A 144179-nucleotide genomic window follows, 5' to 3' on the forward strand; every position below is an offset into this window, starting at 1 on the left:
TTAGGCTCTTTAAGGGCAGAGATTTGTCTGCTTTGCCCGCTGCTAGATCCCCAACACCAGAGCGGGGCTTGGCCCAGAGTAGGCACCCGAAGTAGTTGTTGAAAGAATTACCTGTTACTTTAGGCAAGCCAAATGCCAGGACGAACAGCCAACTTCAGAGGGTAGGCAATACAGAGAACATGGCTTCATGGCTGTCCTTGGGAAACGGATTTGTACATTGAGAAGAGTTTGTTTGACTGACATCATGAAACACTGCTAAGACCTGGAAGATAAACTGGCTTTAGGACCACTCTATACCTCCCTGGAGTCTGAAGCTGCTACTGTTGCGGGCCAACCACTGAGCTGCCAAGAAAGCAGTTTCCCAGGGTTATAAATTTTTAAATGGACCCATTGTTATCCCTCCCCACCCCACTCGGCCCCAACCCAGATAGACAAAATAACACACACGACACAGTGTATGTAAATATTTTTCAAGGTTTTATTGCAAACCAAAGTTGGTTTATCACACACAAAAAAAGTTGTGTGGTGGGGAGGGGGGAAAGAATTGTACATATTATAACCATGTTAATTACAGTACATTAAAATGGTGGTTTACATTACAAATAAGCCTGTAAGTTTAAATATACTAGTGTTATAACCCAATGTACAGACTTTCTTTATACAATACATACAATTATCAGGAATGCAAAAAAAAAAAAAAAAGAAAAGAAAAACATAAATAATGCCCATTTTACAGGTGACATTTTAAACAATGAAAATACCAGGCTTTGACCGACAACTGGGGCATTGGTCCATAAAAACCCTTTCTAAAAATAGAAATATTTGTAGCAGCAATGCTTTCTTTAAGCATCTGGATACAAGTCATTGCAAGACCATTTTCAATAAATTTTAGTTATTAAGTGTATCTTACAAAAAAAAACAAAAACGGTCTACACATAAATTTATCTTCCAAATATGGAAGAAACAAACAATGTCCCACATTGTAGTGTCCTGCAAGTGTCACATTGATGCTTAGAACTAAACCCATCTGTGATCAAGCATACCACACTCATACCACTGTTCACACAGTAAATCCACAAGGAAAAATAAAGAACTGAAACACTCTGCAAGAGCAAAAGCTTTGGAGCTAACACGATCTCATCAGAAAAGGCACATTTCATAAGATTCGTTATCACGGCCCAGACAGACCTTCCGAAAACCCTTCTTAGAACTGCATCATCCTAATAAGACTACTGCATCTGTCTACGGCGGCACGCAGATGCTCATTGCGGAGATAGCACCATGTTGGAAGGAAGAATAAAAATGAAAACCTCATGAGCTCACTGAGGAGGATGTGCTCTTCAAAAAGCTTCCAGCAAACAGTGTGCAATAAGACTGCCAAGATGTGCAAGCTTCCAGAGATGTGCAAATTCTCTTGTAAGATGTCCTGTCAGCGGGCAGCTCTGCCACGAGGCTAACTAAAACGCTTACAAACACACACAAAATCCTTCAAGACCACCCCGAGGGCTGTTCAGAGGAAAGAGTCCATAGGAGGCGCATAGGAAAAGCCTAGGAAGGCCTCGGCCGCTTCCTTGACGCTGGCTGTGAGGAGGATGCTGTCGGGGGACCTGCCGATGGAGTTGGGGACTGGCTCTTCGGTGAACTCAGGATCGAAGTGCCGCAGGTCACTAGGTCCACTCTATTGAGGGAAGGAAAAAAAAACCCAAAACACTCAGGGTCAAGAATTCAGTGTGCAGACAGGACAGGGAAATCCTCATTTTGGGCTTTAAATACTGGAGCTCAGTATTTGGGGTACTATATGGAAACTCCCATAATAACCATCTATTTCAGGCAAAAAACCCACAGGCCACAGAAAGTTTAAATAACCAGGAGAGTGTTCACTTTTTATCCTTTGATACTGTAATTGATGAATGTGTGGAAAGGTTATGTTAGCTTGGTTGGGACAAAAATTCTACTTTTTACCTGGGAAAATAATGGTTTGTGAATAAAGGATCTGCCAGTGTATTCCTTGGGGCCCTCCCCTCTACCACCACCAACTCTTGACTTCAGGAAGTGTCCTTTGGGCCCTCCTATACTCAGAAGAAAGAGATACTCACCACATTTGGGTTAAAAGGGGGAGTAATCTTCTTATTAATGAGATCATCCCAGTTAATCAGGGAGAAGAAGACATGATTCTTAATCTCCATCTGTCGAGAAGAAACAGGAGAGGAGTTTAGGCAGGTGGAATTCAAGAAGGGCACTGGGGATCTAGTGTGTTTCCTTCCCAGACAGCCCAGGAGAACAGGAAAAAGGTACTCACAAAGTCGTCCTTGGCGCCCAGCCTCTTTGTCCTGTCCTTCTGCAGGAGGCCCTCCAGGAGGTGTCTGGCAGAATTCGTAATATTTGGCTTCAGCTGGAGGGGCTTGTTCAGAATGTTGTCATACATCTCAGCTGTGTTTCGGCTGTAAAAAGGAGGCTGGAAGAAGAGGGGAAACTAATGCTCAGTTGGAAGGTCTGTACAGCACACACGACCAACAGAGAAAAAGTCTTCAACCAGGTTAAGCTAGATTTGACAAAGTCTTTCCCTTAATAGGTTTTCTTTGCCCTGGATTTTTATATGTCTATTTCACGACCCTTATCAGGGAGTAGACGCTAATAAGCCACATTTTCCCTCACATGGGTTAAGGGGGTCATATCTAGTCAAACGTGAATTTACAAAAGAAAAATTCACTAAGAGCTTACTCCAAAACACTTATAAAATAACCAATAGGCCTCTCTTATCAGCATCTGATAAGCTTATTGATAAAGGGGCAAAACACAATGACCAGATCTGCAATGGGGCTTGTGTGCCTGGTAAGTCTGGATTTTAAGACAACCACATTCTAGGCAGCACTATCAAACCAGGGGCAAGATGCCATGGCTCTCAACTCACCAGGCCATACAGCATCTCATATAAGACGGCCCCCAGGCACCACCAGTCCACGGTCCTGTCATAAGGCTGCTTATGGAGCACCTCGGGGGCGAGATACTGAAACACAAAGCAGGAAAACAGAGTTTAGAAGTCTGTGAAACTGCGCAATCCCATGACCAGGCATGCACTTTGAAAGGGCTCAGACCCTGGATCCACTTGCAGGACACATTTCTTTACATTACTTCCTGATAAAACTGCTGGACTGGAAGGCTGACCGGCCAGGTATGTATACTGGTATTTAGGAAGCGACTGGGCAGCCAACAGATAGCTTACGTGGGAATTTACAACCTATTTATGACATGGCTTTTGCAAAAAGCTGGTCTTAATGAAAGCAACATGAGGCCTGGGATTTCTCATGCTGCATCAAACAGCAAATGTATTTTCCTTGCACTCAACTGGACTGAGAAACCTCCGAGAACAATCTATCCTTCTGGTAGAACTTAATTTTTGCACTTGGCTCTCCCAGGAGGGGGCAGACCAGGCACTAAGTGGAGAGTGCTCCTACCTCAGGCGTGCCACAGAAGGTGGATGTCGTGCCATTGTGTTCGATGTTCTCCTTGCAGAGCCCAAAATCAGTAAGGACAATGTGTCCCTGTGAATCCAGCAGAATATTCTCTGGTTTTAAGTCTCTGCAAAAAAAAAAAAAAAAAAAGTTGTGTTAAGTTAATTTCACTTCATAAGAAAGCCTCTGTGAAATAATAGCTTGGGGTGTTAGAAGCATTTCCAATTCACTGTAGCTGTATAGTGAATAAAAAAAGGGAGTCCTTGTTCTGCTAATCTATTCTGGATTAGGCACAATCCTAGCTGGCTAGTTCCCTGGTGGCATGGAGTCAAGGCAGCTCACATGCCAGGGGATCTGGTTTTAGGTGACCAAGCTGTAAATAAATACAAATTATTTTAAGGCTCTGTCAAAGACTAGGGCTCAGTCTCCTTTCTACCCGGGAAGGTAACCTTGAGAACTCTCCAGCTTACCTATAAACGATGTTCAGGGAGTGCAGGTAACCCAAGGCACTGGCTATTTCAGCAGCATAGAAGCGAGCCCGTGGTTCCAGGAAGCAACGCTCCCTCTGGAGATGGTAGAACAGCTGCAGGAGACAGAACAAAGTTAGGCTGGGTTGCCAAGGCTTGATAACAATGCATTTAATTAGTCTCGACATATATAGCTAAAGGGGACAATTGCAGGAAGTGGCCTTAAATAGTCTGTTAACTATTTGCAACCTTCAGGTTGAAGGAAAGGCTAATTCTGGTAACTTTTCCCCCCTAAATATCATTGAAAAACTTTCCTCTCAAACTAAAACCAGGAATGCCATGCCCAGACACCTAAAGGTTAGCTCACCTCTCCACCGTTGATGTAGTCAAGGACAAAGTACAATTTGTCAGCAGTCTGGAAAGAGAAGTGAAGGCCCACCAGGAAAGGGTGTTTCACATTCTTCAGTAGAACATTCCGTTCTGACATGATATGCTTTTCCTAGAAAAAGGACAATTAAAGATTTAGTGGCAAATTTCGACTTGATACCAAAATTCCAAGGTAAAACCACTCAATGAATGTCTATCTCCAGCTCCAGTCCATCAAGTGCATTTCGTACCTCCTTCTTTTTCAGGATGGCTTTCTTCTGTAAAACTTTGACTGCATAGAATGCTTCTTCTGCTTTGTGTCTTGCTAGAAGAACCTGGAATTTCAACAACAAAAAAATCATTTTGCTATCTATACCCACGGAGAATGTTAAATGAATGTGAATGAAAGACTATAAATTATGAGGTCTTCAGATCTGAAATTACCTTCCCAAAACTGCCTTTCCCAATCACTTTCAAGAAGTGAAAGTCAGATGGTTTAGCATGAGGATTGGATGATGGGCCAAGGTTGATTTGCTGAGAAGGACTTGGCTGGAAAAGAAAAGTTTTCTTTTAGTATCCTTGCTTCAAAGGAACACAACAATCAAGGGCAGGCAATGTAAAAGATGCTCCATCTGCAAATGACTGAGGCAAGCCACCACACATCATAGACACAACCAAGACTACTTTTCATCCATACACATTAATATTTCAAATGGGAGTATGGAAATTGTACACAATCGTGTCGTAACCAGATACAACTTTGAGGCAACAGGCCTTTTAAAATACTTCACTGACTCAATAGCTAAGTAAGTGCTTATGTCACTTGTTATGCCATTAACTAGGCATTCCTGTCTTAATACTAATTTCTAGAAATGCTACTGTAATCCATCAACGTAGGAATACTAACTGACTCATTTACAAGATCCCTCTACAGAAGCATCACAAATAGAGAATACTTACTGGAGGAGAAGGGTTGGCATTCATAAGCTCAGGCTCCTGAGGTTGGGAGATTTTCAAAATGGACTGAACTTCAGGGCTGCAGAGAAAGGAACGACTTAGAACCTCCTTAACTCGACACAAGGTGGCACAGTAACACCAGTAGTTTCTGGCTCAACTTCTCCCCGAACAGTTCCGAGTGTTTCAACCAAAAACACCCGAAGAAATTACTCAGTTTAAGAAAATAATAGCCAAAGGAAATAAAAAACCCAGTTAAATACAGGGATGAGGGTTGTCCTTCACCGCAACAGGGGGTGAATTAGGCAAACATGAATATTTTATCTTACCGCTCCAGGACTGGCCAAATCAGCCCATTAGTTTTAATGTTTAAAATGTTTTCTTCAACTGGGACTTAAAAGAGAAAAGGGCTCCCACCCCCGGGGAAGGCTTCAGCTTTCTGATCTCAACCCTCTGATGAGAATGTGTCTTCACTGCTGGTAAACTGAAACTCTACTACTTATTTTTATTTCTCCCGGTCCTCTCCAAAACTTACTGTTTGCATGCATAGGAGTTATTGGCAATCTTCTGAATAAAGTCGTTCAGGCCCATCCTCCTCTGTTTCATGAAAGCTGTGAATTAAGAGAGGAGAAACAAACAAACGTCTGGATGGCTTCGTAACGTCCGACGCCACACACACTAATCTCACGCGCGACCTTAAAAAAATTTCCACCTCACATATCCTAGAAGTTCAGTATTAATTCCTACACTCACCGATGAGAATTGCTACCATTCCCCTCATTCTGGAGTAAGTGAGGGTGCCCCTAGCAGCCTCGGCTTTCACCGTCATCTCCGCAGAAAGAGCGCGCAGGGTGTCGTTAGGGACGGGAGACCGGCTCAGCCAACACTGGCCGCGCGCCTCGCCGCCCGCTTTATAAGCCCTGAGCCGCCGCAGGGGCGGGACCAACGCGACAATCAGGAAGCGGCCCCGCCCCGGCCCCGCCCCGGCCCCGCCCCGAGCCCCGCCTCCGGCGGTCGCGCTGCCCTGCAGGCTGCTCCCTCCCGGGCGGCGGCGCTCGGTTCGGCCCCCGGCCGGAGGTCGAGACCGGGGCGGGGGCGGGGGGCGCGGGGACTGCCCGGGAGGCCCGGCGCGGGTCTGTGAATCTGCCTCTCTCGGCTCCCCGGCCGGAGAGAGGGAAACCGCAGGCGGGGGGCGGGGGGGGAGAGGGAGAGTCCGGGGTAATTTTCCACCTTTCTCATTTATTCCGCCCGGCTCGGAAATCGGAGTCGCGGCACCGGGGCGCTTTCCGCCCGGTGCTCGGCCAGCCGGTGGCTCTGTGCCCGCTCTGGTTTGTCAAACCCTGACTGCCGATTCCCTCCCGGTCCCGGAGCCGGCCCTCTCCCCTCACTCCCCCGGCAGCCTCATCAGCCCGCACCCGGCGGCCGCGCACCCCCAGCCCGAGGTGTCCGTCGGGCGAGGGTGGCCCCGCGCGCCCTCATCTGCGGGGTCACCGTGGGTCCGCGACGCCGGGCGGGTCCTCCGCTCCCGCCGCCCCCTCCCCAGGCCTCCGTCCCTCCGCCCTGCGAACGCGCACCCACCCCGGTCCCTCTCGCCGGAGCCGAGCGACTAGCGGCGGAGCGGGACAGTCCCCGCGTGGCGGCCGCGGCGCTTACCCAGGCCGGTCAGCAGAAAGGACTCGCTGCGTTTCTGCGCCTCGGCCCTCTTTTTGTGGCGGGGCCGGAGCAGAGACTCGAGCCGGGCCCTGGCCAGCGCGCCCTGCATCTCCCCCATGGGCAGCGGCCGCCGGGCGCGCAGCGGGCGAGGGCGACAGGAGAACACTGACGTTTCCTTGAAGGAGCCGCCGTGACTCAGGCCGGGCAAGATTTCCTGCCCCGAGACCCAAAACAAACAAATGGCCCTTGTGCACGGCCGAGCCGCTTCCGAAAACGCCTTTTTTGTGCTTTTGGCCAAAGCCAAGCCGGGCTGCAAAATCCCAAAACTTGGAAGCGGAGGAAGGAAGGAAAGAAAGAGGGAAGGGGGAGGGAGAGGTCAGGAATGTGTAGGGGAGGGGGCGGAAATAAAATTCGTCTCTGCACTAAAGGAAAAAAAAAAAAAGTACAATCTGCGTTTCACATTTTTCCCCCTAATCTTTGAGAACATTCTGTCCGTTCCGCATGTAATTTTTTTTTCTTGCATCTTTAATCTCCGCCACGCCAAGAACACGTGAGGAAGTGGCAAGTTCGGGGAGTGGTGGCTCCGTGCGAGGCGCCGACCTGGCGTGACCCCGGGCGGCGGCGACTCCCCGATTCCCTCTCCCGCTCTCCCACCTGAAAACTCTGCAAGGGCGCGTTACATTGTCTTAAAAACCCTCAGTTTGTCCTCGTCTTCCCTACCCCTCCGGTTTATTTCAGCGCTGACCCAGGAGTCTTCTTACAGTTTAACCACCTTGCTTTTTCTCGCAAGTCCCAGGTAAACTGAGACTCGCGGCCTCGTGAAGAGTAGCCGGGTGCCTGCGCTCCAGAGAGCGGAGGAGAGAGGGTAGCTCGGCAGAGCAGCGGTGCGGGGCCTTCCCGTCCCCCCGCCGCTGGGAGATGCCTGGGCGCTGCAGTCTGACCGCCGGCGCGGGGCCTCGGGCCAGCGCTGGGCGGGGGAGCCACGAGCAGAGCGCCGGGGCCGGAGCGGGAGACGGCGGCTGCAAGTTACTAAGCTTTGCAGGGCCGGTACCTGGCGCTTGCTGGTGCTCTCTGCGGTGGCTGCCCTGCCCTGCCCCCTGACTGTCAAGGGCCCTGCCGTTTTTGAGTTGCATACTGGGTCTGACACACTCCGAAATACCAGCTGTCAAACCCAAGAATAGCACGTGAAGCGGTTTTTCTTTCGTCCTGGGCAGGGATTTATTTTGCAGGCACAGCCACCTCATTTGCCCTAATATGATCTGTAGCCTCCGAGGCTTCTTGGTTTGCTCAGTTGCAACAGCCCCAGACTGGGAGAAGGGAACACACATTATCTCTCCCGGAGAGTGGCTGGGAAATGTTGCTCAGCACCCACTGTTAAAACACTTCTCAGTGCCTGATACTGACGCTCCCAACTCAAGCACGGTTTAGGAAACTCCAAATCACAGTAACTGGCCCATTACTGCTTCCTCTTCCATGGATTCTTCATATAATACGACTTTGTTACCGCCGGTGCCCCCCATACTGCGTGTTCCATTTCAACTAGCCCAGCCGGTCCCTTATCCCACACCATCCCGCCCCCTTTTAAGATAGCAAATTTGCCCTGGGTGTTATATGCAACCCATGAATCACTACATCAAAAACTAATGATGTACTATCTGTTGGCTAATTGAACTTAATGAGAGAGAGAGAGAGAGAGAGAGAGAGAGAACACAAATGTGGCAAAGCCTGCCCAGAAACACCAACCTGTACCAAGATTTCTGCTTGTTTGTTCTTAAAACGTGAAACTGAGAAACCTTCCATCAGACACCATGCCCTGCATCCCCACCTCCTGTGCCTTCCCCAGGCCAAGGAACCTCAGATCCTCTAAAGCACCTTCATTTTACCCATTCCCTCCAAATTATAGTAATAAAAGTACACAAACCTTTTAAAGGGGATTTTATAGCTTCCTCTTTCATTCTTCAGGTTGCCTAGGCTCTGAAGGTCGGGGATTACTTTCTGGAGGCTGGAGGTTGAGCTCAGTTATGGCTGGAATAGCCTCCCTGCTATGTGCCTGATAAGGCTGGAAGCTGAGATGAGGGGGAGCAGAGGAGTGCGAGGCAGCTGTCCTGCTCTGTTTTGTACCCCACTTTATATAAAGGCAATTTACATACAGGAAGGGAGCAAGCTGCAAAGTTCAACACTGGGCCATTTATTCTCTCCATTGCAACATCACTCAGAAAATTACAGTCATCAGCGTCCTGAGTTTATTACACCCCCAGTAAGACACACAAGAAATGTAACTTGACTGATTATCATCACAAATCAGTCCAGAAAAAATTCAAAACACATGCAGAGCATTCATATTTTCAAAGAAGCTCTGCCACATGCATTCCAGGAGGAACGTGGAATTCAAGTTAGAGGGCTCTAAGTGGAATAGAGAAGAGGCACAACCATATGATTTGTGGTTGGAACAGAAAAGGAACGTCTGATGTTCTCCTTCCTCCCCCTACCCTAATGTTCGGCAGTTGGAGACGGATGGTCTGCTAAACTTATCATTTAACGTAGAGAATCAAGTTGTTGAGACTGGCTTTTCTTCCAACCGGATACCTGAAGGGTGGAGCAGGCGCCCCCTGTTCTGTCCCAGCAACCTACTAAGACTTCCGAACAGGAAGGTGACACACAGCGGCGGGTGGATGCGGTAGGGGGGCTGGTAGACGGGGGGAACGGTGTGAGATGCGGGCCTGTTAACTGCACAGGCTTTGGGTTGCCCTGTGGCCGCTATTCAAATGCTTGATCTGTTCTTCCTTCCCGTCGCCAGCCTCTTTCTTTGGTCCAGAGCGTCTTCCTACCGGAGGAATCCAGCCCCTTTCCTCTTACTCCCTGGTGGCGAAGTGGCCAGAGTTGCATCACCAAATTGTGCTTGTAAATGCAACCCAGAGGGCGATCGTGTTCTCTGGTTGAACCACTCTGGAATGCAGAATTTCCCCCATTTCTCCTGAGGTTTAATCAGTTCCAGGTAATTTCTCTACGACACCTTGTGCAGTCACAGAAAATACAGATGGCTTGGTAGGAGATAGGCTAATTACCTCCGCACACCCCCCCCCCCCAAGCCAGTAATCTTATTTATGCCTCAGAGTGGAGAAGCTGCAATCAAAACACTCAAATGGAAATGATTCACCAAGATACAAAGTTTGCACTGAAACAAATCATTTTCCAGTGCATGTGTATTTTAATGCTTCAGAAAATCACTTAGTTCTTCTACTTTAATTTTCCTTAATGAGGGACTGTAAATACTGCAACCTGAAAGCTTTACTAAGATAGGACCCTTTTCATTTAATTCGCAGGCTCAGAAAACAAATTTCTGATATTTCTCAACATATGAAAGGAAATATTTTGAGAAATATTTTTTAAAGATTTATTTATTTATTTTAGAGAGAAAGAGAGAGAAAGCGGGGTGGCGGGTAGGGAAAGGGAGAGAGAATCCTCAGGTCAACTCCCTGCTGAGTGGGGAGCCCAAAGCTGGGCTCCATCCCATGACCCTGAGATCATGACCTGCATAGAAACCAAGAGTCAGACACTTAACCAACTGAGTCACCAGGTATCCCCAAAAAAATTTTTATAAGGACTTAGTTCTTCGACTACTTAAGTGTGTCAGCTGTGTAAGGTACAATACTTTCCATTGATAATGGGAATATAATTGTTTTGTATTACCCAAAGGGCCAAAAATTCTAGAACAATTATGTGCACAGTTTAGGTTCCCATGCTTATTGATTCATTCATTGATGCTTATAGAATCCTTTTCCTGGAGCATCACCAAAAAAAAAAAAAAAAAAAAAAAAAAGTACAGAGAAACACCAAAAAACACAATTATTATTACTCTAGAGAGCAACTAAATGGATCAGTTTTTGTTGAAGGTTGTCACCAAATGCATGCCTTTTTTTTTTTACAGTATTCATCAAACAGAAAAAGATGACAGAGAATGAGTTTATTCACAAGAGCTATTATAGGTAAGTAATCAACAGTGGTGGTTAAATAAGAGCCTATAGATCACAGGTTCTATAGTGATTATTACATTCCGTACTCTTACTTGTCAAAAGTGACATGCATAGGGCGCCTGGGTGGCTCAGTTGGTTAAGCGACTGCCTTCGGCTCAGGTCATGATCCTGGAGTCCCTGGATCGAGTCCCGCATCGGGCTCCCTGCTCGGCAGGGAATCTGCTTCTCCCTCTGACCCTCCCCCCTCTCATGTGCTCTCTCTCCTTCTCTCTCTCTCAAATAAATAAATAAAATCTTTAAAAAAAAAAGTGACATGCATAAAAGAAGGTAAGGATCTGATTGAAAAGATAACTATTACTTCGAATAACAGCATTCAATGTTATTAAAACGCACAAAACTACATGCTTTATTTATGCAGGCCTTATTTCTTTTCCAAGACAGGGGTTTTGAGTAAAGCAAGACTCTACACTGTAAGAACCTTGGAATAGGGTTTTGCTACATAATGTACACATGGCTGTCTAGTATAGAGGCCTCAGATTGTTTTCTCCAACAGCACTTTTCAGCTATTGAGGATTCAGCAATTGCTGTTATTTTTCTTCTGAGCTGAGCAGATGATGAGCAAAATTGTGAAGTAGCAAAACTTGCTTTTGAAACCGAATTTATCGCCTCCCTGTAACCTTTCCCTGTCACTGAAGTTAACTACTGTGCCTCTCCTGCTTGCCACCTCCGGCCCTGGTGCGCTCTGTGGTCCTGCAAACTCGGAAATAATTGCCTTCCCCCTTCCTCCCTGCTAAGGCCAGAGGCCTTGAAACCCTGCTCTCAGCTAATTGCCACAGGAGGGATTGACCTGATTCTCCTTCCCTCTCTCCCAGGCTTTCTCCCTCCTTCCCTCCTTCCCTCTCCTCCTCCCTCCCTTCCATTTGCTCATGCAAGCATTTAACAAGCATTTATTAAGTAAGTATGAATATTAAGCTCAAGGGACACCGATATGAATAATCCCGTTATTTGAAATTCATAGACTGTCATTCCGAGTGCGGAGCACACACATAAATTATGATAGGATATGAGGAGTGTTAAAACAGAGGTAACAGGGCGCCTGGGTGGCTCAGTCAGTTAAGTGGCTCTCTCTCTCTCTCCCAAATTAATAAATAAAATAAATTAATAAATAAAACAAAAAAAACAAAAAAAACAAAACAGAGGTAACAGAGGTCTGAGCAATCTACCTTAGAAGCACAGAGAGAACTTTTCTACTGGGGAGAAGCAACAGACATGCAGTTGTTGAGGAAAGTCTCCCACAAAGACATAGTATTTGTGCTGATCCTGGAAAGGTCAGCCGGGGACCAAAGAGGAATGTCATTCTAAGCAGAAGACAGAGCACGAGTACCAAACTCTGAGGTGTTACGTAGCACCTCTGGAATGACTTGGAAATACGGCCCTTACTCAGCCCTCTCACACAAGCAAAATGTACAGGGCCCTTGCTACGGCAGCTGCAATAGCAAAATAGCACTTTCTTTCCTTTTTTTTTTTTTTTTTTTAAAGATTTTATTTATTTATTTATTTGAGAGAGCGAGAATGAGAGAGAGAGAGAGAGCACATGAGAGGGGGAAGGTCAGAGGGAGAAGCAGACTCCCTGCTGAGCAGGGAGCCTGACGTGGGACTCGATCCCGGGACTCCAGGATCATGACCTGAGCTGAAGGCAGTCACTTAACCGACTGAGCCACCCAGGCACCCTCTTTCCTTTTTTTTTTAAGATTTTATTTACTTATTAGAGAGAGAGAGAGAGCACAGGCAGGGGGAACGGCATGCCGAGGGAGAAGAACCCGGCTGAGCAGGGAACCCGACATGGAACTCGATCCCAGGACCCTGGGATAGTGACCTGAGCCGAAGGCAGATGCTTCACTGACCGAGCCAGCCAGGAGCCCCACCTTATCCTCATCTTTGGGAGGTTGTCATTGTCTAATGTAGCATGATCCAATGAGCAATAAATAAAAATAAAAAATAACTGTCAACCAGAATATAGTACAAAGGGCGAGGAAGAGCACATATTTGACAGCTTTATATTTGGCTCACACGATTGACCTGGAAAATGACTTCCAGAGAATTTTCTGGATGATTATGAAAAATAACACAGAGTAAATTGGAAAAATTCTTTAAGTCAAATTCAATATTATCTGCGATTTTCTAAACACAAGAGGACTATGGCCTTACTGAAAGCCTTGTATGTTAACAACATAGCTTTATTGTTAGGCATTTGTGTTTTAAAAGGCCCCGTCAATTCAAAAATATTGATTTGTAATGATAAAATGCCAGGCGTAGAGGCAAGGAAATCCAGAGAGCTTTGGCCTTCAGAGCCTCTTCCTTCACTCTGCCCTAGGTGAATACACACCTGCACTCACTTTCTCTGTAAGTCCCCCAGCCAGCCTAACATTCAAGCCTCACAGGGCTTGAAATTTCCTCGCAGGCTGAATCCTTCATGGATCACACATATTAAAGTTGTAACCTACATGAAGACAGTATAAAGGGCTCTCTTTCACCCCCACTCTATCTACCAAGTGCCAAGAGTAAATAAGGAACCTGGATTTTTGGCAGACATCTTTTGCCAGACTGAAGTGAAGCCTGAAAGCTTTAATTTGCCCAGAATCAACCTCTCCCTAAATCTCTCCCATTTATGACCCTATAATTTACCTAGCAAGAAGCAACAGAAGCTCGTCCTAACCAAGGATTGTTTCCTGTAAACCCTGCCTACAAATTGCAGCAACAAAATAAGATAAATGTAACAGTAACCGACATGGGAAAACCAGGGATAGGATGGCTGGTGGAAGGTTGACTCATTTGAATGTAAAGCAGTTTAGTGAACTTCAAGCCTGAATGGAAGCTACATATACCTTTATGTCACCTCCCTCAGCAAGCTCTGGAGTGTCGGCAGCTTGCTGAAGGTGGGGCTCCTTGTGGTCCACGTCAGTCAGCTACGCCTGAGGCTCATTACCTCTGAGATCCTAGACAAAGGATTCTCTAAACCTTGATGATCCTTATGATGGGGATGCTAACTTAATATGAATTGCAAAAAATAACTGAAATAGAGAATTTAGTAAGTGCCTCACTCAAGTTGGAATCTCACACAGGAACTATGACAGGTCTGTGTTCCTTACCCCCACCCTACATACATCACAACTACAAACAGAACATATCATACAACACAAAGGACTCCCACAACTCAAGACAATAATGGTTATGTGCTGTGCTTTAAGCACATGAACCATATGGGCCACTTAATCTGCTAGGCCAAGGACAGGCCTGTGTGATGGGAATTCCATCAAAGGCCTGAGAAGACAATCCATTTTGTTCTTCAGATGTCCCCCTCCTCTTTTGGTCTCCCTATGGACAATGCTCCAGAATGGGTTGTACCAAAGAACTAAATACCATGATAACAGAATAAATACTTATTTATCAAGTAGGGCTAAAGTTTAAGTAGAACAAGCAGGGAGTAAGCTAAAAGCTAACCCAAAGGAGTTTTTAATTGTTTAGGGTGGATGGGACACAATCGAATGTACGTTTGGGCCTATGGAGAAGGTAGGGTCACTGAAAGCAGATCAGAGAAGGCTAGCTAGCACAGAGGATGCTTTTCCTCTGTTATTCAGCTTGTCCTCAGGGAAAGAAGAACAGCTCCAACTGACTGTGTGTGGCCTGTTAGTTTTAGTCATTCAGACCTCTATGGAGCCCTGCTTTTGTGCAGGCAGAGTGCTAAGTCCTGGGTGTAAGAAAGATACCCAAGATGGGCAGCATTGCTACACTCAAGGATGACATACTCCATATGTATTTGGCTAAATTGGATAGTGCTTTCCCCAAAGCAAAGGTAAGCTTACAGATACCTCTACTTTCTCTAAGGCCCAGCTATACCTAAATGCCATTAAGATATAGCCTGGGGCAAATTTAACCATTTGGAATACTTACTTTTTCAAGTGAAGACTAAGCTGGAAGTTCTCCTGTAGCTGTAATACTGTCTGGGAAAAGATAAATCTAAAAGGAACTTCTTGGATGCCCAGAACAACCTCATGTGGCTAATCCTTTGGAACCTTCCCCTTCTCTACCCACCACCCGCATTGTAGCCTTTAGTCAGGGATTTTGTGGCTTATTTACACCTCAAGTGCCTCTCTGGACTGTTGAGTGCCTTGAAGATGAGACCACATGAGCAAGATTCATGTTTCTTGCATACCTAATGTTCATTAATCAGGCCCTACTCTCGTTCCCTTTCCACTTTTCCCTTTGCTCTCCAGGCTGGTACCATCTTGGCTCTATTCCTTTTTGCAAAGCCAGCCTTGTGTCTGCCTTTGGGACTTTGTCTATGCCCTGCCCTCCACCTGGGATGATTTCCTCTTGGTGCTCACATGGCTAGATCCTTCTTGCCATTTAGATCTCAGAGTAAACATCACTTACACAGTGGACCTAAACTAACCAGCTGGCCATCCTTCATCACTCACCCTATTTCAATTATCTGTGTATTAGTTTTATTATTTGACATTTTTCTTGGGTTCATTGTTTGTCTCCTTGCACTAGAAAGCAGTTTCTGTAAGATAGGAATATTTGTTTTATTCTCCATAGTATCGCTGGGGCCCAGAAGAATGTGTGGCCCAGAAGTGCTTAATAAATGAAATGATTTAATAATATACCCCTTATATATTGCTGGGCACACAATAGATTCTCAACAAAATTTTGTTTTCCTCCCTTCACCTAATAATCAAGGGTACATTTTCTTAGCAATCCCTCTACAACTCACTATGAAAAGCAAGACAAAATCAAAGCAAACAAAAAACTCTTGAGTTCAGGTATTTTGTTACATACATATTATGCTACTCAACTTCAGAAAACTGAGGCACTAAATTTTATGAATGATGTACAATGAAGATTTTTAAATCAAGGCCGTTCTTTTGGTCTAATGAGGTCACTAAACAATCATATTGAATAATCATTTTTTGAGAAAACTGAAGTAGATACTCTTTTTTACAGACAACATTCAATGGATACTTTGTCAAGTTAAGAGAATCAAACCACTGGGTGGGTGGCCATCTAGGCTTTCATCTGCCCAGCCTGGTAAATGCCAATTCAGCCTCTTATTCCAAGGACCACAGATAATCATCCAACGAGTCAGAAAAATGTATCCCCTTTTTTAAAATCTCCTTTTAAACTTGCTCCCTAAATTCTCCATTGCCTCCACCCACCCCCAGCCCCCGCCCCCACCAATTCTTCGCTGTCTCTTAAGATAGAATTTTAAAGTGAGAATCCATTCGGTTCCGTGATACTTCTGCTTTCCACCAAAGGCCCTCTGGCCTGTTCCCTTTATGAACCTCCCCAGTTTTGCAGGTGTGGAATGACCACATTTACGAGATGTTGGTAGTTGACCAAGGAGAACTGCCCTTTTTTAAAGTTTAAAGAAACAGCAAACTAACTTGCCCAGAGTGGTGCAGTTGGCGCTCTCAAGGTCTCTGCCCAGCTTTCTATGATAGCCCAGCAGAATCTGTGAAAGCAGATGCACCCTCAGTAGATGATGGTAGCAAGATGTCCTACTGTATTTGTAGATACTTAGGAATAAAGGGAGGGAAACCCCTCTTCATTAACAATACCATATGAATTTGGTTTATAAAAAAGCATGCTGTCATAATCTCTTTGATTTCTGTCATTCCGCCAACGTTTCCCCAAGAGCCCGAGGACACGCAGGATAACACGGCCACCTCACAGAGGGTTTCCCATCTTGTAAAGGTCTTCCATAACTTTCATATTGCCCGAAAGCCTGAATGAACATTTATTACAAAGCACCCCTACTTTATTTTCTTTTAAAATATCCTTCACTGTACAATGGTAGGGCCTTGATAAAAGGGTCCCTGTTGTGCAGCACCTAGCATTCATTTTATTTTATTTATTTTCATTTTTTAAATTTGTTTATTTGAGAGAGAGACAGAGTGACAGAGATAGCGAGAGAGAACATGAGCAGGGAGGAGAGGGAGAAGCAGAGCAGGGAGCGTGATGTGGGACTCGATCCCAGCACCCTGGATCATGACCCGAGCCAAAGGCAGACACTTAACTGACTGAGCCACCCAGGCAGCCCTAGTGGGTCACTTTTTAAAGCCATAGTAGAATGACCATTTCGTTGTCAGAAGTGGCCATGTACATGTACAAGTAGCAGGTTGGTAAGTAACTGTGTTTTCAGATCTCTGTGATTACACGTACCTCCATGTATGTTAGTCAAGGTTCTCCAGAGGAGCAGAACTAAGAGTGTGTGTGTACATATGTATATACATGTACACACACACATATATATGTATTATTGCGTGTGTGTGTGTGCATGTGTGCGTGTGTATATATGGAGAGAGATAGAGAGATTTTATTTTTTTTTAATTTTTTTTTAAAAGATTTTATTTATTTATTTGAGACAGAGAGAATGAGAGACAGAGAGCATGAGAGGGAGGAGGGTCAGAGGGAGAAGCAGACTCCCTGCTAAGCAGGGAGCCCGATGCGGGACTCGATCCCGGGACTCCAGGATCATGACCTGAGCCGAAGGCAGTCGCTTAACCAACTGAGCCACCCAGGCGCCCGAGAGTTTTTATTTTTAAAAAATTGGTTCATGTGACTATGGAGGTTGTCAAGTCCAAAGTCTTGGTTGGCTGCAGACTCAGTTAAGAACTAACATTGCAGCTCAAGTCTGAAGGCCGTCTGCTCATAGAAGTCCTTCTTGCTCAAGGGAGGTCAGTTTTTGCCCTGTTAAGGCCTTCCACTGTTCAGCTGTTGGGATAAAGTTCACCTACATTGTGGAAGACAATCTGCTTTACTCAAAGATTTAAATGTTAACCTCATACAAAAAATACTCTTATAGAAACATCTAAGATAATGTTTCACCAAATATCTAAGCATTGTGGCCTGGCCAAGTTGATATATAAAATTAACTATCACAAGCTCACCTTCTGTCAGTTTGGCACTCATATGCATCTTCTTAAGTTATATTTAATCTCCATATAAATACAATAATAAGGTCAATACTTCTACCTAACATGATGTAACCATCTTGCATATAGTTGAAAATCTAATAACCTTTTCCACAGAAGAGGTTGCAAAGTTCTTGTAGGATGTTTATGCTTCTTGATATCCTATAACTTAAGTACTGTGATATAAAGTTCACAATTCTTAAATACTGTGATATAAAGTCAATGCATCTTATGTTACATGACAAGGGGATAAGAGAGGGAAGGAAACAAAGAGATTTACATACACACACACAAACACAAACATATTCATAACAAATAAGGAAGAAATACTCATGACAATCACAGTCTTTGTTTCTATAATTGGTCATGTGGTCTCAACTGGTATTTATAACTATTTTATTCCACTACCTATTTGTCTTTAGCAAGCACCTTAACTGACTGGTTCTTTACCTAATAGGGTGATGCAAACGTTCCTTCCCAACAGGGTCTGGGCCATTAGTAGTCCTGTCTGGATTGGGTTGTTGTAGTTTTCCACTGAATTTAATCAAAGGGCCTGGTAACAGTAAGAGACTCCTGAGGGATCTCCCATATCCCAGACATACTCTTCCTTACCTCCATTATGGAGTAGCAATCCAATTTCTCCTTAGTCATCAGGACCAATCATCCCAGCCAGCATAGTACCTCCTTTCTTTGCCTGCTGATTTAGGGGCACAAAGAGCCCAAAGCAGCTGAGTGGCAGTCTTAATTTCCAGTTCAATGAAATCATTGCTGTGTCTCCCAGTGGAAGCTTTCCTCCCTTTGGAACCAAGATTTTAGGCCAGCAGAGCACAAAGGTGGGAAACAGGAAGCAAAAATGTTGCTAGTAGGTCACTAGGGCTAATAGTGAGTGGTGCCACTCCCATTTCCACTCCTTGACTTCTGGATCTGTGAATCCCAGCAATGGAAGAAGCAGCACATATATTGGATGCTGATTCGGAACATTTATAGGCTCCTGGAAAACCTTGCTCCAGCCCTGCAAAGTATTATCATCTAGCTGGCACTATAACTGAGTCTTCAAAAGGCCATTCCTCTATTCTGTCAAGCCAGTCACCTCAGGGTATTGGGGAATATGGTAAGACCGGTGGGTTCCATGAACATAGGGCCCATTTCCATACTTCATTTGCCGTGATCAGAAGCAATGCTGCATAGAATACCATGATGATGGATAAGGCATTCTGTAAGTCCACGGATGATTGTATTGGTAGAAGCATTGTGTGCAAGAAGGGCAAATCTGTATCCAGAGTAAGTGTATATTCTGGTAGGAACAAGAGGTTGTCCCTTCCATGATGGGAGGGTTGGATGTAACCGCCTCCTAGATAGTTGAATGATCACCCTGGGGAATGATGTGACATCAGAGGCTCAGGACTGGTCTCTGTTGCTGGCAGATTAGACACTCAGCCCTGGCTGTAATTAGGTTGGCCTTGGTGAATGGAAGTCCATGTTGCTGAGCCCATGTATAACCTCTATTTTGGCCACCATGGCCACTCTGTTCACCAGCCCATTCAGCGATGACAGGGGTGTCTGGGAAAGAGGCTAACCGATATCCACAGAATGGGTCATCCTATCCACTTGATTATTAAAATCTCCCTTTGCTGAGATCGCCCTTTGGAAGTCATTCACATGGAACACAAGTATCTTCACATTTTTTTGCCTATTCAGAGAAGTTTGTCTGTATTTCTCTTCCCCAGACTTTCCTTGTCACCCATTTTTATTGCCTGACTATCCAGCCAAATCATTAGCCACCTCCCATGATGGATATATAATCACAGTTTTCTTTCCAAGCAAAATGAGCAACCAGGGGAACTGCTCTTCAGTTCTGCCCACTGAGAGGACTTCCTTCCCTGCTGTCCTTCAGCAGTGTCCCAGAAAGGGACTAGGATTCCAGCTGTCCACTTCCATGATTGTGTTTATAGGTGTCAGTATCTCAAGTGGTGTCATTCATAACCCGAGAGGGTCACATACAAGCTTTATCTCACACAGAGATATGGAAATGCACTAACCTACTGACTTGATACTAAGCCCTTGGATTTTTATTTCCTGAGGGTTCTACATCATTTGCTGCTTTCTTAGTGCTTAGTAGATTTGAGTACATTTCACTATTTTTAAAACATTCCTGGCTAGGTTTGATATTTGGGTTTTGTTGTTTTTCATGTCCTCCCACTCTTCATTTAGCTAATAATTTACAATATTCTTTGTAACCCTGTGAAAATTGGGCACTGCATCAGTTTATCAAGCAAAAATTCAAAGAAATATTAGTGATGCCCTAACTATACTACTTGGCCACTCACTTAAAGTATTTGAAAAATACTGAGTCAAAGCATGGAAGGTATTATTTTAGCACTGGACAGTTTTTGTTGAAAATTCAGAGGGTCACCTAAAGCATATTTTATATTTTACACAGCAGAACCACAACTTGGCAATTTGAGGTTGCCGAACACTCTGGGTGCCAGGTTACAGCACCTTAGTTCCGATGCCTCAAAAAGCCCCAAGAAAAGGTGACTTCTTGATTTCTGTTACTTTGGGAGGCGTCCAGTATGCCTCCATGATTGGTTATTCCTAGAATTTCAGGAGATAGGACAGGAACTTCATTTTCCACAGAGCTTATTCTGAAGTTTTGAAGCTTGTCCCCAACCCTGAAGACCACCAATAACCTCATGATGTCATCCCTGCTAGCAGTGATCCCTTCAGCTGAGCAGGGATGGTAGGAATCTGTGCACATGTCTATACCTTTCTAGTAATTAGAGACATGGAAAAAGCAGGATTATTTTGTGCACTTGTCTTTCCTCATTTCCTAACATATGCCTTGCACATTATCAATGTACAGTAAGTATTGGACATATTTAATGAATAAGTCTCTCTGCTGGGCCCACCATAATTTCTCCTACTTACTATTCCTCAGCTTTAAAACCCTAAGATGACCATTAAAAGCCACAATTCTTTGCTCAGGTCACACATTGCACTTGGAGATGTGTATTCTAGATGAGTTAATGGGAATACATTTATTTTTGTTTTTTATTATTGTATCCTGGATCAGAACTATGATTAGCTGTCATTGCCAAATTTTCTAAAAGCATATGGTTATACCGTCAGACACTTTTGATAGTACTATTTGTTTTTGAGCTGTGATTACAGAGGCCTTTTAACAAATAAGATTGGTTGTCCTGAAAGAACGATTTGATGGCTTGGCTAAGAGTTTCAGATATATTAACTACTTCTGTTGTGTGTGTGTGTGTATGTGTGTGTGTGATAACACCAAGCTTGTTTCATAATCACGACTGCACAAAAGATATAAATAAAATCTAAAAAAAAAATAAGCTTTGTATAAGACCACAGGAAAAATCACAGAGAAGAAATTAAACAGATGTGAGCAAAAGATAGAAACCATGAAGAATGCCTCACTTTCTAAATCAATATGGTCACTTAAAGAAGTTGCTGTAATGTTATTTGCTTATAAAGCTTTATGTTTAAAATTCCATGCTACTCTACCTTCATTTAGAGCAAATGACTATTCCAAAGAGATAGGCCTATTACTGTCAGTATCTACAATGGGTTCTATTTCGCAATTCATAAAATATTGCTTAAAAATTGAAAGCCTTAGAACACAGGCATAGATCATCATGATAGACCTGTTTGGAATTCATTCTTCAAATCATGTTGTTTATATACCTTTTTATATACCAACATAAATCTAGTTTGGCAAGTCCTGCTTCATAAGCCTTGAATTTACCTTTTAGGAGCAAAAGCATGTTTTCTTCCTCTTTATCACATTGTAAATACTGTACCTTTACATCCACAAGCTGCTCTCGGAAGCATCACTAATGGCTCACTGCCTTATGACTTTGCCTTTTACAACAGGAACGAATAATCAAAGGGCAGAAATGAGCCCAACATACACAGTTTATGTCTAAGCCCCACTTGCCACCCTCCTCTGCCTCTTTCTTATTTCTTCCCACTTCCCGTGTACTTTTCTTAGGATTTTCATTTTCTTTAGGATTATCAGTTTCTGTAAAGTTAATGGGGACCTTGTAGGGTCCATCAGGACTGCTATTTTTTTTTTCATATCATTTCTTAAAACAGTTACAGAGGATTAGAATTAATATTACATGCAATATGTTATGTGTATTTATGTGTGATATAGAATCTACATTGTATATGACATTAATATTATGAAAATATTAAAATTTTAATATTTTGAAAATGTTTGAAAACACATTTACATAAAGATATCAAAGAAGAACACACATACTAGACCTAGGTAGGGTGACTTCCAGGAATAAGAGTAAAACTATCTAACACGGGTAGCTTTGTTAGAACATGAGCTGCGGGATCTAACACCTTATCTGTCCCACAGAAGCCAATTATTTTTCTTCACGGAGACATCCTTTCTCATTTTGACTGCTTTCGGATAATTTTTCTCACCAAGAGATGGGATGAAGGTATGCAGCTGGATCATTGTAGACTCCCTGCCATTTCTAAAAATAACCCAACTACTACTCACCTTAGCTCTATTGTTTTTATGTGCTCATGTGTGTGAAGGACCGTTCATAGCCCACACACCAAATTCTCTTTTTCTATTTGTTTTAGAGTTTGAAACTATGGTATAGATGGGAAAGTTAGGGCTTTTACTTGACCAGCACCACTGTTCTTACTTCACGGTACTCATAGAATTGTGGACAGATTCCATCAGTGTGAAAAGGCCCTTAGGAACTATGAACCTCCTTATGATATTCCTGCTAACCCATTTCTCGAGCTGTTTCTTGTTTATTTATTCCACTGGAATCACCTCTACTTCCAAGGCGATCTCTGCCATTGTCAACCGGCATCAGTTATTAAAGTTATTCCGTAGACCATGTTCAAATATCCTCATGGAAGTTTTTTAGGGACTAGCTCCTCTACACATTCCAACATTGGCACACCTAGTGTTGCCAGGGGCACGTGGTAAGTAGAGATGAATGTGTTCCTCTCGGTAGGGCATCCAGTACATCTGTTACAATAGCTAACTTGGAATGACACTGAGTGGCAGACACTATGCTTTAGTGTTTTTTATGCAGTTTCTCATTTAATCCTCATAAGAAGCATATGAAGAACTTACTCTCCCCCTCTATGTTCTTAAGACCTGAGGCTTAAAGGGGTAAGCATTAGTTGTGTGATGCAACATAGCTAGAAGTGGTGAAACCAGAATGCAAATCTAGATTTTTCTGACACTGAAAGCTGTGCTTTTAACCAGTGAAATAATCTGCCTCCCCTTCTGTTCCAAATGACAGTCCTTCACATATCTGGAGGCAGCTGTAACTATTTTACCTTGGATTTACATTATTTTGTTCATAGCCTACCTGTGTCGGTCCAGTTTATCTACCTGAACTTTCAAGGGGAAAAGCCGTTGTTCCTTTTCCCCACAGAACCCAGCAGAGTGCCGGGCAGGAAGGATACCCTATACCTCCCTCCTGTAAAACAAAGCCTGCACTTACCTTAATTTTCCCCTTTTCCCCAGCTGCCCCAGCCCCTTGGCAAGGCCACATCTCAGTTTGAATCTCATTCTTGACTTTCTGTACTTTCCCCAAACATTTGTGTCCACATTCAAGCGACTTTCATTGCACAACTTCCTTCTTACCTTTGTGAGGTTATAGCAGGAGAGCTGGACAAGTTTCCAGATCTGGTTTCAGTTCTGTATTTTAGTGTTTATGACTCAATAGTTAGCTCTGGGCAGAACACTTAACTTCTTCAAGTATCCTCTGGGTTAACACCCATTTTGCTAATCCCACAGGGCAATTGGAAAGATCAGATGAGGGGAGGTATGAGAGGACAATTTGAAAACGCAAGTGTTTTATGTAATATAATACCTACCAGAAGAGCACAGCTGAACTAGTCATATAAAATTTTCCTCTAAGAGCCAAAATTTTAATCAATGGAAGAGCTGATCACCACATATTTCTTTTTCTTTCTTTCTTTTTTTTTAAATTTAAATTTTAAGTAGTTAACATGCAGCGTAATTTTGGTTTCAGGAGTAGAATTCAGCGATTCATCACTTAGATACAACACCCAGTGTCACAGGTTTCTGAGGAGGGAAAGATGGGCCCCCAGAGCTACACTGCTCATTGAAGTCTATGCCAAAGGCCCCAACCCACACTGAGCTTTTTTTTTTTCTCCGAAACTCGTTTGCACTTTCTTTTTACTATCAATTTCCTTCTTCATCGAATAAGAGTTTCTGAGTAAGGAAGAATCTTAGAGTTGATTTACATCCATGACTTCTCCATTTTACAGATGGGCTCGCTGGAGCCTCCCTGCCCTAAATTCCAATTCTGTTTTCATTTTGAGCATCCCAGGTATATATAATTCTCCATATCCCCCTGCTCCTCCTGCCCCCATGCATCCCACCCCTCCATTCCCAATACCTCCCTCTCTATCCCACACCTGCCCCTTTCCAAGGGCCATTTCATCCCTGGCCATTTCATGCCTGTTTGCATTATTAGTCACTGATCTGTTCTCTTTCTAATGTACAATTGTAAAATTAAAAAGTAATTTTTCTTCAAATTTTGAAAGCTATGTTTATATTTGACTCAATAAAATGCTTCTGTTATTAAGACAACAATCCCAAACCCTTTTTTCTTTAGTTTCTCCTATGACAGACATATAACCTCTTGAAATATTGTCTCATGTATTATGTCTCATGTATTATGGGGCACTCTTCTTGAGCAAGAAGAAAACTGTCAGAGGCATAATTATTTCAGCACATTTAAAATAATAAAATACATCAGGACACTTTCACATTAGCTTCAATCAAAATCCACTCAAATCTGCTGTCTGATTAGTCTGATGCAAACTAATAAAACAAAATATCCATTAAAATGTGAGAAAGATAACTTTGGGGAAACTATGAAGTTCAATTTAATCTACTTTCCTTGCATTTTTTTAAGTGAGAAAATTTTCTGGTACCATTTTAGCCATAATAAAATGCCCTTTAATACTACAAAAAATCAAAGATCTTAGACATGAAATGACTGATCTGGGTAAAATGGGCACAAGGAAATACTGTGCGCAAACATTTAAAAAGAGTTCTGGGGATCAGAAAATTCAGCCATTGTGAAACACTGTTAGGTCAGCCTTGGGTAAAACAGCAGCAATAACAAGTAATTTTGGTCATCACACAGAGGAAGAACAAGTGTGAGTTCAACAAAGGCAGAAACAGATTTTGCTCCCAACTGTAAAGCTTCAGAAAGCTAAACTCGTCACTTCCACGGTCCAAGGGAGAGGGAGGGGGCTTCTCTGTGCTGAGCTGAACTGAGTCTGCAATCACATATGCACACACTTGACAGCAGGACGATCAGGAGGATCAGATTGGACAAACTTTTGCCGTCAAACGTACCTTAAATGCTAGATGAGCATGACTCTATCTTTAAACAGAGGAGTTCTGAAATGATACTCTGCTACTCACTGGAATAAATAACTCGTCCTTAAACTTGGAACCCTCTAAACCATTGTAAAAGGTTAAAGTCATGTAAAAACAAAGTGTCTTGCTTTACAGATCCTTGCTGAAGAAGGTGATATTTTATCTAAATGACTAGGCCATGTCTAAGGTTCTTTCCAGCTTGAGGATTTTATGTCCAGCCATATGTCTATTTTCAGGAAACTTATCAGACTTGTGTCTGGGGAACCAGATAACAGTCGACAGTGAATAATGAGCTTTGTGGTTCAGAGAGGAAAATAAAAAACACAAGCTATAGGTCCGGTAAAATAAGAGATAGTAACAGCAATAAATAACAAAATAACAAAATAAAATGTATTCTTTCAGCCCATGGTTCATAAGCCCTAAATAGAGCAGGACTATCTGTGCTCAGATTTGTATAAATGACATAATTCTTTCTACAAGTAAGAAGAGCTAACATAAGTTGACCCCAAGCTATATGCTGGACATAGTTCTGAGTACATTTACCTGCATTCTTTCCTTTAACCATCACAAAACTCTGCAATCTATTATAAATATTCCATTTTTTGCAGGTGAAAGAATGGGAAGTACAGAAGGGTGAAACGGTTTGTCCAAGTCACACGGGTAAAAAGCACTGAAGTTGGTGGCCAACTCAGGCGGCCCTTCTTAGGAGTTCACGGCACCAGCCACAGTGGAAGGTGAACAGCTGAGCCATTTCCTGTTGCTCCACACATGTTCACTGGCAAGCCTGGCCAAATGGCTTGCTGGTCAGCTCTAGGGTGCTTGGGTCCAGTTGACTGAAAGAAATGTGTGGTTCAGGAAACCGAGGATGATTATGGCTATCTGATCTATGACGGAGGAAATTAATACCAAGTCTGATTTTGAAAAGCTTGAGTTGGAGAAATAGGGGCAGTCAAAAGCTAGGTGAACTCTGGGATTCCTCACTCTGGGTAAGATGACCTTACTACTGAGATAGCTACCTTTCTGTAGTTGGAACCTGAGTAAATGAGGTTAGTCCACTTAAAAGATTTTCACCTATCCATAGATTCTTACTAAATGGTTTATCTTCAATGGCAAGAGGCAAAGTCTACACTGGCCAGCATGTACCAGATGGAAAATTTCCATGTAAGCAGATCCTGTTCAGCTTGTGTCACATGTTTCTTTTTTGTGAGATAATGCCATACTTTGAGGGATGAAGCAACTATTTTCTAGATATAAATATGAGAGCATTTTGCTTTTTAAGAAAAAAAGTCTAGAAATTATGTTTCTTCACTTTTTAAAATCTATATAATGAAGTCCTCCCTCTCCTTATATTAATTCAATGATCTAATTTTACGTATTCTCTGAAATACTGAAATATCTCTGTAGTCCATATGTTTTTAAACTATGAATCATTTTGTTTCTACATTTGGTACATAAGCTATTACTGCTTCTGAATAAATATGAATATACCACTTTATAGTGATTTCTACAGCCCCAGAAATTTGGGCTGAATTTTAAAATGTGATGACTCATTAGAAAATATAAAGAAACAATGTGTAATCCTGAAAAACAGAAGAGAAAAATCACTTCTTCTTTCCTCTGGAAAAAAATTGCGCAATAATGATTCTTGCACTTTAATTTTTGCTTGAAAGAAATATAGACCTTCTGAAAATCCCAAGGGTAGAATTACATTTTCTTGTGAAAAGGTGACTTTAAATCAAAGCCCAGAGGGAACATCAGAGGGTTCCATTTTCCTACCTGGCACATCAAGTGCCCAGTTAAAATCATGCCTTTGCAAAAGAAACCTTGTTTAACCACTTCATTATGTGACTTCCTCTAAGCAAAGCGCATTATCTGTGTAGCTAGTACGAGTACTGGGAAAAACACACATTTTGAAAGTGTGGAGAAACTCATCCTACCTGGAAATTCTAATTTAAGAGAATGTTACAAGCCACTGAAGGACCAGCAGTCGAAAAACAAAGGTGTGCAAAAACAAACAACTCAGGTTTCAAAGCCTAAAAACAAAGAAAATAGGAAAGAGTCTAAACTTGTGTAGCCTGTTTGCTCATTGTCAGGACAGATGCTGGGAATGCGCGGGAGTCCGGTCCAATGAAAACAAGTGTGGGTGGTAGGATTATGGCCGATTAATTTTCTTCCTTTCTCTATTTTCCATTTCTTTCCTATGATGAAATGTTACTTCTATATTATGTTAAAAAAAACACAACTTTTTTTAAAAATTACTTTTGTTTCTCCAGCTACCATACCTGTTCATGGCAACTGAGCAAGCCAGTCCTGTCCTCTGATGGTCACGCAAAAAAACAGTGAGTATGAAATATCTAGACAGTCTCACCAGATTTCAGGGCGCACAAACCCTCAGTAAGCTTTTATTTCAAAAAAAATTTAGCATCTCTTTCTATCAGTGTGGACTAATTACCCCTAATATTTAACTCTACTTAAACTGTGTATCAAGAGACTATACATGAGGTCAAATAAGTAAAATACTCTGATGATGGTTAGCTTTGAATGGAAATATGCCATTTGCTGAAATACATTTGCTGTAGGAAATGATGGAATAATTTTATCACAATTATTTCAGGAGTTGATAAAAGGTGCCCATAACAAAATTCATACTGTGACTAGAACATTGCCTTTGTAAAGGATCCATTTATAGGCTCACATGTTTGCATGTTGCAGAAGGATGGCTATGAAGTTGCTTTAGCTTGTGTTTACACTTAATAGAATTGAAGGCATTTAGGAAAAGTTTTAGTTGGATTGCTGATATGCTGAAGAACAAAGGACACGGGGCAGTGTAGAAACCACAGCAGAAATAATTGCATCCTTCAGATTCAAATTCTAAGAAAACTACTAATAGACTAGAAGGATGTTTAAATTCCTAAACCTGAGGGGTCTACATCTTAAAGAACACAGATTCTAGTTAAGACACATCATAGTCAAACTGACAAAAACCAAAGATTAAAAAGATTAAAGCAACCAGTGGAAGATGACATATTATATACAGATATTTTGTGCTTATGGATTAGAAGAATTAATATCATCAAAATGTCCATCCTACACCAAGCAATCTTTAGACCCAATGCAGTCCCTGTCAAAATACCAATAGTATTTTTCACAGAACTAGAGCAAATAATCCTAAAATCTGTATGGAACCTATGGAAGCTAAACGTGAGATCTGAAACCATAAAACTCCTTAAAGAAAATGTAGGCAGAATCTCTTGGACATCAGCCTTAGCAACATTGTCTATCTATGTCTCCTGAGGCAAGGGAAACAAAAGCAAAAATAAATATTAGGACTACACCAAAATAAAAAGCTTTTGCACAGCATAGGAAACCATCAACAAAACAAAAAGGCAAACTACTAAGTGGGAGAAGATATTTGAAATGACATATCTGATAAAAGGTTAATATCCAAAATATATAGAGGACTTACACAACTCAACACCAAAAAACCAAATGATCTGATTTAAAAATGGGCAGAGAAATTGAATAGACATTTTTCTAAAGAAGACATAGAGATGGCCAACAGACAATCAGTAATCATCATGTGAAAATGCAAATCAAAGCCACAATCACCTTACACCTGTCAGAGTGAAATCAAAACACAAGAAATAATGAGTGTTGGCGAGGATGTGGAGAAAAAGGAACCCTCTTGCACTGTTGGTGGGATTGCAAACTGGGCAGTTACCCTGGAAAACAGTATGAAGATTCCTCAAAAAATTAAAAATAGAAATACCATTTGATTCAGTAATTCCACTACTGGATATTTACCCAAAGAAAACAAAAACTCTAACTTGAAAAGATATATACACTCCTATGTTTATTGCAGCATTATTTATGATAACCAAAATATAGAAGCAACCTAAGTGTCCATCCATAGATGGATGGATAAAAAGGATGTGGTATACATATTCTTTTTTTATGACTGAATAATATCCCATTATATATCTCTATATAGGTATAGACATAAACATTCCAAATAATAATAAAAAAACCCCACAGATTTTCAGATAGGATTTAAAAGGAAACCTAACTATAAGAGGTCTATATGAGAAGCACTTTAACTGTAAGACACAGACAGATAAGCTGAAAGTAAATAGGTAGAAAAGATATACCATGTGAAGAGTAGGCATGAGAAGGCTGGCTTGATTGTATTAATATCAGAAAAAAACAGACTTCAAACAAAGCCTTTTACCAGAGATAAAGTGGGACGTGATCCATTTGTCAGAAAACTATAACTTATAAAAATGTATGTGCTTAGTATCAGAGCTTTGAAATATATGAATTGACTGAATTGGGGCACCTGGGTGGCTCAGTCGGTTAAGCGTCTGCCTTCGGCTCAGGTCATGATCCCAGGGTCCTGGGATCGAGCCCCACATCGGGCTCCCTGCTCAGCAGGAGGCCTGCTTCTCCCTCTCTCACTCCCCCTGCTTGTGTTCCCTCTCTCGCTGTCTCTCTCTCTCTGTCAAATAAATAAATAAAATCTTTTAAAAAAAATTGACTGAATTAAAAGAAGCCAAAGATAATTCCACCACCATAGATAGAGATCTTAATACCCCTGTGTCAGGAATTGACTGAACAATGAATCCCTTTCCTTTCCCCCCAAGATCACTAGACATAGACCTTAGTCTAGGAATTGGTTACTGGGGAAGCTCTTTGCTAGATGAGTCACTGCAGAGGGGACCCGGTATCTTTGCAACCCCACTGATAACACAAAAATAGTTAAATTTTTTTTTTTTTAAATGAGTAGATTTGAAGTATTTCTTTTTTTTTTTTTTTAAAGATTTTATTTATTTATTTGACAGAGAGATAACGAGAGCAGGAACACAAGCAGGGGGAGTGGGAGAGGGAGAAGCAGGCTTCCCGCCGAGCAGGGAGTCCGATGCGGGACTCGATCCCAGGACCCCAGGATCATGACCTGAGCCGAAGGCAGACGCTTAATGACTGAGCCACCCAGGCGCCCAATTTGAAGTATTTCTATTGTTATTTCTCTACATGTTCTGCATTAGTTTTTCTTTTCCTTTTTTAAAAGATTTTATTTATTTATTTGAGAGAAGAGAGAGAGAGAGAGAGCGAGAGCACGAGGTGGGGGAGGGAGAAGCAGACTCCCCGCTGAGCAGGGAGCACAATGAGGGGCTCGATCCCAGGGCCCTGGGATCATGACCTGAGCTGAAGGCAGACACTTAACGGACTGAGCCACCCAGGCGCCCCCTGCCTTAGTTTTTCTTGTAACATAATTTTTCCAGCTCCAAAAATGCCTGAACACTATTTTCTGTACAGATTTCCCTCCCATTCCAGTCTACATAATTTTAAGAACCATTTTTATTTTTTAATTGGGATGTTTTGCTCTATGTAGCTTCTCCCCAACATGTGTGCTATGGGTCTTAATAGTGGTGCAAGCCAGGGGAGGGCTGGTTTCTTCAGCGGTTGTACCACTAATGGCCCGAAATGATGGCATAAATAGGCCAGTTCACTTCGTGCTTTTCATCTCTGTTCAAAAGGCAGAAAACAAGAGAGAATAATTTTTTTGATAGAGAAAATTGATAGTAAGTTTAGACTATAAACCTGGTCTTTGAAAAAAAAAGGCACGAGAGGGTTTTGTACTTCCTTCCTCGGCCCCGCTCCAGCTTCTGCCAACGCGCATAGTCTCTGACTCTCTTTTACAAAGGAAAGATTAAAGCAGGGACTTAGCCCACGTTGGTTCTCACAAGACAGCTTCTTCTTCTAAGGAAGCATGTTATAGAACTGGGCCAGCAGGCTCTCCGACCTACTCCCAGCTCTGGTATTTTCTGGTCATGAGCTTTGGATCTGTCAGCCAACCTCTTTCAGGGTCTGATTTTATCTCTCACACAGGGACGGTGTGGATAGGCTGCCCCTCCTGTTTCACAGGGTTGCCGAAAACACATAAATTACATTCTTGTGAATGCGCTTCATAAAGCTGTGAGGCCTGATACAAATATGGGGTATCATCTCTACTACTCTACTACTGTTCTTTATTGAATTAGATCTTATTTAATTAGAAAAGGTGAAAGCTCTAGTAACACTCTCTTAGGTATTTTAGCTCCTTTGGCTTAACCTTCTCTTTTTATTTCTAGTGGGTTTTTACCTCATGCAATTAGGCCTCGTGTCCCAACTGTGAAAAAGAAAAAGAAAAAAAAAAAGTCTTCCATTTCCATACCATACTCTTTGTCTGAGGGTGATTTTTAATTACACATCCTGAAGCATAGTCTCTCTGATCTCAGAAAGTGACATTCCTCTGATTCTAAGTTTATACCCTCAGATAGAAGTCATGCCTGCCCTCCACTAAGTATTCTCAAGTGTGACTCACCCTGGGTTTTTTAAATCCACTTCTTCCTCTGGAAGAGAAACTTGGGCCAGTGTATTTGCCCACCTTATCTGTTACCTCTGTCCTCCACTCCAGGAAATAGACTCATTCCTCTGTTACCCCCAATGCTTGAAGATATTTCACACTCCATAAAGCTATGCCTGATCATATATATCTTTAGATACTAAAAAATAAAACAAAGGGACTTGTATTATATATACATATATATATATATACATATACAGATATATATGTATATATATACACATATATATACACATATATAATGTACATATATATACACACATATATATCAATTATATATATGAAGTATAGTCAAGTGTTGGACTAGGTATAAACAAAGAAACAAACAAGCAAAACACAATTTCCCCCCAAACCTTGCCTTTGTGTAGGGCTTTACTACAGAATGCTTCTTGTACATCACAGGGCCAGAGTGTATTTTTCCAATAATACCTGAATCATCATTAGTCCAGAAGGTTCTTGGGTCAGGCTTGGTCAGGATGCTGGCATGATTACATGGTTCTTTCGCCTTGAAAACATAAGGAGAAAAGAAGTGATGTGAAAATGGATTCACTGTTTCAGCTGTTTCCAACCTACAGTTCTATAGGCAAGAGTCCAAGCCTGAAGCTAGCACATATGGCCGTCCTGGGCAAATTGGGATCGTGGGTGACCCTTGACCTGACGCAGTTTCACCGCCAGGGCTCATGGCTAGATAAGCACCTGGGGGCTGGAACTCAGCTTCCACTAGCTCCCTTCTCCCGTGCTTTTTGCAGTGTGCAAACTATACAGCTGTACGCAGAGGCCTTGTAGGATTAGCAATATATTAACGTAAGGACCCTTATCACATGAAACGTGTTTTGGACTTCTTCGTAATAGAGATGGTACTTTCAGTATATATGCTTGGGAAAATACATAAGGGAGAGCTATTTTTAATTCAGTGGCACTTTAAAATAAATTCTTCTGAAACTAATACCACACTATATGTTAACTAAAGAGAACTTGAACAAAAACTTGAAACAAGTAAAATGAGTTCTTATTTTATAATAATAACAGAATCTATATTTTTAAAATAGCACATATGCATAGGCTATATATATATATATATATGTATATATATATATATAAAATGCATTCAACCTAACATCTCTGCCTAGTGCACATCCAAATAATAGATTCTTCACAATAATTTCCAGGGAACAGCAATGATCTTTTTTTGGGGTGCAACTTTATACTAATGTGATGTGTGGCTTTCCAGTATGTTTCAATTGGGGAAATATAAATCTTAGGGTTAAGAAGGACATTCCATTTATAGATATTTTGTATCTATAATTTGATTACTGTGAAAAGTCCCTGAAATCTATGAAATAGATTTCATATACATATACATATTATATATACAATATTTAGCTGGCCTTTTCTCTCCATAGCAGGTCTTTACCGATGAAAGAAGCAGTGCATCTGTTTGCAATCTGGCATGAGCTCCTTCTCTTGTTGTGAGCTACTACCAAAGAACATGTAGAAATCGGGATCTCGGAGAATTATTTGCACCCTTATGTTCATTGCAGCATTAGTCACAACAGCCAGGAGAGAGAAACAACCTACATGTCTCTAGACAGATGAATGGATCAAGGAAATGTGGTATACACATACAGTGAAATATTATTCTGCCTTAAAAAAGCAGGAAATCCAGGGTGCCTGGGTGGCTCAGATGGTCTGCCTTTGGCTCAGGTCAGGATCCCAGGGTTCTGGGATCGAGTCCCGCATCTGGGTCCCTGATCCTTGGGAGCCTGCTTCTCTCTCTCTCTCTCTCTCTGTCTCTCATGAATAAATAAATAAAATCTTAAAAAAAAAAAAAGAAGGCAATCCCACCATCAGCAACAACGTGGATAAACCTATGCTAAGGGAAATAAGCCAAACATAGAGGGACAAATACTGCATGATACTACTTCTAAGAGGAATCTATAGTCAAACATGCAAAATCAGAGAGTAGAATGGTGGTTGCCAGGGGCTAGGGAAGTAGGAAGTTGAGGAAGTGGGTATAAAGTTTCAGTTACACAAGATGATTAATTTCTAGAGATCTGCTGAACAATGTTGGGCCTAAAGTTAGTATTACTGTAATGTACACTGAAAAGATCTGTTAATAGGGAAGATTTCATGGTAATTGTTCTTACCACACACAAAAAAATCTAGGGATTGGTCACCCTCCTCCATCTGTGAATATATCAGATAGGCACATAAACAATTTGGTAAATAAAAATGGAAGTCGTCTACATTTTATTAATGGAATTTTCTGGTAGTGTAATGTGTTTTTAATTGATAGGAAACATGATTTCAAAAGTTAAATTGTGGTAAAAGAAAATCATGAAAATATAAATCTCAAGGGAAAAAAAAAGAATGTGTGGAACGGCACCATTCCCTGGATGACATTTTGAGCCAGCAATGCAAAAATCCCTCAAACTTCACTAAGTGGCCTCAGTATAAATTCCTTCAAAGGAATAACATATTCCACTAAAATACTGCTCCAATTGTTAAAAGTTCTTTACAAGTTGAATTGAAATCTGGATCCTTGAAACTTTGCTCTTGAGTTGCAGAGAACAGATCTGCTCTCCTTGAGAAATAATTCCTCAAATATTGGAGAGTAGCTATTCTGTCTCACCTGAGCCTCTCATTTCCAGGTTAGCAGGCCTCTTCCCTTCCTCTGTTCCTCATGAAATGGTTTTAAGTCTCTTTACTGAGGTAAAAATTTCAAGCACACACAAAAGTAGACAGTATAATAACCGTTTATGTACCCATTATCCAGCTTTTAACAGTCTTCAACACTTTACCATTTTACCAATCTTAGTTCATCTATTCCCCTCTTTATTAGGCTGGAATATTGTGAGGCAAATACCAGACATCATGACACTTCATCTATAATTTCTTTAGAATGTTTTTAACTAATGACTTTTTTTCCATAACCACATGCCTTTAGCACAACCAACAATTTCAACCATAATTAGATTTATTAAAGTTTAATGAAGGCTGTTAAAGTTTATTTAATTAATGACAGCATAAACATTCTGAAAAACAGAATGAGCCCTTGCACTGTTTTGCATACAGAGCAATTTGGAACTGATGATTAGGAAGAGATCCTTTAAAGTTGTGAGTTCAGCAAAGTCAATGGAACTTAGTCTCACTTACTTAAACCTTACAGGCCTTTGGGGGAGGTTATCTTAAAAAAAATATTTTTCTAATAGAAGTGGTACTATCTTCCAACTTACTTCTAATATGTCCCTGGAGGGAAAGGAGGGAAAATCTCCTTCCCTAATAGAATGGAAAGTTTTAGAGTGTGAAGGTGAAGGAAAGAGGATTACTTCTAGAAGGTCATTGCTGAATGCTTATTCCCTAGAGTTTTGAGATCTAGAAGTACTTTCATAAGTTACTATAACATTAGAACATTAGAAAGATAAGGGCATTTGAAACAAGGATAGAAGTAGTTTAATATTAGAAGGTAGGGTGCATCAGAATAACTCATCTAGGGAGATGTCAGATGTTCAGAAATTTTGGACAAGCTCTGGGAAATGAACCTGTGAATAAATCATTAGAGATTCCACTGACATGAGAAATGAGCCAAATCTTAATTCTATAAAATGCCTTCAGTTAATGACAAGTTGTAATATTTGTAGGATTGCCAGAAAGGAAATGCCTATGGTCCCCTTTCCTCAGTCCATCTTATCCCGGTTTAAAGAACATTGATCCACAATAAATAAATGTACATGCATATATAAATAATTTAAAAATCACCTGTGGTGATGATATAGGAAAAATAAATCAGAACATATGAATTTGTCCCTGATTTACTTTTGACTTATTTATAATCTCTGTATGACTTTTTATGATTTTAGCAGAATGCTACTAAAGTATGCAGTATACTTTGCTGCTAAAGTCATAGTTCTCCCTAAAATACAATAGGAACTCTCAACATGCTTGTTTCTTCTTAACCAGGGAAGTTGATTCTCTCCCATCTCAGGTTACATGATGTTCAAAAGTAAGCAAGAACACTTTATATCTAGGCAAATAAGATTTTGCTTCTTAAACTGCTTTAGTGAAGCTTTAGAAAACATCCTCTAGATGCAATCACAGGATGTAAAGCCATCCCGCAAACATTAAGTTTAAATTCAGTTCTGTGTATCCAAGGGAAGAAAAGTCTTCCTTGATTTTTTTCTCTTGGATGACTTCATTATATCCAACAAGTATTTATTTAGCTTTTGTTTAAGGCCAAGGGGCTATCCTGGTTGTTATAAGGGTACAATGGAAATGCATTGATCACTAGGACCCTACTTTCTGATTTTGGGAGTAAGACATAGACATCCACAAAGATGTCTATGGAACCTCATATCAAGTACCTCTAAATCCAAGATGAAGAATGTTGTATAGCTATTAAATTTTGTCCATGTTTTAAAAAGGAAGCAATAGTGTGGGCAAAGTTGTCAAGCAAGGCTTTAAAGAAGAGGGAGGACTTGAGCAGGTTTGGAAAATACTGGCAACATTTGGACTGGTGGACAGGCAGTAGAAAAGCATCCAGGGTGGGAGGGGCAATACAAACAAAGGTGTGGGAGCAACACTTAATAAGGCATATGGTTAGGCAACTCTTGGTGGAACAATCTCTTGGGAATAGAAGGCTCATGGGAGAAATGACTGGAAACTAGATAGAAGCCAGATGGTGAAAGACTTTGAATGTCAATGAATCCCTTACTCTGAGGGAATTCAAGAGCCTTGGCAGTTTGTATGAAAGACCAGAGTCACAAAGGACCAAAGCCGAGGAGATTAGGAGGCTGCTGCCTTGTCAGAGAAACATTGATGAGAGCACGACGAGCAAGGGCACTGTGAAAATGGAAAGGGCGAGATGGCTGTGAAGGGCAGCTGTAATGATTTTGTAAGATTTGAGGGATGACCAAAAATGAGGGAAGATGGAGGAGTCCAACATATTTCAGAGCTTTGGAACTTGGGGACCAGGAAGGATGGTCAACTGTGCTCATGACTGTCCACAGTCCTCGGCAGCTAAAGAAACCACTCTGCACTGTGCCTCAGCCAACGTGGTGAGATCGTGGAGCACACGTAGGCCCTGGTTCCTGTGCTGTACCTACAGTCCTTCTGGCAGCACTTGCTTCATCTCCGACCCAGACCAGACCCAGACCATATCATCTTTGGGTGCTTAGTGGTGACGCTTGCACAGTTGTGGATGGCAGCGGGGAGCAGGGCGGGGCGTGTGGTTCTCAAGCCTCTACCTCTGGGCTAATCCTCCACATTGCTCATGGCAGGATGAGAATCCATCCACACTGTTTCACTACAACAAACATCCCACAGTCTGTGTATCTGGTATCTCTAATCTGACAGTGTACACAAGGACAGCAAGAGTCTTGTCAAGAGAATCGTCAAAGGATCTCAACAGAGATCCTACGTCTTATAGTTCTGGGTGAACTAATGATTTATCCTCGTTCAGTTGCTTAACATTAATTACATCCATATGACATGGAGCATAGGGACTATTCTTGGCCCCTGCAGAAGTTGTGATTCCAAGCAAGTAGACAAATGTTCTTCTTTTGGAGGCTTTATTTCACTTGCATTCTTGTTGGTTTTTTATATTTTTCGGTTTGGCCTTTGTGACTGTGAATTGCTTAAGACAATTTACCATCCAGCCCATTTTGCTTATTTATGTTTCCAGCCGGCCCAGCAAGTGTTTCAGTTTCAACCACTGGTCTACATAAAATCAAGATGTCCAAGTTAAACCTCTGTTGAATCAGATGTTAGTAGAATTGAAAGGATCAGAGATTTGGGGAGCTGCAAGAGATCTTACATCACCTTCCTCCTTGCTTCATAGATGGAGGATACTGAGGACTAGTGGGTAATGTAGCTTAAGTGAGTGACTGATCAAGGGATAGAGTCCAAGTCTTCACATTTCAAGATGTCTGTTGAGAACTGATGTTGGTTCCTTAAAACTTGGATTTCTCTTCAATTTTGAAATTAATTCAATTATACATTTCATTGAATGAATATTTGTGGAAAACATTGAATGGCAGGGACAATGCTGAGCGGAATAGTCGGGAACCAGATGGATGTGTCCCTGCCCTCATGAAACTTGTTTTCTAATGCTGGCAGTTGAGATGAGCACTATGGAGGCAATAAATAGGATGACATGAGTAGGGGGTCAGGCTATATGTGGTCATTTTATTTTTTATTTTTTAAAGATTTATTTATTTATTACTGAGAGAGAGAGGGAGCAGTAGGGAGGGGCAGAGGGAGAGGGAGAGAAAGACTCTCAAGCAGACTCCCCACTGAGTGTAGAGCCCCATGCCAGGCTCAATCCCTTGACCCTGAGATCATGACCTGAGCTGAAATCAAGAGCCAGATACTTAACTGACTGAGCCACCCATGCACCCCAATATGTGGTCATTTTAGAAGCCTTAAGGGAGCCCACCCTAGCTACTTTTCAGTAATAGCATCAGAACCAACAATCACACATCTTCATTTGTAAGTTAAAACACAAAACAAAGAAGACATACAGAGTTGGTTTGACTGGAATCCAGGTCAAACCTTTATATAATCTGTACCAAAGCATGTAATTAAATTCTTAAATATAAATTATTTGGGGGCATGGTATTTGTAGCTTGTGCCTGGCTCAGAAAAGGCAATCACTGCATGTTCACTGACTACATCATTGGTTTGGTAGGATTCAAAAGATGGTACAGGGGCCAGCGTTAGTTAATGTATCACAGAATAATAGTATTTTGTGGGTAGAATGGATTTAACACATGACTTAGTTTAGCCTCCTTATTTAATGGATGGGAAAACAAATTCTGAAAGGGGTAAAGTGACTTACAGAAGGTCACACAGATAGGCAGAAGTTATTCATGTTGTTTGCAATACCTCCACTGTGCTTAAGGGAAGCTTCCTTGCATTTATTTTAGATCAAAGTTGATAGAAATAATTAGATATGGCTGTTTAGAGCATGGGCTTTGGAGTCAGATAGACCTGTAATAAAATATGGCAGCCCCAGACTTGGCTCTGTGAGTGACCCTGGGAAGGTTACATAATCTCTGTTAGCCTTAGTCTCCTTACTGGAAAAATTGGCAAAGTTAAAGTTAGGTTTAGGATTAGGCCTAGGCTTAGCTCCCTGTAGGGCTCAATAATTGATAAGAGTTATTAGCCATGGTCATACAATCAAACATGTTAATAGGAGAATCATGACAGATTGGAGGCCAGAAGAGATAGAATCTTTTGATGGAAAAAGTTTGCTCTGTTAATTGAATTATCTATATACTAAATAGTACCAGCTAAAAAAGACTTCTTTCCAGGCATTGTGCTTGCTGAGCACTCAGGCTAGAACTTTCTTTGCTCAGATATCTGCATAATTCTCACCCCCTCCAGGTATTTGCTCCAATGTCATCCTCCAGGCATTTGTCAAGCCCTTCCTGACACCCTGCTTAAAATGGAAATGTCTTTCCCTTTCTGCTTTTTATTTCCCCGTGACACTTAATATACAATTGTCTCATTCATTTTTCATGGTCTCTTATAAATTTCATGCCTCCAGAGGGTTGCTTGCACACAGTAGGCATTCAGGAAACATGTGCTAAATGATTGAATTATTAATCTCTAAACAATTAAAAATGAAGTCTGTAAGCCCCCCCTCAATTTAAGCTCTTAGAAATTAAAGGAGATAATCATTATGCCAAAATGTGCTGGTTTAACACATGTCTTCATTTCTTCTAGGGTTTTAACCCTCCTGAATTTCTGGAGTTGGAGTCCTGAAGTGATTGACAGTGGGGTTAACTCAGTAGTTGATGCTTCCAGAAATGCATAGCAGTGGAAGAAACTGCAGGCCTGCCTCACGATAAGGCTGGGACCTGGCCTGCTATTTAGCTCCTGACATTCCATTCAAACGATTTATTTTTCTTTGCATAAAGATGTAGAAAACTGCTTAGGCTGTACGGTGCTACCAAATACATTCACTGGAAAAAGTTAATAATGATTGGCTCTATTCCTCTTGCAGACTATTATCTATGACTATACACCACAGGTGCCTGGGAAGAATCATCTTCAAAACTGTGCATAGGTTCAGGCTCAATTCAATACATCATTTGGATTTGTCCATGACTAGTCCGTGTCTAGTCCACAACTAGATTTTTCTTTCCCCTCCTTAAGACACATTGCTTTCCAGTGGTTCTCAATCAAGGCTACATATTGCAATGAGAAACTTAAAAAAAAAAAAAAAAAACAGTGCCAGGACCCCATGCGAGGGGAGAGGAGACTGGAGACCCAGCATAGTTCTAAACTTCTCAGGAATCTCTGTCATGCTTAAACCAACTTCTGCCAAAAAGAAGTCACATGGATTAAGTCGTATTTATCCACTGGGTACAGGGAAGAAACTAAGTATGGCGATTTCAGGGTCGTTGTACCATACAAGGGTAACATAAGGGATGACGTCCAGGCCTAAGTTAAATGATGAACAAACACCTACTCCTAGGCATTATGGGGAAAAGAGAAATGTCTTGAGTATCTTTCAGTGCAAATGACAATATTCCCTAGTATTTTTCTCTTTGAGCTTGCCTCCAAAAAGGTATTTGACAAGAGGGGGAAGAAACAGAAATCTGGATCTGGATTTTATGTGAGGTCCTAGGAAAAAATGTTCCTACTGTTTTCCTATACAGGAGCTATGTCAGATTCAAGGCCAATGTGATTATAATTTGCTCTTTGTTATAATTCTTAATGTTTAATTTTCTTTTAATAAAAAAGTCTGATATTCAATCTTCCAGTAACACTTTAGCTAGAGTCTAAATTGTCAAATGCAATTGCCAACAAATGCATGGTTTCTTTTTCCCTCTGCGAATGGAACTAGACACCTCCATCTAACTACCTGCTGTTTTTCTCATGCAGTGGGCTAACTATACAGTATTTAATGGTCTATAGGTCTAAAAATATTTCTTATATGCCTTGGCTTTCACAGAGTGCTTCTGCAAAACCAATTAATAATCTGGCCATCCCAAGAGTCCAGAATGTTGAGTTAATTTTTTACAGAGGTTCCCAGATGTGCTGGAAGACTCACTTATAGCAGATCCAGCCAACATTTTTTTTTTAAGATCTCATTTGACCTTTCTTGTATCTGATATGAAACACATGTTAAAAACAACACCTGACAATTATGAAATGTATTTTTTGCATAAGCAAAAACACCATGAATACATCTTTTATAAAGTTTTGAATGGCAGAGATGGAAGGTTTTCATTGCGAAACTGTGTTAGCATTTAGCCAAGTTAATCATACATCTTGACAATGATTCTTTATCCAACATGTCTTTGGTATTCAGTGGGTAAGTCATTAGGCCCATGGAGAAATAAGTGGGAAAATTTTCAGGGAATGAAAAACATCTATATAACACGTGGAGAAGTGGATAGTTTTACTAAGTTCTGAATTTCAGCTTTAAGAGGTGTAGGTTCTGATCCCAGCCAGAACACTTGAGGGAAGTAACTTCTGGGAAGTAAGCAGAATAATAACGTGAGCCTATGAGTGTTCCAAGAAGATCCTGCATTAGCTGTTTCCCCCTGGCATGTATTTTCCATATGCAGCTTACATGTATCTTTTCTTTCTGTCTCCATATTTTTTTCTACTTATTTTTTCAGTGGGCTCTAGACAATCCTTAAGTGGCTTGAGTTTGTATTTTATCATTCCGTATAGGGAGCATAAAATATTCATGAAGCCTAATTGTGGATCCAGAGCTTGGTCAGGGATCAAACAGACATTCCAGATCTTTAAAGGCATATAGGACTGTTACTGAGGACTTGAATGATGCTACTTTTAGCTGTCCTAAACAAGGAACCAAATGTCACTGCAATCCACTACTGAAGTTTTCCCTAGACCTAGAATTTAAAGTCACACTACATGTCAGCAAATAATTACTAATCATATTTTTATGGAGTGTTTACAATGGGCCAGCATATTTATTATCTCATTACTCAGTGAGCCCTCTGAACAACCTCTGGGCACTCTTGCTGTCCCTTCTTGGGAGGAGGGGAAGTATGGACAAGTCAACCTTTGAAGTCTTATCCAGGGAGGTGACGTCGGAAAATGGCAGAGTAGGCACCTCCAAGCGCCTGTCCTTGGGCAGACACATCAAAAAGCAAGCAGGAACTGTCAGAACCAAATTTGTTAAAACTCTGGAAAACAAAGGTTTATAGTGACCAAATGAAGGTTGAATTAAAAAAGGGGGGTGGGCAACCTAAAAATGGTAGGAAAGCTTTGCGTTTCCTTGCCCTCACCCCAACCTCTCCTCAGCTCAGTGGCAGTCTTGAAGGGTCAGCCCTCCCACCTGCTCCCTCATTCCCAATCCCTGGCCCTGGAGCACATGTCTCCTCGAACCTGTCTGGGGCCTATGAAGGACTGCTGCAAGGGACCCATCACTGGCCCAGGCCAGAAAAGCACGTGCTAGAAAACTTCAGAGGGTGAAACACAAGTGCAACCTTCTAGGGCAAAAGACTACACCTCAAGCCAAGAGGGAAAAGCATACTGTTCTAGTGCTTCACATTAACTAACTCACTTTGTACTCCCAACATCCCTGTGAGAAAGGTATTATTATCATTTCGCCCATTTTACAGATGCCAAAATAAGGTAACTTGTAAAAGGAAAACGCAGCTAGCAAGCCCAGGCTTTTCATCACTAAACCAGAATGCTTCCAAATATATACATACTTAAAGTCGAGTGACTTAAGTTGTAAATACTATACATGAGTTATTAATAAAATGTTATTTGAAAATTTTACTCGAGATTTATTCTTTTTAATTTGAGGGCTTATTTCTGCCTTATTAGCCTGTTTGAAAAAAAGAATGGAATTCATTCTTAAAACCATCACTGTTCACTTTCTTCCCAGATGGTGTAAAATCTATTGCTGTTTTTAAGTATTTGTTGTGGGAAAATAAAGATTAGAAGATGATACTTTTTCACAAAGCAATGATTAAAAATTAATTGGGGGAAAAAAATCTCCATTTCAAGGAAATTTAAAAAAGGGGAGGGAGCAGAAAAGTACAAAAACACATACTTCCTGGAAAAACAAAGACTTTCTATTGCTCATTATTTATAATTTAGATGCTCCTAGACTGTAAGCTCTGGAGCAAAAGGGACCGTGTCCTGACTTATTCACCAAATTTCAGTGCCTTACATGCTAGCATACTAGTCCAGCCATAGTAGTAGTTACGTAGCCAAGTGACAATAGATACTTATTAAAAGAATGGATGATCAACCATGGTTTTACGTTTACATGTAGACATATTACTACTCAGTTCTGCTCAAAACCAGAAGTATGTCTTAAAGTAAACACATACAGGTCACTGCTTTTGTCACCTTATTTTCAGTGTATCCCAAGGTCCCCCATGGGGGTTCCCAATGATATTTATCAAGAGAATGGAAGTTCAGGTCTTGTACCTGCTCTGGCTGATTGCCACAAATCACTGGCGCTGCGGAAGAGAGAGACCGGCTGGGGACGTGCGGATGGGGAGATTGATGGCAAGGCTTCGTCTCATGTATGCTATGCTTGTTAATGCCTCCGCTTGGTCCCTAAACCTCCCTTCTGTTTCTCGTGGAGTATTTTAACCTAACGAGAGTAAGTGTGAAGCACCCAAGTGCATAAAGGAAAATGAATCTGAGCAGTCCATTACTTACACATCTGCTAAAGTCACTCCATCCTGCTACTATTTACTCTATAGCCATACAAAAGTGCCAGTTCCATTTATATTGGTCACATATGCTTCGTTTCTTAAAGAAAACAGAAGAATATCTTTTCAGAACATGCATGGGCGTAATTGTTTTTTTAACTAAATTGATTTTTGAGGGGAAGAAAGAAAATCTGTCCCTAGTTCCACAACCATCACCAACAGTCTCCAGGAACCACCACCAACAGTTTCTTGTGAGTTCTTCCAGGAAACTCCCATGCATACATACCCAAATATATATCTGCAACAATTTCTTCTCTGTGTGTGTGTGTGTGTGTGTGTGCGCGTGCGCGCGCGCCTGTAAGTGCATGCTCCTACATACATCTCTGGACTTTGTGGCAAATAGCAAGGATGAGGCCTCAAGGCCAGGATTGGGGAAGCCAATTAAAAAGAAAAGGAGGGGCGCCTGGGTGGCTCAGTCGTTAAGCGTCTGCCTTCGGCTCAGGTCATGGTCCCAGGGTCCTGGGATTGAGCCCCGCATCGGGCTCCCTGCTCAGCGGGGAGCCTGCTTCTCCCTCTCCCACTCCCCTTGCTTGTGTTCCCTCTCTCGCCCTGTCTCTCTCTGTCAAATAAATAAATAAATAAAATCTTTAAAAAAGAAAAAAAAGAAAAGGAAAAAGCTCGCTTAGAATCTTTGTAATTTCTTTCCTGAACTCAACACTTCTTTTACCAACACCTTGTTCCCCAGCTAAAACCACTGAACAGTCTATGTACGGAAGGCCGTAAGAGTTTGATGTGATAATTAACAGGACTTCACCTTGCAGTACAGATGCTGAGCAAGGCTGGAGGGTGACGGCTCAGAACACAACAGTTTATATAACTCTCCTCCAAATCAGTTAGACTTTAGCCCTTGATGCTATGGAAAATCTGCCTCAAAGGCTACTGAGGTGGGTTATAACTTAAAACAGCATAGCCTGGTGATGGGTATTAAGGAGGGCACGTACTGCATGGAGCACTGGGTGTTACACGAAAACAATGAATCGTGGATCACTACATCAAAAACTAATGATGTACTGTATGGTGATTAACATAACATAATAAAATAAAATTAAAACAAAACAAAACAAAAAAACAGCATACTGGTTTATCACCACACTTCTTAAGTAATGCAAGCTGCTTATTGAAAACCTAAGAGGAAAATGCCTTACCAATATATTTTAAATGATATGTATTTCTCTTTTCCCCATATAAAGGGATAGGATTATCAATAATGGTGTTTGATTAGAATATTTATGTTTTAAGAGAAAATGATATTCATAATAATAAACAGAACTAATTTTTTAAATGACAATATTCAGTGCTGGCAGGCAAGGGTTTTGTAAAATTAGTATCCTCATAGACTGCTCCTTGTATTTTAATTTTTAAATGTTTTCTGAAAGCTCTTATATTTTAACAGCTTTAAGATGCTCAATACTTTTATTTATTTCATTTTAGATCATTTATCCTAATAAATAATTCATAAATTGGTGTGCACAAAGCCATCTTAACATTATTCATAATTACAACACACTGGAAGCAACCTAGTGTTTAATGAGAAAATGATCAAGTAAAGAACAGCATAGCCACTGTGCACATGGTGTCTTTTAAGCATTTTCCATGGTATGAAGAAATGTTACCCATTGTTATGTTAAATAAAAGAAATCATAATATAAAATTGTATTTCAAATGTGTACAGAAGGACAGACAAGTCAATACATGAAGCAATTCTTATTATTTTACTGTAGTGGGATTATGGATGCTTTCCTTTTGTTTCCAATTTCCTAAAATTTTAATATTTTTCTATTATCTTCATAATGTAAAAATTATCTAGCATCAATATCTATAAATCTATCTATCTATCTATATTAATGCAAACAGAACAGTTTTGTCCATATCTAGGAAATGGAGGGATGAATGTTCTAATGATTGGAAAAGGACCGGATGTAAAGCGTTACTATAAAAATACATACATATAAACACATATATAGGTATGTGTGTGTGTGTATATATATATATATATGAATTTTGAGGCTATAGTCTCATGTGTCTTTCAGCATAGAATTATTGATGATCTTGAATGCATGTGTACCCCCCTCTAGTCCTCAATTCTAGTTTAGTGTTCTTGAGTTTCTCTGGACACGTGTAGAGATAATACTCTCTACAATTAATCCATGACAGGTTCATTTTGTGTCATTGGGAAACAGGGAACAGGGAGTGTCAAGGCTCCCCATGAAGATTTTCTTTAAGTCCTATGGGCCTCAATCATTATGTCCATTGTCTGGTTTCTCCATGGACCTGGTTCTCTCCCAGGATAAATGAAAATACACATGCCAGGGCAGTACCTTGTTAAACTTCCCAAAGACCAATACTGAATATGCCAGACAAGGTTACCATTTCAGGAGGCCTAAACCTTCAGAGGTATTAATCAAATTAATGAACTACAAATTGCATACTTGCATATATTTTAATCATTTTCAGGCTGCTTCCCCCCCCCCAAAAAAAGGAAAACAATAGACCTGAGATTCAAATATAATTCATGCAGAAATAGCCCAAGATATTTCTTAAGGCTCTAAATATGTTCATAATCACACTGATGCCAAACTAAATTGGCATAGTTATTGTATTGGTATTATGCAGCTAATTTCTGATTCTCTTTCTTTCTCTTTTTTGTTTTTTTTTTGGCTAGAAACTTGCTGGAAAAACATAGAATTGGAAAATTCATTCAAGATTAAGTAGAGGAAAAATATTAGAAAAAATTAAATAGAAATACAATAAAACTTTTTTAAGCTATGGTTATAATTTCTATAAATGTTTCTTAGAGAAATCTTATGTATCAGTATTGCATTAAAATGTCTACTTTGTATAGACTCAGTACATTGTCTCCTCTACAAAATGTCTACTAAACAGCTGCATTAAAAACAAATCTAAATCTGGACCAAAAATATGTTTTTAATAATAAGATACTTAAAAAGCAATATAAAAGTAAATACACATAGAATGAGAGAATGATGTGAAAGAACTGTCAGATAATCCCAATTTAGTATTGTTCTGAACTCTGGGAGTCCATATTCAAAGACTGAAGAACTTGGAAATTATTTAGAAAACAACCACGAAGATGGCAAAATGATTCAAGTGTTGGAAAATAAGACCAATGAAGAGAGGTAAATGGGACTGTTACTCATTTTCTTGAAGAAAAACCAGATGGCAATTGAATATATACTTTGAGGGTAATAGCTTTTTATAAGGAAATGGTCAGTTATCTGCACTGAGTACAAAACAAGGCAAACAGACTGGATTTGAAGTGTGAAGGCTTTGGTTAGACAGATCAGAAGCATTTAAATGTCAAATGACATGCAGGTGGACATTGTGCAATTTTCTCTAGAGCTATAAGAAACACTCTTTGGGTAGCATCTTCTTTGGGTGGCTCTGCCTAAAGGTAAAGGATATACTCATGTCCCTTCTAGGCCTATGATTCAGGTGCCTGGCAAGAATCTTCTTAAAGTTAAGAAGTGAATATAAACTCTGAAACAAAATGAGCTGGACATTGTAAACAAAAGGAGGAGAAGAAACTAAATTCAAGCTGAAAATATAGCTCCAAACTCTTTTTAGAGAAAAGACAATAAAGGAATTACTTAAAAATGATACAATTCATTATAAAAAATCTAGAGAAGGGGCACCTGGGTGGCTTAGTCAGTTAAGCGTCTGCCTTCGGCTAGAGTCATGATTCCAGGGTCCTGGGATAGAGCCCCGCATCCCGCTCTTTGCTCAGCGGGGACCCTGCTTCTTCCTCTCCCTCTGCCTGCCATTCCCCCTGCTTGTGCTCTCTCACTCGCTCTCTGTCAAATAAATAAGTAAAATCTTAAAAAAAATAAAAAATAAATAAAAAATCTAGAGAAGTCTTAGAAGTGGAAAAAAAATCGATATTTTAAATAAAGAACAAGATCAAGCATCTCTCCTGAACTGCGATCTAGGTATTTCTAATAAGTTCATTTTTCCAAACACAACATTAGGAAACATAACTACAAAACGTGGAGAGTTTAGGTCAGCCTCAACCTGAAAGCTATATGCTTAGTGTTTCGCACAGGGTTGCATGGGTGCGAGGCTCCTCAGTCAGTTACTACCTGATTATCCCATCATTCTCTGACTTTTCGGTATGAATTTTAATCTATCGTGAAAGGGGTGTAGTACTGCCAGGTTTGTTCAAAATAGACTGTGAGTCAGTTACGAAGAAGGGATTCCAGGAACCAGAAATTAAGAGCAAAGAAGTTAAAAAATCTTACATATGACTCAGTTCTCGCACATTTTGCATACTATTAGGTACTTTCTCTTCCTATAATTGCTTCTATATTTCATCCCCAGAGTTTGTTGTTTTCATCCGTAGCCTAAGAGAAGTGATTTTAAAAAAATCATTAAGAGATGAGTATTTTGGGGCAGTTTGCCAGCAACTCAAATATCTGAAATAGACTTGGGCTAAGCATTGACTGTTCAAGGTTTTTGAGATGATTACATTAGTGGCAGAATGGAATAGTTTACTACCTGCTAAGTTACAATGCTCCCCTTCTCAAAAATCAGAAGGCTATTAACTCTGAAGGTAGAAGGCCCTGCGGCTATTTTCAGTTTCCTTACACAGCCCACCAACATTTTCATTGGTCTTATTTTAATAAAATAAACTCAATTTCATTTATCTATATTTTGTTTAGGAAGGAGCTTCTCTACTGTTTTGTTTTCTCCGAGCTTTTTGTTTTTTTCTATCCTATTACATAGTCTGACTCCACTGAAACAGCTTGCCACCAAATAATCTCTTCTCTCAAGCAAAGGTACACTGAAGGGAGTAAGTAAGTTATGTGTTTGCAGTCCCAGAGGATCTAAATCAGAATAAACCTGCCACAGAGAAAACTATGCTGTAAATAATTCACATAACACAAAATTTTGCACCAGTAAAATTGTGAATAGAAATCTTATTTCCCAGTATGACGGTTCCTTCAATTTACATGACCTAATAATTCTTTTTTTAGAGTTTAATTGTTCTGGAGTCTAGAAACTCTTCAAAGAGATTATCTGTACCTCTGGGAAAGGATTGCCTTCCAGCTAGAAAGATAATCTTTCTTCCATTCTCCCACCCTCTGCCTAGAAAAGTAAATAGCTTACTTCCAGCCCAAGCACACATGGATTTTTTCTCATGAGAGCAAGAAATGGGTTGATTTATGAATTAGGAAAGTGACCATAAGGTCTTAGAGAATCCCTGACTTTAGATGGCAGGGAGGATCATGGGAATCTGGTTTATTAATTCCTTCACAAGTTACAAGTATTAGATACGAAAACTGCTTTTGAGAAGCCTATTAACATCAGGAGTGAGGTAAGCCCCCTTTCAGCATTAATTACATTAACTGCTATATAAAGGAAGGGGATTCTGGCAACTATTTTCCACATGGCAGAAATCCAGAACAGATTTGAGACTAAAGAAGTAGGAACCAAATCAAATGAATTGACATAAAAACTTAAAAAAAAAATTTAAAGAATATTTTCTCACATGATTCCCAAAATCAGTCAGTTTTTTTTTAATTCCCTCCAACTTTCATGCATCAAAAGATGATCCTGAGATACTGACATGGCAATAATTAGTGCTTTTAATTAGCACAGCTGGGAAATAAAGCAGACCGGCCTTAATAAGGGTCTCCAATCTGGAGTACATTAAAGTAAAAACACTTTTTTCCCCCAATATCAAAGTACATTCTACTGTCAAATACACGAAATGAGTTATTTTGCAAAATGGAGAGTATAATTGGATTCAGAACAAGTTCAATGCATTAAGAAAGGAGACGCCTTGGAACTCTGCGGCCTGGAATTAGATGGTCTCAGATGTTCACCAGTATGGTCCTAGAATACACTCTTCATACGGTGAGGTTTTTGACTACTGTATCAATATACCCTAAATATCTTTCCTGGATAATGCCTATTTGGAGGATCAAAATTAAAAATGAAAACTATCAAATATATTAGAAGCATGCCAATGAACATTTCTGAATTCAGTCTAACAGCTGAATACATACTTGGCAGGAGGAGAGTGCGGTCACATCACCCCAGATCAACAGTAGCAAACACATCTGGAATCCTAATGATCCCAGGAGCTTTGGGGCCTTTGGGGGACAACCATCTGGTGCAAAGGAAATCTGAACCAAATGTCCCACCAAACAGAAAGAACCTCATTGTGCTGCTATGGAAAGCAGTCGGCCCTATTTCCCTCTGACAGCACATCGGCTTCTCAATTAGTGAGTGATTAAGAGAAATATAGGTGCGCAGAATGTTTACTAACAGACTTGGATCTAAAATCATGACAACCTGGCAGATAAGAAGTCATCAAGGATATATTCAACAAAAATAAATCCCTTTTTGAAAAGGAATAAGCAAATTCTGTTATCTTTATCTAATCTTTTGGCAATTTCTGAGGATAATGTCAGTTTACGGGGGCTTCTCCAGGCCTCAGTTCTTTATCGGTAAGGTTGGGGGGGAGGGGTTGGGATGGCCCCTTCTGATTTTAACATCTTATCAGCTTGTGATTTTACAGAATATATGCCGGGCACACAGAGAAAGGACTACTGAGGAGCAAGAAATGACAGCAAACGTTTGAAGCTGTGTCTAGGAGAGAGGGCATGTTGCTCGATGGCCTCAGATCGTTGGGAAGAAGGCTGCAGCCAAAGATGACCTCTCAAATGGTTATAAATGTGTTTTATAAACCTGCCAGCAAATTCAGCCAGTGCCACCCTTGCTCTAAGCTACGTACAAACTATCCCCAGTTGTGGGGTCCACCCTGCAGTAAGCACACTGTAGGAATGTCCGGCAGATAGGCAGCTTCAGCAGAGAATGATGATGTCTGCATGACCAGGAGCAGCCGTGCAAGGCAACGCGTGGAAGGGCATGATGAAGGAGTAGGGCACGGCAGCATCAGCCAGGGAGGAGATACTTGGAGAGATTAAATGAGATAATGCATGTCAAGCGTTAAGATACTTAGTTTATAGTAGATATTCAAGAATGACACATTAGTGATCATCAGTGTCATTGTTGTTGGTACTGTTAGCTGGCTTGTGAGTGTGAATACTGGGTTTGCCCTGAATGACTGTTCGTGAAAGAGTAAGAGGAAAATTGTTACATCAGGCACCAAAGTGATTAAAGAAGAGGAAGAAGGGTCTTGGAAGTTAGTAGGTGATGAACATCAAGGGCATGGCTCAGTAGAGCTGGTGAAGTTCTTGAAGGCTAAGTTAGAGAGTACCCACCAAGCCCCTTTGGCCTCCAGATAGAGGGAGCTGGAGAAGAAGCCATTTATGTTTGAGGGTGGTGGAGATGTGTCACCTTCAGTACAAAGCCGAATTTCAGCTAAGACAGCATTTTCCTGAAGATGTTTCTTTAAGAAAGGTTTTGGGTCCAGTGTATGTGGGGAAGCTCAGGCTCTTCCCTCCTCGGGATTCAGAGCACATGGCCCAAATGAAGTCTCTAAGACACGTCACCTGGCTTTTTCAAAACACACTTGGCCCACAAACACTATTTAATATGTGGCACATACCCCGATCTCATAGAACAAGAGGAGAGGCCAGGGGGAGGTTTTTGATTCAATGGAGTTTACTGACAGCAGTCCCAGAGGACGCTGTAGAATGGGGAAGCCAGGGGGCTCGTGGTGATGCTGGGTGAGAAAAAGGATAAACCAGAGAAGGGCCTGAGTGAGTTGCAGTGGTTGCCCAGTGCTCGTACTCAGGACTCCCAGAGTTTGAGCAGGAGTAACGTTTGAGGAACGTGGTGGCCAACAGGATGGACGGTTGATGTTGAAATGAGATTTTGCAGTAAGGCGTGAGAGTGAGGGGAAATAGGTGATCTGGGCCAGTGGTGGGGCTGTTTTGACCACGTGAAATGTATCTAATGTCACTTTATTACCCTTCAAACCTTTAGACTTTTTTGTATGTTCAGAACGGTAGTCTAGATTATACAGTAGCAGTCTGAACAGATATTTCAACTAGTGAGGAAAAACCTCAAAAAGATCCTCATGCCTTCCAAATAAAAAATACTTAAAAGCATTGTCATCAATACATTTCCCTATTTAGCTTCTGCCTTCTGATGTCAGAAACAGAATCGATTCTAATGAATTAATCTGAGAATACTCAAGAATCTATGCCATCTTTAATACACTAATGACTAAGTTTTACTTCTAAATTGCTTGAATGGAGGCATATTAAAAGTAAATTATAAAAGTATAACTGGGGCAATTCATTACATACCAATTTACAGCCTTGTTATTTGTATGGTAATTTACAGTTTTAAAGTACAGTCCTTGAAGAAACTCGATCGCTAGTGATTTTTTTTTTAATCTATATTATTCACTAACGCTGCACAAAGGAATTGTACTGCCTGGCATATTCTCAGAAAGCTCAAGATGTTGCTCATCAATGTATAGATAATTTTTATTTATGTTTTTCATACTCGATTCCATTTTTAGCTTTATAGGTGAAAATAATTGTCTTGATGAGAATAAGGTTTAAAATAATAAAATCAAATTTGAGAAAATTCTAAACAACAATACAAAACTCTAGGAGCTATGGTTTTATTTATGTTTTAGGCCATAATAGTTTTGTCTTCCAGGCAGCAATTATCTCCTGCAATTAAAGATAAGGACACACCTGCTTGAGACGCCTTCTGAGATTCTACAGAGAATCTGCCCTTCCAGGGTGGGGGATGTGTGGGGGGGTGGGGTTGCTGCAGTTCCATGGGATAAAATGCCAATGGAATTATTTTTCCATGAGAACCTTTCAGGTCACAGTGTGGACTGGGCAAATAATCTGTGTGGTTCTGTCAATAGCAGGTCTTTAGGGGACATACAACTTCAGAATTGCGGGTGGGAATCCTAAAGATTTTGCCCTTGAGAGAGGGCACACTTGAAGATCTTTCCTCCAGTTTTCTCACTAGTTTAGCTCAAGAGATTTGGAAAGCAGACATAACACCTGAGACTGGAATTAAGTTGACCTAATATCTTGACTAATAAAAAGCTCACTTGTTCTTTAGAAGTCACACTGACAGAAGTTCATTCAGTCATGCCCTTGCTTTGTGATCTCTACTTTCTCTTTTAATTGTTTTTTTTTTTTTTTTCTGAACAAAAAGGCATAGGACGTAAACTTATGATTAATAAGGCTAGTATCCAATAGATACAAATTATAAGGTGAATAAAAGTAGTAGATGGGCACATTACCTGTGATCCGGAATCATAGAATTTAACTGTGCAAGCCTGTTTGATTTTTCTTAGGCTTGGGAAACTAAGATGGAGTTTGGGGGAGGATGGAAGCAGAGAGAAATGAAGTAAATGTCCATACATTCTCTCACTGAAACCTCACAGAAACCCTGTTTAGTTTGTATTATTATCAATTTACAGACAGGGAAACTCTAAGACACAGATGGTGTTAGAGCTGGGCTTTCAACCGAGATCTAACTCCAAAATGATGTTTGATGCATATGTAGGCCAGTGATCTTTTTTTTTTTTTAGTGTTGGGTAATATCAAGTAGCAAGCCCAGAGACATGATGGGCTGACCAGTGTGTTTCAGGTTTGTTCTTACGGTCCCTTTCAAACCCCAGAACCTGAACTACTCCCCATTCTCTATCCCTTACCCACCCCATCCTCCAATGCGGTCACCTGTGACAGGGCAAATTGTTACCTGCTTTGAGAATTTTTGTACTGCCGAGTTAAGGAAGAGGAAGGAAGCAATGTGTCCCAGAGCGGAGAGGAAAATCCCTCTGTTGATGAAACATCCTGTGTGGCCACTTCAGAGCTTGGATTTCCCCAAAGTGAGGTTAGGCAGCATGTTGCTGCTTGTCACATGGCCTCAGTTCTAAGTCACACCTGCTGTGGTCTTCTGTAAAATTTACCTATATATGGCCCACACAAAGCCACAAACACAGAACCCAAAATAGCATTGACCTCAGATGTTCAACAAAGAGAAATAGCACTGTTTTTATGAATTAAGAGCATGGGATATACCACAAGGAGGAAGTGAACCCTATTAGCTTAAACATGCACATCCTTTCCATACTGAAAGATTAATTTTGATGACTGAAGTTAATAATATGGTTATTTGTGTTTGGATATGAAATGTAACTTGATGGATTGGGAAAGCAGGTGCTAGATTGATGCACTATGCCTGAGACCCATGAGTCATGTCACTGATTTACAAGCTGTCCTTACCATGAAAATGAAAGCCAGAGCCAACTCTATGTCATACAATTTATGCCATTCACTGAAATTATAGATAATTTTAGTCTGTGCATTTGTGAAATGGTCTACGCCATTTTTGCTTTAAACATCTTTTGAACTTGGTATTTCTAACTTGTCTAAATAAACATCATCATCCATAATAACCATTACCAATCCATTATGAGCCTTCATGAAAGCGCATATAGCTTTTAGACTTAATCCATGAACTAAAGTCTTATGACTTCTACTTGCATGTTTGATAAACAGTCGCGTTCTTACAGCTGTTAGGATTTCTATTATGAAGAAAATTGGAGCTTCTGCATTCTTCAGGGGCTAGAAATCACTCAAAAAAGCATTTCTTCAAATTCTGTTATTTTTGTTTCCCCCTTGCTTCTATCCAAAGCCATGGGTCTGATTAGTATAGTCGATGAGAGCATTGTGCTAAAGGCCAAGGCCTCTTGTTCAAGCCCAGGGGAGGTCAGTTAAACTAACCCTCCAAGTCTATTGAAAATTTGTTCTATTAGTCTATGGTGAAACTAGGTGAGAGAATATAAACCGATCAGTACAAATCTAGTCTTTAATGCTAGGAAATGTAGCTCAGACCACACTCAACATTGATACAAGGTCAATAATATTATCTCCCCATACAAAGACTGGTGACACCTAAGCAGACACACCTTAGGGACACCTGTTCTCTCCCACCATTTACAGCTTTTTGCTTATTCATGGACAAGCAATCCTACCAGACAGAACTCCCTGACTCTGATCTCCATAGGCCCTGACTCTCCAAGAGGCTATGGGATTTCTCAAGTCAAACACCAAATGGAGTATATAGCCTGTGATCGTTGGTATCACACCCAAAATGTTTCCTCTCTCTCTGTATTCCCCCCTCTCCCTTCAACTGCCATCCTCTTTGAAGCTTTTCAATTCTACATCCTAATTTTACCTTTTCTCTTTAGTCACTAAATAATGACAAAAGTAGCAAACAACAAAGTTTGTTCATGGGTTCTGACCCTCTTTTTAAAGCATTTTTTCCCCCATTTCAGTAATGAGACCTTTTTGGTTAGTATCACCCTTTCCCCAATCTGAAATCCTTGCTTCTCTTTACAAAACAAGAACCAAGCTTATTGTATTAAATCTCAAGCCCATTTATCCTTAACAGGGTCAGAGCCATAAACCTTAATCCTAGGCCATAAATCTCTAAAGGAAGAATTTATGGAATCTGACTCTCTCCTATTCATTCTTTATGCCTAATGATAACACTATTGTGATTGAAACATTTAAGCAGACTTTTGTTTCCCAGAGCATAGTATATAAGTTACTTTAAATACCTTGTGAAAAGCTTTAATGACCTGGATTCTTGTTTTCCAGTTCAGCTTTATTTTCCTTGCTTTAATTATACTAGGTTACTTCAGTCCTCCAGATGTTTGGTTATTTGTCTCATCTGCCTGGGCTTCTTATCCCCATCCTTTCCTACCTCACTAATTCACTCATCCTTCACCTCTTAGTTGAAATTACTCTTCCGTTGGGAAGCCTTCATTGATCCCCATGTAGTTAGCTATGGGACCCTCTTACGTGCAGTCCATACCTTCCCCTGTGGTATATATCCCAGTGATTATGACTGCCTGGTTACTTGTCAATATTTCCCCCCTCTCCTGGAATCACTGCATGGGATACTTTAACTGTCTGGCCTATAATAGAAACTCTCAACAAACACTAGCTGAGAGAGCAAACCAAGGCTCTGTCATGGGCTGGGAGGGGATTTGGCATTCTCGTGTCCCTGTCACCATTTTGCATAGGTGGTTACTACCTGAAAGGTCTGCTTTCATGCTGGTATCAGATTGATTGCTTTAAAAATAACTCAGTGTAGCTGGTACATACAATTCTAAAGGCAAAAAGAGAACTCTAAGGGTCATTAATTTCTTTTCTTTTTTTTGGTACCACTAAGGTAATGCATTTAGCATTTTCTAATCTATAAAGACTTATAACCCCCGCTCCCTATTACTTAACTAGGGAGCCACCTGTCTGCTACATACCTAACCCATCCAGAGCTGTTGAATTCTTGCATTTTCCCTCAAATAGAAATCTAGATGAATCTCCTGAAATGGTTATTTTATAATCAAGTCAAAGGGAAAACACCTACCAGAGTAAGAGAGAAGAGTGATTTCAGAATAGAATTATGTATATACAGTTATCAAGGCTGATGGACACTGGAAAAGTAAACTAAAATTATAGATAGCAAGCTGTGGAGTTTGGCCTGACTTCAAAGGGAGTTTTAACAGGTTCTTATGCCAATGTCTACTACTCAAGGTCGATAAGAAAAGTTTAATCTTCTTATGGAATAGAGCTGAGTCGCTTACATCATATTGGTGTACTCGGCTGGTTGTGATGATTTTCTCAAGAGATGATGTCACCCAAATTGATCTTTGCTAGAGTCTTGCCTAGAAATAGATTGATTCACTTACTAGCTCACAAAGACAAGGGGCTCTAACATTAGTGACAAGTGAAAATAAAATGATTTATTCATCCTGAATACCATGGGCCAATGCATGTTTTGGCACATTTAAGTATTTGTCTGAGGTTCTCTGTAAGCAGAATGAATGAGGAGCAATTTACTTTGTATGAATAGGAAGTATCAAGGTGATATTAACCACTTATACTTCCTTTTTCTTTAAAAGGTTTGTAAGAAGCGTATTTTCAGGTTCCCAAAGGTCATTTTTAGAATTGTGACACTGTTTTAAGAAATTATCATTAAATCTTTTCCCCAAATTGTTCATTTCTTGTTTAATTTGTTCTTTATGGAGTAGTTTACACTACAGGGATGCTACTTAATAGATTAAATTTTATCATTTCAACAAGTAATCCAGGGAAAATATAGCATAAACCTTGAGAAAAAAAAGAAATAATGGCAAAAAATCAAATGGCATACCGTTAAACTTTGCTTTATTTCCTTAAATTTTGCTCTTGCTTGTAGACTTCTAGTAGTTTATAAAAAGTCTTCTTTTAAAATTTTCAAAGTCTCAAAACTACTAAGAAGGGATATTATTTTAGTGGAAAATAGCCTTATGGTTTCTGGGAAGGACTATACTGAAAGGAGTAAGTTTAATTAGAAGAAGGAAAGATTTGGTTACATACAACAAGAGCCAACAAAATATGCTCCAACCCAAGGGTAAGCCAGTAAGCACTGGCTAGAGATTTCCAGGAGAAGGCAGGGAGGAACTTTCCTGGAATACTTTATGTCCTAAACAGCCTGGATGGATTCCCTTATCCCTTTCCAGACTTACCACCTGGGAAGGAGGTGTACTGGTAGGATGTAACTCCTAGGAGAGCATGGGTCATAAAATGAAGTGAGCTATGAGTACAGGCAGAAACTGATTTTACCCCAAAGGTTCATCTCTCAAATTTAACTTTGGTGCCTTGAATCATGTCTTTAAACACAGCAGAAGCGTGTGCCAAGTTGTGGATAAACAGTACTTCGGTCGGTGCCTAGAGGGGAGCGTGAGAGACATGGAGTCCGCACTGCCTCCACCTATGTCCTGGGTCCTGGCAGAATTCTCCTCCAGAGCTCTGGTTCTTGTCTCTGGGTGAGAAAGGCAGCACTGAATTGGATGGAGGTGGCCTCCTGGCTCTAAGAACCCTGGAAACATGGACTGAAAACACAGAAGTACACTTGGACGAGGAGGAGCCTGCTTCCTGGTTATCGAGCTGTCTGGCCAGATACGAAATGTACACATAGCACAGGCAGAAAGCCATACTCACCTCGGACCTGGCATTCTTTCACATGCAATCCTTCTGCTGGCAACAGGGCCCTGCTCAGTACCTTTTCTGAAGGAAGAGGGTGTGCCTATCTTAGCTTGAAGCGAACATAGACATTTCCTCTCATGGTCCAAAAAGCAGACCTGGTTCATTTTTTGAGAATGTAATAATCAAGACTCAGACTGGGAGAAAAAAATCTGCCACAGATAGGATTGAAAGAGAATTTGGATCTACATAGAAAGAATTCATTTAACTCGATGAAAATGAATGCAAAATGGCAACAGAGAAAGAGGCAAGGATAGAATGAAATCATTCCCATGATGAATTACAAGTCATAAATTTTAAAATGGAAAAATTCCTTAATTTTTTTGGTAATCAAGGAAATGCATATCCCATCACTGAAGTATCATTTAACTAAAGTAACAAAAATTAAAACATGCCACTACCTTCAAGGGAAGGTGTGCTAGTGGACTGGGTAGCTTTGTTCATATAATGCTGGATTGACTCAGCTCTTTCTAAATTGGTCTCAGAAGTATTTTGACAGGCACCATAATTATTTTCAAACTCTATTACTGGGGATTTATACCAAGGTTCGCTTTATCCCAAGGTTATTCAAATTGAGGGGAAAAAAATCACTTGCAGCCTTATCAAAAAGAGAAAAAAAAATTAGTAACATGAAAGTACTAACAGGAGGTAGATGGTTACATAGAATGATATAAATTTGAGGTGATGTTAACCATAATGATAGTTATTAAACTTACGTGACAACATATACATATTTCCAATGAATGCTAAGTGAGAAAATGACAGCTTCACTATCACATATTCACTATGACAACAACCAGGTACAAGGTAAGTACGCGGGGAGTGGGGGGCGGGGAGGGAACTGAGGGAGAACACGAACCAAAACATAGCTGGTATACAAAGAAAATGGAATTATTTTTAAACATCTCAACAATGCTGCTATAATAATTCTTACCTGAATTTTGAAAATCATGGGGAAAAGTTAGAAAAGAGGTGGACTCATTAAAAGACATAAAACCCAAAAATGGGTATTTCGGCCAGCCAATAGCTCTTAGCAGAAGCTTTGGATGACAAGGCAATCTTTCCTTTGGCTCTTGGCCAAAGAGAATTGCTTGAATTAGAAGTCACTTAGGACATCTCAAATTACTGTAGAACAAAAGGAAAAAATATTGAAAACTTCAAAGAGAAACCAATAGAGTTTCCTCTATTTTATATAACCCTGCCTGAAATAAACAATTTTTAAAATGTTGCCTTTTTGGTGAAAATAATTTGAAGGTTTTTTTTTTGGGGGGGGGGGAGCTACCTTCTAATTCTGCCTCAGTATTAGAATAATAATTTCAGATATATAATGACAATAGTAATTATAGGAATTTTCACTATCTTAAGAGGGCAACTTACTGAGTCATTTTTAATGTTTCCTAAGACATATTATTTTCCAGGTAGTATTTTATTATTATTATTATTATTATTATTATTATTATTATTATTATTAATGAGGAAAGCTTGAAAATGTGATGAATGTTTTGCTTAAGACTAATTTACTTGTTTTAAAGTCTTTTCAGCTTTTATTACACTTAGATGTGTTTGCCAACTAATAATATTTCAAATGCTGCTTACATTTTTTTTCCCTAAAGATTTGTCTATTTTGAGGGGGGTGGGGAGAGTGCACAAGCAGGAGGGGCAGAGGGAGAAGGAGAGAGAATCTCAAGCCAACTTCCTGCTTAAAGCAGAGCCCCACACGGGGCTCGATCTCTGGACCCTGAGTTTCAACCTGAACCGAAACCAAGAGTCCAGCGCTTAAATGTCTAGCCACCCACGTGTTCCTGCCTATGGTTTTATTTTTGTTTTTCTTAAGAGCTCATTTGCTCCCCATCCTCTCATCGGTCCTGTGAGGTGGGCAGCACTGTTTTCTTCTTCAGGGCTTGCAGGAGAGCCTCAGATGATCAAGTAACATGCGAACATGCCTATGGTCCTGTGACCTGCCAGAGGCAGAGCTGGATATAGAGCTCAGGATTTCTGGATAGAATGTCATCTACTCCACTATATTCTACATATACAGAGCAATAAAAAGGGGGGCTTTTTCTTGTCCCCCCTACCCCCTTGGCAGTCTCATCTTTTGTTTTATGTGATGAGTGCTTTCTCAAGGATTACATGGCATAAAATTTGGTGCAGAACAAGAACCATTATGAGCGATAAGCCTAGAAATTGCCATACATCCTTCAGAGACCATAGTATGTCATGCCAAGAGCAGAAAACTGGGGGAAGAGGGCAATAGAACCACTATTATTTTATTCCCTAGAAGCCTTCATAAAAAAAATTTTTTTTTTTACTATGTAAATTGAAAGAAGCCAGAAATCTATAAAGCCATCTGGATGATTTAAGTATATTTTTTATAGCCTCCTCTTAAGAAGGATCAGAAAAACTCAAGGCGATATGAAAATAAGTCAGCGTGGAAACTATTGCTCAGTGACCACTTGGTACTGAGCTTCCTGGGCTTCAAAGAAACAGCTCAACAATTTTGAGAGGAAATAAAATGGTAACGGTGCGCCTTCTTGGGCTGTGGTAGCCTAACAGATGGAGGTAAGGTGTCTCAGACACTGAACAAGCCTCTGGGGGCCGACTCCCTCCCAGAACAGTGTAGTCTGCTTAATTAGAAGTGCCTTCTATTATTGTCTCTGGTGAATCGCTGAGGAGGAAGAAGAGGAAGTGACCTTACATTTCATCATGGCAAAGACCCAATGTTAATTCTTGTGTCTGTAGTAACGTGTTAATAACTTCTCCAAGTTATTAACTTGGCTGGCTCCTTCCGGAGGATTGACTTCACTAGGGCCTTAAAAACAGTGCGTGGTGCCCTGGCTTCAGCTGTTGGTCGCTGACTAAGCAGCTTTCAAGCTTCCTTCAGTTGGAAGACAGAGGAGTCTGAGGAAATCCTCACTCTGCCAAATAGATCCCATATGAGAGGACAAGCTTAATGAGAATCAGCCGTGAGCCCTGGCCATGCAGTGCCTCTGGAATGCACATGATTTCCAGCCAGCATGGGCTGCAGACTTTTCAGCCTTAATCTCTCCTTTTCATGTTCAAAACACTTTCATGAACAAAATTTCAATTTCAGCTAATAACGGCAAAGAGAAAAAAAGAACACATCAACCTTACAGCACGTACACAAGGTCTGGAGGAGACAGGAAAATGAACAAGCATTAGATGTGATGACTGCGGGGAGCATAGAGAATAAATGGACACACATGAAGACATCACACAGGGCAGGGCAGCATAACTGACAAACAGAAGTATAAGCAAGGTGCTGTGGAAGCATAAAGATCATGCACTGTCCATTTCCAGATGCAACGGTCTTACAGTTGGAAACCATCTTTGTGGTGGTGCCTGACTTTCAACCAATAGGACTGAGTTGTAACTATTTACTTTCTACAAGTGAGTCTCCTGGTGGGCATGGCATTTTCCCCAAATCCACAGGTAATATATTATGATGGTCTTGAAAAACTCAGCCAGTAGAGACAAAGCTGAAGTCCTTCTTGACTATTTTTCCCCACCTCATTACTTCTCGATTCTAATCCCCGGCAGGGGTAATCACCAGTTCAGTCTGATGAACATACTTCCAGATCTTTTTACTTGCATTTTTACACACAGACATACAAACATGTGTGCACATAAACATTCATAGATACACACATACATACACATTGAGAGAAAAATACCATGTTTAAAAGAAATGTAACAATGCTAATGCTACATATATATATTCACCTTCAAATTGCTTTCCTAACTTAATATAAGTTGGGATATATCAGTACATATGGACATCATTTTTAACTGCTGCATACTGTTCTGCAATATGGAGATGCCATAATCAACAATTCCCTCTGAGTTTACAGTTTTGTTACCTGCAGATGTTCCCCCACCCCAGTTTTTTTTTTTTTTTTACCATCTCCAACATCACAATGGTTATCATTGTACCCATCCCCAGTATTACATAAGCGAGAATGTATTAGATGTGGACACACAGATTTGCTAAACTAAAAGGTATGAGATCTTAAAATTTTTAATAGAGGAACATTGCCAAAAAACTTCTACCAGCAGCATTTGGCCCATATTTTTACCATTATGACATTATCCGTCTTTTCAACCCTTTGACAATCTGATGGATTAAAAGGAAATACAATCTCATTGTTTCATTTTGCATTTTCTTGGTGGTGGAATAAGCACTTAAACGATTTTAATTTCCTTTTTTCGTTTTCTAAGTAAACCCAGAGTTAATAGTAGGGTGTTCGTGGATTCTAGGTGAAAGGATTGGCCGGGGATGGCAGTTGGCTCTCGTGTTGTCGTTAGTTTCTAATTTTACCAAATTATAATCAGCTCGTGTGGCCTGTGTGATTTCTGCTTTTTGGAATTTGATGAGATATGCTTCATGATCCAATTCGTGGTCAGTTTATGCAATTGTTCCATGTATGCTTAAAATAATGTGTTTTCTTTGTTTATTAGATACAGATTTCCACATAAATCATATTTGGTTAATTGTTTTATTAAAATCCTCTACCCTTACATATTTTTAGTCTTCTCGAAAGACTCTAGAAGTATGATAAAAATTTCCATGACACGAATCAACTAATTTTTCTTGTATTTCTATTAGTGGTTGTTTTAAAGACCTCCACGTTGTGTAGTTAAGTACAAAAAGGTTTGTGAATTTTTTTTTTAAGATTTATTTATTTATTATTTGAGAGAGAGAGAGAGAGAGCATGTATGTGGGGGGGGGCAGAGGGAGAAAGAAAATCTCAAGCAGACTCCCCATTAAGAACAGAGCCTGACGTGGGGCTTAATCTCAAAAGCCTGAGATCATGACCCTGAGATCATGACCTGAGCCGAAATCAAGAGTCAGACATTTAACTAACTGAGTGACTCAGGTGCCCCAGGTTTGTGAATGTTTTATCTTCTTGGCAGATATCTTTCATCAATGTGAAATATCCCTCTTTGTTTTTTTGAAATTTTTTTGTCTTAGATTGTATTTTGTCTAAAATTTATATTGCTAAAACTACATTCCTTTTATTAGACCCTGCCCAGAACATCTTTATTTTCCAACTTACTGAGTCCTTTCCGAATACGTAGGCTTGCAGTGTTCCCATCTGTTGGAGTGGTTCTTTGATGTGACCCTTTTGGACTGTGGTTTCCTCATGGACTTCATAATCCTACCTGCCTTCTGTTTTTCAGAGATTCTTAATTGTCTCTCATTTATACAACGGCATACCTTGTTTTCTAGCACTATTATAAATTAAAATGTGTGCGTATGTGTGTGTGTTTTCCTGTCATTTAAGGCAGGAAGGAGAGAGGACATTTTATGCTTAGGCTGCCTTCTTGAACAGTCCTATGCTTTCCTTTATTCTAGATTTCCTTCCCTATCCCTATTCTAAAACAGTCCTTTCCTTTCCTTCCAGCTTAGTTGATCTGGATGTCGAAGGTGCTGTGAGAGAGATGGTACAGAACAGTCTGTGAATATGTTTAGTCAGCATGCACCCATTGAAAAGCTACTTTGGTTTCCATTTCTTTATGGCCCAAAAGTTGATTTCAGACTGAAATGCTACAGCTTGAGTTCCACTAGCATGTATTACTCAGTAATAGCTTGCAGAGCTCAGTGTTATCATCTTACCATCCCATTTCCATAAAGGTCTGTTTAACGTGTAAACAGTCCATTTTAGACAGCACTACAAGTAACATCACAATATTGTTATTCTTCTGGGTGACTTACTGGCAATACATATATCCTAGTTTCTTCCATGGGAGAAACATGTTTATAAGCCACTAACTAGACTATTGGCAAAGCCTGGCACAAACTAGCTGCAATACAACTCTTACCAAGTTTTGGACATTAAAAGTAGCATTTAGAATGTACTATTTTTTGAATTATTATTATTTTTCAGGAGAGAGAGAGAGTGCGTGCATGAGTGGGGGGGAGGGGCACAGAGAGAGAGGATCTTAAGTAGGCTCCACGCTCAGTGTGGAGCCCCACATGGGGCTCGATCCCATAACCCTGAGATCATGACCTAAGCTAAAATCAAAAGTCGGACACTTAACCAACTGAGCCACCCAGGCGCCCCTAGAATGTACTATTTTTAAAGTCAGAACCCACCCCCCACCCCTATATTCTTAAAGGACTAGCATTTGATGTGCTCTCTTATTTTATTTAAAACATTCTTACCTCATTTTCTATGTTTTATCTTTTCATGCCAGGTACAGAGTTTATTTTCATTTATAGATCATCAAATTCCAACTGTAGGATTTCAGACTAAAAAGGGCTTTAGAGTTAATTGGGTCAGGCTCATCATATGTTTGAGAGGTTTTGTGACTTGCTCGAGTTTGTATATTGACTGTGGCAAAGCTGGCATCAGAATGTGGGTTGCTTGACTCCAGCACACTATTTGCACATAAGTTTACACTTACAAAATATTTTAAAAAATCCCATCTCATCCTCAAATTACTTAAAAAACCCAGGAAAGACCAGATGGCGAGCGTGAATAATCTCAATTTTCATAGGAGGGAACACTGAAGGGGAAGGATGAATTAATGACTTGCTTAAAATTATCCACATCAGGAGTTGTCAGAGGAAAAAATTAAGAGTCTTTGCTACTAGGCCCATGTATCTAACAGCCTCTCCATCTTATCACACAAGGCCACTTCCTGAAAGGGCAGAGGTGCCTTCTCAAGGAACTGTCTCATGGTTTAATCCCAATAGGAACCCAAAATGTAGGTTCATTGTTAAATTGTTAACATATCAAGTGTCTTCTTGATTTGTGGTGACCTTAAGAAAAAAGCTCAGCAAAGTCAGAGCCAGTTTATCCATTGTAAATCGGAGAATGATTCACCTATTATTCCAGATAAAGCAAAAGGATGAATCACAGTGTTGCCTTAAATTCCTTCCAGCTCTTTGTTTATTGTTTCCTCTTATATGGAATTCCATTTATTCATTAATCTATCCCTAGCTCCTAACAAATGGGCCATATACCAGGCCCTCAAGTAAACATTTAGTACTAGGCCTTTGTGCTCTGTGTAGGATTTCTAGAGCCCTCTTTCTACCTCTAAGTTATGAATAGTTCTTTAGACTCTAAGGAGTTGGCAAATTCTTTTCGACTCTAAGAGTCTAAAAGTCTGCAGACTAAGGCTGGTGGACCAGCCACATGTTTTTGTAAATAAAAACTTTTATTTGAACACAGTTGGGCCCATTCATTTGTATATTATCTATGGCTGCTTTCCCTACAGGGCAGAGCTGAACAGAAATGACAGTGACTAAATGGCCTGCAAAGCCTAAGACATTTACTCTCTGGCCCTTTGCAGAAAAAGTTTGCCAATCCTTGCATTTAGAATCTATTTATTCCCTTCTATGGTCAACCTGGAGTTGAGCCAGTGTCTAGCTAAACAACAAATGCGCCATGGCAAATGTCCATAGATCAGCAAAGTGCTAACCTAGTCATGGAGGTCTAATTTAGTGTTACAGATTCATAGGCTTAGCTACTATGTAAATCAGCAAGTTAAGTAATAATGATTTCTATTTGCATGACACTTTCTAGGTTATGAAATAGTTTATATGTGTTATCTCATTTGATCTTTCCAGTAACCTTAGAAAGTAGGCAGGAAACAGATTCTGAGACATTGCATATCCTAGAGTTGAACTCAGAGTCAAGCATTTTTAGCAGCTAAAATGATTCCTTTATCTCTGGAAAACATTTCCTTCAGGAAAAACAAAAAGCCGGAAGGAGTTATTAACATTTATCATCTTATAATGCGCTGTTCTAAAATAATGTATTGGTAGATGATTTGCAATTAATTGTACTTTGTAATAACATGTACTGTCTTCCTAATTTGTGGTTTTATGTTAATAAGATGATAAAAATAACATAAGCATTTAATCTAAGGGTTTAAAAAGTCAAAATAAATATAAGCCCAACTGAGTTATAAGTGAAAAATACAATCTTAAATTTTTGAAATCTTAGAACCTGCAAGATAAGTCAGTTATCTGGCTTCCTTGGATTAACAAAATTGAAAAACAATAAACAAAACTCTTGGCGGAGTAGGATAAATTAAGTCTTAGTGAAAAATCTGAGTATACAGGAAATAATATGAGGACTACATATGGGAAAAATAGTGAAATATGGGTTGATATAGTGCTCTCTTGTGGGTCAAATCAGATTGAGATAAATACTTCAGTGAAGGCTACAAACCTGTCGATGATGGTTATGATATATTTTTTGCATTATATAAGAATTGATCTCTGTGTGATCAAACAACTTATGAAGGATTTCTAGTTGGCCAAAATATGGTTGTATCAGTCTTGGAACAGCATTAAAGTCAGTGCAGCATACTGTATGATTCCAACCATATTCCAACTCTGGAAAAGGCAAAACCGTGAAGAGTGAAAAGGTCAATGGTTGCCAGGGTATAGGAGAGGGGAGGGATGAACAGGGAGAGTACAGAGGATTTTTAGGGCAGTGAAACTGCCCTATATGATACTCTAAAAATGGAGACATGTCATTATAAATTTGTCCAAACTTAACACCAACAGCAAACCCTAATACAAACTATGGTCTTTGGGTGATGACATGTCAACATAGGTTCCTCAGTTGGCACAGATACACCACTCTGGTGAGGAGTGTTGAGAGTGGAGGAGGCTATATTTGTGTGGGGGCAGGGAGTACATGGGAAATCTCTATACCTTCCATTCAATTTTGCTGTGAAGCTAAAATTTTTCTAATAAAGGCTATTAAGAAAAATTAGTACTGGGATGGCTGGGTGGCTCAGTCATTTGAGCATCTGACTCTTGATTTCAGCTCAGGTCATGATCTCAGGGTTGTGGAATCAAGCCCCACATCGGGCTCCATGCTGGGTATGGAGCCTGCTTGAGGTTCTCCCTCTCCCCTTCCCCCCCAACCCCCAAATTTAGTACAGTGGGCTAGCAAATGTCACATTCTGTATCTTCCTCAGAAGCTTTATACATGTGTATTAAATATGTTTGGTTTTGGTTTTTGTTTTTTTGGCATACTGTGGTATGAATACTAGAAAAACAAAGGCCTAGAATCCTTTCAGGGTAATGGATCCAGAGGAAAATGAACTTACTTCACACCCGGATTGAGTTTCCCATGAACATGACTCTTTCTCCTGAGGGAGAACACCTCTTTGGAAAGCATGGTCTCCCAGGCACGTTGGACACAAGGAAGACTCAAAATCTGGCTCTCCTGGAGGGATGTGCATGACTGAGGGGCCTGTATACTTCAGGCTGGGACTCTGATGCTTGTCCACACTGACCATTGGGCTCTTGATCCATCTTCGTACCTACAACATACAAAGGAGAAAATACATTTTACCTCCTGTGATGTTTAATGGGACTCCAGTGGGAAACTTGGTGGATGGATACTCATAAAGGGAGAACTCAGTCTCATGACTTCTCCATCTTTCAAGTCTTAATACAATCCAAATGGGTCAATTAGGACCAATCGCTTTTTAGGCATGTGTGGGTTTTGGCTGGTCATTTCATCTCGCCGAGTCTGTCTCCCTGTCTGGGAATGATTGGGATAATAATATTTCCTCCCAGGTTGTCATGAAGATTTTACAATGTTTTTAAATGCCCAATTGTTTTGCCTGGCACATAGTGTTCAGTAGATGGTGACTATTTTACTTTTACTCTTACTATTACGATTATGCTGACAGAATGATTCACAAATGTCTTAGACGAATTGCTAGTTATTCTTACCAGAGGAAACACTAACCTACGATTGCTAGCTTAGGGCCCAATTGCTGCTAAATGAACTGACATATATTTCACTGTTGCAAAAACTTGATTATAAAAGAAGTTGCTTCTGGTTAAGAAATTATCTCAGAGTTGTTTTTAAAATTTAAAAATTCACCACTTGTTTTGTTTACATGTAGAATTCCTGTAAGGCACAAAGAATATATAAAGCTTTTCTAATATGAAAAGGGATATTATTTCTATAGCATTTTAAATATAAAAGGCATTGTTGTAAATGTTTGACACCCATTGTCTTGTTTAATCCTCAGAACAATTTTAGTATTACTAATCCCATTTTACAGATGGGAAAACAAAGGCACAGAGAGCTGAAGCAAATTTTCCCAAGACACAGTGCTGGTATTGAGCAAAGTCACCTTGATTCCAGAATCTATTCCTTTACGAGAATGGAATTTTAACAAGCATCACAGCACTATAAGACTTGTGGTCACTGAATGCTTGAAATGTATCTTGATTTAACATGTGTCTCCATGATCTTTGAAACTCCTGAGGATTTAACCCAATTAGTGAAATCAGCATATACCAAAAGAACAAAGAAATAAAATGACAGTACTGAATTATAGTAATGTTACAATTAAATATTTTAAGGATAGACTGAGAAGAAACTAAAATTGCAATAGCAAAGGAAGACTTGAGCAATTTGATGGAATGTTATGCTATCACTAATAATAAATATGAAGACTCTGGCAATATGGAAAATGCTTAGAACATAATTATATGAAAAAAAAGCCAAATACAGAATTGTTCAATCACTATAATTACAAATGTAAAAATATATGTACTACCTACAGACAAAGCAAGAAAGTAACAGGCAAAATAAAAACTGTTATATTCATTCTTATATTCATTGATTACAGGTGTTTTAGTTTTCCTTCTTTTTACAGTGTAATTTTTCAAAAAATAATTTCTTTTTTTTTTTTTAAGATTTTATGTATTTATTTGACAGAGTGAGAGATAGTGAGAGCAGGAACACAAGCAGGGGGAGTGGAAGAGGGAGAAGCAGGCTCCCCGCCTAGCAGGGAGCCAGATGCATCCATCCCAGGACCCATCCCAGGACCCTGGGATTATGACCTGAGCCGAAGGCAGACGCTTAATGACCGAGCCACCCAGGCACCCCAAGAATAATTTCTTTTAAAGTTTATAAGAATCTCTAACAGTTAAAATCATCATATTTCCTCCTTTGGTTACATATGTGTCTTTTAATTGCTTTATTTATAGGTACTCCTTTCAGTAGCCATTTAAAATATCTTTTTGAGTTTACCATCCAAATGTTAATATTTGGGAGGTATCCTTCAGTATTTCTTGCACTCCAGGGTACCATTAACATATTAGTAGGTATATTCAAAGTGTTTATTTGATTCATTAATGAAAGTCTAAATGAAACTCTAAAAGTTTGAGACTACAATAGAATCTCTTTTCCTGATGTTAAGACCAAATGTGTGTTGTTTTTTTTTTTTAAGATTTATTTATTTATTTATTTATTTGGCTGAGAGAGACACAGGGAGAGAGGGAACACAAGCAGGGGGAGTGGGAGAGGGAGAAGCAGGCTTCCCACAGAGCAGGGAGCCTGATGTGGGGCTCCATCCCAGGACCCTGGGATCATGACCTGAGCCGAAGGCAGATGCCCAACGACTGAGCCACCCAGGCGCCCCAAGACTAAATGTGTTTTTGATCAATCTAAAAAGTACTAAATTTCATTAGAGATGGAAAGTGTTTTTTATTACTCTTATTCAGAAGGTTTTGAGCTTGAAGTCTGGTGACCATTCTTGATTAGTTGCCAACCTTGTATTTTAAATTCAATCTTTTATTCTGGCTTACTTTCAATGTCTCTTTTGCCAAGTAGATTTAACTTTGGGGTTTCTACGAATGGAATTTTAAAAAGATTTATCTTCAAATGAATTTATATGGCCTGACTGATTAAGAATCTTGGTATTTTGAAATGTAAATCTTAAATTTATGGACCACGTTATTTATAGTAAATCTTATGCAATACTGTCTTACAATTATTCAATTTATAATGGAAGAATGTCCATGTGACTGAATCTAAGTTTTCATTATGTTATAGAAAAAACAAACTGGTTTTACCAAAGGATGAGACATTATATCTCAATTCAAAGTATACATTGATCTATAAACTTAAGTGATCTGTTGTGTATTAGAAATCACTGGGACTAAGAATCACATACAGGATTGTCATTTCATTTGATGCCCAGCTAAGAATTACCCAAAATAGTTCAGATGACCTTGAGCATATGCTGTCAAATAACCAATAGATGTCTTTATAGAATTTCAGAGTTGAAAGAAACCCAAAGATATTAGTAATTTGCCCAAAGACACACTGTAAATTATTATGTGGTTAAAACTATACCTAATGGTTTAAGCAATTCAATGAACCAATTTCTACCAGGGTAGAAGCTGTCAAACTCAATGTCTTCAGAGGCTGTCAGGAACAGGAAATGTGTAAAACCCTAGGACCAGTGTATGAACATAGGGAGCGGTAGGGACTATGGCAAACGGGGAGTGCAATTAAATTTAAGAACAAAACAAAAACACCCCAAGCAAACAAATAAACAAGGCTGTCAAACAAAACCCTAGTCAAATAGACCTCACACCTTTAAGGTCACCACTTGACCCCTGAAGTTATTCTTTTTTTTTTTTTTTTAAGATTTTATTTATTTATTTTGAGGGAGAGAGAGAGAGTGCGAGAGAGCGCATGAGCAGGGGGAGGGGCAGAGGCAGAGGGAGGGAGAGAATCTCAAGCAGACTCCTGTGCTGAACACCATGCCTGATGCTGTGCTCCATCCCATAACCAAGAGACCAGGACACAAGCTGAAATCAAGAGTTGGATGCTCAACCAACTGAGTCACCCAGGAGGCACCCCCCTGAAGTTATTCTACCAGGTAGAATTAAGTACGAACTAGAATTCCATGAAGTAGAAATAAAATGATTTGATCTCTTCTAACTTTTTATTTTCTTTTTTTTTTTAAGATTTTATTTGAGAGAAAGCGAGAGAGAGAGAGAGAGAGAAGGAGTAGGGGGAGGGGCAGAGGGAGAAACAGACTCCCCGCTGACAGGGAGCCCAATGTGGGACTTGATCCCAGGACCCTGAGACCGTGGCCCGAGCCAAAGACAGATGCTTAACGGACTGAGCCACTCAGGAGCCTCATCTTCTAACTTCTTCAAAAAACAATCTAATGCTCTCAACATTTTAACTTTCATTCATTCATTCATCATTCTTTTTTTTTTTCTTTTAAATATTTCATTTATTTAAAGAGAGAGAAAGAGAGAGAGCCCACACCAGCGCCGGGAGGGGCAGAGGGAGAGGGAGAGAGAGCATCTCCAGCAGACTCTGCGCTCAGCACAGAGCCTGACCCGGGGCTCAATCTCACGACCCTGAGATCATGACCTGAGCTGAAACCATGCGTTGGATGCTTAACCGACTGAGTCACCAGGCGCCCCTCGTTCATCATTCATTATTGACGACCAACTGTATGTCAGGCATAACCTAGCCATTCTCGAAACCTTCCCTTATGGAGTTTGAGTTATGGCTAAGGGAATAAATTTATTTATTAAGGGCATAAGTTATTTATTTAATAAAATGAGTAAGTGAATTATAGTATGTAAGGTAGTAAATGAAGCAGAGAGGATCGATCGGGATCACTGGAGGTGGGAGGGCTCTACTGTAATTTTATGAGAAAGGAAGGCCTCCCTGAGAAGGCAGGCAGCTTTACAGTAAAGACTTCCGAGGTGTAAGGCTTTAGGACATCAAAGTGAGCTATCAGATAGGCACCTGGACCTTCAAGTCTGAATTTCAGAGGAAAGATTCAAGCTGCAAACATGGAGACTGGAAACAAACAACCATCTTCCCCTGAAGTCTTCTGGGGGAAAAGACCCAATGACTTGGCTGGAGCTAGGGGTTAAGCTCATATTTCTGTAAGGTAAGGGGCTTTGAATATTAGAATCTATTATATTTCACTTAAACTTACTGAAACATGTGATTTACTCAAGTCTTCTAAGAGCAGGTATGTGTTTTGTGCCTTAACACATTCCAGGAGGGCGAGGTTTGGGTAGGGGTGCTATTTCCTTAGAAAGCCCCAGGGTTCCGAATAACCTTCAAGAAATTAACCCATTCTGAGTCTTAGGGACATGGTTACATGATATTCTCTCTCTTTCTCTCTCTCTCCAGAGAATGTGGCGAGGGAAATTTAGAAATATTCCATTTTTCCAGAAGCACCAGGGAGAAAGGTGTTACAAAAATAGGTACAGTGATCCGTTTTGTGGGACTGTTGCTGTCATTCACGACCTGCTATAGCCCTTGAAATGCTTTATCTCCTTTGGCTGGGTCCTTATTCTGACTTCACCATGTGCCTTCCCGGCTACTCCTTCACAGATTGTGTTGGCTTTGTAGCCTCCCAAGTGGTTTTTACAGGCCCAACTGAGGACTTGGCTTATGATGTTCACTCCATCTCCAGAGTGGCTGGGTGGTGAGTGATCGTGCGGGGCTCTCCCCCAGGCCTCGGCTTCGGGCAAGGTGACCTCCAAAACCGCGGAGGGGAGCCCCACTGCCTCTGCCCCTCAGGGGGTGGCACTCCAACTGGCCTATTGTGTCCCCTCAGGCTCAGCTGGGGTGGGGGGAGGGAGGTAGCTGCCGTGAGGGGCTCTGGGAGCTCCTTAGAGACCAGTCACAAGGGCTCTGGGAAGGCGGTGGCAGCTGTGTGTGTGAGCCAAGTGAATGCCCGATGTGAGGCGCAGCCCGGGCTGCTCGGCCCCCTGGGCCCTGGTTTTATCCCGAGCCACGCAGCAACCGTTGGGGGAGAGCCTTGTCAACAGACATAGGCCAGGTGAGACATCCTCCTTACCCTGAACGAAGCCAGAATTCCCTCCACTGCCTCCGACTTTTTTTCCGAAGCAATTCTCTCTCGAGACATCGGGGTGAAAGAGTAAGGCCCTGCCATTTAACCGTGCAGCTACTCTTACTCAACAGGGTTTACATAAGATCTTAATCCAATCTCTTTGTTAAATCCGGTCTGCCCTGGTTTTATTAATTTCTTTATCTGAAGGAAAAAAAAAAAGGTATCCCAAAGCAATAATCCCTCAGACTAGAAAATTGTCAGATGTGATTAAAGAGATTATTAGCCAGCTTCTAGGGATTTTCCATTTGTGGGGTTTTTTTCCTATTATGTAATAGTAAACAGATATTACTCTTAATTTAAAATGGTTTAGCTGATTATGATATCAACCGATGCAGAAAACCTATAGGGTGTTCAAGTACTTCTTTGTGAACTCAAAATGATTCTTGTCTCATTGCTTTTGTTTTCTGGGAGTGAAGAGCTGTGCTTTCCTTAAAATCCAAGTGACCTTGACATTGGACACAGCTCTGCAGTTTCCAGGAGGGGCGTGTGTTTTTATCAGAGAAAATGGACTTTGTTTCTATGATGCCACAATTACTTTCAATTTGGATACAGTCAATCGAGTTTTCTATTGGGAATTATTTGGATAATTCAATTGGTTATAAAAAGGGACCTCCATACCTCCTTCTTTTCCAGAAGGTGCCTGCCAGTGGGCTGGTTATGACATTAATGTAAGTCAAGAGAAGACTCCTGGAAGCAAATCCCTCTTATATTGGTGCCTGAGGGGGCTTCACAGCTTGGCTCTTAAAATATAACAGTGAGGGCGTCTGGGTGGCTCAGTTGCTAAGCATCTGTCTTGGGCTCAGGTCATGATCCCAGGGTCCTGGGATCGAGCCTTGCATCGGGCTCCCTGCTCCGCGGGAAGCCTGCTTCTCCCTCTCCCACTCCCCCTGCTTGTGTTCCCTCTCTCGCCGTGTCTCTCTCTGTCAGATAAATAAATAAAATCTTAAGAGATATATATATATATATCTTATATATCTTAAGATATATAAGATATATATATATAGGTTTCTTTAAAAAAATATGTAACAGTGACATAATAAAAGGTCAGTGGTAGTAATCTGATTTATTCACCCGATCTATATGGGTCATCACAGTTTTCTTTCCTTTGAATATCTGTAGTGTTTATTATTTGCTTACATGAAACCTTAGAATTTTTTTTTTTAAGATTTTATTTGAGAGAGAGAGAGAGAACAGGGGAGAGAGAGGGAGAGAGAATGGGGGGGCAGAGGGAGAGGGAGACGCAGACTCCCTGCTGAGCAGGGAGCCTGATGCAGGGCTTGATCCCAGGACCCCAGGATCATGACCATGACCTGAGCAGAAGGAAGACACTTAACTGAGTGAGCCACCCAGGCGCCCCAAACCTTGGAACTTTTATTCTCACTGGTTGTTATTATGCCTATGTCATCTTTCCAACTGGACCATAAGGGTGAGAACAGCTTCTTAGGCTTTTTTTAATTCCCCAGAGGCTGGCATATGGTCTTACAAATAGTAGGCAATAAAAATAGGAATTGCTTGATTATTTTTGACAACAGTATTCATTTATAGTTCTTAATGTGCTTTGCTACCATCCTCCATCAAGGTGATAAATACGCTCTATGTAACTGTTTCCCTCACACAGCAGTACCTCCCCAGGCCAAGCGCCCTGAGAAGACTGAGTGGCTTTTGGAATTCCCCATTCTCCTGTGCCATTTGCCCTTGGGATTTCCCAGTCCTCTTCTCTCAGCATTGACCAAAGTACTTACATCCTGTTCTAGATTCTCAGTGTCTAACCTGGTATTTCCCCAGGCCGAGTCTGGGGGAGGGTGGCCAGGGGGACTGGGAGAAGAGGAAGGAAAGAGAAGACACACATAGTTCCATCCTTCTCCATGACGCTGCTCAAGTGGGCAGCACCCAGGGCTCCCTCTTCTCATACAGCTGTCAGCCGGCCCCCCACCCACCCCAGCAAGTTCTCAGAGAATTCAACACCAAATAAGGCCTTTGCCCTATACTTCCAGCTCCACAAATATAAAATCCCCTTCCTCTTTCTCCCTGTTGAGGCACTCACCAGACCCTACCCCATCAAGTTTTAAATAGAAAAAGCTCAGGAATTCAGTGACAGAAAGCTTCCTTTTGAAATAGAAGTAACATTTTTCTCAGTCCCTTAAGATACGGGGCTGATCCTTTTGATTTGAATTGGTCTTCCCTGGATTTAGAATATTAAAAGAAAAAGAAGAAGAAGAAGAAAAAAGAAGAAGCAGGAAAAAGTTATTGCAGGTAATAAATCTAAGGGACAGTATGTGTTATTTCCCTTGCAAATGAAAATTGAGGCTTGGAATACGGTGATGCTAGGCTGACCCCTGGGGAAGAACCAGCTGTCTGTCCACAGCTCATTCACCAGAGCTCTGGAAACTTCCCCTCCTGGTTCTTCCAAGAAATCCCCTTTTCTAATATTTTTTTTTACCTCTCCCTCTCTTGGCCACTGTCTCTTAGCACATTCAACACGTTCTTACAATATCTCTAAAAAAGCTAGCAAACTAAACACAGAACACCCCCCCTTTTTACCCACAGACTTCCTTGTTCCAGAAACTCTCTCACCACCACCTGAACTCCTTTCCTTCTTAGCCACACTTTGTGAAGAAAGCCACTTCACATTACTCCTCAGCCCGTTGCAGCGTATTCCGTAAACAATATTTATGGACCACCTAATATTTGCAGGGACTAAAGTGAAGAACATGACAAAGAGACTCATCCCACTGAAACAAGTTTTCAACAAGACGCCAATAAACCTCATTGCCAGATCCAACAGACGCTTTTCAGGACCTCCCTGGCTTGCCTACCGTGCAGCATTTAAAGGTTTCCACACCAGCTCAGCTATCTGCTGGGCATTCTGCTGGGTGGTGGGGACACAAAGAAACCCAGTTGCTTGCATGATCTTTGAGCAAGGGTGCCGGCATTTCAGAGACTTACCCAAGAGCTTGTGGTTTATCGTAATGTAGTAAGTGCATAATGTACAGAACAATTGAAAGCATGAGCTTTAGAACAACACTGGTTGGCTGAAAACACCACAACTCTTGCTGCACCTTCCCAGGGCAGTAATACCTACCTCGTCAGGGTTTTGTGAAGATGAAATGAAATGATACAAGTAAGCCCAGTCCCTGGCACTGGGTGAATATTTGGTTAATATTTGCTATATGCTCCATGTAATGAGGGAGCTTTATACAAAATGCCATGTGAGAAAAAGATGGGGGGGGGGTGCGTATTTGGCCCAGTTGGGAGAAATCAAGGAAAGCTGTCTGGAGGAAGTAAGGTTAAACTGAGTCTTGAAGGTTGAGCTCAAGGAAGCCAGGTGAATTAAAATGGAAAAGCTATTTCCAGCAGAGAGGATGACAGAAGCCAAAATATGGAGGCAAGGATCTACATGGGATGTGTAGAAAATGAGCCCAAAGAGGAGAGGCAGGAACTGAAGCTGGCCAGAAAGATTGAGACATGGAGCAATAAGTGGTCCCTGAAGTGTTGTAAGCAGGAGAGTGGGATTGTCAAATGCATCTTCAATTCGGTGTGAGGGATGGATATAAGATGGTCAAGGACACAAGTAGCTAGATGAGTCAGGAGTTGGTTACAAAAGAAATGATGAAGGCCAAGCCAGAATAGTAGCAGTGCGAATGGAGAGGAGAGATGAATCATCAGATTTATCTATCATTAATTCTCAAGTCTATATCCTTTTTCTGGATTCCGAAAGCCATCTCCTAAATGGCCTTGCCCCTTAAATCTGTTCTTACTGGAACCACAGCATCTTTCTAAAGGCAAAAGTTGATCTCGTCTCTGCTTTAAATTGTTCAGTGATTCCCCATCACCAGCAGCAGTGACTTTCAAACCTGTTTGGTCAAGACTGATGTACCATAAGAAATCCCTGTACTCATATCCATTTGTAATAAATATAGAGATATATGCAACTGAGACAACTGGTACCACCCCCAAATTTACCCTTTTTGCAGGAAATGCACTCACATTTTCTCTTCTAGTCTAGTCCTTCAAAATATTGATTACAACCCACTGAGTTGATTTCATGACCCACTAATAAGTGCCACACAAATAGAAGAACATCTAAATGGTAAAATCTACATTCCTTGGCCTTGGATACCAAGTCCCCTAGGGTCTGAATTATCTCCCATTGTGTCCTCCGTGCATCCAGACCTTCCTCCATATCGTTTGATTTGTGGTTGTCTTTAAGACTGCTCTCCTAAGTCTGATTATGTACAGACTCTTTCCTCTGATCCACCTTCTCCCTCTGGGTAGTCCTGCTAAGAGTCACATACTTGGGACACTCTCCCATCGTCTGACTTCTCACTGCTTCTTGATCCATTTTGGTATTTATTTGTTTAAATGGGAAGACACACACTTTTACTCTGCTTTACTTACCTTTTTCCCCTATTAGAATGTGTGTTTCACAACGACCAAGACATTATTTTCTCTCCTATATTCATTAATAGGACATTCACGATGTTTATTTTGTGTGTTCCCTCTTCCTAGCCTATCCCCTCCGCACTTCCTATCTGTCTTCACTCTGAGTTGAAGCTCCCATGGAAAGAGGCTCACTATTACATCCCCAGAGTTTAGCACAGCTCCCAGCATATGGTAAGTGATGAAAAAATATTTGTTGATTGGTTTAAAGCCAGGTACTATTCAAGGCACAGGACATAAAAAATAAGAATTAACCAGGGAATCAACAGTTGTAAAACAGTGTTAAAGTTAGTGTGAGTTCATCATTGGGACAAGCAGGATAAGACTGTGATGGGGATGGGTTTGGGATAGAGAGAATGGCGGCTTGTAAAAGGCTGTTAAAATTTTTAAATTTTATTTTCAAGCTCTGGGTGACCTGGATAAGGGCCAGGGGAGGCTGAATGGAGCATGAAAAGAGTCAGGGCTCAGAGGTCTGGGTTCGGGTAGGATGAATAGGAGGTCACCGGGCAGACCCAAGAGGGTGCCCTGGGAGGGGGTTATCCCCGTATATAATACAGAGTGGAAGCACCATTCTGTATCCCTGTTGGAGCTCTATGGTGTTGTCCTTCAAAGACCATCTCTTTCCTTTCTTCCATTCTCCCCACTCCATCCCCCTCAATCTAATCTAGAGGTTTATTATTTCATAGAGCTCTTAGACTCCTTTATACTCTGGGTATATTATGAATTTAACATACTTTTATGGTTAAGGGTAGGGTCAGGTGTGGCATATGAAAGGTCATTAAACAGCAAGTATAATATTGTTTTCATGTTATTCTGAGGTTGAGCAGTCAGTTTACAAGTGATTTGGATTTCCCCAGAATTTACCAAACAGAAATACATTTAAAATATAAAAATGATTTTCTATAGGAATGAACAATGAATTAGATTAAGAGAATTGGATTCTAGTTCTTGCTTTGTGACTACCTTGAGGAAGTTACCAAACCACTGAACTTTACTGCCTTCAGCTGTAAAATGCAGGCTGGGAGCAGGAATGTTTGCAGTCCTTTCTAACCATGTCACAGGTTCAAGGCTATTTACTCACTGGAGTTCTGCTAACGTGAGGTGGAGCCCCTGATGCTACGATGTGCAGCACTCAGCAGGTTTGTTGAATGAACAAATGATCAAGTAACATTGCTTTACCCACGACATTTTCTTCCTCCTTGGCATTCCTATCACTTTCTACTGTAACTTTGTATTCCCTCCATTAGAGAAACTGAAAAAACCCATGAGGTTTTTAAAATAATCTTACCGTCTTAAGGGCAGTTGCTAGAAAATCCATTTAAATTGCAATAATAAAGACTGAATCAAGCCTCATTATTTGAACTGTGTATATTACTTGATTAAATTTGAAGTGCTAAATGAGAAGAGAGATGGTTCACAACATCCAAAATGGGGACTCATTATTACTCCCTGCTCTTTCTGTTCCTTTGTTGAGTCCCCTTATAAGAGAAGCTCAGGGCACACTCAGTTTCTTTTTTATGCAAAAACAATTTTCCTCTAAATGATGCTTATGCTGTCTTGGTAATGGTTTCTATTTTGGTATTCTATTTTTTTCTCACTTCATGTTTTATAAAGAAAATGGTAAGATTCCATTGTTCTCCGAAAACAAGAAGAGAGCCAGCTAATAGATATTTACTAAGGACCTACTATGTCCGAAAATTGTGTGAGGTCTTGAAAAAGTGGAGAATGAATTGCAGATGTTTGACGATCCTATGGAAATTGATAAAACTCTGAAACTTACTGTGACCTCAGGACAACTGAGAGAGAGGAAAATCATTGTGAATATGAGTTTGTGTAAATGGAGAAGGAAAAAAAAAGATATTTTTCAAGACAGATGCATTTTTGTGGCATGTAAATAATAATAGTACTAATAAGACTAATGATAGAGCTAAAGGGTCAGAATCAAAGAAAAATCCCAGCAACATTGTCCCCAGTGATCCCACCCCCTCTTGAAACGGTGTCATCTGTTGATGGATATCAATACTGAGCAGCGTGAGCTAACTTGTTAAAGAAAAAAAAAAAATGGAGGGGTGCCTGAATGGCTCAGTAGGCTGCCTTTGGCTCAGGTCATGATCCCAGGGTCCTGGGATTGAGCCCTGCATTGGGCTCCCTGCTGCGCAGAGAGCCTGCTTCTCCCTCTCCCTCTGCTGCTCCCCCTGCTTGTGCTCTCTCTCTCTCTCTCAAATAAATAAATAAAATCTTGGGGGAAAAAAAGAGAAAAAAAGGAAATGTAATGTATAATCCAGAAATATGCACTTAATGCATTGCATTACTATCGTCCTCATTAAACCCCAAAAGGAAAGAGAAAACCCTCAGCTTTGTGGGGAGGGCTTCATAGATGGCATTTTACATGTTCATAAACATTTACATGGTTGATAGAAACTTCTGATCATCGTGCTGTGCCAGTCTTTTGCTACAAAACCAACACTCAAGCAAGTCAGGTATTGAGGTTATATACTACCTCTCCACCTCTACTTTATTTGGGAACTAATCATTTCAAAGATTATGATTTGGGGGAACTGCCAAAGACAGTTTATGGATGTCTGAACAGGACAGATTTGTGATTCAGGCAGTCAGTGATAAAATCCCATGGCCCTGGCCATGGTGATTGGTCCAAGGGTTGGCATGTGACCCAAACAGAGCCAATCAGAATCCTCCTCCACAATATTTTTTTTCATACTGACGCTAGGAGGTAGAGTTTTCTCTTCCCTTTTGGATTGCAAGCTCTAGGGATGCTCCCTGAGGAAGTACCAGCAGCACATCTCTTGTCGGATGGAGAGAACAGCCTGAGATGATAGTCTACCTGGTGACAGGCGGAGACACACTGCACCCAGATTCCAGCAAGTGTGCATTTTTTAATGCAGACCACAGTGGAGTTAGACACGAAGAAAGAAATTACACAGGAAGAGAAAGTTGCTTTTAGGTAGATATAACAATTCAAAATATTTCACAAGCTGAATAGCCGGGGCAGATGCTGGTTGTAGGACCCAGGCAGCTCCTGTAAGGCCCCTACTGTCCCAAGCTTCACCTCTTTGCTGGCTGGATTGTGGGGAGTGCTTGAAAAGTCCTGGGCCTGGAGGAAACAGCTGGGTTGGTTGGAGGGAGGGGACACCCAGAGGGCACTGGACAGTGGCTATTTACGAACCCTTATAGAAACATTTCAATATTTCAAGACGTCTGGGTGGCTCAGTCAGTTAAGCGTCTGCCTTCGGCTCAGGTCATGATCCCAGGGTCCTGGGATCGAGTCCCACATCGGGGGGACTTGCTGAGCAAGCTTCTCCCTCTGCCTGCCTCTGTCTCTCTCTCTCTCTGATAAATAAATAAAATCTTTAAAAAAAAAAAGAAACATTTCAGTATTTCAAAATCAGTATGGCTTACTGTGCATTCCAACTGAATGTCAGCCCTGGTTTGGGACAAGAGGAGTTGGTATTAGGCTGCTTTTTGTGGAAATGGCAGAGTAGACTGTGAGATAGATTGCACATGGCTATAAAAACTATCAAATTGCTTGAACTCAAACTGTTCTTACAGTTTTGGATCCTGTGGTCTCCATTTACATCTTAAATTGTTGATGACCAAGATTTCATTTCTTTCCTCAATCCAGCTGTCCCCAAGCACTCTATCAAGTGCCAGTGCGTATAAAAAAAATCATTTGTCCACGCCCAGGGTGAAATAAAAGAAGCAGCTACATTTCATTAAACAACAACAACAACAACAAAAACAGGGTAAATGTTCTGAGCATAAGGGAAACAAATCCGAACTAATCAAAAAATAGGGAAGAATTTTCCAAAAACATGGAATAAAATTTCTTGAATGGGTGTTAGCGGGTACTTTGGCTGATAAATCCACTAAAACAAAACAAAAACAGAGTATTAATGACAAGGAGGGATTTGAACTCCAGGTCTGTCTCTCTCTAGTGAACCAAATATTAAGGAAATGCTGTTGATTGAAAGAAGAACTGGTCAACAGACAACTAGCTCACTAGTACATTTTCTTGCCCCATAGGGAATATTTTTTGGAGCCTAAGAGTCCCAGTCCACTTGGGACTAAACACTAGTACAAAGCCTACTCATTTCCTTTCTTTCTTTTGTCCCTTTCCAATCCATCCTACACTTTGCTGCTCCATCCATTTTCCCCAAACCAGGTTTTGATTATGTTACTTCCTTGCTTAGTACCCTCAATGGCTCACTTCAATTGTCTACTGAATATGGGCCAAGCCCCTTTGTGTAGCATTTCCCCTGGACACTCCACATGCTCTGACCCTAGCACGATTTATATTCCTATTCCCCACAACTCACCTACCTTTGTGACAGATGCCAGCCAAAACAGATTATTTGTTTTTTTCCTAACAAATCCTAGGTCTTCTGTCTTTTGAGCTTCATGTGTTCTTGTCAACAGAGATGCATTTTATTCCCTTGTCCATCTCAGTTTTGAGGCCAAATCTTACCCAAATTTGAAATCTTGGCTCTAAAAACGTCCTCACAAATGCTTATTATAACTCCATGAAGTATCTTGCTCCTTGAACCCGCATTCAACTTCAAACTTCTCATATGAATCTATCATGTTATATAGCACCATGATTCATGCACTCTTTAATGACTCTGGCCAGTATTTATTTTCATGGATGATTACCATGAGGTATATTCCCCTCCTGGGGTCATGGGAAATACAGAAGAATTTTTTTTTTTTTTTTTTTTTTTTTTTGCCATAATGTCATGCTAGAAGGATTAGGAGAAAATAACTCACAACGCATACATGAAATAGGAAGTCTTCATCTATACCCTGAGAATTCCCTTTGGGGTTCAGTCATAAAACTAATTCCTTTGCCACCACTGCTGCTATTCCTTTTTCTCAGGGAGGGTATGAGACCTCAAGGGCTGCAGTAAAATTCCTAACATGTCCTTTGACCAACGCTTTTCATTGCACTTACTTGCTTTTGACATTTATTTGACTTGGATGGTGGCCAATGATTCACTTATAATTTCATCTCCAGGTGCTTCTTGCCTTTCCATCCACTGGTACAAGTTTTGCCTCTCTGATTATATCAGGCTTTAGTATTCTCACTTGTCACCCTTCTTGAAAAATCACTGGTCTCCTTATAGCTGTTGCCTGCTTAGTCACTTTCCCCTGAAAACACACAAAGGCCAGCATGAGAATGTTTGGGGGTAGGAGTTCTTGGACCATTTCACTGGGAAACCTCAACTTGACTTTTCATCACATTCCTCTTTTGAGTGAAAAGTTTCTTCCAATTTCAAACTTCCAAGTGGCCTTTCCCTGTAGAAAGATGTCTCTATCCTGTAAAGTATACTTCCTATTACCATTTCATTATCTATATCTTATTCATAACTGTCTTGAGAGTCCATAGAAATTCGTAAGTATTTGTTGAATGAATAGATGGGTACAGGAATGGAGAGATGTCTTATAGTGGTGATTCAGCTTCTTAAGTTGTGCCCCTTACTAGACTGTAAATGCTTTATAGATAAAGATTTCACTTTGGGGATCTTTGTGTCACTTATCACCCCAAGCAATGTCTTGCATGGATCAAGGTCAGCAAAGAATTTGTTGTATTAGTAGCTAAGTGTGCTCTTGTCACTCAGTGGGGTCCAAATGAACTAGCAGAGCCAATCTTTGGAGATTGCACAGCTCCACTTTCTGTTCCAATTTCCTCGAATCTAAATCATACCACATTTTTAAGGCCCTGATCCAGTGTTTTCATCTACCTACTTATTCATAGTTTTAGCTTTTGTCCACTTCAGTGCTTATCTCAGTATCATAGTGTTGTTAGAAGATGTGATTTCAAGTGTTGTTTCTACCACTTATTAGATGAGTGACTTTGGGCAACTAACTTAATCTCTTGAGTATTTTCTCATCCATTGAGAAGTAATGATCCTACCTATCGAACAAGTGGTGAGGATTGGAAGATGAGTCGCTGGTAGTAACAGGAAGGCATGTGAGCTCTAAGTATGTAAAATGAATATATGTGTACAGGTACACCTCAGAGGTTATGTAGGTTCAGCTCTACACCACAGCAATAAAGGACATGTCGCAATAAAGTGAATCAAATGAAATTTTTTGGTTGACTAATGCATATAAAAGTTATGTTTACCCTACACGATAGCCCTAGTGTGAAGCAGCATTATGTCTAAAAAAATGTATACCTTTTTAAAAGGATACTTTATTGCTAAAACATGCTAACCATTATCTGAGCTTTCAGTCAGTTGTAATCACTGCTCACAGATCACCACAGTAAGTATAATGATAATGAAGAAGTTTGAAGTATTGCGAGAATTACCAAAATGTGACACAGAGACACAAAGTGAGTAAATGCTATTGGAAAAATGGTGCTGAAAGACTTGCTCAACAAAGAGCTGCCACCCCACTTCAGTTTGTAAAAAATGAGGTATCTGAGAAGTGCAACACAACAGAGCATAATAAAGTGAGGAATACCTGTTATAAGGGTAATTAATTTTGTAATTATTCAGTTTCCTTTTCAAAAATGAAACTGGCTATCAGAAGAGACAAGAAGCTTTTAGTCACTAGGGTTACTTCAGAGAAAGTTGTAGGCACTTGGCAAGTATAGGCAGAGGGAAGTCAAGATCTTTATGATCTTTTTCAGTTCTGACATACTAGAATCCCACATATAACTTGTACACATGCTAATAAAGTTTAACTATGTACTGGAGCTCTTTTGCACTTGAGCCACGACAGGTCAACTCACTAATTATTTTCCTCCTAATTGTGGAATAAGAGACACTAGCTTGTAAGCAGTTCAAGTAGGAAAAACCCCAGGGGTTTTAGTTTACTGTAAGCCTTATAGGAATAGTCTAATTTGTTTTTTTTTCTGGACTACTTAAATGAGGCTCTATCATTAGAAACTTTGAGGCCAGAACAAGAGAGGTAATACACTGTCCTTTGTCTTGTTAAATCAAACCTGAAGTACTAGTTCTAGACTTGTTCTTTTGATTTTAACAGGGGTATTGACAGACTAGGGAACACCCAAATAAAAGCAGATAGAATGGGGAAAGAGATTATGATGGTCAGTTTTAGGTATCAATTTGGTTACACTATTTTACCTGGTTATTAAATTAAACACTGGTCTATATGTTGCTGTGAAGGAACTCCATAGGATGTGATCAAGATCTACAGTTGTTTGACTTTAACTGGAAGAGTTTATGTTTGACAATCTGGATTGACCTCATCCAATCAGGTGAAAGGCTTTAAGAACAAAACTGAGGTTTCCTCTAGAAAGAAGAAATTCTGCCCTGAGATTGCCATATCAGCCTCTTGGGCTGCCCTGTACATTTCGGACTTGCCGTTCCCACAATCACATGAGCCAAAGCATTGAAATAACTCTCTTTATATATGTCTCTTACTGGTTCTGTTTCTCTGGAGAACCTTGACTGATGTAGAGATCAAATAAGAAAGATGGAAATGAAAACTCAGAAAGGCCATGACAACATTTTCCAGTATTTGAATAGCTATCATGTGAAAGATGAACCAAGGGATGAAGGTGACAGCAGGGCGCATTTGGGCCTGTATGCAAAAGTTCAATGGGGACTTCTTTTAAAGAAGGCAGCTTCCCTTCAGCAGGCACATCAAAGAGAAAATCTGACCAATCTTTCATTCCCTAAAATGAAGTGCCAAAATAATGCATTTTTTAGTATGAGGCATTAAATGAGTCCCTTCCTTATAGCTCTTTTATAGCTCTTTAAAATGTTATTTGCTCTTATAACTGTTCTTCCCAGAACTTCACTGTGCCTCATATAAACAATATTTCCACTTTGTGGATCATTGTAACTAAGCCGGAAGCCCCCAGATGCATATTCATTCACTGAGTGAAGCTGCTCGCATGGTTCTCATTTTGTAGAAGATAAAGCTGATGCTTTTTTGAAGTCATCCAACCAGATCAGGATTTGGAGAAGGCTAGCTAGCGAGTTTATAAACTTTGAGCCAGTGGTTTTCTTACCAGGCTAGGTATCGTCTCTCAGTCAAATGGCTTTAGCATTGTCCAATTTCTCAATTTTTTTGTATGCTTTTAGGCAGCAAAACAAATTCTATGCTATATAGGCATAGACTCAAGAACTGAGTTCCTAAAAAGGCAAACTTTGGAATGCACAAATGGCATTATCATGTTGTGATGCCTAATGCTACCGTATCCATCTCTCAAAGCTACTGAGTGAATCTTATGGAAATAACTTCAAAGCTAGGAGATGACTTAAAAATCAGCCATTGAAATAGATACTTTAAGTGTACTCACCAACTCTGGATGCCATCATGCACTCACATGCTTATGGAGGGCTTCTCCCTTGAGTTTTACCTTTCCTGGTATACACTTCATGGGATTGCTTGCTATAATGATTTTTTCTACTCTTCAGCAACTTTAGCTGAAATATGGGACCAATATAAAATATAATAACAATATAATAATCATCCCTTGCAACTTGAGATGAATATAATGGATCTCCTCATTTAAAACAAGGTACCTTTTAACTCTAAGTCATTAGTTCTTAAATGGAATTTATGCCTGTTTTAAGTCCCTATGTCTAGTTATCTTGAAGGATATTGTTATGTGTTCTGGTACCAGTTAACATAATCTTGTTTCTGCTTTTTTTATTTCATTAAATTATATACAATTACATTAATTCAGTAGGATGTAGACTTTGAAACGTTTTAAAATGTATTTCTAAAAAGGGAAAGGTATTATTTCATATCAATCTGAAGAGAACTAATGAGTCTTAGTGGAATAGATTTTTCCAGGTCCTAAAATCTCCATGGTACTCTTAATTATTTGCTCTTTCTCATTTTCCTGGAAATGGAGAAATTTTTAACAAACATACTTAAGAATTTCCAAAGCTGGTATTTGGTGAAAAAAATATTTTTTTAGTTATTGATTAGAAGAAAAGTTAATTCATTTGGAATTTAAAGTTAGTCTAAAATTCAAGTTCAATTGATATTAATTTTCTAGTTAACCTAGGTTTTCAGAACTTATTTCAGAATGCTACCTATAATAGCCTGGTAAAAAAAGGCCTATCTCAGAATGATGATTAAATGATCAATTTAGGTTACAGAATATAAATAGGCAAGCAGAAAAATATTAACTGTTCTTTCAAAAGTACACCAAAGACAATTTTCACAGAATTCCTTGATTTTGTCTCAACGACTAGAAGATTTCTGAGGGGAAAAAAAAAATAGCAATGGTCTTGTTTCTTTTCACAGATCAGTCATTGGAACTGGGGTCACTTGGGTTGCCCCTAGATAAAACTGTGAGGAGGTGATTTGTCTTGGACACACGGGTAGATATCTGTGATAGCACCTAGGCTTGCCCGAGGCCCAGCCAAGCCATCAGACTCCACCCCACCACCTGGAGCTCAAGCTTCAACCAGAACAATGCCCTGCCAACACCCCTAGGAGGGCCATCACTGGAAGAGGGCTCGGGGCCATGTGTACGGGAAACCTTAGGTGGGAGCAAGGAGCATGTTCTAAAGGGGATGTGATCTCCAGGAGGGCAGTACTCTGGTGGGTATGGGACTGGGCTCCATAAACTTTTCTTCCAGCAAGGGCAGAAGGCCAATGGTAGAAGCATTACATAAATGGGGCCCAGAGGGGCTCTCTTGCCCCTGTTCTAGGGTCAAAACCATTGCCAGAGCTCCCTCCCACCTCATAGGGGGCCTTCCACTAGGCAGTGGTTCTCAAACTTAAGCTTGCATCAGAATCACATGGAGGGCTTGTTAAAACATAGATTTCTGGACCCCATCTCCCGAGTTTCTGATTCAGTAGTTCTAGCATGGGGACCAGGATTTGCTTTTCTATCAAGTACCGAGGTGAAGCTGATGTTGCTATTCCACGGACCCCACTTGGAGAACCACTGCTCCAGGACTTGCATGGTTCTTGCTTTTCCCCCTCAGTGTCCTTCCCCTCTTCCTTCAAGTCAAGGAGGGGTTTTTGAAGCCCTGATATCCTCACAAGGAAAACACATTTTATGTCTTTCCCAAACGGCCAGGTTGTTAGCATTTTCTAACGTGGCTATTTACTAATCCGATTCGCTCATCTGAATGTGCCCCAGCCCTCAAGGAGCCTTTTGGTGCAATCGAGGTCAGGTTAAAGGTAGTAGCCAAATGACATCTCAGTTGCAGTCTCCCCTCAGAGTGTCCCTAGAAATAGATCCAGTTGTGTGTGTGTGCTCTTTAGCCTCATCTGGGCCTCCAGCCTACTTCTATTTTCCTGGCTCTGCATAGCCACCTTTGCTGGTGCCTGGCATCCTTGTGATGCATTAGCTACCACCTGTCAATGCTGGCAGGGGGAGCGATGAAGGGGGCGGATGGTTAGGGGGGTAGAAAACACCCCTCTGCCCAGGTCTCTGTCCCATTCGGCCATCATCGGCGGTGCAAGTGACATGATTCATGCTGAGTTTCAAAGCCACTGGAGAATTCTGCCCTTCCGCGTCTTGTCCTGACATCCCCTTCTCCACCACTGTGCACATCCATCCCTTGATGCAGGCAGGGAGACAAATGCTATGCAATCTCTCCAAAATTCACCCTCTGCATTCTCGAGGGCCTATACCCCCGAACCCATCCACTCTCTGTCCTTGTATCGTGCCTTCTTCTTCCTTCAACCCGAACCCAAACCCAAAAGCACATATGCATTTCACTTAGTGTAAAGAGACACTTACTGGGCCTCCCCCTCCAGCTGTAGAGATGGATGGAGAGTTCCAGCTTAGGGTTCATCTGGGACATTGTGCTATGCTATCAATCCAAACCCATTCCTTTATGCGTTTGAATATTTTTGAAGGCTATTAGTTGTTAGGGGATTGTGGGGGCCCAAACCAAATGTACAACTGAAATGGGAGACAATTAGCTTTACTAAAGGCCCATAATTTTTAAAAGTGATAGAGAGAGAATATTTGCTAGGAAGCAAGTATCAGAAGCAGTGGATTTGGATCGGCTGAGAGAAAGGAGCTGCTAAAGCATTTGCCCTCCAAAGCAGACTGCCCGTTTCACCAGTAATGTTCCTACAATGAGGATGTCACTGACTTCACCTGATCCAGGATTGACTCTAATAGATAAAATGGTCTGGAAGGTGAAGCAAGACAAGAGGTTTCTTTTCAGATCACACAGGCTGAACAATGGCCAGCAAGAGACAACATCTGACCCAGGCTAGAAGGTCAGAGGTTAACAGGGCTCAAGGGATCATTTAGACCCTTCTGACAGCTGGGGAAAATGAACACTGATTAAGTTAAACAGCTTGCCCAAGTTAAAACAGGTGTACCCTGGTCATAGTGAAATGAGGGGTGGCATTTGGCAGGCTGGGATTTGGATTCTGGCTGGAATACTCCTTGTGACCTTAGTCATGTTACTAACTTCCTGAGTCTCAACATCCTCCTTTACCAAATGGGAATATCCTCTAATTGACTGAGCTATTGCAAGGACCAAATAAAATGTGTGACAAGTAATATGTACCTAATTCATCTCTGTTTCTTACTTCCCTCCTTTCATCCAGATTGAGAATTAGAACCAAGACGTCTTGTGCTTTCTTCTATGTGCAACCTCTCCTCCACCAGCTGATATTACTATGGTCTCTTCCCCAGTCATCATCATCATCCCCACTATCAGATGCCTACTTGCAGGACAGAAAAGTTATTGAGAGGGTTAATAAAGACGATGTTTGTGAAAACACTATATACAAATGTACATTATTATTAAAGACTACACTGATGGGTCACAAGACCATCACATTGGCTATCAAATACACTAAAATGCAAACGATTGGCATTTGGTTGTTTTGTTTTGCTTTCATTGGATTTTTGGTGGCATGTATTATCAATGACTATGTAAAATGTGATAATTTATGAATGATGTAAATTCCAAGGTTACAGAATCTGAGTTTCACGTTTCTCCCCTATTCTAGATTCACATATGTTTCACAAAGGAGCACTCAATAAAATAAGGACTCTTTTCAATAAAAATAAAGTCAGATTTCTTCCACTGATTCCAACAGACATGTCCCAATACCCTAGAAGCAGCTTTCTGTTATCGAAGGCCTACTGTGTCCTAGGCACTGTGCAATTATGGCCCCTTACACATAATACTTCACAAGGTCAACATCATTACCATCTCATAGATGAAAAATACTGAGGCTCAAAAAAGTTGCTTGCCTTGCCTAAAGTCACACAGCAAGTAAGATGCAGAATCCAGGTCTGACTCCTTTTAGAATTCTATCTACTACCTCCTACTGCCTCTCCACAGAATGTGCTGGACCTCAGCAACAAATATACAAACACAATTTTATCCTAGCATCTGTAATTGCACTTGACGCAATTAAATAAGTTATTTCTAACAAAAGTTTTTTGAGCTTAGGAACAAACAGAAACAACATTCATATAAACAAGTACAATACCTGGTATATTAGAGAGGAGTTTATTAGTTCTAGGTATTGCCACACCCTCTACTCCTTCTGAGGAAAACAACAACAACAACAATAAAGTGACTGTCATATTGGCCACAATCCATTGAACTAAAACTAGGCACCTGGTGTAGAGGCAGCTTGCTAGAGGCTGTTGGTGCCCTATCAGAGGGGCTAGTATGAGAATTCTTTCCATACGTAATCTTCATTAGCACTCTGACAACCTTTTGAGGGGACCTTCATTGTAAGACATTCACAGAGAATCTTTGGGCAGCAGAGGGTGAAGGCTGAGATGAACATGGATGCGCAGCAGGCATTTCAAGGGACAAGGTAGAGATGAGTCTGGTTGAAGCTGCAGGCTTCTATGGCAGAGTGACAGAAAATAAGCCTGCAGAAAAGAAGTCTAAAACTAAACATCTTTTCCAGGGGTAAAACATAATTTCCATGAAATCAGTTTTTCTAATTGGCAAAGAGGTGTTTCCAACCATTTTATGATGAAGAATTATGTTTGCTCATCCTCAAAGGCCCCTTAACAAAAAGGTGAATGTGCATGCAGGGTTACCTTGGGGGGGGGGCCTCTCTGATCCATAAGAAGAATTGCTCTAAACCAGAAGGCAGGCAAAACAAAATAATCCATAAAATTACAGATGTGGTGTTGGGAAGTCCTAAATATCTTCTCTCATACCAGAGTTACTTGGTATCCTAACAATTTTTTTTCCTCTGTGTTATGTTTTCTATACTTTTTATAATTTTCCTTGGTCTCTGTCTCATCATTAAGGAAGACCAAGTTAACACCAGAAAATGTTCACAAGCAGGAAACCACATTTTGTTCCATCACTCATAAACCATCACTCAGAGTAATCAGTGTCAGTTTAGTTATAGCAACAGATGTGAAAACACACATACTAACTACAAAGGCTCTTTATAATGTCAGTTTAATTTAAACCTTAACCTCCGATTTTTTCCACAGATACAGTGAGAAACCACAAGGATCCTCTGTCGTAATGCTCCTTCTATACACTGCAATAAAAGTTCTTGTTTTGGAAATAGAGAAGCCTTCTGAGTCAGTAGTCATAGCCCACTGTGCTTGCCACGGTCACAGCACATGTCCAGTACGTGAGCCTTCTTAGGGTCCAGGGGAAAATATGCCCCCCTCCCCCACCCATTATTTTCACTGTGGAGTTTTGACTCTACATTTCAGATGGAAAGTAGGTAGTGTACTAAAATTGCGAACCACTTTTTAAAAAACCCTTTAGAGAATGGCAAGGAATTTAAATAATATTTACACAGTCTCCACTATGGTCAAGCAAGTGTGCTCCTTAGGGGGATAAACAGATGTATAATTGAGTGAACATTCACTATACAGGAAGTGTATAGTTTAAAAGAGTGTTGTTCAATAGAACTAAAATGTAAGCCACATATGTAATTTTAAAATGCTCCACTGACCTCATAAAATCAAGTAAAAAAAAAGATGGAATTACTTAGAAATATAATTTATTTAACCCAATATATCCAAAATACTATTGTTTCAAAATGAAATCAATATACAATTATCAATGAGGTATATCATATTTTTTTTTTCTTTTTGTACTAACTCTTTAAAGTCTGGTATGTACTTTACACTCACAGCACATTTCACTTCAGAATAGTCACATTTCAGGTGCTCAATTGCCACACGTCGTAGCTGATGGCCACTACGTCAGACTCTACAGGTCTAGTATTTGGAAGCACAAAGGCAGAAATGACGGTAGTACAAGCTTTATTTGGTTTAGGGAGAGAAGGAAATTTTGGGTGGAAAAGATGACATTTGAAAAGGACACAACTCTTTAAGGAAGTCCATGAGATCCCATTGAGGTTTGTTTTTTGTTTTTTTTTTTTTGGTGCTACTGCTTCCCCCCCTCCCACTTTACTCTCCAAAGTGATCCCCTACATTCAGGTCTCTGCTCCAGCTCCATGGTCTATATGCTATGTCTCATAAACTCCCCATTTCTTCCCATCCGGGTCTTTACGTAAGTAGAGCCTTGCCTGGAACTTCTCTGTTTTGGTTCATCATTACTTCTAGCACATAGCATAGTGTTCAATAGATAGTCCTCCGTAAGTACATTTGGATGAACAAATAAATAATTGCAGAGAACATTCAGGGAAGAAGAAGATGGGAAGGTAGGAAAGGTCCGACTGGGGTTCTGTTGCTGAAGACCTTGGGCACTAGCTTACGGGTTTGTAATTAATTCTGTGAGCAAGCAAGTTCCTTGGATATTAAATGTTTGTCTGCAGCTCAGCCATATGTAGGAGGTTTTGGAGTGAGGAGAGACAGGCAGTGGAGAACCTTGTTAGGAACCTTTTGAAAGAGTCACGATGAGAATCCATCGGGTCCTGTACTGTAGGAGAGTGGTGGGTGTGTGCATTAGTTACACATCGCACCAAGAGAGCAAATCATTTTGCAGAAATTGTACATTCTTAGAGGTGAAAAGAACTTTTGCCATTTTACAGATGGGGCAAGTGAGACTCAGATAAGTTAAATTACTTTCCTCTAATTAAACAGAGTTCATCACTCTGCACAAATGGATTTTGTTATGAAAAGTAAGGGCAGGTAGAGATTGCATGTTTTAAGGGAAGGGATCATTTTACAAATATTAAATTAAGTAGTTACAGAAAAGTGGGGAAAAAAAGATGAAATGCATTGAAATGATGAAAGAAATGGTTTTAAAAAGTTTTCAACACCAGACAAAACTGACCTTATATGTGAAGCTGGTCAAAGATTCATTCAGTCAAGGATTCTGATTTAGCAAGTCACTTAAATATTTCTATTTTCTAAGCATGTTAGAAGTATTATCAATACATCTTCACAATGATCAAAATGTCAAAGTCTTCCCATCTGACAGAATGCAAAAAGACCTAAAGAAGGAAATTAAATGGAGTACCATGGCCAAAGCTTATCCTATGACTCATACGTTGTCTTCCGAATTAGATAACTTGTGTTTTTCTAGGCTGTGTTTTCAGCTGAACTTCATGTTTTCTTTTTTTTTTTAAAGGTTTTTATTTATTTATTTGACAGAGAGAGACACAGCCAGAGAGGGAACACAAGCAAGGGGAGTGGGAGAGGGAGAAGCAGGCTTCCCGCCGAGCAGGGAGCCCAATGTGGGGCTCGATCCCAGGACCCTGGGACTATGTGACCTGAGCCGAAGGCAGACGCTTAATGACTGAGACACCCAGGCGCCCCTGAACTTCATGTTTTCTGTCTGAATGTTTCAGAAGAAGGTGAGAAGAAGGAGAGAATATTTTTAATTTTATAAGAATTAAGCTCTGGCGATTTATACTTTGGATCTAGACAATTTAAAAAGGCTTATAATTTGCCAGTGTCTTTTTTTTTCCTTTTTTTTAAAGATTTTATTTATTTATTTGACAGAGAGAGACACAGCGAGAGAGGGAACACAAGCAGGGGGAGTGGGAGAGGGAGAAGCAGGCTTCCCACCGAGCAGGGAGCCCAATGCGGGGCTCGATCCCAGGACTCTGGGATCATGACCTGAGCTGAAGGCAGACGCTTAACCGACTGAGCCACCCAGGCGCCCCAATTTGCCAGTTTCTAATAAGCTGTAAAAGTCTTTCTATTTCATTGGGAAAGATTCGTAAGTTTCTCAAAATCTTAAATAGTTGCAACTAACTAAGATAGCTTATAAAGGAGTATTAGACTTAATATTTCATGAGGTTTTGCTGGTCATAGTGTCCCTAAATGGTGGAACCTTTAGGTTAGAGGCAAACAAAGACGTATGTTTATTTCCTGGTCAAACTACCATTAAAGAAAAGAACAATCAGCTAGGCTGTACGGTTGACATCATAAGTCAAAACAGCCTTGATTGGATAGAAGTTTCACTTTAAATCAGTCGTTTTTATAATGTAGAGATCATACTTTGATATCAAACCTTTAAACCTCAAAGATTTGGTAACATTTACTTTAATAAAACTTGCATTTTAAGGTGAAAAAAAAACACCCAGAAGTCAGATCACATACTACGAGGTTACAATTAGACTTGGAATCCACATGGATTGTTTTTTTGTGAGTTAAGAAAAGTAAATAATATAAAACCAAACTCAAGGAAGCATGGATATTAAGGTGATTTATCGAGACATTGGAGACATAAATCAGATGTAATTATCTGATTTTCAAAATCGAGTCATCTTTACGTCCTCAAATGGTCTCATGATTCTTTGATGATGCATGGCAGAGAAGCACTTATGTCAAACTGAAATGTGGACGAGGAAAGATAAATGGTTGGTCTGACTAACAGTTTGAGATGCCAATATCCTCTTGAGGATTTCACTTATAGACCGCCGGTGGCGGGGGGGGGTGACTAAAAGGCATCCAGTTCTCGGGAATTTAGAGCACACATATCAAAAGCTCTACTTCTTTACCCACTGGTAATCAAGAGGAAGGTTTAGGTCTTTCTGAATCTTCTTCCAAACTTGTGGTTGCACAAGGTAACTCAGGTCCTGAGCAAAAACAAGCAAGGAACCCTGTAGCAGTGAAGCCTATCGTCACCTCCTACCTCTCAGCCCTCCCTATCCCTCTTCTCATCTTTTTTTTCTTTAGCCATTCCCCAACTATTAAAGTGTGTTTTACTTTTTCTATTGTGAGAAAACATGCATGATGTTGTACATACATAATGTACTACATAATATACATAATAACATTTACCATTGTGATCATTAAGTGTGCAATTCAGTACATTCGCATTGTTGTACAATCATCACTACCATCCATATCTGGAACCTTTGCATCTTTCCAAACAGAAACTCTAATCCATTAAACAGTAACTCCTCATTCCCTTCTCCCTCTGCCCCAGCTCCTGGAAACCACCATTCTACTGTCCGTCTCAATGAATTTGACTACTCAAGGTACCTTAGGTAAGTGGAATTAGGATCTTCTTTTGAGAGCTATGACGAGCCATTGAAATGTAGTGAGCACAGGCACATCATTTTCCAACTTGTGTTTTAGAAAAGTTTTCTTGACTGCAGTTCTGTGGAGCAAGATTGTCAGCAGAAGGCCAGGTAGGAGGTGGTGGCAATTCTCCAGGGAAGAATGAAGGTGACCTGAGCTAGGCAAATGGTAATGCAGACTGTCAGTAAGTACATGGAAGTGGGAGCCAAAAGCTATTTAGAGGGTAGAATGGACAAAAGTGGATTCCCTTCTACTCGTAGACCAAAGAATCTGAGGATGCTAGCATGACAACAAAAAGTTCATTGCAAGTTTCTGAAGTTTCTAGGGTAATAGACAGTGAGCATGGAATGTCCAGTGAAAACCCACAACAGTTGCCAGAGAAGTGATGTGATGTAAAGGAAGGAGAATCTCAAATGTTGTCACCTGACATGGGCCTTCTTATCTGTGTGACCGTGGAAAGTTACTTAACCTTTCTGATGCTCAGTATCCATTTTGGTGAATCAAGGCTAAGGATACCTGCACTCCTGAGTTGTGAGACACAAGGGAGAAAAAACATCATTGAATGTGTTCCAAATTAAGTGCTATGAAAATGCTACTTGTGAGAGCATATTATAAACAATCAATAAAAGGTAACTGGTACTCTAAGTTAGTATTTATGGAGAGCTGAAGAAAGAAATCTGGGCAATTTACAGTAGCTGGGTAAGCTCCACGGATCACATGGAACTACAGCTAGCTAGAGAAAATATGTAGAATTTAGCAAAGCGTGGGTTAAGGATGAGGAGTGAGCAAAGAAGGAACTATCAGGTAAAAGAACAGTAAAAAGGACGAGATGGAGACCCAGTTCATTCCTGAGCTACTAGTGGGGGAGAGTTATGCCAAGGAGCGTAGGGGATAAGGTAAAATATGCTGGATGTATCCAGAATAGGGAGGGCTTTCAAAACTATCCAAAGTGGTCAGTTGACATACAGTAAAATTCATAAAAATTATGGTCCCTAACATTATTATTATGCCCTGGGTTAGTAAACCACTAAAAAAAAGAAAAAAAAAAGATTCCCAGTCTGGAAGAAGATTCCCAATCTGGAAATACTCAGTGTTTGAATATGTCTGTTTGTTCTAGTTTCAAAGAAAGAATTAGGCCATTTCCTTCTGACAGGGTTTTGGGGCCTCTGGTAATTATCCTAATCTCTGTGACTTTTTTGCCCTGAGATAGGTGGGGATGAATAATGTAATTTAAACTAAAGCATTTTAGCATCTGCTTTTTCAAGGGAGCCCCAATATCATAATTCTTCCCAAAATAAAATGCTTCAATAAAAAAAAAGAATGTAAATCAAAAAGAGGAGAAAAAACTCAAAATAGTAGTTATCTGAGAGTAGAAGAGTGTATTGCCACAAAGAAGGAACTTGGTTTCTAATGTCAAGTTTGCCACTTCTCTATATGATTCTGGGGAGGTTCTTTCTTCTTTTACTGCCTTGTTTCTTCAGGAAAACTTACTACTATGGGAAAGCTGTTAATCTGTCTAAAAGTGCTGTGATTTCTTCATGGGAAAGCTAAGGAGGAGAAAGGCAGGGAAGAATAGATGTGGAGAAAAAGAGTAAAGAAGCTTTATTAAAGAGTCCAAAAAATGGCCATGGCTTGCACCAAGGCTGTGAAGATAAAACGAGGGGAATTAAAAAAAAAAAATCTATTTTAGAAGTAAACTCAATAGGATGTGTCGATGAATTACATTGATGTTGGAAGAAATGAAGGATGAATAATAATTGCTAGGCTTCTGGCTCTAGCAGATTAATGGAGGGTAGTTTCGTTTACTTAAGACGGGGAAAATAGGGAAAGGAATCAAATGAGGTGGGAAGGAAAATCAAGAGTTCAGTTTTGGATAGGATTAGTTTAAGGTGTCCATGAGACATTTCAAGGGGAACATCAAGTAGACAATTGGGAATAGAGATCTGACATTCAACAAACTGATAAACTTAAGAAAGATACAGATTGCATTTAAAGCCTGGGAATGAATGAACATGGGTGTTGCTGGGGAGAGGGAGCTAAAGGAGAGAATGCATAGGAAAGTGAGAAAGATGGAGAACCAGAATGAGAGGGTAAAGAAAGAAAAAGATGGTAAAGGGGAGAGAGGTCATTGAGCCATGGATGGAGACTGAGCCACTCCCACATTAGAAGTAGGATAGAGGGGCACCTGGGTGGCTCAGTCGGTTAAGCATCTGCCTTCAGCTCAGGTCATGATCCCAGGGTCCTGGGATTGAGCCCCACGTCGGGCTTCCTGCTCAGTGGGGAGTCTGCTTCTCCCTCTCACCCCCACTCCTGCTCTCTCTCGCTATCTCTGTCTCTCTCTCTCAAATAAATAAATAAATAAAATCTTAAAAAAAAAAAAAAGAAGTGGGATAGAGCAGGAGGATGCTGGAAGGAAATGAAGAAACAGCCCAGAGGTAAGAGGAGAACCTGGACAGTGCTGAAGCACAGAAGCCACAGCTGAGTCTTCATGGAGGGAGTGGTCCCCAGGGAGGCATGCCGAGAAAGGGAAAGTTAAGATAAAGATGGCTAAGTGTCCATAGGACAAAGTAAACACAAATGAAAGAGCTAGATCTTAGAGTTGGGCAAAACAGACGGATGGAATGCCCTGCAATACAAGTTTTTGAGTCTTTAATAAGAAATAGTTTCATGAAAGTGGAGCAATAAAAGGATTTTAAAGAGTATTTCAGAGTGTTCATGAGTTACATGGTTGTGCTTTTGAATATGCAAATGAATTCCAAGTCTTGACTTTGTAGAGCAAGGCAAATTAGAAAACAAGACTTGGCATTACATTCAGATAGAATCTCATCAATCATGTGTTGGACATAAGGGTTTGGGTATCTGTTTCTCTGTCAGTGCCTTGTGCTCATGGAACCAAAAAATGTAGAGTAGTTTGGCATCATTTGATTTAATGAGATCCTGTACAAATGAAGTACTATCTTGGCAATGTAGCCAGCCCACTGCAGTTGCTCTAGGGATAAGTATCTATAGAGGAGAAATTAATTATGTTCACTAGTTCCTAAGCCTCTGGAAACTGCTAAATAACTCAGTAAAAGTGTAAACCTAGTGACATGAAAAAGTCTTTTGAGAAATGACCTTTAAACAATAAAATCCAAAAGCAAAGACGTTTAATAGCAGCATGTCTCTAACTGGACTCATGAGTAAAATCACAACTTATACCATAACAAAAAGTGTAGAACGGTAGGCTAAAAAGACAAACCAGAATTTAAAGTCGTCTTGATAGTATCTTACATTTTGGGGTGCTAAATATGTCCCAGACATGAGGGCTAAAAGCTTTACATGCATTCTGTTATTTAATCCTCTCAACGGTTCTATGAGTTATCTGTTGTTATTAAATCTATTTTATAGATAAGCCATTACACATGGAACATTAAATAGCTTGCCCAATGTTACAAAGCTTGTAAGTAATGTAGGTAAGAGTCCACCTGGGTTTGTCTGATCCCATATTAGGAGTCCTTAATATCTCTCTTCTATGAGGGTTTGGGAGTTTCTAGTTTTTTATCGTAACTGAAAATGTTTTGATTATAAAAGCTTATAGATTAATTCAGTACAGCTGGATACAGTTTGGAAAATTATGCTATGTTTTAGTGGAACAAATAGAAACATCCAATAATTTCACTTTGCACTCACTCTTCTTATTGAGAGGTGGAGTTTATTCCTTCCCTTGAATGTGAGTTGGCTCTCTGACTCTTTTGAGGAGTCAAATACAGTGAAAACAACACTATAACCTCCAAAGCAGAGCCCTACGAGATGGGCAGCTTCCACCACTCTCATGAAGCACTTCGTCTTGGAAACCAGCAGACTTCTATGTCCAACTACCTCATGACCATGATGGAAGGAGCCCAAGCTACATGGAGAAAGAAAGAGGCCAAAAGAGGAGCAATGAAGCTCCAGATATGAGAGTGAAGCTTTCTAAGACTTTCTGGCCCAGTCTAGCCACCTGCTAAACACAGCCAAGGAATGACCCAGCCAATGACATGGAGCAGGACCATCCTAAGGAGTCAACCTGAATTCCTAATTTATAGGATCCTGAGAAAAACAAATTGATAGTTTTGATCATTAAGTTTGGGTTATCTTATAATGCAGCAGTAGATAACATAAATTTAGTACGTATTTTCAAGAAGAAAAACTAATAGAGAAGAACTTCATACTTTAGAACTAGATTTCTTCTGTGTTTGCTGTTTATCACCATAGCAATGCATTAGTATAATATGCTATCTTACTTTTGAAAACATCTGAGGCAGTTTACAACGAGATACACAAAACAAGAGAGTTAAAATAAAAATACAAGATTAAAACCAAACTTAGCAACTGAAGTTATTTCTACAGATTTGTCTGATTTGTTCACTGAAATTTACCTTTAAATTTAGCTTTGAGTTTCCTGGCAACTGAGGCAAACCTGTGGGATTATATCATGCTAAATGTGATTTGTTTTACAAAAGAAAAATCTTTAACCTACAGCTAAATTATAAGAGCAATTTATTATGTGGATCTCCTCACAGGGAACAGTAAAAGATAGAAGAGACAATGACTTCAAAAGCAATGCCATTTGGAATGTACATGTGTCTCAGACTTAAAATCTTCGCATCTGCCTCTGTTTAAAACAAAATAAAATTTTAAAAAAGCAATAAAATTGAAAGGACTTTTGTGTTTTTAGTGTCAACTCCTCTCCTCTCCCCCTTAGATTAGCATTTCATAATTTCCTTTTTGTTTCAATAAGGATTTCTTGATAACACTCCAGGAGCCAAGCTCTGAGGACATCACTGCAAGCAAGAGAGAGCACAAGCCCCAGCCCCAAAGAGATCATAGTCTAGGAGGATATTAATTATAATGTTAAGGACATTTATTAAAAAGCTATAATAATATGTGATTACAGATTGACAGGTGTCATTAAAAAAGTACAGGAAGCTACAAAGAGTATATAACAGGGATATGGTATCAGAGTTCCTGGGGTTAGGGTAGGATGGCAATAGGAAGGAAAATATACTTTCTTATATTTGCATTTCTATCATAATGCCTGACACACGCAAGTGCTAAATTAATATTGGTTGTTAATGATAAGAAACCTACACACACCCTGAACTGTGAGTTTCAACACTAAATGTGAACCTGTTATTTAGAAGATAATGACTTTAGGAAGGAAGGCATTGTTAGAAACGTTCATTGCTCTGATTTTTGGAAAAGAATAAAATGTATAACACAAGAGCTAATTGTCAAGATATGGAGGGGCGCCTGGGTGGCTCAGTCATTAAGCGTCTGCCTTCGGCTCAGGTCATGATCCCAGGGTCCTGGGACGGAGCCCCGCATCGGGCTCCCTGCTCAGTGGGAAGCCTGCCTCTCCCTCTCCCACTCTCCCTGCTTGTGTTCCCTCTCTCGCTGTGTCTCTCTCTGTCAAATAAATAAATAAAATCTTAAAAAAAAAAAAAGATATGGGATGAAAAAATAATTACACATTCTGGAATTCTATCTGATTGAGATTAAGTCTGAAGAGTTACTCTCAAATGCCTGATTTAAAGCATTCATTTCATGCTAGAAGACTAATTATTAGCAATGGCTTCACCATCTTATTACTGGCAATGTGAGAAGGTGTGGGCCCTTTTATGGAAAAGTTGACTAATGGACAAATAAATTAGATATGACTGCTTTGCCAAAGCTGATAACTAAGGCCCTGTATACAATAACTGCCAGGTCCTAGTTCTATTGTAACACTTAATCTTTGAGGTCAAGTGGTGGAAAGAGAAAGTAGTTATATTGATATTCTTTGGAGAAATTCATTTACACATGGTTATTATTTAGTTGTAAGCTCTTAAATGCTATATTAGACATTCCATCAGCCATCTAGCTCCTCAAGGTTTATTACATAAAAACTTAGCAGCAATATTTTTTCCAGTTAGAACTCTCTTCCCACTTCTACCACATTACCATCTTTAAAACAAGATATTTTTGGCTGCCAAACCTCTGTCTCACCTGATATTCTCCAGTGTTATAGATTTTCTGCAAGATTTTGTTTCCCAGAACTTACTCATAATTTTAATAAAGCAAAAATTTCTACTTTAGAACCCATTCTATAGGGGATGTTCCACTGCAGATGTAAATGAGGTTTCAATGGTAAGGAAAAACTTCTGTTATAGGTTGTATTATGCCTCCCCCCCATTTGTATATTAAAGTCCTAACCCCAGAAACTCAGAATGTATTTGGAGATAGGATCTTTATAGAGGTAATCAAGTTAAAAGGAGGTGGGTGCTAATGAGGTGTGACTGGTGTCCTTATCAAGGTCTTTATAAGAAGGGGAAATTTGGACTGATACATACAGAAGGAAGAGGATGTAAGGATACAGGGAGAAGGAGTGCCTGGGTGGCGTAGCCCATTAAGTATCCAACTCCTGGTTTCGGCTAGGGTCATGATCTCAGGATCCTGGGATCCAGCCCTGTGTTGGGCTCCACACTCAGTGGGGAGTCTGCTTGAAATTCTCTCTCCTTTTTCTTCTCCCTCTGCCCCTCCCCACACTCGCTCCTGCTCTTTCTCTCTCTAAAATAAATAAATAAATCTTAAGAGAAAAAAAAAAAAAGATGCAGGGAGAAGAAAGATGGCCATCTACAAGCCAAGGAGAGAGGCCTAGAAAGAAATCCTTCCCTCCCTGCCTCAGAAGGAACCAACCCTACTGACACCTTGATCTCTATTTTCAGCCTCCAGAGCTGTGAGGCAATCAATTTCTGTGGCTTAAGCCATCCAGTTTGTCATTTTGTTATGGCAGCCTTAAAAAACTGGCACAACCCTTATTTCCCTGTGAAAATCAAAGATAGTTTTTAGATACTTTCTTACTTCTCACCTAAAGATGGATTAGAGATTCTGTAATTTCCCTCCATGAACGCAGTGTCATCGATGTCTTTGATATCTCTTAACTCCTTAAGCTTTATTATTCCATTAAATATAGTCTTTGGTAAATCATTAATATTTCCACTCACCTGTTCTTTTACATCATAGCACAATTGATGTAAAAGACATGAGTATTCCTACATCAAACCCTCTAACTTGTTACAATTTTTTTTTTAATTATTAACATCTAGTATTATAAAAATGCCAAACTAATCATCAAAATAGAACCCAGGTTAGAGGTTATTGCTCAAATCTAGTCTCTGCCAAGCCTAACTAAACAAAAATGCATTGCATTACCTGCTTTAGAGTACATTTATTCATTAAGGCATAAGCTTCTAAGTCTTTCACACTTTTATTTGTTGGCATGCAAACAGCACTACTTAGAAGCAGTGGAAATCATGCCAAGATTTTCTTTAATTCTTACCTCCTCTCTTTATCAATACCCTCTCTATTTAATCAGGTAATTATATTACAATTACACATGACACCTCCTCCCCAAGCCCCTTGATTAAATTCTCTTTATTCATTCATTAAACATATCTTGTTGACTGTCTACTATGTACCAGATACTCTGAGCTGTGAACAAGATAAACATGATCTCTGCCCTCAGGGAGTTTATATTCCAGGTTTAGAGAAACTCTATGAGACTAGAGAGTTCATTTTTACTGTATTTATTTTTAGACCACCTCTTCACCATTGTGCTACTTAGCCTTACCTCAATCTTTTTAACCACCCTAAAAGCTATATACTCATAGTTTTCTGTCTCGTAAAATTTTTTCTGTGATATAACCCAAATTAGTACTGGTCCAGAAAGATTCAGGATTCAAAGGAAATTTGATCACTTTTCAGAAAGATCATTGGAAAAGATTATAGTTGTGACTAATAAACACTGAAAATATATATTATTATTTATTTTTAATTCTCAAACTATTAACTTTAATTTTTTTCCTCAGTATATTTTAATGTTGCTCCCACATGGACTTGAACCTTAAAATGTTTTAACTATTTAGGGACACATTTTGCCTCGCTATTTCTAGAAATTAAAATCTTGATCTGTGGTAACCTCTCATCCTGGCTGAGCTCACTGTAACAGACTCAGAAATGGAAAGATATTCCTGTAGCCATGTTGGGTTAGAGGAACGAGAGTTCTTGGTTTTCTATGGGATGTGAATCCAGGAATATTTTACTTTAGGCTTTTGTCTCTTCTACTTTGATGTGAACTTACCCTTTAGAGATGAGAGAGAGGGTGCGGGGAAAGAAGAAGAAGAAGGAGGAGGAGGAGAAGGCGAAGGAGAGGAGAAGGAGGAAGGGGAGGAGGAGGAGGGGTGGAGGTAAAGGGAAGGGACGGAGGGGAAGAGGGAGGAGGAGTGGGTGGAAGGGGAGAGAGAGGAGAAGAAGAGGAGAAGACCACATGGTCAATTGTTTCCCCAAGCAAATGGCATTTTGGGTGAATGCCCTGACCTAGGAAGGGAAAATAGATCAAGGTGACCCCAATGCTATAAAAATAGCTAAGTGGACTCTTCCAGAAAAATATCACAGCAGGCTCTGTAAAGCAATTAGAGTAATATTTTGCCATCTTGCACTACCAAGGGGAAGATTCTCCTACTGCCCTAGTTACAGCCTTGATTTTCATTTTCCTTTGTTGTAAATACTTAGGAAATCATTTTAGAAGGCTGCAAAGCAATAGGATGAGAGTAAACAAACTATAACAAATGCTGGAGCAGCTACAGGAGGAAGCCAGAGAGCACCTAACTTGCCTGCTCTGCTTTTCCTATTGTCCTCCCCCCACCTCACTCTCCTCTTCCTCCCACACAGAATTGTGTAAAACGTGTGGCCTAACTCTACAGTCTGCCAGGGAAATCTGGCCACTTGCTGGCGGGCCAGCCCTTAGACCAAGGACGGGGGTACATCCCTGCAACCGCCTTCTCGTTGCTGGGCCAGGAGGAGGTCCTGAGAAGGGCCGGGGCACTCTGCCCAGCAGGAAGGACATGGATCTCCAGGGAGGCTGTGCATATCCCTTCAGTTAAAGCTCTTTGGGGAAACTGCTTGCCCTGTGAACTTAATTTTCGTAAACCCCATGGAAAGAATAAAGGTCCTTATTGTGGTGTTGGTGAGAAGTCAGTGAGTCCACACTCAGACGAGCTGACAAGCTGGGATCTGAGGCTCTAGTCAGTCAGCGGGCAGGTGAAGGCATTCCCTGGTAAATCAGGAGTCTTCTCCTTATCTGCCAATGTTAAGGATGCTGGTATTTACTACTTAACTTTTTGGACTTACTGCTGAAATTTAAAATGGGTGTGCATTTAAAAAAAAAAAAAAAAGGCACTTTCAAAATCTGCCTCCACAGTATTTCTTCTAGTGAACTATCTTTAGCTTGACCTAAATTACTACTTAAATTTTTCTACGGATCCAATTCTCCTCCAGTTCTTCCCTTTATGTTTTTATAATCAGACCTCTTCAGATGGGGACATGCGTTTCAACGGCTGCCCACCCCCATTTTAGTTTGGCTTTATCTTGCGAAGCATTTGCAGATCATCAAATATGGGTGAGCTCAGAATATTTCTTACTCCAGTGTTATATATGGTACCAGCACGTTAGCACTAATTCTTCAAAAAATGAAACTTTCAAGGAACTCTGCTACACTTTCCACTCAAAATATTTCCCAAGCACTGTAGCAGAGTGAGAGCCTAACTAGCATAGGGCTTTCTCGAGGACGGCCAGGGTGCCAAAACATGGACTCCATGAGAATAGCACCTGTCCCGCATTCTGCAGCATGCAGCACTGCAGACTAACTCCCCAGCACAGCCACACCCAGCAAGCCCAACCTGCCCCTGCTCCAGGCCAACCCCCCCGGGACTTAGTGGTCAAAGTGGAAAAAACAACTTGAGTTCCAGTTCTTCTTCACACTCAGTGGCTCTTAAAACCACATGGAAAAATGAGGAGAAATGATAACTGGAAAGATGTTTTTTAAAATTCTAGGTGGGAGAATACATAACGCAAATACTATATAGTATTAAAGTCAGATTTATATTAGTGTACAATAAAAGGGATTAGTCAATCTTACTACATCTGTCTCGATTGACCCAACAGGAAAAGCATTACAGAAAAGAGGTTGTGGCCTGGACACTGCAGCAACAAACAAGATGAGGTCAAGTTTCCCTGGGGACCTGCCAGCTATTAAGCATAGTGACAGCTTGTCCTTGAACCCAACTTAAGTTATTTTTCAAAGTCTTCATTTATTTATAATCCATATCCAAACAGAGAGGAGATTAAAATGCATTAGACTTCTAAGTCATTAATCTGTTTCAAGAAAGAAAAATGGGGAGGAAAAGGACAAGACAATGACTTAGGGACAAGTTAACAGAAGGATTCATTCATTCATTTGGTCTCCACTTTCATTTAACAAATTTGGTTTGACAAGTAAGGGATATAGGGAACAAGGTCATGGGTTCTCTGTCCTTAAGGACCTTCCTGCCCTGTGAGAGCTACAGGTGAATCAAAAGTCCCGATGTTCCCATGCTGGGTGAGCAGGACCACGTGCTAAGCTGCTGGAAGCGCACACAAGAGGAACTCAGACAACTCAGATTTTAGCTGCCTCTGAAGAAAGCACAGTAGAAGCCAATAGAGTCTCCACTATGGTTCCAGGAAGTATGATCAAATATATCTTGGAGACCTCAGATTTGTCGGAAAGCATTCCTCCTACCCTTGGAAGTCACTTGGAAAATGTTAAGTCTCCATAGCTGTGGCCAAAAGCTCCCCACAAAATCCTCTCTGGATCATCCTCACAGTAGTTTCCAATGGGGAGAGCCAACCCAGAAGCAGTGTTAGCATCATGGCACCACACTCCAGAGATGCCAATGGAAAGATTGGTGGGACTAGAGCTGACCTCCCGAGTTTGAATTCTGCTACCCCTCTTAATAGCACTATGACCTTGAAGCAGGTACTTAACCTCTTTGAAGCTCCGTGTCCTTGGCTGTCAGATGGGCATAATCGAGTGATTCTGAGGATTACACTAGTAACAGTGCCTGACTCTTAGTAAAAGGTTAGCCCTCTGGGAAGACGTGGAGTGTTTCACATAGGAAGAGGATCTTTGTTACAATTCCAATTCAATGCTTTAAGTAGACATAATAGAACAGTAAAGGGAAATGCATGTAAAGGAATGCTGTTAATGGAACAGTGGTGGAGAACAACCACTTCAGAGGAGCTAAATTTCCCCCCTCAGCTCTGCCAGGGTAAACATCATTACCAGGCTGAAAGCCTTTGCTTTGTTCCCTGACATTTTTAGAAAAAGGAGGAAGCTAGGGCAGTCATACCTCTTCACTTCTCCTCTGACCTTGCTGGACTGGTTAATGCCAACAGGCCCAGGGTGAACAGTGCTTAAGGCTATGGACTCTGGAGCCAAGCACTTTGATCCAAACCCTGATTCTGCTGCTAACTGGCCGTGTGCCCTAAGACTACTTCCTCCACCTCCGTACCCCTCAGTTTCTTCATCTGTGAAATTGGGATAACAATGGTATCTACCTTGGGATTTTTGTGAGAATTTACATATGTAAGCATACTTAAGCCTCTGAGAACAGTGCCCAGCAAAGTTGGTGTTGTATAAGTGACAGTGATTATAAAATCTGTTATTATTAAAGAACAATACAATATAAGGAATTGTTCAAATGTACAAAATCATGAAATACTGAGTCAAGACCAAAGTGTCTTGTCAAAGTTGGTGGTCACTAGGCAGTTAATTCTATGAAGACAAGAGCTGGATTTTGTTCCTACTCTCTTTGTTAAGAAAACGAATAGACAAGGCATGAAGCCTGAACTAGTTAGAGGGTATGATGAGGAGGAAAGCACACTAGATTTGGAAGTGAAAACCCTACATGTGAGCAGCACTTAGCCCCATTCTAATCTGAGCAGGTGTCTTGACCTTCCTGATACTGTCTCCTCATCATTAAAACAGGGAGGTCAATGAGAGCGTTTCTAAGGTTCACTTCAAATCCAAAATTCTATGTTGCTAGGTAGCCTTTGAAATTTTACAGAAGACAATATAATTATGGCTATCGAAGTCTTTTTTATGTACCTAGGATTATCAAGTTGAAGACAATGCCACTTGTTTGTGTTTTCTGAGTCATAATGCAAGAATCTGAACTATGAACAGATCTTTAAATCCATGAAAGTGGATTATCTTTAGCACAATTGATAACTTTTAAACCTCTCCGATTGTGAGAATAAAACTGATAAGGACATCTTTCCATCCATTTTAAGTGAATTTTTACAGACTCTGAGAATAAAACATAATCCAAAGGCATCTAATGCTAATTTATCATTAACACAGAGAGATTGAAAGTAGAACTCTTGTGGAGTTTAGCTTAGCAATTCTCAACTAAATGAAATTAAGCTGATTTAGTTGAGCCTTTGAGACATGAGAGTGGAAAGCATAAGTCCAAAGGATTTGGGGGAATAGCACCAAGACTGCCTGTCTTCAGACTGTGGGCTGGAAACGAGCTTTGAGAGGTTTGTCTGCTGAGGATCAGCTGCCTTCGTAGGTTTGATACATTGGGTAGAGACACAAAGATTTCACTTGGAAAAAATAAAAAGATTCTGTGGTGGAAAATAAAAAGAAAAAAAATAGGTGGGAGGATGATTTGAAATCAAAAATCTGGACTAAGAACACAGGCTATGGGTTAAACAAAGTTTAAATTTTAGCTCTGCTACATTTAGCTACGTGACCTTGGGCTGGTTGTTTAATCTCCCTGAGCCACACTTTGCACATTTAATAATTTCTCTTACTTCATAGGGTTTCTGTGAGGATTAAATGAGATCATACATGTAAAATATTTGGCCCTCAACCTCTAGAACATAGGAAGCGCTCAATAAATGGTGGCTATACTTACTCTCCTAAATGAACGGCAGGGCAGGTCATCAATATTCCCCTCTGGTGAGCTGCTCGGTGCTCCCTTTGGAATGCCTCAGAGTTGTCAGAAGCACTCTTCAAGCCTTCTGCAATCAGTTTGGGTCCAAACCTCAGTCTTTCTTATGAGCCCTAAAATACCTATGGGGTTTTTTTTTTTCCCCCAAGATCTATTCATGGTTTTATGTGGGCACTGGACAAAGGCTCACTTTGTAAGACTGTCCATCTAGGTTAAAAATAAATATGCAGAAATGTGTGGAACTTCAACAATAGAATATAAGGAAAATAGATTATTCTTAGCTGAAAACAAAGACATTCTAGTAACTGAATGTGTATGTAAATACATTAAAAAAAGGCTGGAAATTATGAACACCAACATGGTAGCAACGGTTACGTCTGGGGAAGATTGGGGAAGAGGTGGGATTTACCTTGGCATTGTCTTAATGTTTTACACATTTATTTGCATGTTGGTTGTATAATTAAAAAGTAAACAAACAAACAAACAAACAGAAAACCCAAAACCAAACAAACAAAAGAGCAAAGCCCAAAGCAAAAGTCATGGTACAAAATGAAATGAACTTTTGGAACAGAGAACTTGTATACCAGTAGACAAGAATCAAGGAATTTATCTTTGGGTCTGTCCATGACTTACAAAGTCACATTCTGCTGATTTTGCTGTCCTTGAGGAGTGAGGAGACCAGTAGAGGGGTTTCTGATTCTATCTCCAGCACCTGATAAACCCAGGTTAAAAGGCAGTTGAAGCTGCCAGCCAGAAAATCTTGGTACAGGGGCGCCTGGGTGGCTCAGTTGGTTGAGCGACTGCCTTCGGCTCAGGTCATGATCCCGGGGTCCTGGGATCGAGCCCCGCATCGGGCTCCCTGCTCAGTGGGAAGCCTGCTTCTCCTCTCCCACTCCCCCTACTTGTGTTCCCTCTCTCGCTGTCTCTCTCTCTGTCAATTAATAAAATAAAAAATCTTTAGAAAATCTTGGTACAGACCTCTTTCTCTCTGCCAAATAGATAAAACCCTGGCTAGTTCTTTGCAAAATTCAAGGTCAACAGAGGTGCCATCTGAAGACGATGGGTAAATTATGCTTTTAAGCAGAAAGAAACCAGATGGTAAATTATATATCTGTTAGTACATTTTGATAGTAAAGAAAATAGGTGACAACTTAAAAAAAAAAATTCTACTTGACAGCTGCTTGGTTGATAAAAAATGCCTAACTGAGGAGTTTTAAAATATCACCCTCGTTCCCCTCCCACCAATACCACTAAACGAATTCATTAATTCAAAGAGAGTAAAGAGTTTAAGCACTGAATTATGGGCTATGAAATTTTTTTTTTATTATTAGCAAAACATTTGTTTCCTGCTGGAGATTAGTTTTCACAAAGGGCCCATTCCTTGGGAAGAAACATTTTGGCTACAGGGAAAACCAAGAAACACTGCAGAGCTCTGAGACGTTGCACTGACTTGCTTTGGTTCAGCCTGCAGTCTCCCCTTGTGAGGGATCTCCAGGAGCAGCAGGAAGGACAGGGTGGTTTTGCCTTGGTTTTAATGCAGATGTTTTGGCCCATGGACTTGAGGGACCGTTGTGCTTTATTGATGAGATGAGACGGTCAAAGGGAGCCTATGCCTGCCCTCTAGCTGGGCCGGACTTACTGCTTCCAGAGCTGCCTTTCCAGCTTCCCCTTTTGGTGCAGGGTGGTGGTCTGGTCCAGTGTGTAATTCGTTGTGTTCCGCTGGTGGGTTAAGTGAAGGGCTGTGCGTCAGGCACAGCACAGAAAGGACCTGAATGAAGGGCGGGAAGAATGAATGGAGAGAGCCATTTTGATGGCATTGCCCTAGGGGATTAAATAGGACAGGGCATCTGGGGGCTGAAGGAAGGTTCTGTTGCTTAGGAGACTCTCCATAAGAGTGTCAGTCATCAGTCCCTTAACCATCATACATTTCTTACCTCCCACTTGTGTATAAACCCGCAGGTTTATGCAGACCACCAGCGTGACTATTACAATGCATTCGGTTTATGGTGAAACACACAAAAAAAGACCTTTCCCTTTTTTTTGCTCATTTATAAGCAAAGTGATATTAACACCCTGAATGGAAGAACAAGGAATTGAAGGAATAAATATATACAGCAGCATAACCCCATCTTGTCACTTGGATTCAGACTATCCGCTGTTCTCTCGAAAAGAAAGGCAGTCATACCAAGCAACATTGAGGCAAGTTGAAACAGAATTTAAAATGCTGGATTCCATCATTTCTGCAAAAGGTCATTCTAGTCCTTTGCTATTTTTACCATAGACAGAGACTCCGCATGTTATTGGCTGAATGGATTTGGGAAGACGAAGCTGTGGCTTCTAATGAAGATGGCAAGAAGGCACTTGAGACAGAGTCAATGAAAGGTGTGGGAAAAGTTGAACCCTTCAAAGATAAGAGAGAGAAGAGCTACTGAATTAGTCCCTGACTAAATTACTAGCCATAACTGTACCCCGGGCCAATTCTCTCTGACACTGCCTGTCATCTTGTGGCTGTGAGAAATTCCCATTCCAGGCTCAAACCCTCTCTAAGGCAGCCCAGCCCACCCCCATCCCCGGAAAGCAACTGTTCCAAGGCGCCCCCACCCACAAATTTGCATCAAGACAGGTATAATTCCCAGCTGGACCAGGGCTTCCAGAAGCTCGCCTTTCCTTCGCGGTTCTGCAAGACAACCTTAGGCTTATCCCAGGCCAGCAATCAAAAGCATTTCAGAGAAGAGCAGAAAACAAAAGAAACAAACAAAACCCGTCCTTACCCGCTTCTTAAAAAATTGGAAGGCTGAGCATTTCTTGACTGGGAATCCATTCATGTCTTTGTTTACCATTTTCCACAGTAGGGAGTTCACGGTTATAGATCCAGGGTGGCACCGCCTGGAGAGTGCAGCGGGTCCCCGGCTGCCCTCCCGGACACAGCGAAGACGGAGCGGGATGGAGAACCTGGCGGGGCTCCGGTCTTCACTCACACATTCTGCAGCGACTCTACCGCCGCAACCTCTCCCCACTCTCAGTTGCCACGGCCAGTGGCTTTGCTCTTCCCATCGCTGCTCCGAAACGCGGGCATCGGCGCGGCCGGCCCCGCAGGCTGCGTACGGCGGATCCCGGGGAGATGCTCTGCGGCTGGCGAGCCGGAGACGGGCACCCCCTGCGCGCCCCCAGCTACCTGGCGGCTCTGCGGCGGGCGCGCGGGGTCCGCCGCCCGGCTCCAGGTGATGCGCGGCTGCAGGCGGCTCCGGAGGAGAGCTGGTTTTGATCGTGCGAGTTCCAGTGGGAGCTGTAGTTAAGCAGCTGAGCGGAGTAAGAAAGAGCAGAAGCCGAGGGAGGGAAGGAGGGAGGGAGGGAGAGCCGCGCCAGGGAGGCAGCGGGAGAGAGAAAGCGCTGCTGAAGGCGCAGCGATTCAGGAATATCTGAGCAGCCCGCGGAGGAGAGAAGACACCGGCTCAGGACGCACTGAAAAGCAGCTGGCAGCCCCTTGGGAGGGCTACTTTAATAGCGTGTTTCTTTTCTTTTTGTTGTTAGGACCGTTGAAATCGGGTTCCTATGAAATGCAGACCGTTTTTGTTTTATGCTCATTGGCATTCTTTTGATACGTATTCCTGAATATAGGAAGTCTCTCAATGGAAATTGAATCAAATGCATTCCCGATCTGTCCAAATGGGGAGAAAAATGACATAAGGTGCAAGCGTAGGTAGAACAATGGAGGCTCTCATACTAACTATATAGAACCTCTTCTAGTGTCCTCTCCCCACTTGTCATCATAGAGTGGGCAACAGTGAAAGTAATTGCCCTTTTCCCTAAAGAAGGCTGTTAAAAAAGAACACAATGGCCATATACAAAGTGTCTTACGGTAAAACACACAAAGAGCATTACCAAAAAGTATTACTGAAACCATTTGATGGAAAGGAAGCCCTGATGAATGAGAGGAAAGCCTTTACCTATCAAGTGGAAATCTACCCCGAAATCCTTATTCATGTCATTCTTTGCATACTAAATTCATTTTTAAACCACCACTTAATCTGTGTGGCCTATTTTCCCATCTTTACTCTTTAATGTTGATATTTTATGGAGACTTCTAAACAATGAGAATTGATGGGTAAATGGAGAGAGCAAAGAAAAGAAACTTGGCATCTGATCTGGCCTGCTAGCACGTCCCTGTGTGGCTTTCTGCCAGTCACCTGACCTCATGGTGCCTCTCAGACAGTGCCTCATCCAGGACATGGAGGCAACTGCTCATTCATTCCTTTCTTCCTTTACTCATTCACTTATTTAGTCATTCACTTGTTTGCTGTGTCATTCCTTGTATCCATCAAATCAAATCCAAATGTACCAAGTGTCCCCAGGATGCAGAGCCTTTTCATAGACACGAGGGAGTGTAATCGATAAATAAGTAGGCACTTGCCTACTTGACAAAACGAATGGCCAGCTCATGAAAAACAATATACCTAGAAGAGAAATATACAGGTCAGTTGGGAAGAAATGCATTGATTTCATTGAATTGGAGTATAAATCTCTGTAGCTGGTCTAGGTTTCTTTGGGAAATGACAGTGCAAACTGATTTGCTAAATGCTTTGAGATTTCCAAAAGAAAAACGCCACACAACCAAATGATGGCATTATGACTGAGAGAAAATAAACCATTCATTTTGGAGAGATACATTAAGTTGTCCAAGATGCAAAGATATGTTATTTAATCTACAACATCGATCAGTTTTGTGGTTCTTCTAAAGAGTTCCTTTAAAATTCTGGTAGTTCAGGGGCGCCTGGGTGGCTCAGCCATTAAGTGTCTGCCTTCGGCTCAGGTCATGACCTCAGGACCCTGGGATCGAGCCCCGCATTGAGCCCCACATCGAGCCCCACAGTGAGCCCCACATCGAGCCCCGCATCGAGCCCCGCATCGAGCCCCGCATCGAGCCCCGCATCGAGCCCTGCATCGGGCTCCCTGCTCCGAGGGAAGTCTGCTTCTCCCTCTCCCACTCCCCTTGCTTGTGTTCCCTCTCTTGCTGTGTCTCTCTCTGTCAAATAAATAAAATCTAAAAATAAATAAATAAATAAATAAATAAAATTCTGGTAGTTCAAAGAGTGTTTTTGAGGATTGTAGAAATGTTCCCTACCATGGTTATGACAGTAGTTTTATGACTATGCATTTGTCAAAAGTCATCAAACTTTATACATGAAAGAGGAAGAACATTTTGCTGTATGTAAGTTATAGTTCAATAAACCTGATTTTTAAAAAGCATGACCATCCAAATTATTTCCTGTTCTTCATCTTTCCTCTCTCCTGAAAGCATTTGAACAGATACTTATTGAGTTTGAGGGATACCTAGAAGGAGCTCTCTAAGCATCCTGTGGGAAAGGGGCGCTAGGGGCCTTGCCTTGGTTCTACACTGGCCTAGCATGCAAACTGGTTTTAAGTGCCCTGTATGTTTACTTGGGGTAAAGAGGGGATGGCTCATAGAAACTATGCGGGAAGAGGTAAAGGTAAAGTTAAATCCTCTCCCTCCTCCCCACTATACGCCATCCCCTGGAGATGTTGCCACTGTCTCTGAGTCTATGCTAATCCTTTGGAAGAGTCTTTGAATACAAATATCAATAGTTTCTGTCTCTAAGGAAGTTACAGCCTAGTGGAGAAATATACACTGCGGTAAGAATGAATCGTCGAACACTGTATCAGAAACGAATGAGGTACTGTATGTTGGCTAATTGAACATAATAACCATGAAAGAAGAAGAATACCTTTAGCTACAGCTATACCGACATTATCCCCACCTTGGTTTGGAGGGTGGCGAAGTGGCTTAGGGTGGGTAGGGGAGGCACGGGAAGTGTTTTTTCAAAGGGAGAATGTTAGTGCAAAGTGTTAAAGAAACAGTAGAAGCTGACCAGATGAAGAAGAAGAAGCACAGGGCCGGGGTTCTGGCCGGATCGGGAAGTCTGTTACTTTGAACCATATTTTGGTCACTGCAACAAATAGAGAAAGGTAGGCAAAGTGACCACCATGTACTAACTGTCTCCTTTGCCAGGCTTCTTACCACTTACCACGTAGCACAGACTACTGCTTGTGGCAAAAAGGAAAATAAGGATTCTTCAAACATCCTGTTTGCACATAAACTTGCTTTATTAATTTAATTAATTTATTTACTTACCTACTTTTCTCATTAAACATGCTTATTCATTTTTGTAGCCCCAACACACTGTGGAGTGCCTGGACCATGCTTGGCAGTCAATAAATGGTTTTCAAATAAATCAAATAAAAAACTGTGAAAAGCTAACATCAGTGACCCTGGCACAGACCGTCTGTGGGAATCGCTAAAAACCTTTGAGATTCTGAAACAATTAAGTGAATTCCCATCATAACCAGTGTACTGAGCTCTAGTAAGAACAAAGGACCCGCGGCCGTCACCATTTCTTCTTTAAGCCTCAGTGACATCACGACCCTGGGATGACACATCTTTTTATGGAAAACTCTAATGTTGAAAAGAATCCCTTGAAACTCTATTTGCTTTTGTGCAGTATATTCACTTTTTTTCTCCCAACAATATTGTTTGAACTATAACACAAAAAATAAAATAAAGTAGCTGGGTAGAACTGATGACTCATCCATACAGGAGGTGGAGAGAGTGCTTAGTGGATATGGAAGGTATGGTGACCTCTGTGTGACCTTGAACAAGTCCCTTCAGTTCAATGAGCCTCAATATTCTCATCTGTAAAATACTACTATAAAATGCATCCCATTTACCTCGTAAAGCAATTGTCAGTACCAAATTATATGTGAAAAGGCCTTGCAAAACAATAAATAACTCTACATTTTTATTTTACTAAAACAAGAAACATATACTGCTGTAATACTTTTTTAGAAAGCTTATCTTTCCATAGATTAAAGTGTTTTTTTGTGATACATTTAGTCGTCAAATGGAATGTGATTTTTTTTTTCCTATAGCAACCTGGAAGACACAAAAGATAATAAACAATAAAATATCTGTCTAGTGACAAATGTCTCTAAGGAGAAAGGGACACAAATAGACCATATCATGAGAAATGTTTCACATTCCTCTTTGGCCTGGATGACTTGATCATACGCTTAAAACTCCAGCTTAAATGGTAGTGATGTATGTAATTAGGAAGTAGGAAAGCCCATCGGGGGTTCTGGTATTGTTTTTGTATATATGAAAACCTTTTTAGAAAAATAAACAAAAAATCAGAATCCTTTGGTTTAATCCAATTAGATTTCATTTAATTCGTGCATTAGGTCAAAGGAAAAGTTACAAAAGAAAAACCAAACCTAAAATATCAGGTCATTGCATCTTTTCTTTGAGAGGATTATTACAAACAAAAAGAATCAACGCCAGAGTGGGTTCATGGCCTTTTGTAGAGAAGATGCAAGTCGCAAGGGGTTGTCCCTCCTTTTGTAGATAAGAGATCGAATAAGGATAAAATGCTTCATACTTAAAATTTGTTTCCATTCTCACTATGCTAAAAAATAGGCAATTTATAAATATACAGCTTCCTGATAGAGTCAGTATTTATCAACTATATTCTTCTAATTGGGAAAAAGTTCAAAAAATATTTAGTGTTACCTGCCTTGATACTATTTATTACATGTCAAGTTTGTGCTAGTCCTTATACTTATGAGAAAGAGACCAATAAAAAAGACCTGCATTTGGGCGCCTGGGTGGCTCAGTCAGTTAAGCGACTACCTTCGGCTCAGGTCATGATCCCGGAGTCCCAGAATTGAGTCCCAGGATTGAGTCCTGCGCATTGCATCGGGCTCCCTGCTCAGCGGGTGTCTGCTTCTCCCTCTGACCCCCACCCCCACTCTCTCTCTCTCAAATTAATAAATAAAATCTTAAAAAAAAAACAACCCTGCATTTGTCTTGGCAAATCACATCTAATAATAGTATTTAATTCATCTTTAAGGCATTTGATGTTTTTCCAGGGATATATGGTTTTAGCTAGATCACCAAAGAAACTAGACTTTTACTTATCTCTATTGTCTGAAATATCTTTAGATAGAATTATAAAATTTAGTTTCTTAGTTCAAGAGAAGCACTGATTAAAAATTCATGCTGCCTCCCTCTCTCTCTTACTTGCTTTTTACCTGGGCTTGCTCTCCCACTCAGGCAGCCACACACACCCCTCCCTCTCTTTGTTTTTTTCTCTCACTGGTGCTATATAATAAAATGGTACCAAACCTATTTATGACATAGCCTCTGTTGACACAAAGGCATAAAGAAATCTTTCTTGTGGCAATGTGACAACATGTAGCCCAAGGGGACAAATCAATTTATTAGTAATTGCTCATTTGAATATTAGTGATAATTCATTCAATAGAAACAGTGACTTACAGCTCTCCCAGATTTCACACTTATGCATTTATTTCTATTCCTTTGTTTAAATCATACAAAGGATTTGGAACCCGCAAAGGTAATCTATTTTAAAGAAAATATATTCCTTTGAGCTCTCTTTGAGAATGACCATTCTCATTATAGTGATCTCTTGTCTCCTGAATCAGGGTATTTTTAATCTTGTAGCAAGACTCTGTCATTGTGTACATCTCATTGATAGAGACCCGGGAAACATACGAACACACATTTCTGCACACAAATGCACACATGTACACGGTCAGTGGGAATGAACAGAGCAGGTCAGCAGAGCGTTCTGCAAAGGTTGTTAACGTCTGTGAATTGGATTGCTTGCGGAATGACTGAAAATTGAAGTAGAGACTTCAGATAGTAACGAACTTTATAGTCTTTATATAAGATGCAATTTTGTATGTGTGTGTGTATTTCTAGTGATTATTCTCTGTTTTCTTTCAACACTCAACCTTTGAGATGACGTTCAGTATAATTCCTTAACTGAGGCCAGAAAATCGTACTTGCAATATGACTTGTCCAGAAAATGTTGATTAGTGACTTCTCCACGTACAGCACAAATGAGCCGTGGCATGAGAGGGTTGCTCCTGTCAGTGCTCACCATGCCATGTAGGTGAGGAAATAGGCTATCGGGATTGGTATTGATTGAGAAGATGCTGGAGGGAAATTAGTAGTCCATACCAGCGTCTTCTTTGCTCCACTCTATAAGCATGATCTTCGGCTCTGTCTCTATGTGCACCATGGAATGGAAAGCTGAGTCAATTCCTCTGATTCAAATCAGCTGAGGCTTGTGAAAAGAGAGAGTGAGTGAGATAGATATGTCCAGCAGTGGGAGCAGCCCCAGCAAAACAAAACAAAACAAAACAAAAACAAAAACCACTCAGGAAGTCACATGTTAGAATTCTAGAAAACGCTGTGCCTTAAGGTGAGTTGATGCCTGAACATGATTGACTTCAAGTTGAAAGTCTCTGAGAGTTTACCTGGGGTCTGTCTGTTTTGTAAATTACGCTTATGTCAGTTGAACAGAATTTCATTTCCTCTGGCTTCTTTTGTTTTCAGGGGAAATCTGCTACTTTGAATACAGTGTCAACTCAAAATTATTAGAGTGGCAATTTTAAACATTGAAACTAACGGAGTCTTCCCTGGGGTTGATATGGTTTAGTAGAATTAGTATGACATTGCTGTACATGGACTGGAATCCTGCCTCTAAAATTTACTGGTTATGTGACCCTAGGCAAGCTAAAATAGACATAATACAACCTAGCCAAGTGATTTGTTGTGAGAATTATAGGGGATTTAATACACACACACATATTTACACATGTGTACCTGTGTACGTATATCTACGTTTCTAGGTTTAGCTTACATCTATAAGTGACGGTTTTAAAACACGGCTGCCAATTCTTTAGTTCTACTCCCATTGATAAGTAGGGTTTATGACTCCTCTCCTTGAATCTGGGTGGGCTTGTGACTGCTTAATGTAGCTCAGAGGAAGTGATGCTTGTGATTTCTGAGGCTACGTCATGAAAGGCCATATTGCTATCATTTTGTTTACTGAAATGGTCTCACATGGAGCCCTGAGCCACCATACAAAACTGTCATGGTACGAGGAAGCCCAAGCTACATGAAGAGGACAGACAGGAGTAGACACTCGAGTTGGCAGTCTCAGCTGAGCCCAACCTTCAAGTCATCCCAGTCCAGGCACCAGACATGTGAGTAGAAAAGCCTTCAAGTGATTCCAGCCTCAAAGTGGGTCACTTAGCTGTTTGAGGTTTTTGGCTTAGGTCTGAGACTTTTTGCAGCAGAGGCAGAGTCTGTGAGCATAATAAAATGGTGCTAAGTTTGAGGTAGTGTGTTTTATAGCCGTAACTATATATTCCCTGTATGCCTCCCATCACCTCTGTGAGCATGGTTGATGCTCAATAAATGAGCACCAGGAGACCTTTAATGCCAAAAGCAATGTTCAGTTAAGAAACAGTGAACAGTTTAGATGGGAAATGTTCAAACAGACATCAATAACTGTTGAGAAAGTTGAAGGATGCTGCTCTCTTTTAGGCAACATATCTTTGGGTTTTGTTTTTTTTTTAATTTTTTAAAAAAGATTTTATTTATTCATTAGAGAGAGAGATACAGAGAGAGACCATGAGCAGGGGGAGAGGCAGAGGGAGAGGGAGAAGCAGAGGGAGAGGGAGAAGCAGAGGGAGAGGGAGAAGCAGAAGGAGAGGGAGAAGCAGAGGGAGAGGGAGAAGCAGGCTCCCCGCTGAGCCAGGAGCCCAATGTGGGGCTCGATCCCAAGACCCCGGGATCATGACCTGAGTGAAGATGCTTAACCATCTGAGGCACCCAGGAGCCCCTGGGTCTTGTAAATTGTTAATCCCTTAGTCAGCTTGACCATGGCTGGATGGCTTCAATGACAGAAATGTATTACCTCATAATTCTAGAGGCTAGAAGTCCAAGATCAAGTTGCCAGCATGATCAGTTTCTAATGAGATCTCTTCTTTTGGCTTGGAGAGGTCTACCATCTTGCTGTGTCCTCCCATGGCAGAAGGAAAGAGAGCCCAAATTCTCTGGTGTTTCTTCTTAAGGGCGATAATCTCATTATGAGGGCCCCACCCTCATGACCTCATCTAAATTTAATTATCTCCCAAAAGTCCTATCTCCAAACCATCTTGTTGAAGTGTAGAGCTTCACATATTAATTTTGGGGACACGTTATTCAGGGCATAGCAGTTATTCTGTAATGTGAAACTATTTTTGGTACTGATACATTCTCAATTTCCATATCAATTCTACAAAATGAATATTATTATAGTGCTTATTTGGTAAGTAATAGGTAGGAAATTTTTTCAAAATTGATGTCAATCCATGTGACAAAGGGTTGATTTAACGTCTACACAAAAACTCCTACAATTTTATAAGAAAAAGACAAATAACCTAATAGAAAAGATTCCTAGGGTATAAAAAGCAAATCAGTAAAAGCATAAGGCAAAAGAACAAAACCATATGCAAATAAACATGTGTAAAAATGCCAGAATTTCTGATAGTTAGAAAAATGTAATTTAAAATGGCAAGATAACTTTTTTCACTTATTAGATCTACTGGAAAATATTTTTTTTTAAAAAGTTATGTATTCAAGGGCGCTGGGTGGCTCAGTTGGTTAAGCGACTGCCTTCGGCTCAGGTTATGATCCTGGAGTCCCGGGATCGAGTCCCACATCGGGCTCCCTGCTCAGCGGGGAGTCTGCTTCTCCCTCTGACCCTCCTCCCTCTCATGCTCTCTGTCTCTCATTCTCTCTCTCAAATAAATAAATTAAAAAAATCTTTAAAAAAAAAATTTTTTTTTTAAAGTTATGTATTCAAAGCTGGCAAGACTCTGGGGAATAGGTACTCTCATACTGCTGAGGGGAATATGAATATTTTGGAAAATAATTTAGCAATATTTATACAAAATTAAAATGTGCCTATCCACTGACCTGGAAATCTTACTTTTGAGAATAAACTCTTTGGAAATACATATGCCAGTATGCAAGACTTTATGTATAGGGGCACTTATTACAAGATTGGTTGTTAACAGCAAAAATTTGGGTGAGTAGAAACATAATTAAATGCATTATACAATCATGCTAAAGAAAATTATATAGCTATTAAAAGTATGAATTTAAAAACTTGCATGATATATTGTCAAGTTAAAAAATGTATAGTGTTTTCTAATGAATAAAAACAACTTACTTGTGTATAAGCATAGAGAAAAGAATGGACAGTTATACACCAAAAAGCTGAAATGGGTTACTTCATTCAAGAGATGGACGGCTTTTTTTTTTCTTTATAAACTTCTACGATGTTGTACTTATTACACCAAAGTTGGAAAACATTTACAATCCTATGCCTTATCAAATGGACCCAGACACTATACTTCCTTCCTTCGAAAGCTACCATCCATTCATCTCTGATTCTATATATATACTTCATAGATTTTAGGTGCTGTGCGTGCTGCTAGGACATTTACAAAGAATAGTATTTGACCAATTAGCACCTAGAATTACAGACTGTAACATGGCATTTGAAGGCATCTTAAAGATTTTTTAATCCAGGGGCGCTTGGGTGGCTCAGTCAGTTAAGCATCTGATTCTTTTATTATTTTTTTAAGATTTTATTTATTTATTTGAGAGAGAGAGAGACAGAGCATAAGCAGGGAGGGGGGAGCCCGGAGAGGGAGAAGCAGGCTCCCCAACAAGCAGGGAGCCCAATGTGGGACTCGATCCCAGGATCCCGGGATCATGACCTGAGCCGAAGGCAGACGCTGAACCCACTGAGCCACCCAGGCACCCCACGCATCTGATTCTTGATTTCTGCTCAGGTCGTGATCCTAAGGTTGTGAGACCAAGCCCCAGGCAAACCCCACCATGAGCCCCACATTGAGACCCAAGTGGGGCTCCGCCCTGGGCATGGAGCCTGCTTAAGATTCTCTCTCTCCCTCTGTCCCACCCCGGCCCCCCCACTCTCTTGCTCTCTAAAAAAAAAAAAAAAGTTTTTTTTTAACATTTTTTTTTTAAAGATTTTATTTATTTATTTGAGAGAGAAAATGAGATCGAGAGAGATCATGAGAGGGGGGAGGGTCAGAGGGAGAAGCAGACTCCCTGCTGAGCAGGGAGCCCAATGCGGGACTCGATTCCAGGACTCCAGCATCAGGACCTGAGCTGAAGGCAGTTGCTTAACCAACTGAGCCACCCAGGCGTCCCCTTTTTTTTAACATTTTATTTATTTATTTGACACACAGAGAGAGAGAGCCAGAGAGCACAAGCAGAGGGAATGGCAGAGGGAGAGGAAGAAGCAGGCTCCCTACTGAGCAGGGAACCAGATGCTGGGCTCAGTCCCAGGGGCCTAGGATCATGACCTAAGCTGAAGGCAGATGCTTAATCATCTGAGGCACCCAGGCCCCCCCCAGAAAAGATTTTTTAATCCAATCCAAAACCTTCATTCTATAGATGATGAAATTGAGGCCCAGAGAGAGACTGATTTGCCCAAAGTTAATCATGGTTAATGACATCACCATTCTGAATTGAGCTAATCATAGGTATATATGAAATCTACAGAAAATTAGAATAGAAAAAACAGTAAAATGTATCCATCAAGCAATAGGACAGCAAATATATGTTGACAATCCAATTATCCCTTAGGCACCGAGTTCAGGCCTAAGTATCTGTCATATTGCTTTAGGCTCTGACTCATTTTCTTTAGACTCAGCCATTAGCTACCAATGTTTATTTTTTTAACAGTCTATGCAACAGAATTTGCATGAAGAGCTGTAGTAACTCTTTTTGGTGACCCTTCTTTTCAGTTTTTTTCCATTACTGAGCCTGGGTGGCTCAGTTGGTTAAGCAACTGCCTTCGGCTTAGGTCATGATCCTGGAGTCCCAGAATCGAGTCCCACATTGGGCTCCCTGCTCAGCGGGGGGGTCTGCTTCTCCCTCCGACCCTCTTCCCTCTCGTGCTCTGTCTCTCATTCTCTCTCTCAAATAAATAAATAAAATCTTTAAAAAAAAATAAAATCAGTCAAACAGCCTCTCCTTATAAGTAACCTTAATCAAAAGAGATAGAGTCATCCAACCAGGTAGTGATTAAGAATTTGAGTGAATTTGAGTCCTAAGACTTCCATGAAAATTCCCATCAGTTCTTAAAGGATAGAGATCTGTCAGGAGTTGAATGAAAAGTTGAGACTTTCCAGCTGGAATAGGAAAAATAAAGTTTTAGTTAAAAATATAATACATTCTGAAAAAAAGCTGGCTACTTGGAAAAGTTATGTGCAGCCAAAAATCATTTGAATTGTGAAAGGTCAGACACTGTAAATGATTAAACACATTTTAGTGACTGTGTTTCTCATTTGATTTGCTTTTCCTTCCACACTATCTTGTCATTGAAGTACAGACTTGATATTTGAACAGAAGCTGTTGAACAGAATGGGGGAAGGCCAGTATGTTCGAAAATTCTTCTGTTTATTTATTTATATTTTAAAAATACTTATTCCTTATCTAGCCTATCATTTTATATTTCTAATTTTAGTTTTTAATAGAGGGTTTTACTAGAGTTCTGCCTAGAATTCCTTCTCAGCTTTGGCTGAACAGAGTACCAATATTTTAAGTTTTCTGGAAGGGCTTAAAGTATACTTAAAGTGTAATGGTCTTATTTTGATCCACTATGTGTTATTTTTATAATGAAATGGACCATTGAAAGTCTTTTAAAATGTAACTCAAATTTATGTTTTATTGCAAGGTGCTCTAGATAGTGCACAAACATGAAGTTTTGAGGAATAAAAAAAGACCTAAAATAAAAAACTCCCTATTTGTAAGGCTCTACATGCTATGTTATATATTTTTAGTTTACTAGGAATATATCACCATTGTGATTGTATATTGTATATCACCATCTAAATACAAGCTGCAAACCATATATTTTTGTAAAACTTCCCAAATTTTTAATTTAACTCTCCACGAGACAAAAACATTTTCTGTAGGCTGGATCTAGCCTTCTGAATCTCCTTCTAGGTTCTTTGTTGCCTCAGAGGATATATAACAACTTTTTCTTTCATGTTCTCCACCCCAAAGAAGGAGGAAGAAAGGTGCTGCTGGGTTCAGGGGAACCAATTTCAAACAAAAAAAAACAGTTGGTTTTCTCGCCTGGCACCCTGGGCAGTGCAGGCTAGACAGGTTTGCCACAAAGCATAGCCTGGGGGTGGAGTATCCTGTAGATCTGGAACCTTCCCTGTGTGTGTGTGTGTGTGTGTGTGTGTATAGGGAGCTAGTTATTGAATGTCCCATAGGTGGTGATATTTATTGACCTAAGTGGAAAAATTCATATCAGTTACACATGTAAATGACTAGTTTTGTACTATTCAGACTCCTATTGTTTCATCCTCAGATATATTCTACAATATGGAAGAATCAAGTTTAGCTGAAGAGGGATGACATTTTTGATAACTGCTGCCAAGTGACATTTGAGGCTGTAACTTCAAACCATGTTCATTCTAGAACTATTTGCTGAGTATCAACCACATGCTGCTCCCTTCATGCTCTTCCATCCAGTCCTCTTTATGACCAGCTGTATACTGGGGTACAGTGAGTGGCAGTGAGAGCAAAGGGGCCCATATGGACTCTTTGTCCTAGTGAGTCCATGGCTTTATCAAATGATCCAGTCAGCAAAACCTCATTCAGAAAACTAAACACTCAAACTGACCATAATTGTATGACTATAGTTCAAGGAAGGAATAAAAGGAACCGCCTATAGGTTATCATATTTACCCTGGGTCTAAAGAGAAATCAATAACCAAACCAGGTTGAGAATTTAATACTGCTTCCTTCAACTTTTCTTTATTCCATTGACTCCTATTAACCAAACTCAATAAATTCAAATTTCCCGGAAGAATTCAGATTAAATAACAACACTTAACAAACAATAATAACAACAGGATTTTCCCTGCCCAAATTTACATCTTTAATATGTTTCATGAGGAAACACTGTGGTTTACTCTTTCCTACCACGACGAATCAGCCTGCTGTCTCTCCACGGGTTGTCCCAGCTCAGGGATTTAATTTACATTCTAAGGAAACAAAGACATTAGACTGTGCAACTCAAAGACTGACACCCTCTAGGCTCAGCTAGCCACATCCAAATTGAGGATGCATGACTCGTCTCTACTGGAAATGAGTGGTACCCCGCAACACAGCCCTATGAAGGCACAAAGGAAGAGAAGCACCTGACTGCTCTTGGCGGTCACTGCCACAGTGCTAACACATATCATAGTCCTTCTTGTCCTCAATTAGCTTTTCCTACACACAATGTCTTCACATCTTTCATGTGTTGGGATTTAAACCACATAATCCTCTACTTTGTGATCTAATTGAGTGGAAATCCTTTCCCTTGGTAATGGAGAGGTTTAGAGCACTACAGAAAATGCAAATGCTGTTAATATTATGCAATATGCCGTTTCCCTGGGGTGAGTATTGAGACTTTAATGGGAAAATAATACTAACTCGAAAACTTAATCCTTTTCAATTTCTGTTTTGCTCTTTCATATTGAGCCCATTCTCTTAGGTCACTCATGAATGTTCTCTCCATGAATGTAGATCATGTGGGCTACTTATTATAAGGATTAAATTAGTTCATATGGGTAAAGGATCTAGAAAAGAATCTGGAACATAGTTAATAGTCAACTGTTGATCATCATCATCATCATTATCACCAATATAAACTTCCTCCTAGAGTTTTGTCACTCTGCTTATTTAGGTTGTGCAATCCCTACCTTGCATTTTGTGTCAGAACTTCTAGTGATAATACTTAGGACAGGAGGGCTTCCCTACCTCAAGCTGCAGAGTGCTACTTCATGTCGACCAGTTTCCCATCCCTCTTAGTCAGCTGTACCTTGCTGATGCTTCCAGATTGGGACTTGATCAATGCATCAGCAGATTTTTGTTGAATACTCGTTGTGTGTAAGGTGCAGGCTTGTAAGATATTTTTTAGGAATTTTCCTTGCTCTAAAGGCGTTGCTAACATAGAAAGAGGGAAAAAAATGAATTTAGAAGATATTAGAACACAACAGAATAAAAACAATAAGACCGAGTGTGAGCAGGAGGGACAAATGAGTGGTACAGACACAGTGCTTCTGAGGAGGGGATAATCTACACCAAGTGGAGTAGAGCGAACAGGTCTCAAGCAAGAAGTGGGCCTCAGAGTAAAGAATGTGGAGGATTTCATTCAGCATGCAAAAGGATTATATCTTGAAATATTAATTTGCGCATTTGCTAGGTGTTCTTTTCCCTGTGATCATTTCCCCCCTTCTACCATCAGTGAAGCGAACACAAAGGCTCACAGAAAACTCTATTTTTAAGTGAGGACATTTTAGGGTATATGGAGAAGAGCTGTACCTCATTCTTTAAATAAAACTGAATCAGGAGAAAGGAGATGGGAGGGTTGATGGATAGAGGGGAAGAGAAGAAATGGGGTGAGTACTAAAAGCAGGACCTTCCTCTCCAGGACCAGGGAACTGAACGGAAGCAGATTTGACACAGGTTCTTGTCTAATGAGGACCCCCAAAACCTTTGGATGATGGCCTACTCTTTCCACTCCTGCTTATTGCCTGTCGATTACCCACCATCTTTAGGTGCTAAACTCCCATATGTTTTTTTTTCTACCTCACCTCTAAAAGAGGTGAGGGGGCATGGACATCTTATGAAATGGAGGAGTGTCACACAGGACTCTTGGATCAAAGTAGGACCCAACAGAACCAATTGGGAATACCCTTTTGAGGGAAGGCATTGGTGGCCACAGTGTCCCTGATATATAGAGAAAATAACAGGTATAAGACTTAGCATCTAATGCATTTAGAATAGGTAAATTTGAATCGTTTGTAAGTGCATAAAAAATGCCTCTGACAGTTGGACTCTTTTTTTTTTTTTTTTTAAGATTTTATTTATTTATTTATTTGACAGAGACAGAGATAGCGAGAGCAGGAACACAAGCAGTGGGAGGGGGAGAGGGAGAAGCAGGCTTCCCCCCGAGGAGGGAGCCCATTGTGGGACTCGATCCCAGGACCCTGGGACCATGACCTGAGCCGAAGGCAGACGCTTAACGACTGCGACACCCAGGTGCCCGACAGTTGGACTCTTAACCTATATAAAGAGTTTGTCCTATGAGGCAGTTACTTTGTTTAACCACACATAAAAGCTTGAAACTTCCCCACAGACACATCTTCAGTAACCACCTTAATCCCTTCTTTTAATGAAATCATAAAATACTATTCTTTTAGGATTGTCTCAAAAGATTATTACCACATGGCTGTCCTGGATAAGCGAAGAAATACCATGTAGTGATATAATTAACACAGGGTTTCGGGATTGAAATGGTAGAGCTGGCTTGTATGGCAGATGGTTTAACAACTGCCAACATGCAGAGAGAAAAGCTGAGAAATAAGCTTGTCCTTTATTTACTTTTGGACCTCTACTCTCTTTGTCAGATTCCAGCCAGCTGAAAGATCCAGTGGTCATCCATCCGTCTGTCCGTCTGTCCGTCCGCCCATCCATGCATCTATTCATCCATCCATCCATTTCAACACAAATTTACTAAATGACTACTATGTACTAAGAATTCATATACAAGCAAGGATTTTAGCAGTGGGGGAAAAAATAGAGAAAATCCCTGGTCTCAGGTGCTTATATTTTAGTAGGGACAGATAGAGAAGAAACAAAATAAATAGGTATAAAATAAAACAAATCATGGAGAGAAAGAAAATGGGAAAGGGGATTGAAAATGCCAGGGTCAGTGGGATAAAAAGGATAGTCAGGGAAGACCTCTCTGGGAAGGTGACTTTGAGTCAAAGCCTGAGGGCGCCCATGGAGTGAGCCATGGGGATCATTGGGGGAAGTGTTCTAATAGGTAAATCATCAAGGACAAAGTCCCTGAGCTAGTTTATGGTACATGAAAGCTACTGTGTGAGCAGAAGACTGAGTTTTCCAGAATTCCAATGATTCTGGTATATTTATAATGGTAAATGACACATGATGAGCCTTTGGTCAAGGTAAATTTACACCCACTCCATGTTTAAAACTATTGCCAGAAGATGCTTAAGCTAAATATTGACCTATTTTTTTCTATATACATTATGTTCTTGTTTGGAAATAGAGTACAAAGCCATTCCAGCAGGACTGGAAGTTTCTCTAATACTGGAAAAGGGTACGCCACTTGATGCCTAGGAAGTTGGAGATGGCAGCCAGTGACTACAATTCGAGATTGCCTATTGACAAATTAAAACAGAAATTGTGATGACCTGACCTCATTCTAATGCAAATCCTTAACAACCAGAGTAGCAAGGAAACTCTTTTCAGTGTCATGCCCCCTTTCCTATGCCCCTTATTAGATTTACGTAATTTTGCAATCTTTCATGGAGGTCAGCACTCAGCATGCTTTGGCTTTTAACTGGCATCATTAATCAATGGGATGTTAAACTAGGAGAAAAACTATCACACTAGGGCAAGTGGTAGGAAGTAACCTTGTTTCCTGGATGATGGTGACACTTTCGACTTCAGGGTTTCTTCATCCCTAGGCACTTCACCCCCTCAGCAGGTCTCATGAGACCAGTAGCTCATTTTTACAAAGCTGTCTTCAAACTCTAATATCAGGCACACTCCTTCTGCCACAGTGCAGTGATGGGTGGGCCTTCAGACTGAGTGGACGTTAGAGATCTTCAGATGTCAGGAGAGCTGGTGATACTCCATGGCAAGAGACAACCAGTCTGCCTTTGAAGCCAGATTTCTTGGTGCCCGCGGGGAATTCAGTTTGAATGCTTTTATTTATGGAGCTAACATGGCAAACACCTTTGCCTTTTCATAATTGTAGTTTATACTTTAGAGCAAAGTGGGAAACGAGGGCAGAACTCAAGTCATCCTTACTGGGAGCCAATTTTGGGGTCCACTAGACCTTCTAGTTTGTAGTTCAATTACTGGTGACTGATCTTATAATTTATTCCTCATGGTGTCTGGAGTGTTTATGAAGAACCTGTGTTATGTAAATTATATATCTGGCTCCTTGCTAGTCCTTTTCCCACCTGCCTCTTTTTTTTTTTTTTTTTTTTTTTTAACCAGAAGTAAAGCATATCTGTGTGTCTGTGTGTTTGTGTGTAAAGGGATAGACAGAGTTCTGAATCAGAAGACAGGAGATGGACTTCTTCCCCACCCCTAACTACAGTACATGGTTACTGGAGGTGCATTTCTCCATACTTCATTTCTGCCTCAATATCCTCATCAGTAAGAGGAGGATACCTTTTTCCTAAAAAAGTTTTTGTGGGAATATAATGATCTGATACATGTAAATCACATCCAGGCTATAAGTTTTATCATAGTTTTGATGCATCAATCATCATGAGTGCAGATGGAACCCCCAGGTGTTAGCCTAGCACTACTACTCACCAGCTTTGGGAAAATTATTTTTAAAATCATTTGTTGGGGTGCCTGGGTGGGTCAGTCAGTTAAGCATCAGACTCTTTGGATTTCTGCTCAGGTCACGATCTCAGGGTTGTGGGATTAAGCCGCGAGACAGGCTCCACACTCCACAGGGAGTCTGCTTGAGATTCTCTCTCCCTCTCCCTCTCCCCCCCCCCCCTGCTCACACACACACACTCTCTCTCTCTTTCTCTAAATAAATAAATAAAATCTTTAAAAAATGATTGGTTACTCCACTTGTGGAGGGATGGTAGATTTTATGCAAATGTGCAGGACATCATCTGACAACAGCTGAGTAAATTGCAGCTATTATGGTTTGCAGGGGATATGGGAAGTGTGCCAAAGGCCCGAACAAGCCAGAGCCCCAGAAACCCAACCTTGGGTGTGCTGGAAGCCTAGCACAAGGGTAGTGCTGTGGCAGCCACCCGTCCCCAGGGGCTCTGCATCCTGCTGCATGCTCCCTGGCTGGTGGCTCCGCCCTTTCCTGGCCCTGGGTGTGGACACTCCGGCCTCAGTCACTCTCAGGGCAGGCACCAGGGTGGAGCTGGTACAAAGCTTCTTGGATAACCCCTCCCTCAGAAATGAATTCCAAAGCCTAGCTGCAGATTTCATTCATTCATCTTAACAAAGGACTACTTCTATTCAGTTGTATTAAAATAGAAAACAGATTTCTTAGGAGTTATCAACCTACAGTCCTATTTGCCACACGTTTGTGTACGTGAGAAACCTGAGGGATAGCCAGCTGCTATTTGGAGTTCAATGCCTGAAATATTTTCTCTTCTCCCAGGAGGTTCACACCAGGACTGTTGTCTGTGATCACGGCACTCAAGATGAGAGACTTGTGCACATTATATAAACTTTTTTTTTTTTTTTAAGCTAAGACCTTTCCTTTTTCCAATCTGTGACCAGTACTTAAAGTGCACATGCAAAAATTTTTAAATTATAAGTCAGTAGTAAATCAATCATCAGCAATTTGGTAAAGTGTGCCTACTATTGTGTCAGGCAAGGGCTAGATCACACAAAAATGATGATGCTGTTTAGAATCTTTGAGCAAACATTTATTGAATACCTCCTCAATGGCAGGCCCTGTGCTTGGCCTTGAGGGGACAAAGATGAACAAGACATAGTCCTGTCCTCCAAAAAACTCATAAAGTGGTTGGGGGTGGAGTCAATGGGACACAGCAAACCAGTATTTTCAACACAGGAATGTGCTGGAGGAAAACTCAGGCAGTAGTGGAAACCAGAAATACATACTCCACTCTAGAAGTTCAGAGAAGGCTGCCCTGGGGCTTGAGTGGAGTCTCGGAGAATGAAAGGAGCCACCCAGCAAAATTGACGGAAGGGTGGGAGAGAGAGGGAGGAGTCTGCCTTTGGGTGAATAGCAGGGCCACAACACAAGAGATATGAAACATGTCTGCAAATCAATACACAAGGAAGGTGTATGGCAGGATATGGAGGAAAATGAGCCTGGAGAGAAAGGTAGGCAGTGTTGGGCCCCAGGGAGGCTTCTATGCATGCTAAGGAATTTGGACTTTAGGACAGGTGGTGGTTAGAAAAAATTGAGAGTTGCTCCCTGCACTTGGCCCCATCCCTGGAAGATCCAGGGATTTTTGAGATAAAGCCTATCAGGCCACCTAGTGTAAAGGAATGTCAGAAAGGCCCACACCTAGGAAGGCTGCATTGTCCTTAATAGCTGATAAACAGGGTGACTTCTTCTCCCAAGCATTGTTCAGGTTCAGTGTTTGCTACTCAACTTTCTTTTCCAGATTTTAACTCCACGTTTTTATAAGTACTGAGCTAGATTATTTTAACACAGTGCTTTCCAACTTTAAAATCTTTCATGTTAAAAATAATGATAGCCCACACTAGGATAAAAAGATAAAGCTGTTCTCAAGTTAAAGGGAAACTCTATCCTTTACACACCCTTTTCCCCAAGGCCTCAAGTACACACGCTGAGGGAGAACAGCCGTATCTTGGACACCAACCATTTGAGACAGAGCCCTGATTGTTTGATTGGAAAGCTTTGTTTTAACTTCTATTCCCAAACCCTTTAATGTTTAGTAAACAAGTGTGCATTTTATTCAACAATTGTTTACTAAGTACCCACTATGTAAAGACCTTGGGCTGGGTGTCAGGGATGGAGTGGGGATCAAGGGAAATTGAATTTCTGTTCTCAAGGAGCATAATAGCCAGTGGTGATGGTGGCTGGGGAGTGAGGTGGACTTGGGGAAGTAAACAGAAATTACTGGAAAGCATGCCAAAGGTGACGATGGGGACACTGTATTTGGAGGCACACAACAAAAGCACCGTCCTAGATTGGGCGTCAGAACAGGCTTCCCTACAGGAATTGACATTTCAGCAGAGAGCTGAAGGATGTGTAGGAGTGAGCCAAATAAACAGAAGGAAGAAGAGTGTTCCAGGCAGAGGGACAGCTTGAGTGAGAGCTCCAAAGGCAAGTGGGAACACAGCATTTGCAAGAATTCAAAGGAACTCCCAGTGGCTGGAGAGGAGCCTGGGGGAGGGGAGTGCTTAGACCCAGAGGGCTGAGGGCTGAAGGAGACAGGAGGGTGGGGGTGGGGGGGCTGGTCAAGGAGGGCTTTGGCAGCCACCGGAAGCAGCTCTTGGCCTACCCTGACCGAGTGAGGCTCCGAAATCTTTTCCTTAATTTACATTTGAGGACAGTGACTCTCAAAGTTGAATAGCTTTCCTCAAATCAAATAACTATAAGTTGACAAGGCCACTGTCTTCTTTGGGTTCTGTCAGAATCTGACCTTGACACAGGATTTCATTATGTGGGGGATAAGCTGAGGAAATGCCAACAAGGGAGCTGGAAAGGGTGAAAGAAGAGAAGGCAGCTAAAAAAAGGTATGGTAGCCAGCTGGTAACTACTGGGCAACTGGGCTGGAACCCCAGGAGAAACTCAACACATGCCTTGGAGTTCCTGCACCTGAGGGACACGAGAGCTGGAGACCCCAGTTCCACTCAGTTTTGGGTGGAAGACCACCATGGAGGCAGGGGGAAGATATTCATTCTCAAGTACTTAAGTCTGTCACAGGGGTATGTCCAGAGAACTCCCTCGGGCAGAGGAATGCAGTGTAGAATTGCAGGCATTGGGAAGGCTGGTCTGGGTGCACTGTAGTTCCAAGGGTGAGGACAGGGGTACCACAGTATCTGCTGCCCAGTTCCATGGCCCTGGACATTGGTGCCCTAATTCTGAGCCCTTATACCACAGCACACCGGCTAGATTTCACCTGAATTCCACCTGACTGCCGGGAGAAAGTTGTATAGTCACAGAATAGGCTGGAACTCAGTGCCCGAGGCCTCACCAACTGACAGGCTCAAGTCCTCTGTCTCCTTAATCACAGCAAAGACTTCCCGTAGTTCTTCTCTTCACTCTGGAATCTTGATACCGAAGGAAATTGGAAAGTGTCAAGTTTAACTAGGGAAATAAAGGAGACTTTACAAAATGAGAATTTAGTGAGGCATGGGGTATGGAACGAGGTCAAGCACTTAGTTTAAAAAAAATGGATTAATCAGGATAAAGTCATTTGGTTTGGGATTTGGGGGGCAGTCTGACTCATAGCATTTTTCCAGAAAAGGATGAGTCATAAGTTTTGGGGAATCTGCTATTTAATGACTTAGTTTTGGGGCTAAAAAGTTCATAGTAGTTTATCTTAATAACAATTTTTCTTCTAAGAGGCCGTGGGAAAAAGGGAAGACCAGGTTCTGGCCCATCCTTTCCTTCTTGGCTTTCTGCCCTCATCAGACATTTATTGTGGTAGGCACTGTGGATTTATCATCAACAATATCATCATCATAGTTCAGGTGCTCAAAGAGTTCATAGTCTAGAAGAAGACAAACAGAGAAGGGGACCTACCTAACAAGATATGAGACCTTGGGACAGTCCATCAACCCCTCCCGGTCTGTTTCATTAGGAAAGGCCTGGATGGATGAGATAGTGGTTCTCAGCCTTGGAGCTCTAGCAGAATCACATATGGAGTTGTGAAAGACCACCAATGCCCTGGCTGGTTCCACTCCCAGAGAAGCTGTCTAATCTGCTCTGGGGTAGGGCCCCAACACTAATATTTTTCAAGAAGCTCCCAAGGTGATCCTTTTGGGTAGTTGAGGTTAAGAACCACTAGATAATTTTCAAGTTTTTGGTAACTGAGAAACTTGCTTTTCCTGAATAGCTTGCTCTCTGTTTATCTCAGCAGAAGGTAGAAGAGAGTGTCTGGAAATCACGTTTGTTATTTTGGACTGATAAAAACATAGCATGAGAACGATGGAGCTCTGGGTTAGGTGACCACATGTTGCCAGTACTTGGACTGTGAGTGGATAGCTTACCTCAATAGGATGCATGGAACACTCATTCCAGAAATAACAGGTGCCCAAATTTTTTCCTCAGAAGACATATTCCTAATGCCAACAACTAATTATCATACCAAGAAAACAAAAACTGTGAGGGATAGCAGAGGCGGGTTGGCAGTGCCACCGAGTTGTACAAACCATGACTCACTCTTGTTCTAGGCTGAAGCATCTTTGTAGCATCTCTCTGAGAAGTACTTGGTGTTTGCTTTGCAAAGGAAAGAAGGCAGTGTACTTTGCTATGGGCCTGAAGGGCAAGGGAAATCTTCTCCAATCTCCTGCATCCTCTGGTTGGCTTCGAACCACACCTCCCAGTGGACTTTGCATGGTAGGAATAGAGAACAGTTGGCTTCCCCATCCCTGTTCTGGCTTGTTCACTATACTAACAACCTCTTCTATTACGTATAAGGCAATTAAAGGATGAGCTTAGAAGCTGGCATCTCTCCTTTAAAGTAAAAGCCAGAAGCTTATGTTTTGCTGTTGACAGACTCCTGTAAAAACAAATGTATTATTAGTGATGACATAGGAACCATTGGAACAATCTCAGCTCAGGGTTAGCTTGGACCCTGCCTCATGATCTTCTCAAGTCCTCTCTCTGATGTATGGCTCACAAAGCCTCTCACTAAGAGCACCAACACCAACATAAGTACCTCACCTTATCTTTTTATTTTTTTTAATTTTTATTTAATTCTTTAGACGAGATCGGGTGCGTTCAGGGTGGTATGGCCATGGACTAATTTTTTAAACTAAAAAAAGAAAAGAAAGAAAGTAAACATTTCACCTCCCAACCTCTGCCTCTTGCAATGTCCAATCTGCTTTCTGTATCTCTGACCTTGTTTTTGTTTTTGTTTTTAGATTCTATGTACCAGAGAGATCGTATGATATTTGTCTTTCTCTGTTTGTCTTATAACTTTTAGGATGAGCCTATAATTCTCTGAAGGGACTGATTCTTCAGAGCAAGTTGAGGAAATGACTTGGGGACCTGTATAAACTGCCTGTTCTTTTCCTTGCTGGCTATGAAGCCAGGATTGCTCCCTCTAATGCAATGTCCACAAAAAGCCACCAGAACTGTGTTTCTCTCTCTCTCTCTCTCTCTCTATTTGCAGATACATTTCCTATTTCATCTTCTGCAGAATGTTCAGTGACCACTTGGGATCATGGGATTGAATAAATTGATTGATTACAGAGGGGCCCTCAATTTAAAAGATGGAAGCCTGTATCTTCCTGGTGAACACTTGGGTGGGTTAAAACTTACAGCAACGTACATAACCCCCCAAAACTAGTTTCATAATATATGGTGTGGGCAGGTAACAAGGGCATTAAAAAATGGGAATAGAATTTTCTAATTAGATATGTTTTTCCATTTAAATTGTATTATTGTTTTATTTGAAAAGCAATGTATGTACTTAGAGAAAATACAGAAAATGCAGGAATAAGATTTTAGAAATCACTATATTCTTACCCCAAATAACAAACTTTATAGCTTGTTATATTTTATTCTAGTCTTTTTCTCTTCATGTAGCTTTTTGGTAACATACATTTATGTATCTATGTATGCGTATATGGTAACATATATATATGTGAAAATTTAATATTTAGTAGGCAGTTAAACCTTTCTGGGACTTCAGTTTCTTTATCTTCACGCTGGGGATAATAATAGTACCTACTCATAAAATTGTGAATATTAATACAAAGAACGGTTAGAACATGTCTGTTACGGATTAGCATTCTCTAAAGGCTAGTTATTATTATTTTACTACTATTATGTAATTATGCATCCTGCTTTTTTTATTTAGCCTATAATGTGCACTTTCCCACGTTAGTATATACTTATCACAAAATGTCCTTTGCAATGGCTATCTTAACATCCTACTGACATCAAATTATTTTTACTTGAACCACATGATATTTCTCCATATTTCATTCTATGAAGCTGGGTGGAAGATTTTTTTTTTTTTTCCAGGCTAGATATCCTAACCAAAATACCATGAAATAAAACTCAGATCTTTGTGAATGGGTTGTGAAATAAAATACAGAATCCCTAGTTAAATTTGAATTTCAGGTAAATAAAACAAGACTTTTTTAGTTATGTAAGTATGTCTCAAAATTATACAGAATGTACTTATACTGAAATATTATTTGTAGTTTATCTGAAATTCAAATTTAACTGGGCTGTCTGTATTTCTACATGTTAAATCTGGCAACTCTATGAGTGAGATGGGAAAAAAGGAGAGGATCTGTTTATCCTGCCTAACCGATGCTAATTTTTCAAACAAGAAAGTAGCTTTAATTCTTACAAACAACCCACCATTTGGCAACAGCTAAGCAGAAAATAAACGTGAAAAGAGGAAAAAGAAAAAAGGAGAGAAAAGAATGACACATGGTATTTACGGACTCAAAAAGGTAAATCAAAGTAATCATATTGTGTCTCACCAAAATTATTTAAATGTATGAAAAAAAGAAAGTATTGATGTGTAGCTATTAATGTGATGTTTTGAAAGTACTGCAGGAAATTCACTCTGGTTTTACAGATGATCATTAATACTATCTGTGTTTTATGGGGCTGTTCTAGGCTCTTGGCTTTTTAGATAGAATATGATTATGTGGCAGCTCATACCTGCTCGTACTCTTGGAAAATTCAGCTGAAGTTTTAGCCAATGGCCAAACCATCTGTTGCCAGTTTCTGGAACAATGGTACTATTCATTGAGGAATGGAAATTCTCCCTAGGCCCCACTTGCAGGAGCTTCTCCCAGCCATTTGTAGACCACTGGGGTCCCTGAGAGAGGTTTCTCAAAGGCCCTGACACAAGAAGGCATCCCAAGACCTCTAAGGTCTGGAAGAATCAAAGGATCATCTGTGAGTCATTTGCTGATACTCAATGATGCTCCAGTATTTGCATATTAGAGGGACTTCTGAGAGCTGCACGTAGTTGGAAAGGGGGGCTCAGAGCCTTGGCTTGAGGCTGACCTGTCGGAGCAAAACACCATGTGTTTACTTAGATGGCATGTCTCTTTGAAGAAAGTTGAGGGAAGGGGTGAGAAAAGGGGTGGCAGTTTTAAGCTCTCCCCCTCCGGCACGCCCTGCACGAGCCATGTCATTACTGCTGACATCATTAGCAATTGGCATGGGGTTCGAAGGATCAAAAGTAGAAAAACAAAAGGCTAATGCTCTTAAATAGGACTTCAAAGATTGAAACAATACTGGAGAGAAACATTTCTAACCAGACCGCAAACTACGAAGCCATCAACGTATCTTCTCATTTTGTTTTCATCCAGAGACATCTATCCAAAATGCAAGTCTGACCATGTCTCAATCGAAAACCTTTCCCTGGCTCCCGCTGCCAAGTAGGTCAAGGTTGGGCCTGAGTGTGAGGGTGATACAGGTGGCCCGGGCTGGCTGGTGACCTCTGGCAGTATCTGCCTCATCGTACCTGACACCTGCTTACCTCACCACCTAACTTACCAATAATACTCACTGAGTTTTGTAGGGCAACGTACTATCTCATGCCTCCATTTGTGCTTGCTGTTTTCTTCCCCCTAAGAAATCCATGCTGCCCATCGCTCCACTTGCCCTTGCCCTAAGGGCTGCCTGGTGCCCTCCTATTTCTCCTTTAACCAGCTCAGATATCAGTTTCTGAAAGACCTTCTCTTTACAACTCCTGACACCCCAGGTTAAAAGCTCTCTTCTTTATGCTATTTCTGCATCCTTCTCACACTTTGTTGTATCAGATTATTTGTTCATTTTGTTTATACATTTTCCTTCCATTCATAAGCTTGTTGAGGGCAAGGGCCATCTTTTTGTTCATCTCTATTTCCCCAGTAACTAGACAGAGTCTAATACATCATAGCAATCAGTATTTGTTGGGTGAATGAATCTTATTCTAGATTTTAGGTTTAGCAATTATTTAATATTCAATACATGTCAATTTATTCAATTAAAGTAAAATATTTAAATGGATTCATGAATGGATAAAGAAGATGTGTGTATGCACACACACACACACACAATGGAATATTACTCAGCTTTGCAGTCTTGCCATTTAAAACAACATAGACGAACCTAGATATTATGCTAAGTAAAATAAGTCAGTCAAAGAAAGACAAATACCATATGATTTCACTCATATGTGGAATTTAAGAACAAATTTAACAAAACAAATGAACAAAGAAAAGACAAAAAAGCAAAACAGACTCTTAAATACAGAGAACAAACTGGTGGTTGCCTGAGGGACCTATGTAGGGGGATGAATGAAATAGAGGAGATTAAGAGTACACTTACCTTGATAAAAATAAATAAATAAAAAGTAAATCATTTGATACATGTTAAAAACCTGTACTCCCAGCTGTACCGTAGGACAGGCTTTGTAAATAGTGATGGTCTTTCTAGGTCCAGAGTCGGAGATCCAAAACACGGGTGTGCACAGTTGTTTTAGCTCCCTATAATTTATGGATGATTATATCTTTTGAATTTCTAATGTATCCTACTGCAAACTTCTCAGACAGCTCAATGAGGTAGAGGGAGCAAACACATGAAGTTGATTTAAACCTTCTTGGTCTGTTGAGCCTACTGGTCAGATTGAAAGAGAAGCTACAGGACAGACAGATTTAGTAGGGGACAAGTTTTTCACAGACAATGGTAAGACAAGACAGTCAGTGGTGAAACAGAAACAAGAAAATCCTAGGTCAGAGAAATCACAGTGCTTACATTATGGAGAGTAACTGCCCTCATACTCTCCATCATCACAAGTCCTTGGGTACCTGTTAATTCTCTGATTCAAGTCTCAGTTTGATGTAAAGTGCTAGTCATCTCTGTCCTTCTTGAACTCACACATTAATAAATCCTTCCTTGGAAACAGAGAAGTGGATTGCTTGTCAGTACCCCTCGGAGACTTCACCAAACTGAGAGTGATTCATTCCTTGTGGCATCAAGTCTATTTGACTAATATCTCATTGAAGTCATGCAAATGACTAATGGAAAGTTCTCTGGAGAAAGTTCTCTGGAGAAAGTCAGTTGGTTGCTTGTAACTTTCTTGAGTCTGTGTGAGGAATCCCTGAGATCTGCTCTTGAATGGTCATGCTTTTCATTTTGATCAGACATTGGTAATCCAAAAATGGCCTAAAAAGTTTGCGCTAAAAGTTTGTGTTTGCTCTTCTGCCAGTTTTGAGCAGGAAGACTTCTGCCTTTAAGCAAATTTTATAGATCAAAAGTGTATCCTAAAATTAAACAACAGCATCTAAATTTGTGACTATTTTATTAGAGCTGAAAGGAGTAAATGGAGTTTGCAGTACTTAGAACATGGTTTCTGGTTTGAGGCCTTTTGGGACCAGGGATTCTTAGCTACTATTGGTATTTTCTTACTCCCCTGCCCCATTATGCAGTTCTGCCTCAATTCTGTGGCTCAAGTTAGTAACACCCTGCTGTCACCATTTGGAGATAGCACTTCTTAGGGTGAGCTTGGTATTTCCTTAAATGACTAACAAAATATATTTTCCTTCTTTTTCTAAGGGCCTTATATGAGTCCATCAGAAAACAAAGCAAAACAAAACACAAAACAAAACCAAAAGTGGATCTAGATCACTAAAAGTAGCCCATCTGTGTATGCGCGCACGCACACACACACACACACACTTAAATCCATGAGTTTATACTGATACCTTTGTTTCTGATCCAACACCATAGGATTCATTCTACCTAGTCTCCCCCTTTCCTAATTTGTAATTCCTTTGTCTGACAGAGATAAACCTTGCTTTCACTGTCCATAATAGACTTACTTTCTGTTCAGTCCTACTACACACATAAAATAGTTTCAGAATTGCTAACTCATACAAATGAAAGACACAGTTTACTTGAGTATAATATTTGTGTACATTCTTTTCATTTATATAGACAAAATACTATTTCCCAAGTTACTCAGCATAATTCTTTCCTTTTCCAGGCCCTTCATTGTTCATTAGGTAAATGCAATAAGTCTCATCCATTAGTGTTTCTATTCCATTTTGCACCCCAACCCCTCATTTCCAGGTTTAAAGTGTTAGTTATAGAGGGGTCCCTGCTTATCCCCGATTTCACTTTCTGTGGTTTCAGTTACCATGGTCAACCATGGTTAGGAAGCAATGATCCTCCTTCTAACATATTGGCAGAAGGTCAAGAGTAGCCTAACGCTACGTCACAGTGCCTGCATCGTTTACCTCACTTCATCTCATTATGTAGGCATTTTGTCACCTCGCATCATCACAAAAAAAAGGTCAGTACAGTCCAATAAGATATTTTGAGAGAGACCACATTCACAAAACTTTTATTACAGTTTATTGCTATTATTGTTCTCTGTTATTATTAGTTGTTGTTGTTGTCAATCTCTTACTATGCCTAATTTGTAAGTTAAACTTTATCATAGTTATCTAAGTATAAGAAAAACCACAGTAGATATAGAGTTCAGTATTATCCATGGTTTCACGCATCCACTGGGGTCTTGGAACATAGCCTCCGTGGATAAGGAGGGACGATTGATATTATACCCAAGGTGAGCCTGATCGATGGGTAGAAACTCTAGGTTTATTGAAGAAGGTAATTGACTTATAAATACCTTTCCTCTCCTATTTGTAATTTACCTGGATTCTGGAGAGAAGTTGCACTGTGACAACCTGAAATCCACAGCCACACCATACTGCTTTGCAATCTTTTCTCTTGACCATTCCCCCCCCCCCCCATTTCCTGGTCTCATTTTTATATGAGTTTCTAAATAAGAGAAAAACTGGTTCTAGGACTCCTCCCTAATACTTTTAATTTGGAAGGAGATCGGAATGAAGTCAAAAGGCTAAAAGGTAGGAAGCGGGTGGGTGGAGGCACCGCAGCCAGGGGTGAGAATAATTTATAAAATGGATATTAGAGATTTCAGTACAATTGATGGTCATGATATTCGTATTAATTTAGTACTAACACAATGAAGAAGGGGCACGTCCTTCTTTACCTCTGACCTGGGTCATTTGGTGGGGCCTGATCAGCGCCAGGAAACATATAAAGCCAAAATACCATTAGGATTACCAGACTCTTGTCTAAGTGAGCCTCTGGGGTTGGCAGGGCCTTATTCCCCATAAAGCTTAGCTACGTATCCTATGTCTGCTCATCCCTCGCGTGTTTGTTCATTTATTTAATCATCTATTGACAGACACGGACCTGAGTTCTTATTCTGTGTGAAGGACTTTGTAGAAGATGTGTAAGAGCTGGGTCTCTTCCAGTGACTAAGTGTCCTTCTGCCTGGTCCCATCGTCTCTGCTTTGTGACCATCCTCACCAGGTGACGCATCAACACCAAAATATTTGGGAGCTAAGCAAATAGAAGCCATGGAATCAGGCTCAGAACTAACCACACAAAGAAAAAGACTCAGGAGTCCTGCAGAGGGAGTGGTTTTGAAAATCTCACGCATACCCTCTCCTTCTATTTAGACTTCAGAGAGACAATTCACTACCTACAGTCCTTGTCTTAGCACTCTTCCCTGAAGCAGTTCAGACAGCCCAGACTGGACATGTATTTGAATCAGTGTAAACAGGGTTCTCCAATTAATGGGGAAAAACAGCCTTGTGTCAATGCTGGGAAACCGTGGGTTAGAAGAGCAAGGGTGATTCATCAGGCATGTCACAACAAGGCCAATGCAAATTCTAAAATGTTTGTTTCACTTGAATGCTAGTACTAACATAGTAAACAGAACTACAAAATAATTACATCAAATACTGCGAACAACGATATCAATTTCCAAATTGCCCAAGGTGGAAGTAAGAGAGAGATTTTTCATAAACTCTCAAGCCAAGGATTTAAGGTAACGTTGAAAAGTGGGATCAAGTTTCAAACTTTATATCCCAGGTATTGAAAATGTCAGTGTCTTAGTAACATGTTTCACTGAAAGAAAGATGCATGACATCGTTGGTGTGCCTTATATGTTTATGAATTTGGGTTATGGTCTTTGTGGGAAGGTAAGGCAGTTTGTATAGGTAATCTCTCTCTCTCTCTTTCTCTCTCTCTTTCTCCCCCTCTCCTTTATTTCTTCATTATAATGCACTAGGTAACATTATTTTACTTTACCTTGGAGCCTAATTAAAGTGAACATAATTAATTGTGCAAGGACTGGACAACAAATCCTTTTTCTCAAAAAATAATACCAAATCTTCTCTGTTTTTATTGGCAATCTTATTTCTTTCTGTTTGACAATTAAAGCTAGTATTTGGAAAAATATTCCCAGTAGAAATGTTATTTGTTATTTCTCAGGGGCTTGCATTAAAAAATGTTATTACAGTCCTTTATTTCAGCATTTTATTGTGGAGAATCCATATCTACCCAGTAGCCTCCAAGGATTAGGAGGAAAGGTGTTTCCAAATGTCCAGATCTTATCTGCGCATCACCTGAAATATTCAAGGGCCCCACATTTATGCATTCAGGTTGGCTCTTCATTGGGGAATAACTCACATAAAGTTGTTGGTATTTCCTGCCCCTGTTAGGCCAAAACTATTGTAATAACAGCCTTTCTGGCTGGATTCAGGCACCTTTGCTTCAAGCCCAGGCCAGCATCAGGAAATGAAGAGGCATGTAGGAAAAGGAAAACTACCGGCGTGGAGTTTTGGGGTGGGGATCGGGGAATTTCTCCATTTTTTTCATGGCATCAAAATGTTCAGCATGGATAAGTCATTAGGGAAAAAAAAGAGAACCTGCTCTTAGTGGAAATTACCACTGGTCAGATTCTGCACTGTAACTTCTGATTCTTACATGGTGAAAAAGGCCTGGTAGACCTGAGAGGCTGCAACGTTCCCCAGATTAGGAGTTCAAACACTTAGTTCCTTTGAAAGTATGTTGAGGGCTCATACAACTTGGCAAAGGTCTTCTCTAAGAAAAAGAATACAAATTAGAAATACAAAATTAGGTATGAAAGTGATTATCTGTAATGAGAAAAGAGATGCTAAGGATCACAAATTTTATTTTATTTTTAAATAAATGAATATTTATTTATTTATTTATTTGTGTGTGAGAGAGAGAGCGAATGCGGGGAGGAGCGGAGAGAGGGACAAACAAACTCTGCACTGAGCAGGGAGCCCGAGACAGGGCTCGATCTCACGCCCCTGAGATCATGACCTGAGCAGAAATCAAGAGTCAGATGCTCAACTGACTGAACCACCCAGGAGCCCCAGGATTATAAATTTTAAAAAGCTGGCAAATGTAATCTATATTACAAAATTTGTGAAGGCAGCACAATATTTTTATTAGCCTGACACACTTCTATAATAGTTTTCCCAACATTTTTTGGCTGCATACTCTTTGGTTGCTTCTTCAAAAGATAACAATTCTGTAACATTTTCTATAGATGATGGAATGATAATTCAGTCTTAATATGTGAAAACTTGTTTCTCATACCCATGTACTTCCAGTGCTAGATGGTATAGGACAACCATAGCCGTACAATCTTTGTGTAGAAACCAGCGGAGTTGGCATGGTGTGTGTGTGTGTGTGTGTGTTTAGAGGGTTGGAGAGTGCATGCCTCCAAGCCAGTACTACACCGGGATGTCTTGCAATAGTTACTATACACACAAGTGACTATGGACCACATAAATGGATCCTATAAAACTTAACCAAATGTATTCCCAACTCAACTTTTCCTTAGCTGTATCCTAAAAATGCTCAAGGTCATCCAACATGCAGGGAAGTCTCATGGAGGGCAAATTGGAGTGGAAAGAGTAATATTTACCAATTGTGATTTAATTGCCAATTGTGATTAAAATGTCTCACTCTTACAAATTTTACAGAAACTTATAACCACATGAACACATAGGTGGGCCTCTTTCCTGTCCAGAATCTTAGAAGGAGCCCACGCAAGAGAAGAGTCCCGATGTTTATCTTCATTAACTTTGTGATAAATCTACCTGTGGTTTTATGTGAATGTGAGCAAATGACTTAACTCCCCGACTTCAGTGTCTACATTTATCTATTTCACTGGATTCTTGTGAAGACCAAATAAGATAAGTGCATATAGGGGCGCCTGGGTGGCTCAGTTGTTAAGCATCTGCCTTCGGCTCAGGTCATGATCTCAGGGTCCTGGGATCGAGCCCCACATCAGGCTCCCTGCTTGGCGGGAAGCCTGCTTCTCCCTCTCCCACTCCCCCTGCTTGTATTCCCTCTCTCACTGTGCCTCTCTCTGTCAAATAAATAAATAAAATCTTTAAAAAAAAAAAAGATAAGTGCATATAATAGCTTGAAAAGAACAGACTCATCTTTTGTGTGGGTTACTCAGTATGAGCCTCATGCTTGGGGAATATAGTTTACTGTCAAATGGATGAGTGATTTGAAAATTTCAGTATCTGGAACAGTAACTCCTATTCTGAAGGTGCACTTTAGTTCTTTCCAAGTCATTATTCACTCTCAGAAAGCCAGCAGCAACAGTGGAAAACAAAAAGTTTCATGGCACTGGTGAAGAGAGGACCTGAAGATTTTGGAATTTGTTTCCAGTCTTATGAGGTAGCATGTCCATTGGCTGGTGCTGGTCTTTCAGATGCATCTTGGGTGTGTGTGTGTGTGTTTTAATGTATACAGGAAAGCTTCCAGAGTCTGAAGGGTTTCCCAAAAAGGAGAGAGAATTTTGTCCTAGCAGAGTGGAAGGAATTCAAAACGGGGCCTTTACTGCTGGCAGATAAGGTATGGAGGAAGGTGAATGATGAAAGGATGGTGGTGAATGATGAAGGGAGATGTGCACCATCTTAAAGGAGAGCTAATCCTTCTGCAGAAAAGCAGAAGATGCATCTAAAGAATACAACTGTATAGAAAATGAGATTTCCTTTATCTTAACCAACTTGGAACGACTAGTGAATGCACACACACACACACACACACACTTTTCTTTTCCTATTTGGTCCAAGGCAGTGAGTTTGATCCAACTTCTTACCCTTTCTTGTCTCCAAACACTTCTACCTGGTGCTTTATAAATCACTGTTTGTCATCAGCAATATACCTTGTGTCTTTGACCTCTTTTCAGGATGTGCACTTCATCTTCTAGACCTAACTGAATCTTTGCATTCCCCTCAGGACATTGATTTTGTGCCTGCTTCTCAAGTGGGGCAGTTTCTCCCATACCCCATTGACCCCTGGGCCTGAAAATGCAGTAGCTGTTCTTGATCCTTATTGCCAATTCCAGGTAATTTCTCCCTCTTAATTTCTTCAAAATGTCAAGGCTTTGTTCCACTTTCCTTCCACCCTTCTTTTTTGTTACCAGCCTCCTATTTTATCTATCAGGCTAGAATGTAGGCTGCATATCAGTAGATGTTGTCCCTCATCCCTGGTACCTGAGGAATACCAGGCACCTAATAGGCTTCCAATCAGTATTTGTTGAAGGAAAGAAGAAAACTAAAGAATAAAAGAAAGACAGAAAACACATCTGTCTGTGATGTACCATCACTCAAATTTGCAACCTTCTTGGATGAGACATGTCAATTATCCCAACACAGATCATGCTCAGTCTCATCTCCATGGCTTTGTTTCTGTGTTCTGTGTTCTGCATAATATAATATGTCAGACCCTGTCCCTCAGCCTTCTTGTCATTTTCTCTTTTGGGGCAGCTCATATCTGATGTCCTTGATGGAATTTGTACTGGCTGTTGAAGTCAAGCCAACCTCTTTTGTTGGGCTCATATTATACTTGGAGCTAAATACTTCTATACAGTACTCACCATAGGTTTTGAAAATAATTGTACTTCAGGTGTGAGAGGAGAGGTAGTTTTGTTTATTCAGTTAACACAAATCTACCTTTAGGGCAGACACCATTCCTTACTCTTCTGTTACAGCCCTCATAGCACTTGTCCTGTGCTGGATCCATGGCTTAATAAAGATACATTAATCTATTGATGATAATCATATGGCAATGAAAAGCAAAATGTTGAATGTATCTTTATTTTTAGATAGACTATATATGTATACATGTACATACACAAATGGAATATACTTCTATATCCAATAAAAAAAAGACATAAAAGAAAAGAATTACTAGAATTATCTTCACTGTTGTAGAAAAGTCACAGAAGATCAGTGAATTTTGACCCAGTCTATGTAACATTTAGGGATAAAGGGCTCTCTGTGTGTATGTGATGCAGTCCTGGCTCTGAGGACCAGAAGCCCTGACCTCCCTTGAGCGTGTCCTCATAGTCATTGCAGCCTGCAGTGACCTACTTTGCAGCTGGTTGGGCCACAGTCAAACTCCAGTCATCCTAGGGTGCCCCAAGGAGGAAGACCACTTTCTGTTTCATAAGCCGAATGATTTTGAATGAAATTCCAGTATTTGAGGCCTGGGCACATAGGAATTACGAGGACGGAGACTGAACAACAATTACAGTTTTGGTGAAAGGAATGAAGAAAGAACCCAAAGTATCTGGGCCATCCTAAAAGGACTGTGATTGCTGTGAAATGATTGGCAATAAGTAAAACCCATGAGGCCTTCCAGTTTTGAAGAACTGGCTGTTGGTATCGCTCTCTTTCACTTGATTTCTAAGCTTGAGGGTAGGGAAAAACTGGTAATTAAATTCTACTGTCCTCCAAAAGTTTTGGGGGAAGAATTATCTATTAAAAAATATCTAGCCTCTTACTTCCCACATAATCCTAAGCATATGCTGTAAGAAGAAAGGAAGAGTGATGTTGCCAGGCTAAAATGGGAGAATGAAGAATTGCATACCCAAATATATTTACCCATCACACATCTGTAT

At 40.6% G+C, this 144179-nt stretch overlaps 1 protein-coding gene and 1 long non-coding RNA gene across 5 annotated transcripts; both read right to left on the reverse strand.

The window, feature by feature from the left end:
* Positions 1-458: 458 nt before the first annotated feature.
* SGK1 (serum/glucocorticoid regulated kinase 1) lies at positions 459-8985 on the reverse strand. Of its 4 annotated transcripts, none has more exons than XM_045865585.2 (12): positions 8814-8985; positions 5775-5850; positions 5246-5321; positions 4730-4834; positions 4537-4620; positions 4287-4418; positions 3923-4035; positions 3456-3579; positions 2912-3007; positions 2300-2455; positions 2097-2186; positions 459-1678 (listed from the first exon to the last, which is right to left on the reverse strand). In XM_045865585.2, exons 1-12 carry the CDS (start codon positions 8845-8847, stop codon positions 1511-1513), a joined length of 1254 nt encoding a protein of 417 aa, XP_045721541.1. In that variant the 5' UTR covers positions 8848-8985; the 3' UTR covers positions 459-1510. The 4 variants fall into 4 exon arrangements, with proteins under 4 accessions (XP_045721541.1, XP_045721539.1, XP_045721540.1 ...); XM_045865583.3 differs by lacking the exon at positions 8814-8985 and adding an exon at positions 6893-7078; XM_045865584.3 differs by lacking the exon at positions 8814-8985 and adding an exon at positions 5993-6172.
* Positions 8986-31939: 22954 nt separating this feature from the next.
* Positions 31940-110587, reverse strand: LOC135365617 (uncharacterized). Its single transcript, XR_010413764.1, has 3 exons — positions 109499-110587; positions 66483-66698; positions 31940-32174 (listed from the first exon to the last, which is right to left on the reverse strand). It is a non-coding gene; the product is annotated as an uncharacterized LOC135365617 (long non-coding RNA).
* Positions 110588-144179: the final 33592 nt, after the last annotated feature.

Source organism: Mirounga angustirostris, unplaced genomic scaffold, assembly GCF_029215605.1.
Source record: "Mirounga angustirostris isolate CCGP_5_RB_7025 unplaced genomic scaffold, mMirAng1.0.hap1 SCAF_8, whole genome shotgun sequence".
NCBI classification, from domain to species: domain Eukaryota; kingdom Metazoa; phylum Chordata; class Mammalia; order Carnivora; family Phocidae; genus Mirounga; species Mirounga angustirostris.

What these genes read in the sequence shown, in the direction of transcription:
- SGK1 (XM_045865583.3), bottom strand. Translation starts at nt 7,010, where the DNA reads ATGGGGGAGATGCAGGGCGCGCTGGCCAGGGCCCGGCTCGAGTCTCTG. An exon ending in CCATCCTGAAAAAGAAGGAG is followed by an intron (nt 4,419 to 4,536) that starts GTACGAAATGCA and finishes TCCTTTTTCTAG; the next exon opens with GAAAAGCATATCATGTCAGA. An exon ending in ACTACATCAACGGTGGAGAG is followed by an intron (nt 4,036 to 4,286) that starts GTGAGCTAACCT and finishes TGTCTCCTGCAG; the next exon opens with CTGTTCTACCATCTCCAGAG.